Raw genomic sequence first — 144,179 nt, 5'->3', positions numbered from 1 at the left:
AAAATATGACTTCACATCTGCAGAAAACTCATACATAGATTATTTGGGAGATTAGTACAATGCAGTGTTATTGTTGCGTGCTATTTTATTATTTTCTGGTTCTATCCAATAATACTATTTTACTAGTCCAAGTATCAATTATAACTAAGGAAATACCAAGTTGGGTTTGTATATTTCCTTATTTTGACTATAGTTTATTAATTACTACTACTTCCTAGGCACTGGTTCTCAACCTTTCTAATGCCGTGACCCTTTAATACAGTTCCTCATGTTGTGGTGACCCCCAACCATAAAATTATTTTCGTTGCTACTTCATAACTGTAATTTTGCTACTGTTATGAATCATAATGTAAATATCTGTGTTTTCTGATGGTCTTAGGTGAACCATTTAGCAGTTCTCAACCTGTGGGTCACGACCCACAGGTTGAGAACCGCTGCTGTAGAGCCTAAGACCATCGGAAAACATAGATATTTACATTACGATTAATGTAAATATCTGTGTTTTCTGATGGTCTTAGGTGAACCATTTAGCAGTTCTCAACCTGTGGGTCACGACCCACAGGTTGAGAACCGCTGCTGTAGAGCCTAAGACCATCGGAAAACACAGATATTTACATTACGATTCATAACAGTAGCAAAATTACAGTTATGAAGTAGCAACAAAAATAATTTTATGGTTAGGGGTCACCACAACATGAGGAACCGTATTAAAGGGTCGTGGCATTAGAAAGTTTGAGAACCACTGTTCTAGAGGTAATCTTATTCCAGATGTCATTTATGTTTAAATGGATTATCCAAACAACCATAAAATTACATCAGGAATATTTAACATCATAATTTTTACTTTTTAATTCATATAATGATGATTTTGTACTCACACAATAATTGAACCCTTTCATTGGTGGGAATAAAAAAAGAAAACACAGATTCCTAAACTTCTTTTTATTCTAAGCTATAGCATAGAAAGTGTAATGAGACCTTGGGACATTTTTCCCAGCATATAATTTTATTTCTTTAACTAGAGGCCCGGTGCATGAAATTCATGCAGGTGGAGGGAGGTGTGTGTCCCTCAGCCCAGTCTGCACCCTTTCCGATCTGGGACATCCCTCTCACCATCCAGAATTGCTGGCTCCCAACCGCTTGCCTGCCTGCCAGCCTGATCACCCCATAACCACTCCCCTGCCAGCCTGATCGATACCTAACTGCTCCCTTGCTGGCCCGATTGCCCCTAACTGCCCTCCCCTGCAGGCCTGGTCCCCCCCATCTGCCCTCCCCTGCAAGCCTGGTTGCCCCTAACTGTCCTCCCCTGCAGGCCTGGTCCCCCGCCAACACCCCTCCCCTGCAGGCCTGGTGCCCCCAACTGCCCTCCCCTGTAGGCCTGGTCACCCCTAACTGCCTTCCCCTGCAGGCCTGATTGCCCACAAATGCCCTCCCCTGCCAGCCATCTGGTGGCAGCCATCTTGTGTCCACATGGGGGCGGCCATCTTTGACCACATGGGGGTGGCCATCTTGTATGTTGGAGTCACAGTCAATTTGCATATTACTCTCTTATTAGATAGGATGTCTAACTGCAAAAAAACAAAAAAAAAAAAAAACACACAAAGAAAATATGCTGATAGTACCCTTCAATTTTATTTTATTTTATATCATTTTATTTTTTGATTTCTGCTGTTTTTAATACAGAATGTTCTTATAATAAGAAAAGATTGTCATTACCCTTATGGATCAAGCAAAGCTTATACTAATTTGGCATTAAAAGTAAAGGAATGATAGCTACAGGAGCAGAAACATCCTGTACAGAGATCTGTATTCTCCCACAGACTTTTACATCAGGTATTGACCAGAAGTTGGCATTTGCAAAGGTCATCCAGTTGCTCAGTACTAGTCAATTACTAAATAACAGGTGCTACTGACAGTTAAACCCCACTGCAGAACAGGCTAAGGCATTGCAGAGACACCGAGCACTTCTGAAAGAAACATTCTGCATGTAGGTATCTCAGAAAATTTCCCTGCTACCTTTATACTAGCTTATCCTCGCCTGTACAAAAAAAACAATCTATTTCTGTCTCTTAAAAAATTTCAGAATTATGGGTTGTAGAAAATAGAGTTTTAATCATGATTTCCATTTGGAAAACCTGACTTGAAGTTCTTCCTTTATTTCTTACATTAATATTTTCAGAAAGTCTCCTTTAAAATGAGCTGAAACAAATAATAGCATTAGGGAAATATATTCATCCTTAAGTACTACATATGTACATATACATATACCTATACTAGTACATATACATATACTAGTACATACTGGTATACATATACTAGTACATACATGCATATATAATTTATCTTGTACACCAGAATGTAAACCCATCACTAAGCTATAAACTATATGAGATTGGTGATTTTTATCTACTTTATTGCAGTGCTGAATACAAGTGCCTAGATCAGTACTTGACTTTGACCAGGTACTCAATAAATATCAATTGAAACAAATAACAAAAAAAGGTGAAGTCAGAAGACAGAATTTGGCATGCTCCTCTGTGATGTCTAGCTGGAATATTATATATGTGTTCTGCATGGTTAAGATTTTTACCTCTGGAGTGAAACTGGACAGAATTTCAATTCTACCTTCTATTTGCTGAACCATCATGCAAAAAAGATTTCATTTCTAAGCTATAGGATTTTCAACTAAATGGCAAAAGTAATGTTAGTATGTACTTCATTGGGTTAATCTGAGAATTGAGTGAGAAAATAGGTTGAATGTATTTACTACCATTTGAAATGGGTTCAGCTGTGTCTCACAATAAGATGTGTTCAAGTTCTAACCCCTGGTATCTTTAAATGTGTCCTTATTTGAAATACGGGTTTTTGTAGAGTAATCAAATTGACATCATCCTAGATCAGTGTAGGCCTCAACCCAATGACTGGAGCCCTTGACAGATAAAGAGAGGACACAAAGAGACACAGGGAAGGCCGTGTGAAGAGGGAGACAGAAATTGGAATGTTAAGGGTTGCTGGGAGGCATCAGAAGCTGGGAGGATGCCAGGAAGGATAGAGCCTTCAGAGGGAGCATGGCCCTGCCCGCACTTAGGTTCCAGAGTTCTGGCCTCCACAGGAAATTAAATAGAGTTAAGCCCTCTTGTGGTAATTTGTTATGGCAACCCTCAGAAATTAATACAGCACTTTTAATGATTAATTAATATAACCTCTTTAGAAACGCTATCACCAAATGCCTTGAATTTATCATAAAAAGGGGACATAATAACACACAGATTGCTGTATTACTATCAGATATATTTTCTAAAGCACTCTTTAAAATATATGTGTGTATACATACATATCCTATATAATAAAGAGGTAATATGCAAATTGAACATCACTCCAACACACAAGATGGCTGCCCCCATGTGGTCAAAGATGGCCGCCCCCATGTGGACACAAGATGGCCACCACAAGATGGCCAGCAGGGGAGGGCTGTTGGGAGGGATCAGGCCAGCAGGGGAGGACAGTTGCGGGTGGACCAGGCCTGCAGGGGAGGGCAGTTGTGGGGAGGGACCAGGCCTTCAGGGGAGGGCAGTTGGGGGACCAGGCTGGCAGGGGAGGGCATTGGAGGCGACCAGGCCTGCAGGGCAGGACAGTTAGGGGTGACCAGGCCAGCAGGGGAGGGCAGTTAGGGGCAATTGGGCCGGCAGGGGAGTGGTTAGGGGGTGATCAGGCTGGCAGGCAGAAGTGGTTAGGGGCAATCAGGTAGGCAGGCAGGCAAGCAGTTGGCAGCCAGCAGTCCTGGATTGTGAGAGTGATGTTCAACTGCCCATTTAGGCCCGATCCCAGTGGAGGGGTCCCAGATTGGAGAGGGTGCAGGCTGGGCTGAGGGACACCGCCCCTCCCCCCTGCCCCCCATGCACAAATTTCGTGCACCGGGCCTCTAGTATATATATAATGTGTGTGATATATATTTTATATATAGTATATATATTCTAAGAAGATAGATTACCATGTGCCCCTTCAAATTATCCCTTACAGATATTGGCAGGAAAATATCTTTTTAGGATTAGATTTCCTGGAAGCATGTACCCACATACAATGAAATATGTAGCTAATTAGAGGCAAAACATTATATATTTAATGCGTACTTTAGAATGCATGGTGTATTGTTTTGTGCAAGATTCCCTTAATAAATCTTACCAGATATTTCTCATCAATATCATTGATACCATGGCACTTAAACAGAACATTCCCCTATAAATTAATTTTTGAGACTAATATTAGCATGAGATTTTGGAGGAAAAACAATTTAAAGCACATAAAAACATTAAAACTATGCAGACTACCCAAATTTTGAAGTGAAGCATCAAATTTATTTTCCTCTATTTTTGATATCTACAGAAAAAGAAAAATCCACTGAGTTACAGAAGGCAATCTAGATAGATGGTTGTCCTGTTGGCTCCAGACAGTCCTGACAAGACACTCATCTCTTCACTGGCTTCCAGAAATCATCTAATCATGCCAGTGTAATTTGTTTCCTGTAATTTAACTCAGCATATGTGGGGTTACAAGAAGGGTCACATTGCAAAGTACACTGAATATAGCATTTCACTTGAAAAGCTCCTGTTGTACTTGTTTCTTGTCTCAGTGTTTTTGGCTTCTCTTCTCTCATATAATACTCACGAATCTGGCTTTTTTTCCCTTTCTTCCTTTTCTGTAGAAAACTTCCCACTGGTTCTTTAAGTTCTATTGCATCTCTTTTTAATTAAATAGAACAATTTAATTTCTGTTTTTCGGTTACCTCCATAAGTAAATTTAAATTCAGCAAGCAACCCTCTTTTCATGTCCTCATTTAGAAGTCTCCCTCTGTGCTTGCTACCCTCTCTCTTTTGCTCTTCCGCTCCCTCTCCTTTTTTTCCTCCCTCAATTCCTCTAATTCATCTCTCTCCCCTTCCCCATTTACCTGGAGGGACAGATGATTTCAAGAATATAACTAGAGCACAGCCAGTGTTGCTCCGTGGTTGAGCATCTACTTATGAACCAGGAGGTCACAGATTCAGGACATATGCCCAGGGTTGCAGGCTTGATCCCCAGCAGGAGGCTCACAGGAGGCAGTCCTAGGATGGTGGGTGCAGCAGGCAACTGATTGATGATTCTCATCATTGATGTTTCTATCTCTTTCCCTCTCCCTTCCTCCCTCTGAAGTCAATAAAAACTATTTTAAGTAAGAAAAAGAATACATAATATATAATTACAGTCATCTTTAAACTTCACTTTTCTATATCCTTTAAATCTAGAAGAAAATTACTTTTATATATTCTGTGCTTTAAAATAAATTATATGAGAAAGAACATCAAGCTCATAGGGTACTTTCTCACTAATTATGTCACTGAAACCTTGGGATATAAATGATGTCTACTATCGGTCTCAATCTTTCTCCCCTGCAACATATTTCTACTTGTCCCAGAAACTGAACAATGTTTGTCAAGCATACTAAAGTTAAAAGAAAAGGTACTTTTGTGTCTAACCTCTGCCTTGATATATATGTAATTCCTAGCTACCTTACAATGATTAAAGTGAAGATTTAGCACATATCTGCAGAAAATCTCTCAAAGGCATTGCACCAAGAATTTGAGGATATGAGGTCAAGTGGAGCCCTTGGTAAGCTCACAAACTATGAGTACAGATATATATCTAACTCTCATAGGAATGATAAATGTGCTATTGAAAAACATAGTATTTTACATTCAGATAAGATTTTATACTTGAAAAGAGGAGTAGTGAAAACTGCAACCGAGAGGAATCAAATCAAATTATGTTGTTTAAAACACTCCACCACTACTTAATATAGGATATCGAGTAATTTTCTTAACATCTTTGTGCCTTAGTTTGCTTATCTATAAAACTAGAGTCCTAATAACAATCACCTCATAGAGAGGTTCTAATGATTAAATAATACCCATAAAACACTTAGATCCCTGTGTGGTATATTATAGGGACAAAATAAATACTTGCTCTTATTAATGTTGCTATTACAATGATGGTGGTAATGATGATAATGTTGATAGTGATTATAATGACTGAAATTTCACCCCTATTCATATCTCCTGAAACCTTCATATCCTTCCTTTATTTTGCTCTTAGCTGAAACTCATTGCTCTTATAATATCAAAATATCAAAAAAGAAGGTACTAATGTGTATTAGGGTTCTCCAGTGAAACAGAACCAGTAAAATATTTTTTACTCCTATATACTTACATTTATATACATATATTTATATACTGGTTCTGTTTCACTGGAAAATATATTTACATTGATATATATTGGGAGAGAGAAAGACATCTTACTTTATAATAGACAAATATGCAAATTGACCGCACCTTCGCTACACCCAAGCCACGCCCACCAACCAAGCCACGCCCATCAACCACGCCCACCAGGAAACCGTTGCAGGGACGTTGGGGTGTGGCGGAGCCCAAGGCCGGGAAAGCCGCCTGAGGCTTTCCCGGCCTTGGGCGCCAGCGGGGTGCCTGCGCCGATCGCAGGAGCCGACCTGGGGGTCAGCTCCTGCGATCGGGTAGCAGGGACGCTGGGTGCAGCCGAGCCCAAGGCCACCGCCCAGGGCCAAGCCCGGACCCTGAAAGAAGGCAGAAGGCGGTGGCCACAGCCAAGGCCTGGGTCCCCGGTGCCGGCAGAAAACTGGTGCAGGCAGCCAGGTGAATGAAGGTCTATTGCACGAATCTTCGTGCAAACGGGCTACTAGTTTATTATAAGGAATTAATATATTATGCAAAAGAATTAGCTCATGAAATTATGGAGGCTAAGAAGACACAGAATCTGCCACCTGCAAATTGGAGACCCAGAAAAGTTTGTGGTGTAATTCAGTCTGAGTCCAAATGCCTGAAAACCAGCTGATGGAGCAAATCCCACTCCAATGGCTAGAGAAGATGCAACCAGGTAACTTAAGCAGGCAGAAAGCAAGAAGGGCAAACTCCCCCTTCCTCCTCCTCTTGTACTATTCAGGCCTTCAGTGCATTGAATGATGATCACTCACATTTGGGGGAGGGGGTGTCAGATATACTTTACTGAGTTCATGGATTCAAATGCTGATCTCATCCAGAAACACCCTCAAACAGAAATCATGATTAATTGCGACACCTTCTGAGTGCATAATTTAACACATAAAACTTACCATCACACAGCACTTTTAATTTCTCAATGTTAAACTAATAATAATAAGAAGAAGAAATAAATAATCAAATAAGCACACATACCTGAATGGACTTGAACCATATTCTCCACTTTCATCTTCTTTTCTAATAAGAGCAATAAATATATGTTGATTTCAGACAGGAAGGGAGAGGGAGAGAGAGAAACATCAATGATGAGATAGAATCAATGACTGGCTGCTTCCTGCAACCCAGGCATGTGCCCTGACCAGGAATCCAACCCTATCCTCTTGGTTCATAGGTGAATGCTCAACCACCGAGCCATGCCAGCCAGGCAGTGCACATCTTTTATTAATCAGGACCTGATCCTAGTCTTTAACAATGTAAAATACTATCCACGGACAATAATTTCCCCAGCCGAAACACATCAGAAAAATTGAAGCACAATCTTTGATGTTTCTTTCTTTCATGAGCATATAGATAGCCTAGGAATCTTGTTAAAATGAATCAGATTCTAAGTTAGTAGGTCAAGGATGACTTTAAGTTTCTATATTTCTAACAATCTCCCAGGTGTTAACTAATGTTGCTTGTCTCTGGACCACACTTTCAGTAACAAGGATGTCACAGATTCTTGTGCCCCACAAGAATGCACTTTTCCCTGTATCCCCTATAATGCAGTGTATCAAATGATTCCTAAGAAATAGATCAATTCTATTTTTAAAGGCACCTGTTCTATTCTTTCCTTAATTGAAGAGAGTATTCCTCCACTTAATTTCCAAATGTTCAGTCACACAAATGCTCTCTTAATTTCTAAGCATCATAATCTGTTCTCTTCCTGCTGCTTTTATTTATATTATTATAATTAGAAAAATTCATTCTGGTTAACTCCCCATTCTGTCCTTAAATGTCTGACTCCTCATTTTTATGTCTCAACTTAAATGGAACCTTTTTCAAGATTCCTTATGAACATCTTAAGAAAAACAATCCAAAATGCCTAATATGTTCTGTGTCTGGCAAAGCTACAAATCTTTGCCTTCCTTGGTGAAGTATTGAACTCCATTATGCTGTTTTAAATCTCCCTTTGTATTAATCTCTTGGATTAGTATTTTAGCTAAATGAAACATTTTGGACAATTTATGTTAATTTCCTATGGTTGCTTTAAAAATCAATACACATTTAGTGGATTAAAATATCAATATTATTGTCTATCAATTTTTGAGATCTGAAATCCAAAATGGGTTAAAGAAACAGGATTCATTATACCCATTTCTACAGTTCACTGTTCTTCAGGAAAATAGTGAAGGAAAATCTGTTTATAAAAGACTTACATTTGGATAAATAGGCTAAGTGCTACTTATTAGCTGTATACATTATTATATATGCCTGGACCAGGACAATAATGTAGATATGTATACCTGTTTTCTCAGTGCATGTGTGTGTATGTGTTTATGTAAAGACAAAGTTCATGCACAGGTAGGGTCCCTAGGCCTAGCCAGCGATCAGGGTCGATCTGAGGGGAGACAGGTGGGATGATCTGTGGGCCTCTGCTGGATGGCCTGGGGCCTGTGGGCTGTGGGCTGCTCCTGCATTGAGCGACTGCCCCTTGGTGGTCAGTGCTCATCATAGCGATTGGTAGTTCCACTGTTCGGTTGATTTGCATGTTAGGCTTTTATTATATAGGATGGGCAAGATTGTGTGAATAAGACAGATATTTCCAGGCTCTAAAGAAACTTAAATGTGATCTTGCTATTAGTTTTTATCTGTTTATTTTGTTTTGAAAATTTTTATTTATTAAAAATATTATCTTAGTTGTTGAAAGTATTACAGATGTCCCCTTATTTTCCCCCTTTGACCTTCTCCACCCTGCCCTCTTATTTTTTAGATACACTGTATGTTTTCAAATTACATTTGAAAAATGTTTTTAACCTGTTCCATTAAAGAACATGTGATTTCAGTCAATCTGGAGTAAGTATAATAGCAGCAATATTAGCATTTACACAAGGAATTAATCACTGTACAGGAATGGGGTCCCTAGAGACAGGTTTGAGAACAATACACTTTGGCAAAGAGAAGCTACAGCTAGAACTACATAGTAGACAGTTTATGGGGATGATAGTTGTTAGACTTATCTGAGGACAAATAATAAGAGATAAGGAATTAAGATGGCATCTAAAAGCTAGAAAACTACTAAAAGGAAATGGATTGTCTGGTAGAAACTCTAAAAGGAACCAGGTCTCTGACACCATGCCTTTAGTTCCATGGAACAGATTTTAGGATTCTGAACTCCAAGACTGCAATGCTATGTTGTCTTAGCTCCCTAACATGTGGCAATTTGTTAGAGCAGCAATAGCAAAGGAATAAGGTACAACGTCCTAGGATTTGTACATTTTGGGGGACAGTTTCTATATATTTTTAAGTAATTCCTCCTTTTATCCATCAGATTAAAAATACTTATTAACTACCAATTATTACATCTCACTTTGTGCCAAGAATTGTGCTAAGTTTTTCTATACTTCATCTAAGTATTCTTCCTTTCAGTCATTGAATTTTATGTGTAAATGTACATTTCTTCACTTTTACTAAATAGGATAAATTACTAATAATATTAACAAAATGTCTTTTAATCACTTATTAATTAGAAACTAGTATGTACATGCACTGATATATACACATGATTTCAACCAGAATCCCTTCATGATAAACAATATTTACCTGTGAAAATTCTGACTACTTGAAAGAGGTAGATCATGGATAGGAGCATGATGATGTTTTCTTGGCTCAAATGTAATTTTCAATCTCTCTTTTTTTTTTTTGTCCCCCATCATGTTCTACTTTTTTTTTTTTTAATCTACTTATCAGAGACATGGGAGAGACATTGCTTAGTTATTGAGAGCATGTAGCACCTTGAATTAAGAGTTCTGAATTTAAATACTTGTTCTAGTACTAAAGCTTAGGGAGTTTATTCAATGCATCTAATCATTTTCTTATCTATCTATATCTAGATATAATAAATTTTTATGATATAATATATATATGAAATGAAATGAAAACTTTCACTCCAATGTATAGAATATATTTTTGGTTATTCACCGTGAAATGCATTTATAACTATACCTGTTTATTAAGCCATAAATTGATTGATATTTGAAGATGCAAAACAATGAAAAATTATAGTTTAGCACCTAATAAGTAATTAGAACTAAAAACAAAATGATGGCCAGTGGTGGTACTAGCAATATTTGTACTATGTTGCATGGAAATGAGTATATAAGGGCATACATTAATCCTAGCATTTCTTTTGCCATCATCTAATATACAGATGAAAGGTCACTGGAAATTTTCTCGTAAGTACTCTTCATTCATTAACAAAACTCTTTTACAGTGAAATTTGGAGCTCCTGTCCAGTAGATTACAAAGTTTAAGATGATTTGTGAGATTTTAAGGTTAACTGGAATTTCTCCAGAGTACAAAATACAGTCAAGTTACTTGGGGAGTCCATTCTCCAGCACTTTCCCAAAGGTATCAATTATACAAGACTGAAGTGTTTTTGGCATTGTCAACTTAATAATTCCAAACCATCTTGAAGATAAATTCTGTCTACTGAGTGAAAAGTCATTATAATCTAAAGGAATCATGTTTTGACAGCCATTGTATTACCATGTGCTAGAGACTTAAGTAATTTTATGTTTCTCAAATGCAAGACAGAGAAGGATTTTTCTTTTATTTTTAGGAAATGATGAAACAGCTGGCTACTCATACTTTAGTGTCATTTGGTTCTAGTGATTTGCCCTAAACACAGCAGGATTCTCTAAGTTTGAGACATGTCTTTGTAGTTAAACAAACAACCTCCTTCTTTGGAACAAGAAGTGATCAGCCAGGCAATACCAGCAGCAAAAAAAACAGTTTATATGGCAGTTGCAAAATTTCCGGTCTACAATTATGACACTGTGTTTCTAACATGCTACATTGCGAAACTCATTAAACTTTCCTTTAACCTATCGCCATGGTATTTCACTGCAGCCATTCCAGACCTAAAAATGAAGAGGCCAGGGTAACCGTTGAGTCCTATCATTGGGCAAAACATTCTATCATCACCACAGATAACCACTCAAAGTCAAAGCAATCCATGGACTTTAGCAAAATCTCTCCATGTGGGAACTAAGTCGTGGCAGTGTGAACATCCTGGAGAGTCAAAGTTCAGAAACCAGTTTCCTAGAATTAACAGCAGCATCAAATGCATTTCTGACTTCAGGATCATCATAAAAAAAATCAAAATTATAATAATGCCAGCTTTCACGCTGGCCTCCCTCTTGATTAGCTATAAGACCCTGTTCTCCATATTTGTCATACTTTTCCACAAAACTTCATCTTTGAGTACTCCATAGGCTCTGATTATTTTTTAAATTAAATATATTTTTATTGATTTCAGAGAGGAAGGGGAGAGAGAGAGAGACAGAAACATCAACGTTGAGAGAGAATCCTTGATCAGTTGCCTCCTGCACGATCAAGCCCGCAACCCGGGCATGTGCCCTGACCTGGAATCAAACCAAACCACAACCTCCTGGTTCAGAGGTCGACACTCAACCACTGGGCAACAACCAGCCAGGCTATTTATTTGTTTATTTTTAAATCACTATGTGCATTTGGGTTATTTAGGTTTTTATCAGGATACAACTTGAACGCCAGCTTTTTGAAAACTTGTCTTATTTCTCTATTGCTTGAAATTTTGGATACTCCAAGTAAACTGAAAAAATCCTAATTTTTGTCCATTAAAATGGCCAACTACACTATAGAAGACAGAGTGACCCTTTTCAAGTCTCTGCCATAGTCATTTTTATTTAACCAGACTCTCATTCTTTTTCTTATACAAGTTCTGATTTAAGTAAACATTAATATACACTGGTGCTTCCAGTTGATATAATACGCAATCTTGACAACTTTTGTCCACATTATTCCAAGGGTAACTCAGACATCCTGAATTTGTCTTCCAAATGTTAATCCTGGGATTTGGGGTCCCCTCCTGTAGCTACCCCTCCCATCCTCAATCCCTGGTGACTGACTCTACCCAGCCAAGCACAGGCTGTGCATGCTGGAGGGAAGCACACACTCTCCAACCAGTGGGCAGCTGCTCTCTGAATGGCTGGGGAGTGGGGGGTGGAGGAGCTGGGGAGTGGGAGAGAGCTGCGCAGGGACCATTTTAGTTTTGCTCCTCTCAGGGTCATTTTAATCACTTGAGTATGTTGGGATTTTTCAACATCAGCTTCTCTGTCATTTTCTGGCTACTCTTTCTGCTGCTGAGAGTAGCTTTCAGTTTCTAGTATTCCCAAAATGTTCTGTTGCATGAAGGGCAGAACTGGTCTTTCCACTTTTTTCATCTTTCAGTTTATCAGAATTTTCAGAAGCTCCCAGAGTCTTTCACTTTGGATTGAATCAACCAGAATCAGGCTTTTGGTCTGACCCCTAGCTGGAAGAGCTGTAAAGTTTTCAGTAATTGGCCTTTCTAACCTGCTGAGAGGGTGAGCTATAGTCACTGCTGCAAGGAAAACTCAGTAGAGAAGTGTTGGTGGTTAATAACAAAGAAGTCTGCCACATAGTACTTGACCTCTGAGGTCCCAAGACATAGTCAAGCCACCTTAGGGTCCCAGATGCACACTTATAAAGGCTCATTTGAGGATTTGGCTGCCCCTAGTAACTGAGGTATGATTTTATAGAAAAAATATAATTTATGTTTTATATACAGCACTTAAATCTATTGTAAATGCATTAAAGGATATAAAAAGATAATTCGGTAATTCATAATATAAAATGGTATTGGCAATTTAATGACAATTTGTCAATTACTTTCAAAAGGAAAAAAAACACCTATTAATATATTAGAAAATAATGAAAGTTTAGAAATTTGTGAATTACTCAGTTCTGGCTGTGCTACCTATTAGCACTTTGATGTTAAACAAATTATGTCACTGCTGAGTTTTAATCTCTTCACATGTGATGAAGTTAATGATGTTGATATTTGAGGAATAAAATGAGATAACATAAGTGGACATGTATAGCACAATCACTAATCCCTAGAGAGAGGAAGGGAGGGAGAGAGAGAGAAACATCAATGTGAGAGAAAAAACATCAATCGATTGCCTCCTGCATGTGCCCCGACTGGGGATCAAACCTGACACCAGAGGTGGCAGGGATGATGCTCCAACCAAATGAACCAAACCAGCCAGGACTCTTCTGAATATTTTGTCACTCCATTTTTCATCTCACACATCTAGTTTATTTCTTCTTCTTAGTTATTTTATATTCAGTGCTCAATCATTTGCAATTCATGATAACTTACCAGGGGTCCTCAAACTTTTTAAACAGGGGGCCAGTTCACTGTCCCTCAGACCATTGGAGGGCCGGACTATAGTTTAAAAAAAAACTATGAACACATTCCTATGCACACTGCACATATCTTATTTTGAAGTAAAAAAACAAAACGGCAAAAACACCCGCATGTGGCCCACGGGCCGTAGTTTGAGGACGCCTGACTTAGACAATGGCTTAAAGTTTAATTTTTAAGGAAAAACATGCTTGCTTAGCAAAATAGAATTGTAAAATTTTAGGTAATATATTTGAAATATAAAATTATGTTTCAGATAAAATCTTGAATTATTATTAATTTATAGAAACTCATGATCTTTCATCAAAGCACATCTGTTAATATATAGTAAACAATTAGATAATTTCTGATCTTTATTCTTTTGAAACAAATCAAACAGTAAAAAAAAAATAAAAGCATCCTTAAATTTGTATCTTTTTAGAAACAGAACCTTTCTACATCTTATACTAACATAAACATGAGACAATTGGCACACATTCTTCTTTTTAACTCGATTTTGTGTTGTCTTTGGTGTATGTGTTCATATTTAGAAGGTTCATTGTTTTAAGTCTTGGAAACTAATTTAAAATTTAAGTGATTAAGTAGCATAGGTTATTAATCAGCAAAATGACATGTGTGACAAATAAAAAAATGTAAGCAAATTATAAAAACACAAGAAAGAAAAATAACAGAAGAAAAGATGAAAGGGTGCTAAGTTTTGCCTATACGAGGTCATAAAAAATGAGCAGTACTAAAAGGTGGACATCATTCCTGCTGTGTACTTGACAAACGTCAGTGTCCTCACCTTTTATTCACATTGAATAATGATGAATATTTGCAGTCAATTTCCCAGAACCCTCAGGATGTGATATATGTGATGCATGAGATATATTGGCTAGGGTCAAATTTTATTTCATAAATCAAGAGAGTATGTCTTTCAATGACATGAAGTTTAAAGATTAAATTAGTTCTTGGTCTTCTATATTATCAGGTCATAACTGTGTATTTAGAAAAACATATCTAAAAACTGCTAAATTTCTGTATTCAAAATAAATATCTTTGTTTCTCTTTAACTATGTCATTTTAGTATGTACAATATATGTTTATACATATAGATATATATAGGTATATACAGATATATAGATATATGTGTGGCAAAGCAAAAGTAGGTTCACAGTTGTGAGTATATGAAACAGACTTTATTCTTGTATTATTATTTATTAATTATTGTGTTATTTTCCAAAAAACTTAAACCTACTTTTGTCCCACCCTGTATATGCATATACATCTAGATAGCAAGTTAATCCCATAGCAATAAAGATCTTGATTTATTCCATAATATTTAAACACTGAAATAGAATTAAAAACAAAATATAAAATAGCCACTTTCATAAATCACCTGGGATGCTTGCATTTAGTTTTCTAAATCATTACACATAATGTATTATGTTATCAATGAAAATGTTAAATCTTAAAATGATCCGAATTTGCTTAATGAGTCATTTAAGATAATTTTATCTTTCTGTAAAAACTATTGAAAGGCATTTCAAATAAGAATATTAAAATTTGCCGTATTTTTGTGTCATGTCCTTTGGTAATGATTATACTTCTAAAGAAAATGTAGGAAGTAACAGTATAGTTTCCCCAGAAATGAAGTGAAGCCTTAACAATGCTGTGACTCAAGGGAAGAAAAATGCACCTGCACAGAATCTCTATTTCCTTTTTCTGTCTTTTTAGAACAACCTCCTTTCCCCTTAGCTACCTCTCTTATGCCCAATTCCACCCTTCCCCCAAAGCACTCAATATATTTCCAATTGTGAGCTTCCCTGTTCTTACCTTCTCCATCAAAGCATAGCATATTCCATCACATTCTTTTGTGTAATTATTTAGTCATTTACACTGACTGGTGTGTGTTTTTAGTACTCTTCCTATCTCTAATGTAAATTGATCTTTACATTGAACACTGAGACATTACTTCTTAAGCTAGTTGATTATAATAATATCAAAATGACAGAGAACAAACAGGAATCTTGTAAGTTCAAAGTTTTTCTCCAAAAGTACAGAACTTCGTGAAAATTCCTGACTACTTTTCAAATTTAAGGCAAAGTAGATATTTTACTCATGCTGACTACATGAAACAAAATTCTAACTTAAATGTAATTCTGAAATAAAAATTTTCTGAAACCAAATTATTTTTTAATATCCCCCAAAACCTAATCTGAACTGATAGTATTTATAGTTTTCATTTAAATGAATATTCATTTTTATTGCATGCATATTACACATTTGGTTAGTGGGTACAATGATCAATAGACAGTATATGTATGTATCAAATTAGGTTTTTGAAATATAAAATTTCTTAATCTGAAACACGTTTGGCCTCATGGGTATCTAATTGTGTATTGTGGCCTGGAACAAACTAAATTTTCTAATACTCCATCTTTTATTTGCAAGTATAATTATGAATTTTGAATTTCTCCTGGTTAATTATCTCATGTGTAGAGGTAAGGATGTAGGTTCAGGTTAATAACATCCTATTTTGAAAAAAATAATCTACATCTTATAAATGTAATATGAGTGCAGGTATTAGCCTTTCTTTGCAGATATGGAGACTGAGAAATGAAATAGCTTGCCTAATGTTATATGACTAGGTCACCACTGAATCATAGCTCAGCACCTTCCCCAATGATCATATTATTGCTTTCATCTCTGTCATCTCTCATGGCTCCTGTAGTATTCTGTTTAGACACAGGATTCTTAGACTAAGAAATGAATTCAAGCTGAGCTGTTTGCAGGTGACAATGGCTTTTGAAAAAGTCAATACTTTGTCATCAGCTTTCATTGTCTATAATACGGCAACATGACAAGGCCTAAGGAAGAAATGTGTTTTTGCAAACATGACTCCATTGTTGATACTTAGGCAAGGCCAGCATGAGCCCCAGATATGATTGTTGTAACAAGCACAAATCAATGCTACAGGATTTCAGGATGCTACTATTTCTATTTTTAAAATAATTTTGTGATTAATTGATCAATTACTAATGAGCAGTCTTATCTTTTTATATGTATGTTTGTTTATTCAGTAAGATTTCTATATTGAAGTGTTTTTATCCAGTTGAAAGACTATTAAAGGCAATCTCACAACAGTTAAAATCAGTGGGACATACAACTTACAGGGAAAATGACATATAATAAAAGGGTAATGCGCAAATTGACCCTAACAGTGGAATGACCAGTTGCTATGACGCACTGACCACCAGGGGGCACACGCTCAATGTAGGAGCTGCCCCCTGGTGGTCAGTGTGCTTCCAAAGGGGAAACACTGCTCAGCCAGAAGCCGGCTCATGGCTGGCCAGCAGAGCGGTGGTGAGGGGAGCTTCTCCTGCCTCCACAGCAGTGCTAAGGATGTCTAACCAACAGCTTAGGCCCTCTCCCCACAGGAAGCAGACCTAAGCCATTAGGCGGACATCCCCCAAGGGCTCCCAGGCTGCCAGAGGGATGTCTGACTGCCAGCTTAGGCCTGATCCCCTGGGGAGCAGGCCTAAGCTGGCAGGTGGATATCCCCCAAGGGGTCCCAGACTGTGAGAGGGCACAGGCTGGGCTGAGGGACCACCCCCCCCCCTCCAAGTGCACAAATTTTCGTGTACCGGGCCTCTAGTGTTGTTCATAAAACAATTGAATCAAAGGCATTTTCTTCCTTACAATGTCACCTGTACATTTTCAAGTATATTTTATTTGAAAATAAGTATGAACAATCCTATATAATAAAGAGGTAATATGCAAATTGACCCTCACACCCTCACAAGATGGCTGCCTATGACCAGGCTGACAGGGGGGTTAGTGAGGGACGACCAAACGACTGAACAAGCAGGCTGCGTGAGGCGACCAGGCTGGCAGGGGGGGGCAGTTGGGGGCAATTAGGCTTGTGGGGGGGGGGATGGGGGCGACCAGACCGGCAGGGGGGCAGTAAGGGGTGACCAGGCAAACAGGCAGGTGAGTGATTAGGAGCCGTGGTCCAGGACTGTGAGAAGGATCAGGCCTAAACTGGCAGTAAGACATCCCCCAAGGGGTCCCAGATTGGAGAGGGTGCAGGCTGGGCTGAGGGGACACACTGCCCCCCCCCCTGTGCACAAATTTCATGCACCAGGCCTCTAGTGTGAGATATATTTAAACAACCTGTCAAATACTCATTCATCATGTACAAAGAAGTCCCATAATAAGTGGAAATTTTTTAACCTGCAAATAGATTACCTAGCTACTTCAATCCATATGGGTTATTTTGGTGTTCTGCATTAACAAATTTTTGAATTGTACTTTACTGTCCTATATGTTAGAAATATGATTGAATACTATATTATCTTTTACTAAATAATTAAGTATTAACCTTTAAAACCACATATAAATAAATTTCACACTATTATACTAAAAAAGAATATACTACTTAATACTTCATGTTTTCAAATTGACATTTATAAGAGAAAAGTGTTTGTTTAAAAAAGTGTTTTGTAATTTCTGATGCTGCTCCATATAAAATGCACTCCATTTTAAATAACTTAAGTATACATAGAAAATAAAACATCATTAAAGGATAGTATACTTGAGTAATTAACTATTTGTCAAGATTAAATATATATGTTTTTTTCTAAAATAAATTCAAAGCTCTTACATACTTTTTTTTTTTTTAAGTGTTTGCCTAGAGACTGGTTCTGAGAATTCACAGCTTTGCTGTGTAGAGGATGTTGTGAGCGACTCACCAAAGAAATGCTTTACTGATGTTCCAAAAGGAATGCTTTCCCAATAGAAAAAAAGTAAATAAATAAATAAATAAAAGAGTTTGTTCCTAGAAGAATAGGTGTTAATAAAATTTGGTTTGGTCCACAAAACTATCAAGTATTCCCTGTCCATCACGGTTCACTTCTGAATGCAGGAGCCACATTTCCTGGAATAGAGAATGCTTCCATCCAAACTGATGAATGTTCTCTGTTGCTTATTTCTTTCACTCTGCTTTGTGGTGACCACAAGTTAGTCATGTTTCTGTTCTCCCTGCAGGTCCCTGAATCCCAACTGTGCCCAAGTCTCAGCAAGAGCTAAAAAGTGGAACATGACCTTACCTGCTTATGCTAGGAATTGGCTAACTACAGTAAGACACTGTCCCTGTCAGACCCCACTGATCATTTTCCTTTACTTGCCCAACTTAAAAATTTCTGTTAATCTCACCACATTTTTATGGGGGGGGGAGGGGAACCTGTTTCCATTACATTTTAAGATACTTGTAGATTTCTGAGAACTAGGTGTTCTCCCTAGTAATTGCCTTTCTTCTAAGTAAAGTGGTTCCCTATCTAGGTCCCGATTGACACTACCCTGTGGCTTGAGTTGGATGCAAAAAGAGGGGCAGAATAGGGCCAACTGTTTGTTCTAACAAAACATCCAAGGCCATATCCACAGATATGCCTCCTACTATTATCAGTCCCTAAGCCTTTAAAAGGGACTTAACCAGTGGTAATGATAAGGGACTGCCATCCAGCCTAGAGAGCTGCTCAAGGTGGAAAATTGCTCAATTCCTCTCCATATTAGCACTTCGAATAAAGATCCATTTAACAGTGAAAATTTGTGGGAAAGTCTTAATCAAAACTGATGTTTTTTCATCATGGATAAAAAGATAAATATGACATCATATTATTCTCCATGAATTGAGGTGTTGAAGAGAAAAATAAAATAAACAAACAAAAAAACCACCACAGGGGGAAATATCCTATCTAATAAAAGAGTAATATGCAAATTGACCATCACTCCAATACACAAGATAGCCACCCCCATGTGGTGAAAGATGGCTGCCCCCATGTGGACACAAGACGGCCGCCACAAGATGGCTGGCAGGAGAGGGCAGTTGTGGGCAATCAGGCCAGTAGGGGAGGGCAATTGTGAGGGACCAGGCCTGCAAGGGAGGGCAGTTGAGGGTGACCAGGCTGGCAGAGGAAGGCAGTTGGGGGTGACCAGGCCTGCAGGGGAGGGCAGTTGGGGGGGACCCAGGCCTGCAGGGGAGGGCAGTTGGGGGGTACCAGGCCTTCAGGGGAGGGCAGTTAGGGGCAACCAGGCCTGCAGAGGAGGGCAGTTGGGAGGAACCAGGCCAGCAGGGGAGAGCAGTTAGGGGTGACCAGGCCTGCAGGGGAGGGCAGTTAGAGACAATTGGGCAGGCAGGGGAGCAGTTAGGGGGTGAGCAGGCTGGCAGGCAGAAGCAGTTAGGGGCAATCAGGCAGACAGACAGGCGAGCAGTTGGGAGACAGCTGTCCTGGATTGTGAGAGGGATCCCATATTGGAGAGGGTGCAGGCTGGGCTGAGGGACAACCCCCTCCCCCCACCCCCCCGACAAGCACATATTTCATCCACCGGGCCTCTAGTAGTTATATAAAGTCTGAACTTATTAATTTTCCTGGAAAGGAAGATTCTAGAAAGAGTTCACAATTCACTCTGGCTGTACAGTGTGGATGCTGGATATATGGCTAAGCAGAGTTATGTTAAAATAGTATAAGATTTTCAGGCATTTTTGATTGGTTACTAAAAGAAATCTCTCTTTTAAGTGTTCACTTTTAATTGACATATTTTGGGTGGGATTAAATCTAGGCTCAGTTTTAAGTTCCGGAAAGGTTTAAGGCTCAAACAGGCATATGAACTTGCAAAGATTTTAAGGGGATAATTTTTTACAGAGGTCAATAGTATATTTCTGAGACATTAATTTCTAACAGAGTAGGTAAAACATGTTATGCTATAACATTTGTTTCAAAAGATGGTAAATTGTGTGACTACTGGAAAGTGGTATGCTCACCAAGTCCAAGAATACCAGAATTCTGTATTGTCAATGTTTCCCACTTCCCTTAAATCTTAAAGGGAAATCTGTATTTAGTATAAATAGGCCAATTTATTAATAAAAGTCTAAAAATGAGAAATAAGATCTTAAAATGTTTCCCAGACATTAAACATAAACTTCACTCTTGCCATCTCTATTAGTTTGGTAAAGTACTACTAAATGGATAGCTTTAAACAATAGGAATTGATTCTCTGAAAGTTCTGGAGGCTAGATATCTGAAATCTTAGGAGGGCTGTAAGATGTCTAGGAAATATAATTCAAATTGAAATCCTCCCCTAAGCCAAAAAACTGCCCCACAAAGGTAATTTAAAAATAGCACAGTTTAATTGTTGAATAAGCATTAAAGCAGAATGTGATGCTTTAGCATGCTATCCCCTAAGAGGTTGCAAAGACAGAAAGAAATCTTACTTCTTTATATAAGCAAGCAGGTGCAACCAATATATATTCTCAAGATAAGTTGATAGCACCATTTTACCCACATAATCTTCCCTAGATTCTCATGGTAATAGGAGTGACCATCTCTGTTAGCTGATTGGCTTTATGAAGAGGAAAAACAAAATACTCATATATTTATGACAGAGGCAGTGTTGCAAAGTGGAGCAAGGTACCTATAGAAATTTGGCTCCTACCCTTCCACAGAAACTGAGAGATTGGGGTACAATTTCTTTTGATGTTCAGATTTCAAACCAATGGCTCCCAAGTTCTTAAAAAAGACATGCCTGGTCATAAACTGACAAAAATATTTTTTAGTGAAAAATGTTTGAAATGTGTGTGTGTGTGTGTGTGTGTGTGTGTGTGTGTATGTGTGTGTGTGTGTGTGTGTGATAAAGGTGAGGTGAGGCTGGGGTAGGTAGAGATGGGCAAAGGTAAAATTGGGAAGTCTGTAATAATGCCAACATTAAAAATGTTTAGTAAAAAATATAAATAACTAAACCACATGCAAAATTAAGAAAAGAAAATCTATCTACTCTTTATCGACCACAGCAAGAGTCCTGGATGTTTGTACAGATATACAGTAGAGAAAATTGCTATGAAATCCCAGTCTCTGATGGTTGAAAGTACCAGAATGGAATATTTTAAACTTATTGGAAGAACAGTTATGTCAACTAAATTCTGGGCTAAGCCACCATTCAAGTAACTTGAGTCTGAGGTATTTTTGTCCAAGATACCGGGAGTGAGAATGGAGCCAATTCTCCATTGCTTGTTTCTGACTGGGTGATTGCATCAGCAAGAATCCTGATGGATTGTCACATTAATCCCCCTCTTATGAAACCTGGGGATTCGGCTAGCCAGTGTCTTTAGTTCAAAACCTTGAGTGGCATGAACTTGAGGGAATGTCAAAATCAGGGATCAGTTAAACTATGAATACAGTGGTAAGTCAAAGTGAACTAGAGTGGAAGAAAAAACAAAAAGGTCAGAAAATTGATAAGGTAGGAGACAGAGCATGTCCAAACACTACCTTTAAGTGTTGAGATATATAAACAGGAAATAAGAGCAGAAATTAGCAGATAGAGAGCAAAATATAAAACAATCACAATAGTTTCTAAAGACATCATTTCCATCAAAGTTCAAATGGAAAGAGATGCATATGCTTGAGGAGTGTATTAATGTAATTTAAAAAATGTAATAATATTTGCTAGCTGCTATGTTGTATGTATATGGGTGGATGACTAAGTTAAAAAAATCTGGAGTAGAACATTAAAATACAATATTTTATTTTAGATTAAATTAAATACATTACAATGATCACTAATTTTATAATTGAAAAATACTTTTGAATCTAAACTAACTATGAGGTCTCAGCTCACATAAAGAACATAATTAACAATATTAACATCTTACAATATATAATTTGATTATGTTATTGCATGAAATATAAATATACTAAAGCAAATTATTTTCTTTTTTTCAGATTCTATATTCTAGTATATATCAGAGATATAAAATAGCACAACATAGGAGAAAACACAAATTCAGAAAAAAACGCAATAAGCGGTCAATAAGGCACAAGTATCATTGAAATGGTTAATGAGTTTTTTCCAGGAAAACTCAACAGTCTGATTACAGATCATATAAAATATGTTGAATATTATGTTACCCAATTACAACTGCTTTGAGAGTATGATTTAAAACATTTTTAGATAAATAACAATTCGCTATCTAAAAGAATAAATTTAATCTTACTTAATTTGCTTGAAAGGATATCCATGATTAATTATAAACTAGAAAAAGCATGTGAGAGAATAATATTATTAAATGATACATACTCTGACTTTGTAACATATGTGTTTGTAAGTATGTACCCATATAGATATATACATATATATTATAGAAACATGTAAACATGTAATATAATTATTTCTAGCTTGCAATGCGGAAATTAATTTCTAAAGAAATCTATTATGTAGAAGATGAAACATGTTCTAGTTTTAAATAGATGGGATGGTGATTTGGTTGGCCTTCACTTCCCTGCAGAGAATTTTTTTAATGGTCTCTAAGGAAAGATAATGATGCTGTATCCCTGAGTATATCATCTTGAGGGAGCACAAGATTATAGCTTTTAAATGATAATGAGTTTGAATTAAATTTTGGCACAGTAATGAGTTTTCAACATTTCATTCTTTGTCCTCGCTTCAATCTTCGTTTTGAAAAGCAAGTGTATACTGTTAACAGCTGATACTGTCAGAGCAAATAATGGTGATGTAGACACCTTTTCTGAGGAATTTTGACAGAATGTGTACCATGGAAACAATCTCTCAGCAACAAAATCGTCCAATTGGGAAAGAATCCCCGGGTCTACTACCCCTTTTCATGTATACTTTTTGTGATTTTCTTTAAGCTATTTTGATTTCCCCTTTAAAGAAACTTCAGGGATTAAAAAAAATTCTATGACTACATTAATACTGTATTTTGTTTGAATTAGAAAATCAAACCACAGAGTGCAGCTTTGAATGTTCCCTTAGAAATAATCACGAGTAGCACATTCATTGGAAACAGGAAGGAAGAAGATTCAGAATGCCAATGCTAGTTGCCCAAGGCCAAGTAGCTAGTGACTGGCACAGCCTCCAGGGAAATAGAGTTTTCCTTATTCCTTTTCAGGGACTGTTTTACGTAAGCTGTAACAAATACAGATGTAAATTATGGACTTATCCATATAGTTAGGAATAAAACATTCCTTTAAACAGTATGCATTTATTTTTTAAAAAAGACTTGTAGAAAATATTTCCCTTAGGAATTTTTTTCATTAATTTGATGTTTAAAAGATATTGATTAGAAGTGATCTTAATTTAAAAACTCTAGTGAATATCCTTTAATATCTATGACATTTGGTTTATTAAATATTACATCATGTCTTTTATTGTTTGTAAAACAAAATAGAGAATGGTTATGTATAAGAAATCCCTCAGCCTTAGACATTGTGGCTCAGTGGATAGAGTGTCGGCCTGCAGACTGAAGGCTCCCAGTTTGATTCTGGTAGGGTCAAGGGTATGTACCTCGATTGCCAGCCCCGTTGGGGTACATGTGGGAGACAACCAATCCATGTGTCTCTCACACATGGATGTTTCCCTTTCTCTGTCTTTACCCCTTCTTTCCACTCTCTCTAAACATCAATGGAAAAATATCCTGAGGTGAGGATTAACAACAACAACAACAACAAAAAAAAAAAAAGAAAGAAAGAAATCCCTCACCTTGCCAATTGTGAAAGGAAGTTGTTTTAAATTAGACCTTTCAAAAATAAAAATTGAGTAATTATGAACAATCAATGAGAAAACAAATATATCCTCTATAGGTAGATATATCGTCTACCAAAAAATATTTTGTTATTTGATGTTGATTCATTTTTTTATGTAGCATATATTATTTTTTATATGAGCAGCTGCCATCTGTTTAACCAAAACAAACAAAAAGTTTCCCGAATCCTCTTTTAGCTTGCACAATTTTGAACAATTGGTTCCAGAATTGCCTCTGGCCCTTTGCTTCTAAATAAATAAATAAATGAATAGCAGACAAACATTATTTAATTGGTTTTAAGCCAGAATGCTTCTAGTAAGTCTATACTGGCTCTGTCTTTGGAAAAAGTATTCTATGGAGGGCTATTGTTCTACATCATTGTCTCTGTATATTTTCATTCATTTATTCTCTCAAGTATTTAATGGCGACACCCCATGTGCTCAGTTTAAAGTTGACATTAGTGGAATAATTGTGAATAAAGCATGCACGTTTCTTAACACAACTTGTGGAGTCTCAATCTAATGGGATAGACAGTAAGCTAGCAAATAATCAGAGAAATAAACAAATACATGTAAAATAAGATCTGTTGAAAACAGTTATGTGTCACAACCTTGGAATGGTTTATGAGGCAGAGTAGATCATTGAAGTGACTTTAAATTAAAATAGTAAAGAAAGGTATAATTTTACAAGTGGAAGGATGTGGGATGCAGAATAAAAAGTACCCCAGGTAGTGGAGACAACAACCGAAAATGTCTTTAAACAGCAGCATGTCACATTTGCAAAAAGGCTAAAAGAACAGACTGGCTGGTAACCAAAGAGAATGGGAGTGTATTTGAGGAAAAGCTGCAGAGGCTTCTATATCCTGTTAGAGTTTATGACTAATAGAAATGCATTGATTTTTGCTTTCAATTTTGGTTTTGACGATATGTAGTAAAATATTTTAACTTTGTAAAAGTAATTCTTATTGCAGAATAAACAAACTGGTTTGAAAAGGGCTGAGGTATTTGGATGCAAATTAAAAGGCTATTGCTGAACTCCAAGAATAATATGGCAGTAGTTTTGCATGTGGAAAGAAGTAGACACGTTTCGTTTCAACAGTGTTGTAGAAAAAATTTGTCAGGAATATGATGATGGGTTTGGTAATTAAGACTGCAAGAGAGTATAATATTGTGGTTTCTAACTCAATAACTGACTCAGTTCATTTACTAAGATAGAGAATGCTGGAAGATGTTTATTTGGGGTAGAAAGATCATGACTTCAGTTTAATCTTGCTGAGTTTAAATCGTCTTTGAGTCAACCAGGGGTGATACAATTAGGCATATAGGTTGTGCATCTAGAGCAAAAAGTATTTTATGGTAAAGGATTTTATATGTGGAAGCAGTCATCACTAGAAGGTTAAAAAATTAACTAATTTTAGGTGACAATATAGAACTGTTATTAAAATTGTGTTCATTCTAAGCAAATCAATGTAATCATATATTTTTAAATATATGTTTTTCATTTATTTCTAGAGAGAGAGGAAGGAAGAGAGATAGAGAGATAGAAACATTGATAATAGAGAAATATTGATTGGCTGCCTTTGCACACCCCCTACTGGGGATCGAGCCTGCAACCCAGTCATATGCCTGACTTGTAATGGAACCTTGACCCCTTGGTTCATGGGCTGATTCTCAACCACTGAGCAACACCAGCCAGACAAATGTAATCATATTGTAAATTCCACTCTCAAATATAATTGTTATGAAAATTAACAATCCCTTTATTCTGAAATTACTGCTAATATTTAAATTACGATTTAGGAACATATTGAAATTTGAAGTAAAAAATTACAACCTAATTGAAACAAAACAAATAGTGGTATCTGAATGCGATACTGTCATATACTTATAGATTCAAATATATGGCAAGTTAAAAGTTTAATCAGGCAAGGACATTTGATCAGTTTGTTTTATTAGTGAAGATTTAGGCTTCAGAAGCATTAAGACATTTTAATTACTCAAAATATTGTTGAAAACATTGGTGCCTATACCATAAATTTAATGAACTGTAAATAGTGTAATTTGGAATATTCCTTAGTTACCAGGCTGTAGGAACTGTCTTATATGTAAAACTTACGATGATAATTTTAAGTTATATCGTTTATCTAAGATTTCATCATTGCATAACATATCATTTGTTCCTAAAATAAAACATAGAAAGAGATTATTTGAAAATCACTAAGCATACCCTGAACTATAAGACAAGAGTTCTTACCTATTACAGGCACTCACCGTCCATCAGAGTAAGATCACTATAAAACTAAAGTGCCAGACAGTATTACAGGAGAACAAAATTCAGGGTCAAGTAGTAACACACAGGAAAGTGGTCAATTGTACTTGGAGGTGAGGGCTAGAGTCTTATCAGGGTGGAAAGGAGTAAATTATCTTACTTCAGATGGAATTATGTTGAAGTATATTTGATGGCACAGAGGCACTTTCGCAGGTGCCTATACCACATCTTCTCCTTTCTCCTACATCATTTAAAACTTGTTTTTCCTGCCTTTTTCCAAGACAACTTTAGCTCTTTTGCACTGAGAAAAATGGAAGCAAGGAGAAGAGAATGTCTACATACATCTATCATCAAATTGATCAAAACCATCTCAATCTATGTTTTTATCTTTCTTTCTGTCACAAGGTATACATTGGATTTCTTTCTAACGCAAAAGACCCACTTGTGATTTTTATCTTTCCTTCTTCATTTCACTTCAAAACCTTCCGTTCTTTCTACTTGCTTGACCACCATCTTTTCTTTCTATTGAGTCATTTCATCAACATGTATCCTCACTTAATATATCTCAACTTTAAAAACTGCGCTTTGACTCTGAACTCCTTCCAATAAACTTTATTGGCTATTCAATTAAAGAATATTATTTGAATTTGAATTGTTCAGTCTTCTGGTTTACTTCTCATTTTCTCCTTTGAAAACACCTCAGTCATGATTCTATTCCAATGACTTCATTGGCATGGCTCTTCTCATTATCACTAATAGATCCTAGCTGCCAAATTTAAAGGGCGGTTTGAAAATTTCATCTTTCTCAACAATCAGCAGCAATTGAAAAAACCTTATAACCTTATCTGGGATATATATATATATATATATATATATATATATATACACACACACACACACACACACATACATACATACATACACATACACAATGAAAGAAGACTACACATCATTGATCAGGGAGAACAATCATTATGCAATTTCTATATAGAAAAAATAAGTGCTATGATTAGAGAGCATAGTTTTTTGTTAATTAATATATATATATTAGAGGCCTGGTGCACAAAATTCATGCACGGGGTGGGGGTGTCCCTCAGCCCAGCCTGTACCCTCTCCAATCTGAAACATTCCTCTCACAATCCAGGACTACTGGCTCCTAGCCTCTCACCTGCCTGCCTGCCTGCCTGATTGCCCCTAACCACTTCTGCCTGCCAGCCTGATTGCCCCCAACTGCCCTCCCCTACCAGCCTGGTTGCCCCCAGCTGCCCTCCCCTGCTGACCTGTTCACCCCCAACTGCCCTCCCCTGCTGGCCATCTTGTGGTGGCCATCTTGTGACGACGTCACACAACGCCACCTAGGCTTTTATTATATGTGGGATATATAGATATAGATATAGATATATTTCAGAGAGTAAGGGGGAGGGAGAGAGAGATAGAAACATCAATGATGAGAGAGAATCACTGATTAGCTGCCTCCTGCATGCCCCACACTGGGGATTCGGCCAGCAATCTGTGCATGTGCTCTGACCAGGAATCAAACCATAACTGCCTGGTTCATAGGTTGATGCTCAACCACTGAGCCATGCCAGGAGGCCTGGAGAGCATAGTTTTAAGATACACGTAGCAGAGGAATTTCAGAAGGTCTTTATTCCAGGCTTTTAGTTTTAACCATAAGATAAACCAGTTGCTTAAAGAACCAGCAGAATAAGGACATCAGTTAAAATTAATTTATCAAAAATATTGGTGGTAAAAAGGGCTCCAAAAAGCTTTAAAATGGCCTCTATTATCTTTTTTCATCAAGTGGCACAGATCATAAAAGTCTTCAACCACATTTTTCTAAGGATAACTCTACATCTTTAATTTTATCATCATATATTCTATATGAAAGCCTTTTATTTAATGCTTATGACTACATCTATCTAAAAACTGGGAAAAGATTTATTAAATAATGATGGGTAGAGACATCTGCCAATGCAGATCAAAGATAATGGTATACTATTTAAATCTACATGTGTTTGGCCATAAAAAGTCAGAAGTGAAAGTGATTTTACTCCATTTCCTACTTTCCCTCACTCTAACGGTTTCTTTGATCTTGCTCAGTAGCTATAATTGAGACACTGTCGACTGAGAGAACCAAGAGTTTTATTGACGGGGTAATTTTGTTTCCTGAGGGTATGATTATCATTTTGTTAATTTGCTAAGGATAATTTTCTAATTCAAATATGATTTGTGGATTCCTAAGAAAAATATATAATATTCCTACTGTGCACAAAGGGGTAAAATAACTGTCCTCCTAAAGTTATAAAGAGATCACACTACCCAGTGGATTATCTATTTTGCATTGATATTAGTATTATAAGTGAAATGGAGGTACAGAAAAAAAAATAGAAACATATTAAGTGGTAGAAGCAGAATCTCCAAAGAGCAAAATAAAAGCATGGAAAAAAAAGTGCAAAAGGCCCAGCTGGCATGGCTCAGTGGTTAAGTATCAATTTATGAACCAGGAGGTCACTGTTCAATTCCTGGTCAGGGAAAATGCCCAGGTTGTAGTCTTGATCCTCAGTATGGGGCATGCAGAAGGCAACTGATCAATGATTCTCTCTCATCATTGATGCTTATCTCTCTCCCTCCCTCTCCTCTCCTCTCTGAAATCAATAAAATATATGTGTTCTTGTTGTTGTTTCTAAGAGCAAAAGGATATAGAGAGTTTATAAATTTTCTCACTCAGCATAATGAAGGGTTGGTAGAATTAATACTTTTTACTAGTACATATTGTATTATTTCAGAAAAAGGTATTGCTTATAAAGCATTTACTAGAAACAGGTAAAAGTCAGTGGAGGAACAGAAGATAATTTAAATGAAGAGGATTTTGAAGATGGATCACAAAAAGAAGTTTCTAAAAATCCTTCCCTACATATAGTCTTACAAACTACTCATTGTGGCGCAAAATTAAGTGATTACACATTTAGCACTTTACTATGGTAAGCATTTTATTTATGCAAAATGTATGATATTTAATGTAATGACTTAATAAGTCTAAATACACAAGTATTCCTAAACTAAGTTGTTTGTATTACACCAAGCATGTCAAACTCTAAGGCTGACACAGGCCAAATAAACAAGGCTTAAGTTTATGTGGTCAGCAAAAAAACAAAAGCTTCAATTTTCATAGAAACTTAGGTTTATTTCTATAGAGACATGCTGAATACAAAGGGCTGAAATAAATGAGTAATCATTAACATAAAATAATAGAACATTTTAATAAAAGTTAATATTTTTTCTTGAACATTAACTTACCAGACACTGAATAACTGCACAAATTAATAAGCATAACACAAATAAACCTATTTTTCTTGTTCCCTGAAAGCAAAATATTTCCTGTTGTGCACACCAAACAAGTCAGTCCAAGACTAATGATATGGCAATCGACTGCTAAAATATTCACTGCTAGTATTAGTGGAGAGAAATGGTGCACCTGTGCATAAAGTGTGTAAGGGAAATTAATGCAATGTGATTTTAGTGAACGTTTTAGTTTGTTATTAATAACTAGAGGCCTGGTGCACAAAATTCATGCATGGGGAGGGGGTTCCCTTAGCCCGGCCTGTGCCCTCTCGCAATCTGGAAACCCTCGGGCAGGCAGGCAGGCAGAGTGGTTAGGGGCGATCAGGCAGGCAGGCAAGTGGTTAGGGGCGATCCCTGCGGGATCGGGCTTAAACCAGGAGTTGGACATCTCTCTCACAATCTGGGACTACTGGCTCCTAACTGCTCACCTTCCTGCCTGCCTGATCGCCCTAACCCCTGTGCCTGCCTGCCTAATCGCCCCTAACCACTTGCCTGCCTGTCTGATTGCCCCTAACTGCCTCTGCCTTGGCCCCTGCTGCCACGGCTTTATCAGGAAGGACGTCCAGAATGACATACAGAAGGTCGTTCAGCTGTCTGGTCTAATTAGCATATTATGCTTTTATTATTATAGATTATGTATAACAGGATATTGTAAAAATTAAGTTACAAAATTTTTGTTAAAACGTTTCTTACATACTGTTATATTGTCTGTGGGCTGCATGTGGCCCATGGGCCACGAGTTTGACATGCTTGTACTACACTGTATACTGACTAAATCATACAATATGTTTAGTTGGCTTAAATTGGAGACATATGTCAATGAAATTGAAGTAAGCTAAGCAAATAATTTTAAGTGTTATTACTTTCCTATTGTCCATAGTTTCCATGAAATAAACCCTTTATTGTGAATAACAACTTAATTTTAATTTAGTAGCATATTTAGTCCTGTAATTGTTGATTAGTTATATTGATATTCGTTGTTTCTATTTTTTTCTGGAATATGTAAGTTATTCTTTTTAAATAATTACCTTATGTGTACAAATTATCCAGATGTGTCATCTGGTAAGACAAATGTAGAATTTCATTGAACATTTTAAGTGTTTTATGGTAACCTTCATTCAAGTGTACCCAAGAAATTATACAGTTTTAGTTGATATATCATGTAAATTTAAGAATTTAGAAGGATAAAATAAGAATTTCAAATGATGATATCAAAAGAAAATTACAGATTCCCACAACCCCTTTTTTTTTAGGGGGGTTGATTGTCTTAAATTATATTATTCAAAATGTTTCTGAATCTAGGTGTACAGGCTGAATTTACATGAGATTAAAAATTATTCTTTTGGACTGATCTATGCAATAACTTCTTCATGCTTTGGAGAAAGATTTTCTTTCAGCTGGACTTGAAATATAGCTTTATCTTCTTAAGTGAATATATTAGGAACTTTTACTTCAATAAATAGCCATAAACTCCTATGAACCTCAAGGGATTCTACCTTTGGCTCCCGCTCTTTCACTCTGAAATGTAATGGGCCAATCATTTCACCATGGCATCTGATAAATTCACCACATGGGAAAAGAATGAATTTATTCCAATCAAATGGAGGAAAAATATGACTATGGCTTTTAGTGTTCAGAAGTAAGCATATATCTCCTAGGTATTTGGAAATAAGTTTGCCCTTACTATAACCTCTCTGTACTTTCCCTTTCTGCCAGTAGAGTCTCTCAGCAGAATTGAAAGTGAGTCTATTAACAATCATCCACATATCCATTTAGCCTTGATCCTTTCAAGGCTGGAGATAATTGTTGTGTTTGATCTTTATATGCCTAGAGAGAGAACAAATTGAATATCTTTATGTCAAGAAGTAAAATAGGATTTTACTTTATTTTTTATAGAGTACGGGACCCACAAAGGCAAACGTTCTTATGCTCATCAAAGCCATAATGCAGCTCTAGACTACATCTTACTGGAAGGCGTGGTGTAAGCATGCACTACCTCCTGGGTATGCAGCATTCATAAGCAGAGACAAGTCAATACTAATAATGCTCACCTTTCATATCCTTAAATCTCATTTTATGTAATGCTGAAAACTTACAAATTGTTCATGAAATACTTATGCTTAAAAATACCTTTGGTAGTGAACTCATTTACATCCAGAACAGACTATTGGAAGTAGCTACAATAATTGATCTCCATTCTTTTCTCAGCTTGGCAAATTTAGTGAGTGCCCTTAGTGTGGATCGAAATCAGAATGATATAAATGACATTTAATATTTATAAATGAAAAAGTGTTCTAAGAAGACCTCAGTAAAAGCACTAGTCCTTATTCTGATCTTCATATAAATGATACAGGCTGAGAAATAGCCTTGGCTGAATGTCCAGATAAAACTTGCTAAGTATGGGATATTTTTTCTAAATGGCACGAGGATTCCAGTTCTCCTAAAGATAACAGTTGGGAAATGTTCACAAATCTAAAATTGCTAGTCTTCTGTATTTGGAAGACATCTAATACCTAAGTTAAATTCAGTTTTTTCCTCTAACTACACCATTTCTTTGGTACTGTTAATTATGCTCTTTTCTAAAGAGTGTATTTGAATTAAGTTATTTAATAATCGTCTTTTTTGTCATGGTAAAGTTAGTCTGTAACAGAGAGATACAACAATAATTTGGTTACTAAAGAGACTTCTTTCTCTTTTGGTACTAAATTCGGGTCAGTATTACAGTCGGCTGACAGCTCTGTTTCATAGCGGTATGTCTCTTTCTTTCTGATCTCCCTGTTTACAAATTCCGGCTAATATTTAAAGCTGATTTATCTCAATGTTATAAACTATGGTATTTCACTTATTCAAAAAGTTTTTCCATCTTTAGACTCTATTATTTAATTCATCCTTAATGAAGCAGATTTTGGGGTTGACTAAAATAAGCAGTTTAGAAGCTCATAATGAAAGCTATCGGATAAAATATTCCTGGCTTATTATAGCATGGACAGAGTTTAGAGGCTGATTGCCTGGGGAATATTCCCAGCTTTATTATTTATTAACTGTGAGAACTTAAGCAAATTATTCAATCTCTTTGTGTTTATGTATTCATTTCAGAAATGCATGTAATAATAGTTCTACCTCAACATTAGATTAAATCAATTAATAGCTTTAAAGAGCTCAGAATAGTAGCAAAGCTAGAGTAAATGCTCAATAACTAATACTAAATATTGTACACTAAAACAATAAGTACCTTGAGGTAAAGTAAATAAAAAGAAAGGTTTTGTTGTCTTTTTTTGTTTACTGTTGTTTCTCTAATGCCCCAAAGTGCCTGGTAGCTAGTAAGCACTGCATTCTTTTATGAGTTAATAAAACTCAAGGCATTCCACCAAAATATTCTTACATAATTTGTAAATGCAACAACTTAGTACTCCAAGTATGGTTTAATGTCATTGATACAGCATAGAGTCTGTGAACTAACAGATTGGGATGAATTTGTTTAATTTGAATGCTGGATCTTCCACTCCCTATGGTTTATTTAACCCCTGAGACTTATTTATCTTACCAATAAAAAAGCATTAATAAAAGCACACCTCTCAAATGTTATTTTAGGATCAGGTAACTGGATATGCTTAACATGCTTAAGCTACTGCTTAGAAAAATGATAAATATTTACCACTATTATTATTACTACTATTATTACTTACCATTAGGATAATCATGGAAATTATAGGGGTTCTCTTTGTGCTATAATTGCATTAACATTCACTAGAAATACTTTATAGTTGTTGTTTTTTTTTCATTAACTTTTAAAATGCTTGTTTTCTCAGTCATATTTTATACCACTTTATATTCCATCTGCTCTCACTAGTATATAACTGCAATGAATGCCAACTGGTGATTCATCCTAGTGATTTAAGAAATAGTTTTCTTTAGATATAAAATGAAGAAAGCCATTTTCTTTGTGATCAATTACTCACGTCTTTCTTCCTTAAAAGAGAGTTTTAACAGGGCTGCCACTCAGGAACCTCTTAGAAACATGGTCTCCTCCAAAAACCTTCTTCATTGAAATGAATTATTTTTTCCCATCATGCCCCAGAATAGCAATATTTCTTTCAGACATTGGTTACTAATCCTATAAGCACAGTTTCTGAGAAAGGTCTTCACAGAATCTTTTACACTCACTGTCTTTCTGTTAATTATCTCACTGACAAAAGACAAGCAAGTAATCATTGACTTTATTATTATTCAAGAAATCTTTTTAGTTAAGACAACCCCTTTGGAAAGATTGCTATCTCTTATTTAATTTTCTCTTTACAGAATCATGTCGAATACCCTCTGACTTCTAAAAGGTAAGGTTCATCTAGTCTGCTCTACTCTTTGAAGACAAGGCATGTTCATCCCAAATATCCTCATTCAGGTAACCAACAAATATGTGTTAACTAATTCCTGAGTGTTGCATGTGCTTTGTGCTAAGGATAAGTAACCTAAATTTCCATTAGGTTACCATAAGTATGATTTGGTTTGTGCTCTTCTTTTTCCCACTTAAGTAGGGGAAGTGGCTGCAGACGAATGAAAGTGAAGCTTTAAGCTAATATTAGAGGGATCTAATTTATTAAGTTTTGAAAAACAAAGATAAATGTATACATTACCCAGGATATTAATACAGTTGACTTTTGAACTTCACAAATGTCCCTTATTTTGCTGTCAATGTATTTTAATACAGTCTATACTGTTTTAAAGAAATAGGAATCATTTATTTTAGACATACGGGATTCTTCTCTCTCATGTATTCAACTGAAGCAGTGCTTAGAAGAATGAAGTACAAAAACACACTAAATCATCAAAAAGATCACATTTCCTGAGAATTTATTAACCTCAACCTTTAAGAACCCAGTGCCTTTACATATTAACAGCTTTATTAACATCAAGAAGTTATTACATAATGTTAAAGTCTAGTAATCTTTTTGTTTTTGGTATAGTGTATATATATATATATTTTTTTTTTTTGAGTATGGAATAATTGTATAATAATTGTTTGACCTTCAGACTCTTTCATAATAATGGACTTCTACTCATGTAGGTTAATTTCATTCTTATGTATTTTTGATTACTCAGAATGTTGTTGCCACTAATCTAGAAAATTGTAATTCCATCACAGACATATAGACTTGAGAACAAATTATATTTTAAAATTTCTTATGAAAATTGAAATCTTAGCATTTATACAGATTGATTATTTTGGTAATAATATCTTTCAAAATAATTTGAAATAATGTTTTATTAAAATATTCTTTGATTTATAATTGATGTGATGATTTTAAAGTCTCTGAAGCAAATCACAGTTGATAGAAGACACTGTCTGCTTTGAGTTATAAGAATGATTACTGGGGTTGGGTCTTTTGGAAAGAGTTGACACAGTCATTTAGCTCGTTCAGAGTGCCCTTAGGAGATTCTTAGAAGACGCCTTTCAGTCAACCCAGTGATCTGCTGGCTGAAGAGCTACAAGGTATGTATTAAACAAGGTTGTTTTTGATGTTGTTGTTTGTACAAAGCACTGTGTTTGAGTTTGTTTCCAGGTTTTAGGAGAGAATTTGTATTCATGCTCCAGGGGTAGAATGAGCATGGCTGTCTCTTCCAATCTGACTGAGCATGTGCATAAACTTGGCTCCTAGTCGAGTGCTCAAATTTTGTGGAAAAAGATAGGGAAATAGTTTATGCACCTCTAGATATTCAGGTTCCTTTGAAAAATCTGCTTTAATTTCTGCCTATTAATTTCATTGATGTTCTTTAGCTCTGGGTTTTAAGGGCTGCCAGCATTACTTATTACTCCAGTAACGATACTTATAGAATCTTTTGGAAGTAAGGCAGAGAAGTGATCAAAAAATATATTCTGGATCCAGAATATGTTTTTGAATCCTCACTCTTCCTTTTAGCTGTGTGACCTTGGGAAAAAAATACCTCTACATATTCTGGTTTCTTCAACTTGGAATAGGGATAACAATGATACTGCTGGCATAGTGTTTTCAATAGGAATACATGCATCATAGTCATAAAACTTATCAGGAAACATTTGGTTTATATGTTCAGAGTGTTATGGACATTGAATGAGCTTATACTAAGTTCTTATAATAGACAAACCTGATGACTGTTTTTTTGTTACCTCACCAGATCAATTTTCCAGGCTTCTCTGTTCTGTTCAGTATTGCTCTGTTCTGTTCTACAGGATGCTAATATCTATACAGTGTATCACAGGTCTTTCTTTTTTTTAGTCTCTCATAGGGTTTAGCCCATGGAAAGCACCTGAAGTAAATAACGGGGCAAAAGAGGAGAGACAAGTAAAAATATTGATGCTTCCCTCTCCTTGCCATGGTGTGGTATTAAGCAGATTTCGCTACCCACAGATGCTGACTAGGGACCCTATTTCAAACTTTATTTCTGAAACACGTGTAGGAGACAAAGCCATTAAACATTGGGTCCGTGTGATTGTCTACGTTGTTATATGGCAGAGATTTTAGCGTAACAGCCTTAACAGTAATTTTTGTATTACTTATGTTTGTAAATACTTTAAAAAATTTCCTCTGAAACTACCTATTAGATGCTAACCAGAATATGATGAAATGATATATATTTGTTTGTATAGATTTGATTCTTTTATCACTGGAAATCTTATACTTGCTCCAAGGAAATAAGTGTCTAAGAAGTTTTACTAGGATTTTTATTCCAGAATTCATTTTGTGCCAGTGTACTTGATAGAATCACATTTTATACATATACATGTTCCTTTCTGTTACAAACAGTTTCCAATTTGAAGATTTCTCCTTTGGCTATGTACAAAGTGGGGTAAAAGTAGGTTGACAATTGTGAATATGTGAAATATTTTATTATTTATTGATTATTGTATTGCTTTCTATACAGATAACTGTGCATACTCTTTTGCCTGCCCCCCCCCCATATATTACTGAATAAACTAATGAAATTGGACACATGGCAATTCTAAAAGTGGAAATGGTAAAAAAAAATATTTATGTAAGATAAACACCATAATTCATGGAAGGGTACATGTCCTTTCCCCGCCCCCCCCCCCTTCTGTCAATATGCATTGCAAGGCTTTGTATTCATAAAGGACACTGTCTCAAAAGATGATGAATACTATAAGTGCACATTAGAACTTTTATATGAGCATATTAATCCTTAAATCATTATCATTTTGCTCTCAGTGGATTGGAACTCAACTTGTTTGTATGATTTTATTCTCTTTCGGATTTAATTTTAAATTAAATTTTAATGAGGTTATATCCTTTTCCTCATAAATTGAAGAAGACTAAAGACAAACTTTCTCCTTTTTTCCTCATAAAATAATTCTACTTTTAAAAAAATATTGAAATTGCAACTACCCTTTGCGATTTGTAACATAAATTTTAACTTGGGGTTCTTCTTTTTGATCACTTACATTCACTGCTTTTCCTCTTGGACTCTTCATAGAAATTTGTAAAAGGATTTTTTTCTCAAAGATTAACAGAATTTTCTCTTAATCTTAAGTTCACATCTGTGATCCTAATTCTCAAAGGTGTTTTTGCCACATATGCAGAAATTTATTAAAAATAGATGTCTAAAATTCAGTAGTGTTTGCTTATCTTTCTTTTGAAATACTGTATTATTTTATTTATAGACTTCTATTGACTGGGGCATGGATATATATTTGTAACAGGAAGATGAATACATATCTAGAGAATAAATGGAACATATTATTTTGATAAGTGGCTGAAAATAACAATAAATATGCTAATTAATTTGTCATGTATAAACTAAAAGCAAGCAGTTTAGTTCTATTAGTTTCAACTGCATTAGAGTATATTTTTAAATAAAATATTTTTTGAATTTAACTCAGATCACCATTTTATTTAACAAACTTATGTTTAAATATATTTTAACATTGCTTCTAAATTATTTGTTATTCAGTGAGCAAAATTGATGGTTATTGCATTAAAGTTTTAATGAGTAAAGGTTGGTTGAGAATATTTAATATAATTTCATAATAAGTATGAGAGTAGATTAATAATGAAAATGCATAATATGATCTTTCATTATAGCTGGAAGGTTAAGAAATTAATTTTACACACCATGAAATGGAAATAACTTCCCCACTATTTTATTAACCAATGCTTAGATCAACTCTTCTATTCAGAACAAGTATATCATCTTATTTAGTGGCACTAGATCGAAATTTCCATCATTTCACTAGGTTACTATAACTCAATAAATAATACCCAAGTAAGAATTCAATCATATTACATGATTATTTCTTGATAAGATGTTTTATATCATTTAGCAAATACATCAACATTTCTGAAACTAAAACACGTGTGAATGTGTTAGTTACATTTTTATAAGTTAGGCAATTTAATAGTATGATGCTATCAATGTAGAAATCTACCATTAAACAGGAAAACAAGGGGAATATTTAGAATACTATAAGCTTCACAAATAGTTTATTCCCATTGATTGGCTAAGTTGTAATTCAAAGTATGTTTTTTTTTTCTCTATAAAAATTAAAACCTAAGTACACAAATACATTAAGATAACATGTATGGACAATCCTCTACATTTTAAAACTATATATTATTAAATAGATGAAATCCATGACAGGGAATCAATATATGAACTTCTGTTTAACACAATGTTTTCCTAATTTTACCTTTGGCAATAGATAAAGTTTTCAGGTACTGAAAGTTATCTGAGCTCTTGAGAAAATGTTTGCCTTTTGACCAAACATTGGAGAAAGTGCTGGTAGGAGACAGAGGGGAAGGCCATCAAAATGCTTCCCTGGTCCTAGCTATACTTTGATTTAATTGAGTGCACATGACCAAGAAAGCCATACATTTTATTCATTGGCCTCAAATTTCAATATTAAAATTGACTGAGGTTAAGAATGCTTTCTTACCATATTTTATTTGAAGATGCCTTTGATTGATTTTTATTAGATATAATAATTCACATTCATTTCTAAAAAATTTTATTGATTGATTTAGACAGAAAGGAAGGGAGAGAGAGAAAGAGGGTGAGAGAGAAAAAAAAAAGAGAAAGAGAAACACCTATTTGTTGTTCTACTTACCTATGCCTTCATTGGTTGTTCTTGTATGTACCCTGACCTGGGATATCAGGATTACACTCCAATCAACTGAGCTACCTGGCCAGGGCTCATCTAGTTTTAAAAGATATAATTGTAAAACACGTGGGAAGCCAAAAATTTTTCTTACCTTTTTAACCTATTATAATTTCAAAGCCCTAATCAGATACCACTTTACCTTTTAGTTACTTGTTTTATCTTTTATCTATTGAACTAAATTCTAAACTCTTAAAAGACATGGGTTCAGCATTATACTATTTTTTTCAACTAGCCTCTCACATATTTTAGCATTTAATAAGGATTTAACAAAGTTAATAAATCAATTAATCATTAACTTACATAAAATCCTTTCAATAAAATATATTTGCTGATATAACATACTGAATAACTTATCATTTGAATTCTAACTTATAATTATAGTAAATTATAATTTGAATTATAGTATATAATGCAAAACAACACTTTTTATTAAAATCATACTTTTCTTAGTATATTATTCCTGTACTAAATAGACTAAAGCACCAATATTTTCTATAAAAAATAAATTTTGAAATATATCACACAACTGAGGCATTCATAAAAAGTTAGTATTAGAGAGCGGCTATAAATATTGCATCCTTTGGTAATTATAATTTTTAATTCCAATAAACATATAGGCATTGTATACTTGATTTGCTTTTAATTGCTGTCATATAAATAATGTTGTAGTTGATTATCAACTGAATGTGAGATATGCATTTTCAAATATACAAAAGGTAGTAAATAAATTTTGTAGGATACTATACACTGAAAAGTAGTATTGAATGGGTATAGTGAAACAGACAAAAGCTGATCTGAATATTTACATTCCTCAAGAATTTGATCACTTAAAAATATATTTTCTTATAACCCATATGTATGAAGTGATTAGTATCAGTAATAATTATATACTAAACATAGTAATTAAAAATAAAAGGAAAAATTATTAATAATAGCATTCATAAATTTTTAGAGTTCTGGTCAGTGTTGTATAATAGGACTTACAAACTCAAATGCCTAATGCCTATGAGGAGCAGGCAGGTCATAATAATAAATGAAACGATTAAGTGTCCAAAAGATAAATTTCTGGTCACTAAGAAGTTAAACACTTCAGAAATACTAATGAAACTCCAGGATAACAAATACATCTAGAGCAAAAATAAAACTAAACTGATTGCTTACTAAGGAATATTTTTTGTGTAAAACATAATGGAACTATTATATTAGACACAAATAAGCAACATCACTTGGGAGATATGTAGACCAAATTAGGTTAAATATAATGGGGAGGGGGAACAAGGGAAGCCAACTGAAAGTGCTTGACATGAGCTATGGGACTCGGGCCTCCAATGCTGAAGAAGAGATCCAGGGAATGGCCTGGGTGATTGAGGGAAGAGGTGCCAGGATGCACCTGGAATAGAGGGCAATTAGTCCATCCCACTGGAGCAGTTCAGGGACAGGAAAAGATTTCTTCAAGGAGATGAAATTGGCTCACTACTTTTTTTGTGCTTGAGAATTTTGAGAGAAAATTTGATGATTGACAATGTGTTGGGAGCGGAATTAATAATACGGGCGTGTAGAAAACCAAGCAAATAATAGCAGGGAAACCATAAACCGTAGCATAGTTAACTTTGATAATATTAAAATTAATTATAGTCAAAACAAAGCCACATATTTGTGAAAATCATTCATAATATATTATTGAAAATGACTGCTATACAAATTAGATAATTATAGGTTTAGAAACAACAATAACTATCTAAAAGAACACTGTCACACATGAACTGGCAATTTATGAAATTAACTGGTGACATAAATATAAGGGGAAAATGCTTTAGCTCACTAATAGATTTTTCAAAAAAAAATCCAGAGGGATTTATTTAGAGGTAAAATTCTGGCAATAACATGGTGCTTTTTTAGTCCCAGTTTTTAACACTATTTTGTCAAACAACAACAAAGATAGCAAGTCAGATAAGACCCATTGTCTGTGCCTTGATGTTTGACCAGAGAGACTTGAACAGTAGTTGTTTCTAGTTCATATAAGCTATCATCAACCTATATTTATTCTTAGAAATAGTTAAATATTTCCCACAATAGGAATTCCCTACATTACTGGAAAATTATAGGAAGTATTAATATTACATAGATCTGGTAATTTTATTGATCAAATTAGATATTCTGATTAATAGCAAAATAATTATTAAATATACCTACTAAATATGAAACATCTTTCCTCTGTCCCAATAAAGATTCAGTGTATCAGTCATTTCTAGATCAAGAAAAGGGAGAACTGTGAATCTAACTTCATTAGTGGATTGAAAAATGATAGTCAAATTGACATTTTTCATAATGGACCTTAAAAATTCTATTTAATATCTGGTAAAATATTATTTTATCAAATCAATTATAGACATAAATTTGTAGGCAGCTTGGTTTTCTGTGGTATTTTCAGTATTTAAAGCATGGCAAAACCAAACAGGCAAAGGACATAACTGGCAATTTCTCCATTTTTGAATTGACATCATTTCTTCTTTATCAAGCAGCTATTATATATGCAGTCATTATAGGACTCCTTAGAATCTGTTTACTTATTTTCACTTATCCTTCTAGTGGTTATAGAATTTAGGGGTTACAAGAGATATTAATAGATATATAATCCATTTTTTTCTGACTATCATGGCACTCTGTAAGTTCCTCCTCAAATATTTGATTCATGCTGAAAGAGCTTTAGCAATGGGGAAAGGAATTACTTTCTTAGGTAAAAACTAAGACTTTCTAACCTAAAACTAAAAATTTTCTGTTTTCTGAGACATTCTATGATTAGAAAAAAAATCAAATAACTCTTAAATGCCCAATATGTTTTCTTCTTTATCTTACATTAAATCTTCAATATGTGTTAGCTATTAGTCATAAAATTATTAAAATAGTCTTAATTTTCAAAAATTTTACTATACAGTAACATAACAGAACACAAAAGTGCCTCTTTATGATTTAGTAGGAATATGCTATTTAAAAGTCTTGGTAACAGACTGTTCGATGTTAAATTTCTGTATAAATTTCACCTAGGAATCACTCTGTACATGACATTTTTCTCCTTAAAGAATAAGTAATAAAAGAAAAACAAAAGGGTAACTATTTCTTCAGAAAACAAATAACAAGTGATCCCCCTGTAAAATTTCTATCATTTTGATTAGGTTTTATTCTCCAGGCCATACCAGGGCAAGTTTTCATGGCATTCTTTCAATAATTACAAATAATTATTATGCACAATTCTCCATCTCTTCCTTCTTTCCTGTGTGTGAGGATGTCCATGTTCTGTTTTCTGGACAATCCAATAATTAGTAAAATTTCATATTCCTTAAGATTTCTTGAGTTCACTCTACAATGTCACTAGTTCTTCCAAGATTTACTCACTCAAATACAATGACTTTGCAACTTCTCAATAAAAGGATCAATTCAAAAACTTCTTTAGTTTGTTGTCACACACTTTAAATGTTACCCAAGTTATATTCCATGAATTGTCTGATCATGAAGAAAAAAATCAGAACTATTATCTCTCATTCTGAAAACTACTATTGATGGAGGAAGAGTGCTTCAGATATTTTTTTCTTTATCTACATAACAATACTGACAGAATTACTCTGCAAATTCCCTGGTTGATTCCATAGTAAAGAACTGTAGAAATAAACAAAGTTAATCATTCACAATTATATTTATATTTTATATTCCAAATGTGTCTCATATTCTATTGATGGGTAGGTACCAGTGTCTCAATAAACACTTGTCCATTTTTAAGTGGTCAAAACAGATTTTCACAATTTATATTAATGCTCATTTATAGTTCCAAATCACATATAATAACATAGCTAACTGCTTTTTCCCTGAGTAAATAATGTTTTAGCTTTAGATGTAAACATTTTCTGTTATAAGTGAGATCAGAACTGCTTCTAAGAATTAAATAAAATGAAATTTACTTTTATAAATACTAGTTTATTTCATAAAAATACAAAAATATAAATATACACTTATAAAAATATGAATAAATTAACACCAAGACATTCTTCAACTAAATAAATATGTCAGTAATAGTCATTCCTATTTCTTTAGGGATATATATTTTCCATTTTAATTTACAAAGCAGTTTCACAATGATTCATTTAATAGTAAAGGTGACTTTAAGTCAGTTAAGAAAACATTTATAAAGTTATTATATCTAAGAAAAGGCACAAAAAGCCTTTATGTATTTTTGTTGATTATTGATGTGATATACTTTCCTTCAGAGATTGTTAGGCAAAGAGGGTGAACTGGTTATTATATTATTACTTAAAAAAAATCTATGTCATTCGTATTCATTCACAGAAACTTACTGATTAAGCAAACCCTTACTAAGACAACACCTACGTATTGTTTGTAATTTTGATTTTTTAAAAATTTTCCTTCAAGGAAGAGAATACAGGCCACTCAATCTAGTAACAAAGAGTACTTCCACTAACATGGGTCAAGTCATACAATACTCTATTCTTGGTCACTCTCATCACCCCCATACATATCAGCCAGTTTTTTAAACCGAGGTCCCCAGTCGCTGAGGTAATCATAATCTTGGTTACAATCTGCTGTGAGCGATTCTAAAGAACTGAGTGAATCTGCTATGGAGTCATTCCCTTCATAGGCATAAGTAGCCAGGGAATCGTAAGGAGGTGCACTGGGGTCTGAGTCATTTTCTTTTAATCTTCGATGGATAAAATCTTGTACATCAATATTTTCCCACAGAGGCACAGTCCTCCTTATCTGAAAAATAGTTTCTGGCATTACATCCCTTCTAAGTTTACTATCTTCTCTTGCTTCTGGGTTCCTTAATGTGCCAATATCAAAAGCTTGTGTATCTTCTTCCCCGCCGCCTTCGTCATTGTAGGTCACGATGTTGTCCCGGACATCATCTTTTGAAATTATCAGAGGTTCCTTTTTTCTTTGCCTCTTCAATGCAGCAAACAGCACAACTAAAACTATTTAATGAGAGAGAGAGAGAGAGAGAGGGAGAGAGAGAGAGAGAGAGAGAGAGAGAGAGAGAGAGAGAGAGAGAGAATGAGAATATATATAGTGAGATCCATAATTCAGGTTTAAGTTAAATATAGCACACTTCTGTGAATGAAGTTTGTGTGGTGTGAGAAGTGCTAAGATTGGATAAAAAAAATAACTAAAGGCCGAAACCGGTTTGGCTCAGTGGATAGAGCGTCGGCCTGTGGACTCAAGGGTCCCAGGTTCGATTCCGTTCAGGGGCATGTACCTTGGTTGCGGGCACATCCCCAGTGGGGGGTGTGCGGGAGGCAGCTGATCGATGTTTCTGGCTCTCTATCCCTCTCTCTTCCTCTCTGCAAAAAATCAATAAAATATATTAAAAAGAACTAAAGTAACTATCATATGCAAATATAGGGTGCTTTGGGCCAATGACTAGATACACTGAAATGATAAAGAAGTAAATATTATAGTTTTATTATTCTGCTTTCAATATTCACTCTTCTATGGAGCTCTGACATTGAAAAAGCTTTATTCAATTACAGCTAATATATTTAGCCAACTGTAAAAATTTAATATTTCATTCGTCCAAAATGATAGTGTTTAAATATACTAAAATTTTAAAGCTACAGTAATTATGCCAAGAGAAACTGAACATCAATTTAATATTTTCTTAATAACTCAAGGGAATATATGTAAAACATTATTCATATATGCTCATGTATGCATATATTGCATTCTATACATCTGTTATATGTCTATATAATACATAGGTATATGTATGCATAAACATATACAACATATAACAGATATACAACACATCTATACTAATAAAAGCCTAGGTGGTCCTCGCACCTTCACATGACGCCCTCACGTCATCACAAGATGGCTGCCACGAGATGGCCAGCAAGGAAGGGAAGTCAGAGGCAACCAGGCCTGCAGGGGAGGGCAGTTGGGTGTGACCAGGCTGGCCAGACCCCACCTATGCACGAATTCGTGCACTGGGCCTCTAGTATATACATAAATATGGATATGCTACTGATCTCATTCCTTCCCATAGTTCATATATGTTTTTTTAAAACTCCTTTATTGATCTGGTTTTGAAAGCCTGCTTAAGATCTGAAATATAACACATTATTATATTTTATATTAAAATACAAAGTCAAACACATTTTAAGCTTATACTCATCTTACAAGAGTCTCAGATAATATCTTGTTACTGAGGACTTCCTTGACTTTCCCAGTTGCATTAAAGCTTTTTGGTGAAAATGTTAATTGTACTACCTGTAATCTCTGCATTGTTTTTGTTTATTACCTATATTATTATCTATATATACATATAGTATCAATTTAACTGTAAATGTCCCCACATATGGTGTACTTTCTTATTTTTTATTATATTTCTTGATTTAATATATCCATGTATTTGATAATGAACATATGCAAAATAAATACATTATGTAATTAAAATACATTTAAAAATAAGAAAAAACATATTATTTGGAAATATAAATTTTCTATTGAAATGGACCACATTGCTGATTTTATACATATGAAAAATTATAATGAAAATTTCCCAAAAGCACATTTACAAATTGCCTGAAAAAATAACAAATGGGTCATTTACTTTAGGGCAGCTAAATGTTTTGTCAACACTATTCATGTGTCACTGAAAAACAAGAAAATTTTGGTTCAAAAAAGTCTATTATTTTTTTCTCGATCTTTTTTTCAAGATTGTACAAAGTGCACTCATTTACATTGAGATAATTCTTCACGTTGGCCCTTGAGGCCTTTATAACTCCTTAAAAACCTGAGCAATGCTATCATCGTATTAGCCAGCACACGTTCCGCAGCTCCTACTAATTGGTAGAAAGAATTTGTTTTAAATCATTAGAAGCATCTTTAGTTAACCTCCGCAGAATGAGCTTTAAGTGCTCAGCTACATCTGGAATCATCTTGGAGACTGTTCAGCAAAAATGAGACATAACTGTACTCTAGTGAACTGCCCAGTAGGGAAAAAAAAGGTTCTTTTTAAACTTAATATTCAATGCATAAATTTATAATTTTTACTTTTTATAAATAAAAGCACAATGATATAGTCAAATTATTTTAAAGGTTTATTAGCTAACTAGAGGCCCGATGCATGAGATCCGTGCACGGGGGGAGGGGTGTCCCTCAGTCCAGCCTTCACCCTCTCACATTCCAAGACTGCTGGCTCCCAACCGCTCACCCACATGCCTGCCTGATTGCCCCTAACTGCTTCTGCCTGCCAGCCTGATCACCCCCTAGCCACTCACCTGCCAGCCTGATCATCGCCTAACTGCTCCCCGGCCAGGCAGATTGCCCCTAACTGCCCTCCCCTGCCAGCCTGGTCACCCCCAACTGCCCTCCCCTGCAGGCCTGGTCCCCCCCAACTGCCCTCCCCTGCAGGCCTGGTCCCCCCCAACTGCCCTCCCCTGCAGGCCTGGTCCCCCCCAACTGCCCTCCCCTGCAGGCCTGGTCACCCCCAACTGCCCTCCTCTGATGGCCTGGTCACCCCTAACTGCCCTCCTCTGCTGGCCTGGTCACCCCTAACTGCCCACAACTGCCCTCCCCTGCAGGCCATCTTGTGGCGGCCATCTGGTGTCCACATGGCGACAGCCATCTTTGACCACATGGGGGCGGCCATCTTGTGTCTTGAAGTGATGGTCAATTTGCATATTACTCTTTTATTAGATAGAATTTAATGTTTACTGATTCTCACCAATGGTCCTTGGGACCTATTCTGAGTGTTTTGTCCTCTGCCAGGTCACAAGTAGCTACTTCTTTCCCTAGACCAGTGGTTCTCAACCTTTCTAATGCCGCGACCCTTTAATACAGTGCCTCATGTTGTGGTGACCCTCAACCATAAAATTATTTTCGTTGCTACTTCAGAACTGTAATTTTGCTAATGTAAATATCTGTTTTCCGATGGTCTTAGGCAACCCTGCTAGCAGTTCTCAACCTGTGGGTCACAACCCACAGGTTGAAAACCGCTGCTGTAGAGCCTAAGACCATCGGAAAACACAGGTATTTACATTACGATTCATAACAGTAGCAAAACTACAGTTATGAAGTAGCAATAAAAATAATTCTTTGGTTGGTGGTCACCACAACATGAGGAACTGTATTAAAGGGTCGCGGCATTAGAAAGGTTGAGAACCACTGCCCTAGACTGAGGCTACTAAGCTGGGGTATGTGGATGGAATGCAGGGAAGCTAAGATAAGGAACAGAAAAAAGTGTATCATTCTTTTCACTAAACTATAACTGGAATTTAGCATTTCTTTCTATTATAAATTTTACCATACACTATAGTGATAGTAACAGTATCCATGACAATTAAATCAATAGAAATCACTTATTTTATATTGCATTATATTTACAACGTATCTCAAATGATTAGACTTGTACCACAACAAAGCAATATAATAATAATCAAGTACATTTTGTTGTTGTTTTTGCTCAATTGACAAATATATTTGTTTTGTCTTATATTTTCCACTTCTATAAATTTAAATTATTATTCTAAATAGGTCTATAAGCTTTACCTGACTGCCAAAGGCGTTCTTGGAACCAAAAATATTTTTAAAAAATCCTGCTCTAGGTGTTTACCCCCTACTTAGCCTTGCAACATGGATATAAACTAAGAAATGCCTTTCTTCCAACTGTAACAGGGTATGTCTAAAATATCCTTGCCCATGCTATATCACTGTTGCAAAGAGCAGACTCTATAGCAGTGATGGCGAACCTATGACACGCGTGTCAGCACTGACACGCATAGCCATTTCTGATGACACGCGGCCACTGAGGCGGCCACATGCCGAGGATGAAACATTTGCTGCTCCTGAGGATGAAACATTTGCGAAATAATGTTTTTTCCTCAAAGTGACACACTACCTGAGTTATGCTCAGTTTTTTGGCGAAGTTTGACACACCAAGCTCAAAAGGTTGCCCATCACTGCTCTATAGTGTAGTAGCTCTGTCCAGCTGTCTGTATACAACCCCAAAACAACAGCAACACTGCATTGGAACTTGGGTAATGAAACCTTCAGAGGTTTTAGTATCTGGTTCCAACCATTTTTTACTAAAATAATCAAAAATCACTCCACATTTAGGCAATACATAGGGAAGGTGAACATAACAGTGTGCCTTCTATATTGCTCAGGAGAGAAAGGTGGCCGGCTTTTCAGAATGAAAGAAGCGTCAGAGATTTCTGTAGAGGAAACTATGATGCAGTTTAGTTTGATAATGCTGTAATGTCTAAACTTACTTGGGGGGTGCTTTTATTCCCCCATGTATGCATGCTTGTCTTTATGTATGTCTGTGTATTATATTAATACCAGAGGCCCGGTGCATGAAAATTCATGCACTGGAGGGGGGGAGGTCCCTCAGCCCGGTCTGCCCCCTCTCACAGTCTGGGAGCCCTCAGGGGCAGGAGGCAACCCGGCAATCAGGGAAAGGCGATGCCCCCATCACACCTCTGCTGCTGCCACTGCCGGCAGCGCAAGCCTCAGCCGGCCCTGGTTACCTGAGCCTCGGGCAGCCTTCTGTGGCTGGGCAGCCAACATCCAATGCTTGCCTGTGCCTCAGGGGTTGCCTGGGCAGCTGCCATCCAAGGCTTTCCTGCACCTCGAGCTGGCCCTGGGTGGCTGGGGGGCTGAGGGTGGTTCCAGCCACACCACATGCCTGCCACACCCCCCCCCCCCGGCGGGGCTGAAAGGACTGGGAGACTCCGGTGGGTCTGAGGGGACTGGGTGCCGCCATCTTGTGGCTATGGATGCTGCCATATTTGTAACGGTGTGTTGGTCAATTTGCATATTCCCTCTTTATTAGATAAGAATAAAAAAATCAAATTTGAAATATACATGGTTCTATGTTCTTAACTAGGGAAGTAGAACTATCTGAACAAAAACAACAACAACATGAAAAGCATAAATGTAGCACTTTCCTCAAAGGGGAAGCCAACATTTCATCTCCATGGGGGATACAAAAATATTTTCCAGAAGAGCTGAACTATCTAGCAGCAGGTGGAGATGCAAGGGCTGATGGTGAGGGTAGTAGTGTGTATGTTCTAACACCCTGAGAAAATGTTTTTTCTAAATAAGTAGATCATTTTAACTGAAAAATAATGGTTTCCCTTCACTTTCATCAATCCCCCACTGAAGTCCTGCAAGGATATCTGGCCAAAGGGATTTCATCCAGATAGTTTGAAAGGATTTGCAATGAAAAGGAGCCAGCACATATGGGCACTGGAACATAAATTTGGCTAGCTATCCTGCCCTAAGGACAAGCATTCTGGATGAATATTTGTTGGAAACAATTTTGGGGTAATGTTTTACAGTGGAACAACTGTTTAATTGAATTAAATCGTCATCCTGTTAGGGCATGCTCAGATAAAACATTTGATATTGGAAGTATGACTTTATTTAGAAAACTTTGCAGGACTAGATATTCCATAGTGGTATTTTAAAAAATGAACATAAGCTTTTAAGTTGGTGTATTTCACCACCATGTCACACATTTTATGGGGGAAAAATTAACTTATTGTGACAACTTAAATACCTTTGCTGTCTGATATGCATAACTGTGTATTTATTAGTAATGCTATTCGTAAAGGCACTCTTTGGTTCTAACCATTTGTAATGGTTTAGAAAGGAGAATTCTGAATTCAAATAATCTGGCTTTTTAATGGTGGGTAAAACACTTTCTAAATGAGTGACTTTGTGTAAGTGATTTAACCTTTCTGTCGAAGAATACAAGTATTTACCTTACAGAGTTGATGCGACAATTAAAGCAATTCTTAAATTAAAACTCATTAGGACACTGACTCTGTTTAGCACTAAGCAGTGCAAATATAAGATACAAGAATCCATAAATATACAATATCATTAGCTATTTTATCGTTGTTTTTGAACTCTGGAAAGCTAGACCTAGCCCCACAGACACTCCTTTTCTTTTCTACTTGAAAGGACAATTAAAAAAAAAAAAAAGTTAAAATATTCAATCTTTAGCTAGAGAGAAGAGTGCTTCTCAGGGCAGGCTCACTGGGCATGAGGGAGAGAACTGGGGGAGGTGGACAGCCTCGGGGGCGCCGCTTTACCGAGCAGTATGATGACACAGAGCAGGATGGCAACCAGGGCCCCGGTGCTCAGCCCCGCCGAGAGGACCAAGGCCTGCGCGCTGCACGACTGCATGTTCCCTTGCTGGTCGCAGGCGCACACGCGGATCGTGAGGGTGCCGGTGCTGCTTTGGATCGGGTAGTCGTTGTCAAAGATTAAAATGGGGAGTAGGTAGGTGCTCATTTTGTGGCGGCTGTACCCATCTTTTCGAGTCATGATTCCTGCTGTGTTATCTGCGGGGGGAGAAAGAGGTGGAGAGAAAGTAAGTCGGATCGGTGTGGGGTTGTTGCGTCTTCGGGTCTCGTAACGTTCTGTCCACAGAAGTGCTCTGTACCTTTGTTATCGACAATGGTGAAGTTTGGGTTGAGGGGAAACTCTGGCACTGGTTCAAAGAAGAATTTGTGGCCTCGGGGAGGGTCATCTTTGTCCATGACACTGACAGTCTGAATCAACTGCAACAAAATGCATTAAGTAAAGGCCAACGAAAAGCAACTCTTGTTATTACCAGGCATTTTTAGTAAATATATCACTGAAATGAAAGAAACAAAAAAAAACCCCACAATCTTCAGAAAATTATGCCGAGGTTTTTCTACGGTTCTAGCTCATGCAGCTGATCCAATTAAGAATCAAACGTCTCCATCAAGTATTCATTAACAGGGTATCTCTATGCATTGTTGTCTGATTCCTGGCCAGTGCAGTGCCCACCCTTAAAGAAAAATGTGATCAGTCCAACAGCAATCCGCTTTGAACATTTTTAGAAAGCACCCGTCTTTTTTGTTATTAATTGGTTACCAATCTGTTGTCTACCCTACATAATGGTGGTTTCAAAGGCAGAGAACAGATGCATTTAAAAAACAAACGTAAGCGCTTAGCATAACCACCTTCTATAGACTAAAAACGCTATTAATATAGTCTTGAAAAATGAGCAGTAAGTCATATACTGTCAGCAGTCAAAACATTTGAAAGCTATGGGGCACCATCACTACAATCCTATTGCCTATTTTATTCAAATCATGTGCCTTTCTTTTAATGGTATGTGCCAAGTTTAAAAAGATATACAAATAAGTGATTCCAAAGTTACGTAAAATCAGCGTCAAAGTGGAGACAGTACAGAACTTGTTAGCCATGCTCCCCGTGAGTCAGAGCTGTGCTGGCGTGCGCGATTGGAGCAGCAAAGGACAGACTGGGCACAAAAGTTCCACTGAGCACTTTATGGTGGAAAAGTCACTAAGCTACACATTGGGGTGCCTGCTTTTCTAGTCCTGGGCATACCATCTGTGCGATTTGAAATCACAGTCATTTAATGATTCTTGCTTTCAAATGTCTCCTCTACAAAAACAAACAGTTGCACCACTTCCAGGTAACATCCTAACCTGTGTACTCACTAGTCCAATAGTTTTCCTCTATACTTTCTTTCGTTTTGACAGAGTGACATGTAGCCTTATGTATTTTTATGTAATGGTTCTGAAAATGCATGATTACTAATACAAACTGAACCCCCTGTTTCTCTTTAGTAGACAGAGCATTACACAGAAAAAAAAATGTACATAGTTTTAATATTCTTGCTCAATATCCGGTGTAGAACAGCAGAAAATATTTAAAATTTAGTATTATTTTTAATCATAAACAACATTGGTCCTTTGATTGTATGACTCTGAGATTTTGAAATTTAGATGGGCCATTGTTTAAGCATATTTTAAGAGAGAATACATATCAGGAGCTTAAATATATTGCATTTTTTATTTTAGCATGGGTTCCATAATAAAAACAATATTAATACTCATCTTTTTCAGATCACTGTGACATTTTTGGTAAGAGGAGATAAAAATGAGACAAGAAGGTCTGACAATAGATTGCATGAAAAAAAAAAAAAACAACTTGTGCAAGTAAAGTAATGCAAAGTCATCTGCTTTTGTGAAGAGGAAACATTATTTTTAAAGTTTATAATAACTTTGTTTACCTGCCCAGGTTTTGCATTTTCACAAACAAATGTTTCATAGTACATGGCAAATTCCGGAGCATGGTCATTTATATCTAGAATTCTGATGAAGACAGGAATGTGGCTACTTTGTTTTGAGTTATCTGCAACAAGAACATATATAAGATTTCAGTCTCATTCACAGAGAAGCAGTGATACCACTCTCACTATTTGTAACTTAGCAACAGATCTTTTCTGTGGTGTTCACAACTTGATTGGACCGCTGATGGATATCTCAGCTTTCTTACATGGTCCAGATGGAAAATATGATAAAAACAGGAGAAGATGATTGATAATAAGCCATTATTTGTAAGAGATCATTTTCTTAGACTGTTTAGTTTATGAGGTTAGATTATATTTCTATTTTATAGTAAGGTATGCAGAAAATCAAGTTTAAAATCTCTCTATATAAAAGCCTAAGTGACTGGTAAGACCAAATGACTGGAACAACCAGAACGACTGGACGACCAGTTGCTATGACGTGCACTGACCACCAGGGGACAGGACACTCAATGCAGGAGCTTCCCCCTGGTGGTCAGTGCACTCCCACAGCCAACCTTCTGCAGCCCCTCCCTCAGGCCAGCCTCCCATGGCCCCTCCCCCCCAGATGGCCGGCCCCCTCCTGCGGCCATTTCCCCCAACCAGCCCAGCCCCTATGGGCCCTGATCTCTGGTCAGACTGAGGAACCCACCTGTGCACAAATTCGTGCACCGGGCCTCTAGTAGATGAATATTTGATAATCATTAAAGTAATTATAAAATCCAGGCACTCTAAATCATTTCTCTAAGAAATTTCTAATGACTAAATCATTCCCCTCAAGAAAACGAGTTTATTTAATGCCATTATTTTACTACTTTGGTGAAAATAATGTATTTAATTGGATGCATGCTCAACTCACTTATTTCTGTGGCTATAATGGTGATGTTGTGCCATGGAGATGATTCCCGGTCAAGGGGTTTTAAAGTGAAAATAGAGCCATTTTCTGGGTGGATACTGAAAATCCGGTCCATATCAGTGTGCCGATCAACAGAGTATCTAGAAGAAAAGAGACTCATGAATCCAAGCATTATAAAAGATTATTAGTTCATCTAATATTTTCTTAAAGTTATAGGCGATTATCAAAATGTTCTGATCAATACATGGCCAGTATAATGCTGAGAGCTCTTTTGAATTTTTATTTTAAAAAGTAACTGTCATTTAGACAATCTCTATGTATATAAGGCTAATATGCTAAGTGCCCCACCCACCATCCGACCAGTTGCTGTGATGCACACTGACCACCAGGGGGCAGAAGCTCAACGCAGGAACTGCCGAGCTGCAGTGATGCACTCTGACACTAAAGAGGAGGGAGCCCAATTCCTTGTGGGGCTGTGCGATTCCACCTTTGACCGTGGGTTATATTGTTGTTGGGGCACTATTGCCCTGAATCTGGTTTACTGAACACTTGCATTTGCATTCCACTTCCTATATGACAGCAACTTTGCAGAGTGCCCTCTCGCACTCCGGGACCCCTCGGGGGATGTTGGAAAGCCAGTTTCAACCCGATCCCTGCAGGCCAGGCTGAAGGAGCCCATCTGCCGTAGACACCCCCACTCCTTCCGCAGACGCCGGGGAGAGACCATGAGAGGTTGGCTCCAGGGCATGTCCGGGCCTTCTCGCCTAGTTCCACCCCACTGGCCACCTTCTAATTAATTTTCTTTCAATGTGCACGAATAGTGCACTGAGTCACTAGTATGATATATTTGGCTGTTGCCATTATTACAATTCTATGATTATGTGTACTTTGCTCATTATTTATACTCAGGAGCCCTTGTGGCAGCTTTTATAAGTTTTTAATTGCACTCGATTTACTTGTTATATTATAGACCCATGCAATACTTGAGAAATACTAAGCAGTTAGATTAAACTTGAGAGAGTCAATTGCATTGGATAAATAAGAATTATGTTTAAGAGAACACATAAGAAAATGTGTCCATAGAGTCCTTATGAACATCAATGAATGTGGAGAGGCTATTGTAAAAACATTACTTTTGAATGACTATTCAAAGAACAGAGCTGATTGAATATCTTCCTCCAATCTATTCCAAATAAAAAGGAAATGTCATTATCACAGAGTTCCATGATTTTTTCTCATTAGTCTAGATATGAAAGATGTCACTATGAAATTTGTATCATTCTGTGGTTGGCAAAATAATGTCACTCCCTAAAGGATGTCTATCTACTTATCACTGGAACCTGTAATTATCTTACTTTACATGGTAAAATTTACTTTGTAGATGTGATTAAGGTTTAAAAAATTGCCCTAGCTGGTTTGGCTCAGTGGATAGAGTGTCAGACTGTGGACTGAAGGGTCCTAGGTTTGATTCTGGTCAAAGGCACATGCCTGGGTTACAAGCTTGATCCCCAGTAGAGGTTGTGCAGGAGACCTGTGGGGATCAAGGTGATTGATCCCCAGTAGAGGTTGTGCAGGAGACCTGTGGGGATCAAGACCTGTGGGGATCAATGATGAGTCTCTCTCATTATTGATGTTTCTATATCTCTCTCCTTCTCCCTTCCTCTTTGAAATCAATAAAAATATATTTTTAAAAAATTGGGATGGATATTAACCTTGATTATCTAGATGGATCTAAACTAATCATATTAACCCTTAAAATAGAAGAAAGCAGAATAGTAAAATGTTAACTAATATACTTATATATAAATCACATGGGGATCTTGCCAAAAATAAATCCGATTCAGCAGGTCAAGTGTGGGAGCTGGGATTCTGCATTTCTAACAAACGTAGATGAATCTCATGTGGCAAATCCATGGACAAGGTTTGTATAGCAAGGTGACATACCATGGTATAAACTGGATAGAATAAAGAGCGAACACTTATAGACAACTAACAGATTGATCAGCATCGGGTATTCTCTTCATTTTTCTTGGTATCTATTAAAAGCACTTAACACATGAACTCCTTTTTAATCTGGTGAATTATGGAATTATAGTTCCCATTATAAATCTGTAATCTATTTACTATCAGGTATTGACTTTAACAAACATAAGTAATATATATTTAGGTTTCTAAACATTGCCAATTTTTAAACATTGGATGAAAATAATGATATGATTTTTTTAGTTTGGGTTGCTCTAATAAAGAACATGTGACTTAGTGTATTAGTAGATGAATTATGCTGAATTTAAGGTATATGTTACTAAACTCAGATTTCAAAAATGATTTAAGCAATTGAACATAGTACATATTGGTGCTTGCCTAATTTTTTCCACTAAAGTTTATAAATAATTTGTTCATACTCCCAAATATTGCTTCAAAGTGAGTTCTTAATGTACCTCAGTCCCAAAATGTGTAACCTAGGTCAATCACCTTCTTGTCATTCTTTGAATGATACAACAGCATGAAAATTAAAGTATTCCCACAAATTTTCAACAATCATGATTGTAATTTTCCTACTTAATTTTTATAAAAATATTTGGGGATGTTTGAAAAACTCATATGACATATGGTAACGGCACAAGAGTGGCTATAATTTCAGGGTGGAAAATCCTCGGTAGAGGATAATTAGAAATCTAGATATAATAATCTTATATAATAAAAGCCTAATGTGCTAAGTGTCTAGTCGTCCGGTGACTGGTCAACTGTTTAACCAATCAAAATAGAATACGCTAATGATATGCTAAGGCCACTCAACCGCTCACTATGACATGTACTGACCACCAGGGGGCAGACAGTTGACTGATTGACCAGTTGCTATGATGTGCACTGACCACCAGGGGGCAGATGCTCTGACCAATAGGTTACTTTGCTGCTGGGGTCTGGATAATCAGGACTGAGCGAGAAGGGTCGGACACTCCCTGGAGCCCTCCCATGGTCCCTCTCCAGCTAGCCAACCTCCTGCTTCCCTCCCTGGCCAACTGGCCCCTATTGGGACTGGGTAAGACAGGGCCGGACATGCCTAGGAGCCCTCCTGCGGTCCTTCCCCAGCCTGATCATGCATGAGTGGGGTCCCTCGGCCTGGCCTATGCCCTCTCGTGATCTGGGACCCTCGGGGATGTTGAAGAGTCGGTTTCAGCCAGATCCTGCAGGTCACTCCCCTCAGGAGGGTCCCAGCAGCAGGGGGCTCATGGTTGGGGAGTGGTGCTGCGGCAGCATGAGCCTCTCCTTATTGGGTGCGAGCCTGCAGCAGGTGCAGTGGGGCCGGGATGAGCGGGAGCAGCAGGTAGGAGCTGCAGGCAGCGTTTGTGGGTTTTGGCCCAATCCCCACAGGCCACCCAGAGGGACCCCACCCATGCACAAATTTGTGCACTGGGCCTCTAGTGAATATATAAAATGCATAATGATATATATGTATATATATCTAATTCCTAAAAGCAAAAGCTCTATTGGTTTTAACCAAGAATTCTTTGTCAGATAAAAATCTGAGATAGGTCTTATTTTTATGATCTCTAGTAATGTACTAAAATTGAGGATGACAGTCATTTAATTTTTAATCTGTTGCTTAATAGTGCTAAAATTAAATCAAATATAGTGTTTATTTCTAGTTGTCAATCCATCTACAATTTAGTTTCTAATGTGGGCTAAGAAAATCAATGAAACATTAAAAAATGGCTTATTTTCCTTAATTCTGCTTATGAATAAAACAATCTGAAATTAAAACAAAAACAGCAAAGTAAAACAACAAGTCACATATATGCATTGAATAGAACTCAATGCGTAATATTCACCTACATATATTTCTCTCCATTATTGGAGGGGTCAACAGTTAACCATTACCTGCTTATAGCTGAATCAATCTTAGATTTCTTCCTACTGTTCAAATTGAATATCAAAGAGGAAAATAAAAATCCCTTTGTCCTACTTGTCCTAGAGATTAGTATGACAGTTTCTATGATTGAGGAATTGCTAATAGTTCTAACATACAAATCTAGCTTTGACACACTTGGAGCTTATGTGGAATCAAAATAGGTTGGAATTTTGGCTGATCTACTTTTAGGTTCAAACTTGAAAGGCACTGTTTTCAAGTTAATTCATGAAGGACTTAGAAATAGCTCAGTTTAACATTAACGCTGCAAACTTTCAGGTCTATATTCTGAAATTTTCCCCAGTGCAAATAATGTCCTGCAGTTTTTCAAAGCCTAGGGATACATTTTCTTTTATTTAGCAGCCAATATTCTTTTTTTCAACATTGAATAGGCCATTCTGGTGTACCTATTAATAATAAGTGCACCAGATTACAACAAATGGCCAGAAAGAACCGATAAACATCCTTTACCTAGGAACAAAGCAATCTCTATGTTCCAGTGGATTGCCTATTAAAACAACATTTTATTGATCTCTTTACATTGAATTTGAACAATAATTTTTAAAAAGATCACTGGCATAATATTTTAATGAATATCTTCTGCAGAGACAGGATCCAATCATATAGGCTGAGAATAGCAAGTTAAAATATTGCAGGAGAACTGCGTATGCAGAAGCTGATATCTGGTTTAGTTGGTTGCTCTTTGTTTTGTTGTATCACTTTATGTTTGTTTTGTATGTTCTACCATTGACAAGCACACTTCAGATCCCTATATTTGCATCTAATATCAAAACAAGTATATTAAATTACAGACACCAGAACAAATTGATAATATGAAGAAATATGTCAAAGATAGCATTTCGTGCACTGGGGGTCCCTCAGCCTGGCCTGCCCTGCCCCCTCTCACAGTCTGGGAACCCTCAGGGGATGTCCTACTGACGGCTTAGGCCCTGCCTAAGCTGCAATCTGGCCTCCCTCTGTGGGAGGCGACTGGGCCGATCAGAGGAAAGTGCAGCCCCATCACCCCACCATTGCTGCTGCCTCTGGCCTCCCTCTGCAAGAGGTGACTGGGTTGATCAGGGGAAGGCACCGCCCCTATCACCCTGCTGCTGCTGCCATTGCCAGCCTCTGTGGCTGCCTGCCCATGGCCCTTGCAGCCACTGCGGCTTTGTCTGGAAGGATGTCTGGAAGGACAGCCAGAAGACGTCTGGTCTATCTGGTCTAATTAGCATATTACCCTTTTATTAGTATAGATTCCAGGCACATTGATGACCAGCTGTCAATATAATTAGGCTGTGGCTATGCTCTTTCCTTCCCAGCTACTGTTTTTCAGAAATGTGTTTACTGGTTATGAACTAGAACAAATAGTTTAAATCTTTGAACAAATATTTTATATGTTTGAACAAATAGTTTAAATCTTTTTTTGCAAATATTAGTGACATATTCTAATTATTAATAGTTTAATCTGCATAATAAAATCAGCAAGTACTAGGGAGACACATACACTGAGTGGCCAGATTATTATGATCTCTGAACGCATAATAATCTGGCCACTCAGTGTGTATGTGTATGTGTGTGTGTGTGTGTGTGTGTGTGTGTGTGTGTGTGTATAGAGGCCTGGTGCATGAATTCATGCATGGGTGAGGTCCGGCCAGCCTGGCCAGGAGGAGGGGACATGGGCGGTTGCCCGGCCTGCCTGCTGGTTGAACTCCTGGTTGAGGGGACAATTTGCATATTAGCCTTTTATTATATAGGATATACACCGAGTGGCCAGATTATTATGCATTCAGAGATCATAATAATCTGGCCACTCAGTGTATATATGAGTGCACTTCTTCACTTATTCTAGCTTATGGTGGAGTCATGTAATTTTTTTATTGAGCCATAACTAATTAATCATTACAAGTTTGCATTGGACTTACTCTCAATTTGACTTCAGTAAAAACAAAAAGTTCTTCAAAAATTCATTGAACTTTAAATATGTTCAGCATTAAATAGGTGTGAAATGAGACGTGTTTTTTCAGAACCTGTAAAGCTATAATCAACCCTATAACTTGGGAATCCATGATTACTAATGAGGTGAAGCAGAGCTAACAACAGCTGTTAATTGTACCCATAATCACATGTTGCAAGTGGCAGATGCATTTCAGAAAATATGTTTGATGAGCAGATTTACTGGTGGGTGAGAATTAGTTCCCAAGCTTACCCTGTGAAATGTGTCTCCATGATGCTTATCATAGCCTATTTCTGCTCTGGGGATCAGTCATCCTCCTAAATGCTTGGGATGACAGTGTTGCCTCCTTTTATTGCTGCATGTTCACACTATGATTGTTTATCTAAAGCATTTATTTCATATATTTCTATGCTAACAGAAAGCAACCTACATGCTATATTTCCAGGATGGCTTTATACATTGGCAGACGTAGCAGCAAAATTTTAGGAACATAATTTCAGATTAATTTGTTCTCAATATTTTTCTTCTGTCATGATTCTTCCGATTTTACAGGTAAAATTGCTATTCTTTTTTGTTTTTTTTCAAGAGTCGAAACCACATAATAAGCAAATGTTTCTGGGATAGCTATGAACTTAAAAATGTATCAGCCACGTTTATATACTGTGGAGCAAGGTTGCAAATTTCACTATCAGTTTTTGACCCAGAAAATTTCCTCCTAAAAATGTGTCCTCATGATGTCAGATATACGGCAGAATATGTGTATGTGTGCATGTGCGTGTGTGTGTGTGTGTGTGTATGTATGTCTCCAAACAAGCTGAATTGTTATTAATGATGTATCACCTACATGACAGTATGTCAGTTACGCTAAGTGAAAGAAGTTAGACAACAGAGAATAAGCACTGCATGATTTCATTTGTATAAATTCAAGAAAATCTAATTTAATCAGACCAATATTGACAGAAAGCAGATTGGTGTTTGGCTGGAAGTGCGGTTAGGTTCCAAGAAGTTTGAGAGGAAGATATTGCAAAGGAACATGAGGAGAGGATAAGATATTTGTACATTATTCTGATTTGGGTGATGTGTTAATGGGTGTATTAAAATTTCAGAGTTTACTGACTCATATAATTTATAATTGTGCAGTTCTTTTTTTGGTCAATACTATCTCAATACTTGTGTTCAAAGAGAAGAATAGAAATGGAGCTATCATTTTCTAAGCAAACATGTTTATAGTGTGAGCTTATGCAATTCCATATTGTGGGCAATGGAAAAAGCAAAGAGAAATGAGACCAAATTCTGTGGGATAAACGCCAATGTTCTGAAAGTAGTGGGTGGGACATCAGAGGAAGGGTGGCCTGAGAGATCCCTGCGGTCTCTCCCCTTGAAGTCTCAATAATCTGAACTGCTGTGACTCAACACATGGTTTCCTGATCAATGCACAAACATATCTGAGAAATCTGTGAGTTGAAATATCTACAAGTGAGCAAAGGGAAGCAAACTGGGGCGGTAAGAAGGGAGAAAATCTGAGCTAAGCCATGGATGTAGCCCTTTAGCCTGAAGCTCACACTGGGGCTCAGCCAGGAGGGGGTGGGGATCAGGGTGCAGGGGCACTGCCCTCAGTGCGGAGGAGCAAGGAGATTCAGTGGGCATTCCTGCAGGAGTGGGCAGTACAAACTGGTTGAGTATTTTCAAAAGAAATCTTTTCAACATTTTCAAGATATCTTTTAAGAACATTCCTAGAATATTTTTTTCTAATTTATTTGTTCAGATCACTTATTATTTGAACTATCACTTACCAAAGAGACACAATGAGATATAATCACAACAGCCAAGGGATTAAAAATCACAGACTCTGAAGACTGACAGCCTGATTTTCAAACCGAGCTTGGCCACTGACTCATGTGGCAAGTTATTTACATGTTCAGTGCCTTCATCTTACCATCTGCAGAACGGTGTAATAATCGGACCTACCCTGAAAAGTGATGAGTCAAACTAAATAATATTTGCAGAGCACTTAGAAGACAGCCCAGGTAAGAGTCTGTGCTATGAAAATGTTTGTACTTGGTCATACATTGTACAATGCAATTTTTTTTCACACGGCTTGTAAATGGTAAGATTATTTTTCTGCAAACTTTACCTTTTGGCAAAATACTTACTGTATGAAATTGTTCGTGGCATCTGGGTCATATGCTGTAACTTGTCCAATGATGCTGCCCTCCTTTACATCTTCATCGACCTCTATCAGGTAAGAGATTTTACTGAACACAGGAGGCTCATCTATATCTTCCACAGATATTTTGACCACAGCTGTGTCTTTGAAAGGTCCCAGGTGTAGGAATCGTGGATCCGGGTGTGTGTTACTTGCATCCACTCTTAAAGTGTATAGCATTTTGTTTTCAAAATCTAAATTCTGAAGTTAAATAAAATTAGAAAAATTAGTATAGCATAGCAGGCATAACAATGGAAGAAAAATTCAATATTTAATAACTAGCTCTCTTAATGGAACCAGAAATTCTGGTTAAATAACTTCCCCAATTATTGCTTCACAGGTATATCAAATAAGTCAGTAAATATTGTTATACTTTACACGTATTTATAGCATGTAACTAAATATTATGGTATACACATTAGTACTGATTTCCTCTTAGTAGTACATTTCACATTTTGGTGGTCACAGGTTTGTTCCCTCATGGATATATAGGTTATTTATTATTTTTATTACTATTATTATTACTAAATTTATACAAAGTTAAAGCTAGAGGGGAAAATAGAGATTTTTCAACTATTCATATAAGTCACTTCCTTAGGTCCTACATTTCTAAAACTGGTATTATTAAAAGAAAAAATATCATTCATCTGAACACTGTGGAAAGCAAGAGGTGAATAAAAACAAGTGATCGGGGTAATAGAAAATAATCAATATTTAGCTGGATTATTCCATGTAAGGTTCATAGTGTTCTCCCACACTGCAATAAAAATCAAGAAATCCAACAAAAAACACATAGCATCTCCAGGTCTCATCACCTTGAATAGAACATCACATTTCACAATTTAAATATGCTAAAAAGTGCATGAAATAAACTGAGGGCTGCATGCCTGCTTTTTATGCCTTGGAGAAACATGAAATAGTGCTTCAGAGGTTAGCTGACCCTGGTTTGATGGTTGCCTTTATAAGCACAAGCAGCCAAGTTTTTATATCACTTTTTAAGTGTCAATGATGAAGGCGCTTAACTTACTTGAAGTGTAATCACAAGCATCCCCGCTTACATGAAGGATAGACAGCATGTAAAGGATGGAAAAGTAAATCCTAGGCTTTTTTCTTCCCTTAACTGAAAAGCAAAAATCAACCATACAGTGCTCAATGATAAAATGAAGACAGGGAGAAGAAACCTGTTTGACAGTTATAATCCCTTCCTGTGTATCCTTGTCAGTGATGACATCGAACATGTCAGCTCCGTCTCCTTCAGCAATGCTGTATTCCATCTCAGCATTTTCCCCCACATCGGGGTCATTGGCTTTTATCCTTCCAAGATGTGTTCCAAGAGGGACAGACTCGGGAGAATTAAATTGATACGTACCTGAAAATTAAATCAGAGCTCTTGACATTTCATCTCTCGATAACAAAAATCCTTTATTTCCTTTGCCTTTTTCACTTAAATAAATTAATTTTAAATTGGGAGAGTTTTTCATCATATTGAGTTGTAAGCTGTCAAAAATTATAGATTTATTAAGTTGGAAACATAATTTATAAAGGCAGAATACTCTCATTTTGTAATTGAGAAATATAAGTTCCAGAAAGATTAAGTGAATGTCCCAAGGTCATTTAGATAATTGATGGTAGGCCTAATATCAGAATCCAGAACTCTGACTTAGGGCAAGAATCAGATAAATCTTTTAAATAATTTAATAAACATAAAAATGTGTAATGAAGATGTTGAAAGCTCTAGATAAGCAGTGCATATTTGATTTCTTGCCCTCTTAAGCATTTATTTTTATATTCTAAATCAGGGATAGAAAAATTAACTTATACATTTTAACATGTTGATGCCTTCAAGTGGGATCTGAATATTTTTGTTTTGTGCAGTTCTAGCCAACCATTATATTTTATGTCCTATCTTTGAAAGCATTTTAGTTTCTAACTATTCAAAATACAAATAGGAAAAAACTTACAAAAATCTGTCAATGAAAGTTAGAAATGTTTTTTAAACATTTAATATGTTTCTATCTCTCTCCCTATCTGAAATGAAGACAAATATATATATATACACTAGAGGCCTGGTACACAAAATTCGTGCAGGGGAGGTGGTGTTCCTTAGCCCAGCCTGCACCCTCTCCATTCGGGGACCCCTCGAGAAATGTCTCACTGCCCATTTAGGCCTGATCACAATCCAGGATTACTGGCTGCCAACCACTTGCCTGCCTACATGCCTGATTGCCCCCTAACCACTCCCCTGCCAGCCTGATCGACACCTAACTGCTCCCCTGCCAGCCCGATTGCCACTAACGGCCCTCCCCTGCTGGCCTGGTCACCCCTAACTTCCCTCCCCTGCTGGCCTGGTTACCCCTAACTGCCCTCCCCTGCAGGCCTGGTCGCCCCCAGCTGCCCTCCCCTGCTGGCCTGGTTACCCCTAACTGTCCTCCCCTGCAGGCCTGGTCGCCCCCAACTGCCCTCCCCTGCTGGCCCAGTCACCCCTAACTGTCCTCCCCTGCAGGCCTGGTCCCCCCCAACTGCCCTCCCCTGCTGGCCCAGTCACCCCTAACTGTCCTCCCTTGCCAGCCTGGTCCCCCCCAACTGCCCTCCCCTGCCAGCCATCTTGTGGTGGCCATCTTGTGTCCACATGGGGGCGGCCATCTTTGACCACATGGGGTGGCCATCTTGTGTGTTGAAATGATGGTCAATTTGCATATTACCTCTTTATTATATATTACCTTTATATATATATAATTATTATTATTTTTTTTAAAGAAGAGGAACTTCTGAATATAACTGCCTGCACTTAAATTGCCAACTTGCCATCATTGGCCAAGTTAGTTAAATTCTCTAACCCTTGATTTCAATATCTATAAAATGATAATGATAGCAATAGACTCATACGTTTGTTATGAGGATAGCATGAAATCATGTCTTTAATATGCTTAGCTCAGGGGCTAGTTCTTGAACATTTTAACTATTACTATTGTAGGTCTAAAACTTTTGCTAAGTTTACAGTAGATTATAGAATTATAGAATGGCAAGCCATTTGATAATTCATTAAACCATACTCTTGATTTATATTGAAGAAAACTCAAAGTTTAGATTTATGTTTATTCAGCTTAATAATTATGTTTTTTTAGCAAACTTTATTTTTTTAAACATTCATTTTATGTTTACATCCACCATCCAAAGCTGAATCATCAAATATTTTAAGTTTGTTTAGCCTGGAAAAATGCTTTACTATATTGGAATCAATATCATAAAATTAAATTTGAGGTCCTTAATTGAACATTTTAAGATAGGGGCCTTTATATGTTTATTTCCTGCAGAATGAAAACATTTTTAGCAAAGCCTGGGAATCTGCTTTTGTAGGACCTCATGGCATACAAGATGGTGATGACTGAAAGAGCACTGACTGATTTAACCTTCACTAGTGGTAGCAGATTCCAGCAAACTTTAACATTCTCACAATGCAATCACAACCAAGGTATACTATAACTGTAGGGGCCACTAAAAAAAGGGAAAAAATGCTGTAATTGAACCAACATACAGTGATTTTAATATAGTGCTTGATTTCAAGGATTGTTAAAGCACCCAGTCTGTGTTTTAGAATCAATTAAACACGGGATTATAATTCTTATGTACAGACAAGAGAATGGAGGAAAGACACATATGGGATTTGAAGCCAGGCAGTCAGATTTGAGAGTTCACACTCCTAACCAGGAAAGAAATAAGAAACAAAACAAGTTGATCTTAGTGAAGGTTGAGAATGATAGTCTGGAAAACTTTACAGCTCTTCTAAAGATAGAAGAGGATCATTCAAGTTGCCAAAAGGACATCATTTCTCTATGTGTCTATGTGTGTGTGTGTTTTTTTTTCTTACTACCTACTCACTGATGAAAATGATCATAATGACTTTCAATTTGTGGGGGATTGTGATATATTTCAGGGAGAAGTGTTATGTCTTTATGTATAAACTAGCCGTGAAACCACTATTACAAATATTAGCCTCTCTTGGTAGTGTGTTGGAGAAACCTTCCAATATGAGCTCCCTGAGACCTTCCTTACTCTGGGGAAATCGAGGCGGGTTGTTGTTGACATCCGTCAGAGTGATGTGCACTGTGGTGGTTCCAGAAAGGCCTCCCATCTGGCCGCCCATGTCTTTGGCTTGTATAACCACTTGGTACTTCTCTCTGTTTTCTCTGCTCATGTCTGGTAATGCGGTTTTTATTATACCTTTTGGAAAAGGAAATAAATATTTTATCATTTATTCACTGATTTTAAAAATGGAGCTATTCAAGGTCCGTTTTACAGAAGTTAATCATAACAAACAGAGAAAATGTCAGTGTACCTAAATACATATTTTAATCTATAACCACTTTAACATTATTGACAGAAGAAAAAGAATTCTTCCATTGGCTACTGCTTAGGAAATGAGTTTTTCTAAATCAATTTATCCTTTTGATGAATAAAAAAAATTTAACTCCAAAAATCATCAGACGAATAAGTTCAATTTTGATTCATTAGGTTTGAGTAGAACACATAAAGTGCTGACATTTTGTATTTAGAGTCATAAATTTAAACTCAATAAATAGTCTAGAGTTGATTCAAATAATTTACTTAAATTACAGGATACTGCCCAAACCGGTTTGGCTCAGTGGATAGAGCATCAGCCTGCGGGACTCAAGGGTCCCGGGTTCGATTCTGGTCAAGGGCATGTACCTTGGTTGTGGGCACATCCCCAGTAGGGGGTGTGCAGGAGGCAGCTGATTAATGTTTCTTTCTCATCGATGTTTCTAACTCTCTCTCCCTCTCTTTTCCTCTCTGTAAAAAAGCAATAAAATATATTTAAAATATAAATAAATAAATTACAGGATACTAAATAGATAGCTTTTAAAATACCAAAAATATACACAAATTAACTGTGCATCCAGATGCATTATATAATGAGAAAGGGACCAAGTATTAAATGTTGTTACCTGATTCTGGGTCCACTGAGAAATATGGCTGTCCTTGCAATATGCTGTAGACCACTTTGGCACTATTTCCATAGTTGGCATCATCCGCATCAGTTGCAGTCACTTGTATTACAGACGTACCTACACAAATGCCCACCCATGCACAGACAATTAAATACTTCTCAATTAGAAGCTATCCTTCTGAAAAATGACTACTGGTAATGAGGTGCGTTAGACCATGCTTAGTTGGAAGAAATTTGCTTAAATGATACTACCTCCAAAAAAAATTTACTTTTCTTTTTACTACTTTTTATTTCTGTAACTTTAAAAATATCTTTATTGTTGAAGATGCTAATGTGTATCAGATTCCAAGAGTTATTTGGAAATATTGGATTTTCACTAAAAAGGGGGATATGCACATGTCTCTGAGAATTAAAATGAACTATGGCATGATTTTGAGAGAAATGTGGGCAGAGGGAAAAAGCAAGGAGAAGAGTTGGTGAGAGAGAAAAAGAAGAGACAAGTATATTAAGACAAAAATAAACAGCAAGAGAACAGTATATAGAGTATCAGAGGAAAATAATGAAAAGAAGGTAAATTCTAAAAAAGAAATTTAGTTTTTATTAGATGTTATTTACCCCCAAAGTTAATAATAGTAGTCTTTTAACTCTTTAATTTAAATAAAAATTACTAATATAATAAAATTAATATTAGAATTAAATCATTGTGTACTACTTCAATTATAGAGGCATCTTTATTTTTTGATTATATGTGGGATATAACTGCCAGTATATGAGTTACACATAGTCTGACAGACTTTGTAAGTCTCACCCTTTAGTTTCCCTCTGTAAATGGTTATTTGTACAGGAAAAAGCAGAGAAAAATCACATCTTCAAAATTATCATGAATTTATATTTATTTTTTTAATCAGCAAAGAATTCTAGAAAATTTTATTTTAAAATACAGTCTCCTCCTCCCATTACTCTTATTTGTTTCTAAATTTATCGATGGGGGAGATTTGAATTAAATAATAAGATAAGTGATGCTTTTGAGGAGTTACCAAGAATATCATAAAATTAGAAGTTTTTCAAACGAGGCTTTGTCTAAGCATAACCCTTTACAGTAGAGAAAAATAGTAAAGCATTATATCTCTCCAGCTATCACTGTATTTATCAACCTTAAAAAAACCCAGTACAGTAAAAAACTATCTCTGTGTGTTTTGGAACAAGTCAGTTTAACTCTTTGGGGCTCATCCTTATGAATTAAAATATTTGATTATACCGAGTATTGTATCTTCTACATCTAAATATTGTATATATTTAAAGTTAGATACACATGCGAAGTCTATGGGTGGGCCAAGGAGGAAGTAATTAATGCAGTGATGTCAATATTAACAATAAAAGATAATTACTACCTCTATAAATGGAACCAAGATTTACCTATAGTTCTTATCTTTATTTATTAGTACCAAAAGCTGCAACAAGAGCCATACTGTTGCCTGCTCTGTTTTTCAGGTTGTTTTTTGTTTTGTTGTGTTGTGTGTTTTTTTGTAATTTTAGAGGTGGAGGAAATGCAACTGGCAATGGTCCAAATTCTGATTTTTTCTGATTAATTTTTTAAAAATCTTTATTGTTGAAAATATTATATATGTCCTTCCCCCCATGGACCTCTACCAGCCCCCCCCCCTGCAACACTGCCCTAGGCCCTCACCACCCTATTGGTCTGTGTCCATAGGTTATGCATATTCTCCTATATAATAAAGAGGTAATATGCAAATTGACCATCACTCTAACACACAAGATGGCCGCCCCCATATGGTCAAAGATGGCCACCCCCATGTGGACACAAGATGGCCACCACAAGATGGCCTGCAAGGGAGGGCAGTTGGGGGCAATCAGGCCTGCAGGGGAGGGCAGTTAGGGGTGACTGGGCCTACAGAGGAGGGCACTTAGGGGTGACCAAGCCTGCAGGGGAGGGAAGTTAGGGGTGACCAGGCCTGCAGAGTAGGGCAGTTGGGGGGAACCCAGACCTGCAGGAGAGGGCAGTTGGGGGGGACCAGGCCTTCAGGGGAGGGCAGTTGGGGGCAACCAGGCCAGCAGGGGAGGGCAGTTAGGGGCGGGCAGGCTGGCAAGTGAGGGAAGTTAGGGGTGACCAGGCCAGCAGGGGAGGGCAGTTGGGGGTGACCAGGCCTAAAGGGGAGGGCAGTATTGGGTGACCAGGCCAGCAGGGAAGGGCAGTTAGGGGCAATCGGGCCGGCAGGGGAGCAGTTAGGCGTCAATCAGGCTGGCAGGGGAGTGGTTAGGGGATGATCAGGCTGGCAGGCAGAAGCAGTTAGGGACAATCAGGCAGGCAGGCAGGCGAGTGGTTGGGAGCCAGCAGTCCTGGATTGTGAGAGGGATGTCCGACTGCCCGACATCCCTCGAGAGGCAGTCAGACATCCCTCAAGGGGTCCCAGATTGGAGAGTGTGCAGGCTGGGCTGAGGGACACCTCCCACAAGCACAAATTTCATGCACCAGGCCTCTATTATGCATATAAGTTCTTTGGTTGATTGCTTCCCATCCACCCTCCCACCTTCCCCACCTTTCTCTGATTTTTAATATCTGCAATAATAAAAAAGTGTACTGCCTATAATCTGTCTTATGTAAATGAAATATAGATTGCCTTATAGGAAGGGATTTTTAGACAAGATAAGCTGTAAGCCTTCTTCCATTCATAAACTTATATATTCTATATTTTATTATGGCTATTGAACAAGAGATGGGCTTTTTAAAAAAGAGGAAAACCTGTATAGACATGCTTACTGCAGTCCTGTAATAAATTCTTATAGGATCTATACTGTATTTGTATTTCATATGAGAAAGAAAATATTTGAATTAGGTTTGCTGGGGTTGGCAAAAGTAGGTTTACAGTTGTGAGTACTTGAAACAGAATATATTCTTGTATTTTTACCTATTAATTATTCTAGGTATTATTTATTTGTATTATAACTATAAACCTACTTTTGACTACTCATATGCAGATGATAATCTTCCATTGAATATGCAAAATAATATAAGAGAAAGCACATGCTATTCAGTTCAAATATCAGATTAGCCAAAGGACATATATATCTTGCCCATAGACACAGACAACAGTGTGGTGAAGGCCAGGGGAGAGGGGGTGATGGTTGGGTGAAGGTATTGTAGTGTCAACAATTTAAAATATAGTCTCTAATAAATATTGTGTTTTTTTAAAAATGAAATAATGTTTTGAAAATCTGAAGTTATACAAATTTAAATAAATTATTATCAAAATGTATCATATTCAAATATTTCTGTCATCTCAATTGTACTTATTACTCCTATGGCTATATCATGTTTTTGGAGAAGGAAAATGGAAGTATGTGTACTATTAAGTGTCAAAATATCTGGAAAATAACATATATACATGAAAAAACAATTATGTTTTTTTTAAAAAATAAAAAGGTGTGGCGTGGCCAGCATGGCACAGTGGTTGAGTATTGACCTATGAGCCAGGAAGTCACAGTTTAGTCTGGGCATATGCCTGGATTGCAGGCTCGATCCCCCATAGGGTTTGCAGGAATCAGCCAATCAATGATTCTCTCTCATCATTGATGTTTCTATCTCTCCCTCCCTCGCTCTCCCTCTCTGAAATCAATAAAAAATATATATTTTTTTAAAAAATTAAAGGGTGGAAAATCAAACTGCTTTAGAATGCTCTTGAATAGGAAGTTGAGATGGAGAGTATAAATTTTAGATGTATCTTTTTTCCATTAAAAAAAAATCTTTATTGTTAGAAGTATTACATGTCCCCTTTTTTACCCCACTGACCTCTTCTAGTCTGCCCCCACCCCTCCACCCCAGGCCTTCACTGCCCTAATGGAGGTGGGGGTGGGGTGGGAGAAGATCAAACAAAGAACTTGTATGCATACAGTTTTTAGATATATCTTCATCTCAAAAGTAAGCCCACAAAGAGATCATGATGTAGGTTTACACTGGCCCACTGGTTGACCCCTATGGACCAGTCCAGTACTTTTCATGGAACAGTGCCGGAATAATAGATATGGAAAAGTATTACAGAGAACACAACTGCTTACATTTCATCCTAGGCTTTATGATTGCACAGGGGTCCTGTCTAATTTGAGAAGTCTCTTTCATTTTACTGAAATGAATGCCTGAAAAGGCAGTAGAACTGAAGTTTTGTCACACAGATGAGATTTCCTTTGATGTTAGAGGAAATTATAACTTTTATACAAACTCTTAGTTCTTCTGACTACATGGCACAAAACATTTAACATCAATCACTCAGTAAAGGTGAATATACATTTATTTTTCCTCATAAAGAATTTATTTCAGACTGAAACATGTATTAATTATAATAATGTCAAACTTATAGACTTAAAGCTGATTTTAAAATAGTATTCAACTAAATAGCATCAATTTGTGAAAATCAATTGCATAGTTGGATATTATGGAAGCTTACTTCACTGAATTTTGTGGGTTTTTTTTGTTTTTGTTTTTTAGAAATATATGATTTAAGAGTCAGCTCTTATCTCATTAACAAATCTAAACCTCTCACATAAGTAGAGCTAAATGTAGTCAGACATGCAAATAAAAATTATTGCATAATTGATGGTATTTAAAACTATGGGTAGCCTTAAAAATGAAGCAGATATTTCCAGTTTACACAATAGTAACTAAATAACACAAAAAGACCTGAAATGTTGTTGTTATGCTACCAGGTTATTGATCTTAATTCAGTTGCTTAATCTTTCTGAATCCTGGGTTCCTAATTAACAGAGTGGGGATTTGAAGTTCTATTTCCCATGCCTACAACATTAAGTTGTTTCAGTGATCAAATGAGATGATCAAAAGAAATTTGTCAAATGCAAGAGCATCAGTTGTTATGCAAAATAATTTGAACAAAACTGCCCAAACTGCTAATACTATTTGTATTCCTTTCATTTCAAACAAAAATACTCACTTGACTGCCATTTGAATGGCAGTTAAGTAGAAGTGAAAATGTTAGTTGAAATGCAATAAAATAATTATTCTCAATAGCGATCATTTTAGATGTCAGTTACAACATAGCAGGAAACATTAAGATATAAACTGTTGAAAATATTTAGAAGTGAGATAGCTAACATTAAATAGTAATTTTCAGTTATAGTTCTTATCTTTTTAAAAATATATTTTTATTGATTTCAGAGACGAAGGGAGAGAGAGAGAGAGAGTTAGAAACATCAATGATGAGAGTGAATCATCTATCAGCTGCTTCCTGCACACTTCCTACTGGGGATCGAGCCCAAAGTTGGGTCATGTGTCCTTGTCCAGAATTGAACCCTGGAGAACCCAGGACCCTTAAATCCACAGGCCAATGCTCTATCCACTGAGCCAAACCAGGTAGGGCTATAGTTCTTATCTTGAAAGAGGTCACATATCATGACTGAAGGTTCATAATAATTATCTTAGCAAACAAACAAACAAGTTAGTTTACATGGATTAGCATATACCTACCTACTCCAGACATTTCAGGAACACTGGCAGTGTATAAGTCTTTTGTGAATTTTGGTTCATTGTCATTGATATCATGGATTTTAATGATAAATTCAGATTCAGGTTCCACCTGCCGTCCAGTCTTTCTGTCTATAGCCTTGGCACGAAGAATGTACAGGGATTTTTCTTCTCTGTCTAATTTCTTTGCGGCATGAATATCTCCTGTATTTTCATCTATAACGAATATACTGCCAGCCCCATCTCCTGTTAATATGTACTTTAAATTTCCATCTCCTTTATCTTGGTCAGTGTGAAGCTTCAGAGAAGTAGAAAAAAAAAGAGTTCTATAAATATATGCATTGTTATTACAGAAAAATAATGTTGGTGCAAATCAATTTATCTCCACATGACAGCACTGGAACAATGATTGCAATGGTTATCTTAATTTTCACTGTGGGAAAACTAAGTATATTATTTTTATCATTCTCAAAAATTTTAAACAATTGTATTTCTACACCATAATGGACCAAATTTAAAATATAACAAAAATGAATATATCTTTCTCAAAATAGTGTTTCTAAAATATTTTAATAGACCGCTAGCTATTTAAGCCTCTAGTACATTAACAAAAATAAGGTTATTAACTTAGATCTTGAGTGTAAAATATTAATATTTTGACAATTTACATTTAAAATTGATTACATTTAAAATTACTAAACTCAAAAGAAGGGATATAAGGAATTTCTCAACTTATGGAGATAAGTTTAGGAAAAATATTGGATTTTGAAGTTATTTTACCTCCTTTCAGTGTAACATTGTAGATGCACAGGTTCTGTCATCGGAGAGACCAATCAGAGAGAGAATTTTAATCTCATATATTATTTTCTATGGGACTTTGGGAGGGTACTCTTTCAAACACAGTGATCTCAATTACTTTTTTAAATTGACATTTTATGTATATATAAAATATCAAGTGAAATAAAACATGCATGACTTTTCCACTGGCCATTAATAATTTAATGAAAATATGAAGATTTTTTTTCATAAATTATCTTCCTTCTTCTGATCCATACCCATCTTAGAAATAAACTTCTTGTGTATAAGGATGTTCATTGGGTGTTTGAAACAGATAAAACGTGTTTGCATTGGAAAATAATCTTAATGTGTTTGCAAACCTAACACTATTCTGAAACTTGTGTCTTAACTAGCCGATGTCTGCTATATATTGTCTTTGAACCTGATGAGGTGCTTGGTAAAGGCAAAGATTTGGTAGTGGAAGAAAGTAGTTACAAATTCCAGCTATGATCTCATGACTAGTTACAAGAAATGAGGACTGTAAATTGTCATAAATATGTCCTCTTTATTTGTTAGGAATATATTTGTATGTCTGCATAAGTGAAGCAATTATCATTTTTTCTCTCCTATTCTTTTATCATGCAACGTAAGATGAATTGACTTTATATTATAGTATCTAAGAATTGTTCATATTACATAATTGCATTGAAGTTAGAGGATATCAAGGGGAAGAGTACACATGACTTGACTTCACCTCTTTTGGGGGATGGATCAATGTGATTTTAGTATGCAGGATAGTTGTATCATGTTAGGCGAAATTACACACTTTGTTATTGTCTTTATTTGGAGATTATGGTTTAGGGAAGCGTGAATGGGTATGAAATTGACAAGCAGTAGACTTGTGATGGTTAATTTTGTGTCAATTTGCATTGTGTGATCCTCATATACTCAGTTAAACATTATTCTGGATGGGTCTGTGAGGGTGAGATTAATATTTGTGTTGGTGAACCACATCAAGCAGATCGTTCTCCCCAGTGTGGGCATGAATCATTCAATCCATTGAAGGCTTGAATACAATCAAATGCTGCGTTAAGAGAGACGTTCACTCTGTCTGGGTGTGCTTGTTCTGGGACATCCATATTCTCCTGTCCTTAGACTCAACCTCAGACTGGAACTTGAACCTTCAGCTCTCCTGCTTCTCAAGCCTTCAGACTCAGCATGAAACTATACAGTATTTTGGCTGTTCTATGTCTCCAGTCCACCAACTGCAGATCTTGGGACTTTCCATATTCCATAATCACATAACCCAATTTCTTACAAGAAATATATATATATAAAAGATATACCTGATTCTATGATTCTTGGGAGAATCCAGACTAATACAACATTTGAAAGTAAAATTTGTAAAACCAAAGCAAATTCATTCTTAATCAATTTTTCTTTAAAAGTTAGGTGTGGCTTTATTTGTTTATTTTTTTTATTTGCTTGTTTTAAAATTTGTTTCAAGCATTTTTAATTGCAAAAGTATTCCATAATGTCCAACCGTTACTATCAGCAATACTCATATATCTTTAAAAATATTTATTATATATATAAAAGCCTAAGCGACCATTACGACCAGACAACCGGATGACTGGCCTGTAGCTATGATGTGCACTGACCACCAGGGTGCAGACATTCAATGCAAGAGCTGCCCCCATAGCCAACCTCCTGCAGCCCCTCCCCATGGCCAGCCAGGTGGTCAGTGCATTCCCTCAGCCAACCTCCAGCAGCTGGCCAACCTCCCGTGGTCCCTCCCCCAGGCTGGCTGGCCCAGATTAGCCTGATTGGGAATGGGTGAGATGGCCCCGATAAGCCCCAATCACTGGCCAGGGCGAGGGACCCCACCCGTGCACAAATTCGTGCACCAGGCCTTAAGTATTTGAAATATTCTAACATCTTATTCAGTATTTAATGAGAAAATACATAAGATCTATTGCTGATAGTTGCTAAAATAACTATTAATACTTACTATAATATTTATTTTTGATGTTTTAATAAAGTTCAAATATACCAATATATTTTTAAGAATAGCATGTGGAGTATCAGTCTTAAAGGAAGATTTTTCTTTTTGAGTAAATTACATATTTTTTCATTGTTATTATTATACAGAAAGAACCAAGGAAACATCTTTTATGAGTGTATCACAGAACTTACATACAGAGAAGTATTCTATTCAACAGGCAATGGAAACACTTGGTATTAAAAATGGGTGACTAAAAACCTCTATGGGTTGGCTTAATCATTTAAATGAACATGTTCTAAGTTTGAAATTCAGAGGAGGAAAAGTGAGACATCACTGAATTTAGAATATAGACCTAGGTATAGAGGAGTGGAGGGGTGCAATTATGAAACACCCCATTTTTCTATGTATGAAACATTTTTCCCATTATTTCTTATCCAGTAATACCAGACCCATTACATTTTTTTATATATGTAGTGAATGCTTAAGGCCTAATTTTGATGTAATTAAATTTACCAGCACATTATTTCTAAAGGTATTTTGAGTTGAGTCATAACATCAACCCTCATGGCCTACTACAGCTACCTATAAATGCAATTCCATTGCCAAGCAACAGGCTTGTCTTAGATCCTTTACTTGTCAAATCCCTAATCTTCCCAGAGATGGGGGTGGAGAATGGCTGAGAAGTGTGAGTAAGGCTTCTTTTATTACCATCTCCGTAGGTAGGTAACATGCCTCCTAAGCTAATAGTCAACCTTGGGTGGGAAAAAAAAGTAATAAATAGAAATGAGAGATATGACAAAAGGAAAAGGTTAGTATACCAGGGAGGGATGCAACTGTGCAATTTCCAAGTGAGTGTCTCGGCAACAGAACTATACTCTTAGTTATCCCTCTGAGATCTAATGATGACCAATAGCAAGTGGAGGGAGAAGCTCAGGTCTTGTTACCCCCACAGAAGAAGCACTGAACTTCTGCTCATTTTACCACTGCAACAATAGATGCACTGACTTGATAAACACTGGCCCCACTGTTTCAAATATTCTATGGGTATGTTAAGAGCTCTGAATAGGAGTAAAATAACATTCCTAGAATGTTGTTGGCATGATGAAAAAATCTTAATAACGTATACAGGGACATGAGAAAAAGCTCTTCTCCAATGCCTGGACATTTATCTAGAGAGAAAACAAAGCCCTACTTAAATCAATTAACTCAGAGGGAAGGCAGGGGAGAGTGGGGGGAAGGGGGAGAGATCAACCAAAGGACTTGTATGCATGCATATAAGCCTAACCAGTGGTCATGGACAACAGGGGGGTGGGGGCATACGTGGGGAGGGTTTTGGGATGGGAATAGGGGGATGAGAACAATTAGGTGATACCATAACCAATAAAGAAATAAAAAAAATAAAAAAATTAATAAATAAATTCAGTAAAAACTTTAACAGAGCTGTCAACAGTGGTAGAAAGGGGCTTATTCAGTAAAAGGAAAGACTATCAGATGTCATATTTTCTGGTGGCTTCATAGGCCAGTCAGTAACTGTGTGGCTTAGGGAGCCAAACAAAGGCAATTCAATTGTATGAATACTATATTAAACTTCAGTAATAGTAGTACATTACAAAAATTGTGACTTTTATCATTGTTTTTAAAGTCCAGAATATTACAAAAACATTTAAAAAAGTCTTCACTATGGTTTAAATTTTGGGTTTGATTAGAAAGAGAGGCAAAACTTTGTCATTACACCTGGAAGCCAGTGCCCTAAACCCTTCCCTATATTAACTGGGATATTATTATATCTACAAACCAAATATAATCCAAAATTCACCAAATAATGTTGTTTGGTCACCATCTCAGTCCAGTTAGAATGTATGGCACAACAGGAAATTACTACATTAATCTCTCTGACAAAGCTATAGGATGAACAAATAGTTTGCAAATTAATTTATAGAATTAAATTAAAACCAGACTATTGTAAATAACTCTCCAGAGTGAGAAAATATTTTATGATCTGAATTGAAGTCACCACTTGATAAAAAACTTCAGAAAACTGTCCAGAAAAGGAAGTAAATTTGGCCTTATAAAAATTACACATTCAATAAATGCTTATATCAATATATTTGAAAATGTTCAACTGACTGAAGCCACTGGAGGAATAAGAATAATTGCACTGACAGAATAATATTAAAATAACTCTGTAGGCATATCATCATGTTAAAAAGCGTTACAAAGAAAAATCCTATTAAAATGGTATGAGTCAAATCCAATTTATTGTCAGGGTGTTACTAAAATTAATCTTTGTAAAAAATATAACACAAACTATAAGACAAAAATTGGAAATACATCTTAGACATATATAGTATGGAAATATTGACTGAGGACAGATGATTGACTAGGAAGTGCAATAGTTCATTTGCAACATATTTCCTTCACATTACTGGAGAGAGGTTGAAATTAGGGATATGAACATGACCTATATTGTTGTAAGCATGCTGGGAAAAAAACAACAACCCTATGACAGACTAATGTTATTTGATAGAAGGACAGTACTTACCTTTAAAATTCTTTAGTGGACTATCCGTGTTTTGGGTTGCCTTTGGTTATTAAATCTAGAACCTGTGATTAATGAGGCATGCTCTCTGGAAAATGTCTCTTAAGCTATGTGAGTACATAATGGGGATGCTTCATACCCTAAATAAAACCTTTTTTAAACAGGTGACTGTCCGTCTTACTTAGGATCCATTCTTTAGATGTGGGCTAGAGATGCATACTGTGGGGAACTGGGAAGCTGTACTGAATACCCTGAAGCTCTTTCTCCTTTATATTTTTCCATAGATTATTGTGTCCTTGAAATTATCAGTAAAGCTTGATATTGGGCAATATCTCTGACCTATGCAGATCTGATATGACAATTCCCTATCATTTGTCTTCACTGACAAGGAAAGGACAATCATTTATCATTCCTTAATAGTGACAACCCAATGCTGGTCTCACAGATATCTTGGTTCACAAACTTTCATCCTCAACACACAGGTCTTGAAAAAAAAAAAAAAAGCAATTCCTCCCAGGAATTAATTTAAAATTATGCTGTTTTAAGATTAATTTTCATTGCATTAACCACAAATGTCTCCATTCCTTAAAGAACACAATTCAAGAAGAGAAAAGTAAAAGTTGAATAGGGAGGCTGTTTAAAAAACAGTAAGGAAACTAAAATACATATGCAATTAGAAAACGTTGTATAATTGATAATCTATGGTATTAGCATAAAACACACCGACAACAGTGGTTCTTCACATTAAATTCAGTGTAACCTCAGTGTTTATAGAAATGTTTATATTTCTGCAGCTATTTCCTCCTTTTTACTGCAAAACATTACAGTTTATACTTAGTAATACATCAGACATTTTCTTAAGAAAACCTAATAAGGCAGTAAATTGAAATATATAGCCATTATATCATTTTGCTTTAATTATACAGTGTGAATTTGAAACTATAACTATCATTCTATTATTTTTTCTCTATTATACTTCAAATTATTTTTTAAATAAACTTATGCACCAGTACACTACAAGTGAACTCACAAAGCATATTTTCCTAGACATTGCCATGGATACTGCCTTAATGAATTTACCCTTCTACAATAATGAGTCCTTATTTCTTTCTCCTGTCTGTACTTTCTAAGTAGTTACCTAGTCAAATGGGTTTACAGGCAAATTATAAGTAAACACTCTCACAATGACATTTCCATTCCTAATTTTTCACTGTATTTTCAAATCTAATATTCAAATGCTTGCCTTTCCTAACCATCATTGTGCCAAAGAAGCCATTTAAAATGTTTTATGGTCCAAATAAAATTCTCTATTTCTCTCTGAGCCATCCACTGTTTATCCATCCTCTCACCTTGCCTTTTCCAGCATACTCCACAGTGGTCAATAGAGTTACCTTTTGTATGCTTGATTGCATCAAAATTATTTCCTTTATTTCACTCTCACCCCCTTTATCCAAGCGATGTGTAGATTCTATAATCTCCAGCTTTTCTTTTAACATATTAGTTCAAACCACCACTGTTGACCACTTGAATTACTTTAGTAGCTTCCTACTCAGTGTCCCTGAATCTCTCTCATCTTTAGAATCCGTGTTCCATATAACAACCGGAGTGATTTTTCCCCCAAAATAGAATTAGTTTATATGAATCACTTCCTTAAATCAGATCCATGGTTTTCATTTTTTTTTCATTCCAGTAAATCTCTCTCTCTCTCTCTCTCTCTCTCTCTCTCTCTCTCTCTCTCTCACACTCACACACACACACACACACACACACACACAAATCAAATAAAACCAAAAGATTATTATGGCTTCCAAGAACCTATGTGACCTTCCCTCTTTGTCCCTCTTAAAATTATCTACTCACTAGAGGCCCAGTGCACGAAATTCGTGCACTCGGGCGTCCCTCAGCCCAGCTTGTGCCCTCCTGCAGTCCGGGAGCCCTCTGGGGGATGTCCGACTGATGGCCTAGGCCCGCTCCCCCCAGGGTGCATGCCTAGGCCATCAGTTGAACATCCTTAGTGCTGCCGCAGAGGCAGGAGAGGCTCCCGCTGTGCTCACCAGCCAGGAGCCTGGTTTCTGGTTGAGTGGTGCTCCCTCTGTGGGAGCACACTTACCACCAGGAGGCAGCTCCTGCATTGAGCGTCTGCCCCTGGTGTTCAGTGCACATCATAGCGACTGGTCATTCTGCTGTTTGATCAATTTGCATATTAGCCTTTTATTATATAGGACTGTTTCCCTCCTCATGCACTAAACTATATCCATATTGGCTTTCTTTCTTCACCATGGATCTCAATGTAGCTGAGCACAAACTCTTTAATTTAGAGTGACAGATTAATTACCTTGCTCAAGGTCATGTTAGAATTTTATTGCAGAAAGGCATTTAAAACAAAGTTTCCTGACTCCTCATTATTCTTTTCTCATTTCTTTCTATAACACATAAATTCCAATTAGCAATAACACTTTCCACAGTTTCCTTCATTAGTGGTTAATTATCAATTTTGAGTATTAATTATCTCTCTAACTACAGTTATGGAAAATTAGGAGCTTTTTTTTCTTTTTGGTAACTGCCCATTTCTTCCCATTCTGGAAAAAAATAAATCACTCCTCTTTGAAGATAAAACATTATTCCCATCCTCTTATGGAGGAAGAGGCTATAGAAGAGGTAGAAGCTGGGCACTAGTTCATATACTTGTGAGTCAGTAAAGATTGAAATAATGTCCCATATTGAGTTGGCTATTTTGAAATAAACTAAAAATTATCATTGAGGTAAAACAATTGTATAAGCTGGATGATCACAGGATATATTCACCATATTTTTCAGGAAAGATAGTTTTTACTGTGGGGTAAATAAGTAAAAGTTATACTGGATGGCAATTGCATTTGGTGTCTAAAGAAAAGCATCTGAAAAGAAATCTATGCAATATACAATTTGTCCAGATTAGTTTTTATTTTGGGAAAGAAGTTCTGAAATATCCCCAAAGCAGTTTACTCATCAATTGAAAGTCCTCCAAAAAAACAGAACGATTGGGAAACCAGTCTGTGGAGTGGAAAAGAAAAGCTCCCTCAGGTTTTTGGAGGAAATAACTTTTAAAATACTTAAATGGCTAGTTTACTTGGTACAGTTAAGAATTAAACTTGTTGATTTTAATATTGTTGTTACATCTAAAACAAACATGTGATGTTATGATAAAATTATAAAAATAAATTATAATTTTATCCTATATAATAAAGAGCTTATATGCAAATTAGACCGGACAGCGGAATAACCTTCCAGAACAACCAGTGAGCAGGGCCAAGGGGCCATGAGGCAGCTGGGGCCATGAGGCACTGGGGCTGTGAGGCTGAGACAGCCGGAGCTGTGAGGGCCTAATCTTGCATGACTTTCGTGCATCGGGCCTCTAGTGTTATAATAATTCCCACAAAACTTTAAAAATTCAAATTCTGTGTTATGTGTCATTATAAAATTTAATTTAAATGATAATTTAAAATGGACTGTTAGAATACTTTCCTAAGCTGTTAGCACTTAATTTCAACTAAAACCAAACATCACTAGTCTATGATTTCTCAACTATTTCTTTTTTAATTGTTTGCTTTCTTTTCAAACATTAACTCCCACTGTCTAGAAAGTCTTCTCTCTACTTCTTTGAAGTATTCCTAATTGTTCTTCAGGGCTCAGGTTCAATGTTACAATATGTAGAAGCCCTTTCTTATATCCTGTGTTAGTTTCCTATTCCTGCTATAACAATTTACCACAATCCTAAAGGCCTAAAGTAATACATATTAATTAAGGTGCAGTGCTCTAGGTCAGATGTCCAACAGGTCTAAGTAGGCTAAAATCAAGATATCAGTAGGGCTGTATTCCTTCTGGAAGATCTATGGGAAAATCCATTTCCTTGTCTTTTTAAGTTTCTAGGGCCTACCTAATTGATTCCTTGGCTTTTTTTTTTTAATTTTCACCTGAGGATGATTTTTAGAGAGAGAGATGGATATCGATGTGAAAGGAACACATACATTGGTTGCCTCCTGCATGGGCCTGGACGAGAGCATGGGTCTGGGCTGGGGAGGAACCTGTAACCTAAGTAGGGTACCCTGGACCAGAATCAAACCTAGGACCCTTAGGTCTGCAGGCCAATGTTTTATGCACTGAGCCAAACCAGCTAGGGTCTGATTCCTTGGCTCTTAAGTTCCTTCCTCCATCTGCAAACCCTGCAATAGCAGGTCAAATGATTTTCACATGGTATCTCTCTGACCATTATTTTCTGGTTGCATTTCTTTACCAATTTATCTCTGTCTCCTCTGTCTCTATCCCTATCCCTGTCTCTATCTATCTATCTATCTATCTATCATCTATCTATCATCTATCATCTATCTATCTATATCTATCTATCATCTATCATCTATCTATCTCTCTATCATCTCTATCTCTGTATTTCAAGGAGAGCTGAATAGCAAGCTCAGTTCTCTTTTGCCATACAATGTACCAAAGTCATAGATTCTAGGTATCCTATCTAATAACAGAATAATATGCAAATTAACCATCACTCCACTATACCCAATAGCCATGCCCACAAGCCAATCAGGAGTGAATATGCAAATAAACCCAACCAAGATGGCTACGGCCACAGAGAGCAGGAGGGAGGCTTGGATTTCCCCAGCAATGGAGGAAGCCAAGCTTCCCGCCTGCCCTTGCCGGCCTAGGCCTCCACTCAAGGCTACAAAGTTTCAATGATAGAAGATACATAAATGCAAACAGAATTGGTGGCAGCCATGGAGCTGGAAAGAGCAAGAGGCTAGGGTTGCACCCAGTGATGGAGGAAGCCAAGCTTTCCACACACCCTGGCCAGCCCAGGCCTCCATTCCAGGCTACAAAGTTTCAATTGTAGAAGATAAATAAATCCCAGATACCAGGGGTCGCCGGGGCGGGGTGGGGGGGGGCATGGCCAGCCTGCAAACCAACACAGGCCTCTCGCCCAGGCTGCCCCATGCTCCAAGGGACCCCCCACCCTGATCTGGGACACCCTTCAGGGCAAACCAGCCTGCCCCCACCCATGCACCAGGCCTCTATTCTATCTAATCCTATCTAATAAAAGAGTAATATCCAGATTGACCATCATTCCAACACACAAGATAGCTACACCCATGTGGTCAAAGATCCTGCCCCCATGTGGACACAAGATGGCCACCACAAGATGGCCAGCAGGGGAGGACAGTTGGGAGGGACCAGGCCTGCAAGGGAGGGCAGTTGGGGGCGATCAAGCCTGCAGAGGAGGGCAGTTAAGGGTGACCAAGCCAGCAGAGGAGGGAAGTTGGGAGTGACTGGGGCTGCAGGGAAGGGCAGTTTGGGGGGGACCCAGGCCTGCAGGGGGAGGGCAGTTAGGGGTGACCAGGCCTAAAAGGGAGGGCAGTTAGGGGTGACCAGGCCTAAAGGGGAGGGCATTTAGGGACAAACAGGCTGGCAGGGGAGCAGTTAGGCATCAATCAGGCTGGCAGGGGAGTGCTTAGGGGGTGGTCAGGCTGGCAGACAGAAATGGTTAGGGGCAATCAGGAAGGCAGGCAGGTGAGCAGTTGGGAGCCAGCAGTTCTGGATTGTGAGAGGGATGTCCGACTGCCTGTTTAGGCCTGATCCCACCGGGATCCCCACTGGTATCGGGCCTAAATGGGCAGTCGGACATCCCTCGAGGGGTCCCAGATTGGAGAAGGTGCAGGCTGGGCTGAGAGATCACCCCCCCCCCCCCCGTGCACGAATTTCATGCACCGAGCCTCTAGTTAGGACATAAGCATATAGTTCTTCCTATCACATATATTCAGGTAGATTTTCTTACACTAATCAATCTTTCTATAGTTAGCAGATAAGTGATTGATATATCATAGACTAAGCTACACTAACCATTAGTATCGTATATAATAAAAGCCTATTATGCTAAGTGTTTAGTCGGCCATTCAACCAATCAAAGTGTAATATGCTAATAATAATCTAAGGCTGCTCACCCGCTTGCTATGACATGCACTGACCACCAAGGGGCAGACAGTCGACCAGTCGACCAATTGCTATGACGTGCAGTGACCAACAGGGGGCAGATGCTCTGACCGATAGGTTAGCTTGCTGCCGGGGTCTGGCTGATTGGGACTGAGTGAGGGGGGCTGGACATGCCCTGGAGCCCTCCCGGGCTCCCTCCCTGGCTGGCCAACTCCTGCATCTCTCCCTGGCCCCGATCATGCACCAGTGGGATCCGTTGGCCTGGCCTGCTCCCTCGTGCAATCTGGGACCTCTTGTGGGATGTTGGAGAGTCGGTTTCAGCCTGATCTTGCAGGCCAGGCTGAGGGACCCCACTGGTGCACAAACTCATGCACCGGGCCTCTAGTAGTGTAATGGTTAAAAGGATGGATTCTCAGAGACAGACTGACAAGTATAAAACCCTAAGTCTGCAATTAATACTATATGACTGAAGCAAATGATTTAGCCTTTCTGCATCTCCATAAAATCATCATAATAATAGTGATCACCCTTAGAATTCAGGTTAAGTTTTTAAAAATATATGAAACAATAAAATATTGTTTATGGGCTATGGTTAATACTCAATAAAGATTATACATAATCATTAGCAAATTAAAAAAGTTGGCCTTTCTTCTGCTTTTTTCCATTTAGCTATGAGCACATCTAATTATTTGTTATACTTAGCACTTAGCTTTTAAGATTTCCTTAATTTGATAACTTCTGTACATCCAATTTTTATAAATTTATTTTACTTTCTTTTTTGACAATATCCATTTAGTTGAATTTTAATATCACATTTTTAATTTCCATCTAAAATACTAAACTAAGTAAACTTATTTTAAAAAATATGTTGTTATTGTTTTTAGAGAAGAATGGAGAGGGAGAGAGAAATAGAAACATCAATGATGAGAGAAAAATCATTGATTAGCTGCCTTCTGCATGCCCCACACTGGGGGTTGAGCCCACAACCCAGGCATGTGCCATGACTGGGAGTTGACCATGACCTCCTGGTTCATAGGTCAATGCCCAACCACTGAGCCATGCTGCTCAAACAATAAAGTTATTTTTGAAATTTGTGATCACATTTGCTATAGAATAGTATTGAATACATTTTATCCTATATAATAAAACCCTAATATGCAAATTGACCAAACAGTGGAACAACTGATTGCTATGACACTCACTGACCACCAGGGGGCAGACACTCAACCAGGAGCTGCCCACCAGTGGTCAGTGCGCTCCCACAGGGGGAGCACCACTCAGCCAGAAGCTGGGCTCACAGCTGGCGAGTGCAGTGGCAGTGGCAGAAGCCTCTCCCACCTCCGCAGCAGCACTAAGGGGCAGTGAGCCCTGCTTCTGGATGAGCAGCGCTCCCACTGAGTGGCCTCTCCCGCCTCCGCTGCAGGCAGGTGGTAAAGAGCAAGAGGTCCCGGACTGTGAGAGCCCCAGACTGAGAGAGGGAGGTCTGACTGCCAGCTTAGGCCTGATTCCTGGGGGGTGGATCGAGCCTAAGCCAACAGGTGGACATTCCCTGAGGGGTCCCAGACTGTGAGAGGGTGTAGGCCAGGCTGAGGGACCCTCCCCTCCAGTGCATTAATTTTGTGTGGTGGGCCTCTAGTATGATAATAATAAGGTACATTTATGTATAATGTCAATGAGAAATGACCTTAAAAACATAAGTTAGGAATAATAAAATCTTGTTATTAAAGATTATTTTGTTGCCAAATTGCTATTTCCATGAATATTTGGAATTACTTACTTAAATTACAAATTTTATGCACAACTATCGCCATTATGCAGATTCCATGCTATACAACAGTATGTTTTCTTTGCATCAGATTAATTATATGTTCTGGAACTGCCTATATTTTAAATAAATCACCATTATTTTACATAAGATTCTATTTAAAGATTACCTGAAAGTCATTGTGAGACTTCTGATTTAAAATAACAGATTAAGCTAACAAATTTAGCTTCCCATTCTCTCTCACAAACAAACTTAAATATGATGAAAAACTATTAAATGAATAAATTTACAATAATGTGGAGAACAGGACTGATGCACTCGTTAATTTTAGAGAATTCCTGGAGGAGAACACATGGGTAGGATATACTAACACCTTATTATGAAAAATGAGATATAAATCTCAGTGAACAACTAATAAAACTCTAGTGAGGAGCAGAGGAGTCTGGTTTTGGGTTTGTTTGTTTGTTTGTTTGTTTGTTTGTGTTTTAGTACATATGAAACCCCGTAGTTAACAGAAATGAAAAGTTAAAATAAGAAGAATGGACATTGAGAGATATAAGAATGGTTTATAAAATGTCATCATTGGTTGCCTGGTTTTTGTTACCTTTCTTTCAATTTTAGAAGATAAATAAATCCAAAAAAATTGGCTGTGGCCTCAGAGCAAGCAGGAGGCTTGGTTCTGCTCAAGGCTACATAGTTTCAATTAAAGAAGATAAATAAATCCCAGATACCAGGGCCTCTGCTTGGGGTAGGTGGGGGGCATGGCTAGCCTGCAAACCACCACAGGACCCTCGCCCAGGCCACCCCATGCCCCAACAGAATCCCCACCCTAATCTGGTACACCCTTCAGGGCAAACCAGCTGGTCCCCACCCTTGCACCAGGCCTCTATCCTATCCAATAAAAAGAGTAATATTCAAATTGACCATCACTCCAACACACAAGATGGCTGCCCCCATGTGGACACAAGATGGCCACCACAAGATGGCCAGCAGGGGAGGGCAGTTGGGAGGGACCAGGCCTGCAAGAGAGGGCAGTAGTGGGCAATCAGACCAGCAGGGGAGGGCAGTTGGGAGGGGCCAGGCCTGCAAGGCAGGACAGTTGGGGGAGATCAAGCCTGCAGGGGAGGGAAGTTAGGGGTGACCAGGCCAGCAGAGGAGGAAAGTTGGGTGTGACCAGGCCTGCAGGGAAGGGCAGTTGTGGGGGACCCAGGCCTGCAGGGGAGAGCAGTTGCGGGGGACCAGGCCTGCAGGGGAGGGCAGTTAGGGGTGACCAGGCCTGCAGGGGAGGGCAGTTAGGGGCAAACAGGCTGGCAGGGGAGCAGTTAGGCATCAATCAGGCTGGCAGGGGAGTGGTTAGGAGGTGATCAGGCTGGCAGGCAGAAATGGTTAGGGGCAATCAGGAAGGCAGGCAGGTGAGCAGTTGGGAGCCAGCAGTCCTAGATTGTGAGAGGGATGCCAGTAGGATTGGGCCTAAATGGGCAGTCGGACATCCCTCAAGGGGTCCCAGATTGGAGAGGGTGCAGGCTGGGCTGAGGAACACACCCCTCCATGCATGAATTTTGTGCACCCAGCTTCTAGTCCATATAATAAAAATATGGGGGCTAGGTGACTAGGAAGTGAATGCTTAGAAGGTATGAGACTTCTTTGCGAGTTGATGAAGACATTTTGGAAATAGAAAGAATGGTGGCACATTAACAATGTACCAAATTCCATTGAATCATATATTTCAAAAAAGTAAAAGGAAAAAGATAAAGCAATGAGACATAGAAATTTGGATTTCTTTCATTTGATCTTTGTTTCTCTTCTGTTATCTTGAAATTTTACTACATAAAGAAAAATCACCCTCATTGCTTCTGGTGAGGGGATATAAGCAGATCAGTTCATGGTGAAAGAATTATTCATTTGTATTTAAGCAATCTTGCATAGATATTTAGGTTCATTCCTTTGTTATTGTCATTGGTTGTTATGTTAAGTGTTATAATGAACTAGAGGCCTGTTGCAGGAAGATTCCTGCAAGAATAGGGCTTCCTGCAGCCTTCTCTGCCACCCTGCCTGCTTCCCTCCCTTCTCTGATGTCCCTCCTGCTTCCCTCCCTTCTCTGCTGCCCCACTTGCTTCTCCACAGCTTTGCTTCCTTCTGCAGTGCTTGGCTTCCTTCTACGCTGTCTTTAGTTTTCGCTCTGCACATGGATATGCAAATTAACCGCCATCTTGGTTTGGTTAATTTGTATACTCACTCCTGATTGGCTGGTGGGCGTGGCTTTTGGGCTTAGCGGAGGTACAGTCAATTTGCATGTTTCTCTTTTATTAGATAGGATACTGTTGTACATATATCTTAATATATTTCTAAGAGTACATCTACTGGGTAAATTGCTAGTGAGTGAATTGCTACATCAACTATTATTTTATTTATTTTTTGTTATTTTTGATTACTTATCACTAAAATGCACTTCAAAATCCCTTGACAAAGTATCAAACTTTTTCCTTTATACAAGTTTCATTGAAAAAGAACTAATTGCTTTAATATAATTTTTGTTGTTTTGAGTGAAATTAGAGAATCTGTTCTTATGTTAGCAGCCAGAAAAAGATTTTTGGAATGGTGATCATGTAAAATTTTTAAAATATCAATGTGATAAATTAGTGCATGAAAATAAGGCAAACACAGGAATTCTATTTAAGTGGGTTCTGAAAAGTTAGCTCTTACCTTTGTATGTATGTTCCTGCTCATTGTGATTCTTGTAAAGAATCATTCATTATAAACCTGAGATATCCTGGCATAGTAACTGGAACTAACAGATATCAATACAGAGTTATAGTTTAATTGGACTGCATTGATACTTTTAAAACCCAAAATGGCCCTACCTGGTTTGGCTCAGTGGAGAGAGGTTTCCAGGTTTGATTCCGGTCAAGGGCACCTACTGTGGTTGCAGGCTCCTTCCCGGCCTGGGCCCTGGTTGGGGCGAGTGCAGGAGGCAACCAATTGATGTGTTTCTCTCACATCAGTGTTTCTCTCTGTGTTTCCCTCTGCCTTCAACTCTCCCTAAAAATCAATGGAAAAATATCCTCGGGTGAGGATTAAAAAACAATAATAATGAAAAATAAAATAAAAAAATAAAAGAAATAAAACACAAAATGTCCTTTGCCTGATACCTGTACTCATTATTTCTTTTCATTCATTTTCCTTGTTTTATTTCTAACATCAGGATCCTAGATTTTGTTTTTTGTTTTCCTTTATCTTCTGCTGATTTTACTTGTGCGTTGAAAAATAAAATTTATATATGTATATGTGGATATATTACGTGTGTTATATATCTTATATCCATGTATAACTTTTCCAGGTAAGTCATGTGAGTCTCAATTTCTTAATACCAAAACCAATTTTAAATTCTTGAAAATTTCAAATGACACTTTTAAATTAAAACAAAACTAAAGCGCTGGCCAGTTTGGCTCAGTGGATAGAGCATGAACCTATGGACTGAAGGGTCCCAGGTTCGATTCTGGCCAAGGGCACATTCCCGGGTTGTGAGCTTGATTCCCAGTAGGGGGTGTGCAGGAGGCAGCTGATCAATGATTTTTCTCATCATTGATGTTTCTATCTCTCTCTCCCTCTTCCTTCCTCTCTAAAATTAATAAAAATTTATTTTTAAAAAATAAAGATAAAATAAAGATAAAAAGGTAGTAGTAAAACTTGAGTTTTAATAATTTAAAGGTATATTAGGCTTTTGTTTTTATGGAAATGTTACAAATCTAAATAGTAATTGTCTTTTTGTTTATACATACAAGTCAACTTATAGTTACTAATCTAAATTACAGTTCTTTATAACCTATTAAAGTTTTGCAAAAAGCTTAGTGAAGAAATAACCATGAGGCACATTATTTAGCAGTAAAGAATACTCCCCATAGATTTATTCATAGTTTTTCTAACAGATTAGCTAACCTTAGAAATGTTTGAGGAAAAACAACCTCACTGCAACAATATATGTACATACACATGATGTATGTGGTTCCGTATGTCCTATAAGTGGTTTTACCAATATTGTGTTGCTTGGACAATCATGATCAAGCTTCATTAAGTTATATCATACTTATCAGGCTTGTTAGCTTAAAATAAACATAGAAAATAACTAAACCATTGCAACAACTGCAAAGAAGGATTATAGGATAATTGAGCACACCCTGAAGTTTTTGCATTAGTAATCAGAACCTTCATTTTTTTTTGCCTTCACTGAATTCTCTTTCCATACATTTACATAGACTAGACCTTATTAAGATGCCAAGAAAACTCATTTTGCAAATTTGACCTTGTCCTGTATACTGTATACACATTAAAATGTTATTTTTCTTAATGTTGCAAGTCCTACAGTGACTAAAATGCCAACTGTAAATACAACAGGGATGAATGGTCCTGGGTCTTCACATATAATTCAAATTAAATACCAACATAAACTTTCATTTTCTCTAAATTTTCCGATGTATAATGTTAGCAGTAAAAAGCTCAGAGATCCTACTGACAAGAGAGGCCATTCATATCACAACGTACACTTTTGTTTCCTTTTATTCTAAGCAGTTCCTTTTGACATAAATGCGAACTCTGCTTCCTTTTAGCTTTATGCAAAGCTAATACGGGAGCCTCTGTTTCTAGCCATGACCAGAAAGTCAGGAAAGAGATGTGCACTGCCTTATGCCAGCACTGTTCACCATGAAAATGGTCAAGATGAAGCACATGTTACACCAGCAGCAGATGACATGAGAGAAAACGAGGGTTCACTCCTCGGTCATAGTATACCTCATAGAACACAAACTAAGATATCGCCTTGAATACATCATTTTCAAGAGGCAGTTTTTATATTCTAGGGAGTACTATCAACAGCAATTTCATCCTAACTTTCGGGAAATACCTCCTCAGTAGGAACGACTTTAAACAGGCTTTTTCATTGTGTTTTCCGTGCACAAAATTCATTAAATATAAAACCTGCATGTCAATAAGAAGGGAATTTAGAATGAATCATTATTATGCAATGTATGTGTATATGTTTCTAAAAGCAACTACATGGCTGAAATACTTTGACAACAGAGTTGTCCTTGCAATATTTGCTTGTGATGCTTAATCTTTTAAAAAGCTATTCTCATTGCTCTAACGTGTGTGTGTGTGTGTGTATGTGTGTGTATGTGTGTGTGTTTGTGTGTACATTTGCCTGCACTCCTCTTCAGATTGTTTACTACAGCAAGGTAGTAGTAAGCTTATCTTTTAATCTAACTTTGAAGTGATAACCATTCATGAGACGTGGCTTCAAATAGGATATTGAGTGTGCTATTTTAGGTCTATACTATGTTTTACATTAATAGCATAATAAATTGAAAATTTTAAGCTACCAAGATCTAAAATGTCTGTGGACAATTCTGCTGGCTATCTCATTGCCTAAATAGTACGTTATTTGCTTTTATACATTAGTTTTCAATCACCTGTGTGGCATCAATTATATTTTGTATTCTTTTACTAAAGAAGTTACCTGACAATTGGCAGTGTGAACCATATTCACTGCTGATTCACAGTTGAAACTAAATTTATATTTGTCACATTTAATTATAGAATACTAGTTGCCTGGTGCATGAAATTCAGGGTGGGGGGTGTCCCTCAGCCCGACCTGCACCCTCTCCAATCTGGGACCCCTTGAGGAATGTCCTACTGCCAGTTTACAGGTAGATTGGGTCTAAACCGGCAGTCAGACATCCCTCTCGCCATCCAGAACTGCTGGCTCCTAACCGCTCACCTGCCTGCCTGCCTGCCTGATTGCCCCTAACCACTCTGCCTGCCGGCTTGCTCACCCCCAACTGCCCCCCCGGCTGGCCTGCTCGCCCCCACCTTACCTCCCCACTGGCCTCCTCACCCCCAACTGCCCCCTACTGGCCTGCTCACTCCAAACTGCCCCCCACTATTCTGATCACCTCCAACTGACCACCACTGACATCCTGCTCACCCCCAACTGGCCCCCCTGCTGGTCTGCTTACCCCCAACGGTCCTGCCCCCCACCAGCCTGATCACTCACAACTGCCATCCTATCCTGGCCTGCTCTCCACAACTACACCCTCTGCTGGCCTGCTCACCCCCTCCTCCCCTCCCCACTGGCCTGCTCACCCCCAACTGCCCCCCTGCTGGCCTGCTCACTCCAAAATGCGCCCCCCCCCCGCTGTCCTGATCATCTCCAACTGATCCCCACTGATGTCCTGCTTGCCCCCAACTGGCCCCCCTGCTGATCTGCTTACCCCCAATGGCCCTGCCCCCCACCAGCCTGATCACTCACATCTGCCATCTCATCCTGGCCTGATCACCCACAACTGCCCTCCCCTCTTGGCCTCTAACTGCCTTTACCTCAGCCCCACCACCATGGCTTTGTCCAGAAGAACGTCCGGAAGGTCTCCTGGAAGGTTTCCCAGTCTAATTAGCATATTACCCTTTTATTAGTATAGATAGAGGCCTGGTGCACAGGTGGGGGCCAGCTGGTTTGCCCTGAAGGGTGTCCGGGATCAGGGTGGGGGTTCCTTTGGGGTATGGGGTGGCCTGGGTGAGGGGCTGAGGGCTGTTTTCAGGCTGGTCAAGTCCCCCAGTGGGGACCCTCACCCCACGGGGGTATGGCCAGCCTGGGTGAGGAGCTGAGGGCTATTTTTAGGCTGGCCACACCCCCTTCAGGGTGGGGGTCCCCGCTAGGGTGCCTGGCCAGCCTGGGTGAGGGGCTGAGGGCTGTTTTCAGGCTGGCCAAGTCCCCCAGTGGGGACCCTCACCCCATGGGGGTGTGGCCAGCCTGGGTGAGGAGCTGAGGGCTATTTTCAGGCTGGCCACACCCCCTAGTGATCCAGGCTCCCAGCCCCTCCTTTTTTTCTTTTCTTTTTTTTCAGCACCTCCTTGAGCAGAGGCCAGGGCCAGCTGGAAGCAGGTGTCTGTTTATATTTATCTTCTATAATTAAAACTTTGTAGCCTTGAGCAGAGACCAGGGCTGGCCAGGGCGGGCGGGAAGCTTGGCTTCTTCCATTGCCAGGGGCAACCCAAGCCTCCTGCTCACTCCAGCTCCGTGGCCGCCACCATCTTTGTTGGGTTAATTTGCATATTTGCTCCTGATTGGCTGGTAGGGATGGCTGATGGGTATAGCAGAGGTGTGGTCAATTTGCATGTTTCTCTTTCATTAGTATAGATTATCCATCAATTTCAAAGACTTCTAGAACCATAGCTTTTTAAGTGATTCTAATCAATTTCACTGATTTGAGTGTATCTCTGTCCTAATATATACCATATGGAACATGTTTTAATAAATATTTTCTTTAATGGTTTTTCTTTCATTTTGTTTTATGATAGTATTATCTATTTTAATAGGAATAAATTTTAGGTTCAAAACAGTGTTTATAATACATTTTTGCAATTTAAAATACATTGAAAAATCAACAAAATAACATGTAATGTTTATATTATTTAAAACAGCCTGATTTTATCTAAGCAGACCATCTAACATATTTTAAACTTAATTTTTTTTTCCTTTCTGTGAAATTTTTAAGATCATGTTCTCATGTTAAGGAAAGGCCACCTTAAGTGAGCAAAATGATTGATGTTTTTGTACTTATAAAGATAAATAAGCAAATAGACTAACACGTGATTTGTTTCCCCTTCATAAAACTCTACTAAAGCAGTTCAATGGGTTTGGAAGATACCTGTCTGTTCCTTTTTATCTCTCTCTTGCAGTAATTATAATAATGACGCTAGCATCACAGAGTCCTCTGCTCAAAAATCTCGTCTAAATTCAACATTGAATTGAGTGTTGATACGAGCAGATGGAGAGGGGGAAAGGAATCTGTATTTTAAAGAATAATCAGTTTGAATAGATATGACAGACATATTTTTTATAAAATTCAGTAAAAGCAAAATAGTGATATGTTATTTATTTTGCATAACTATTATATATACAGAATAATAAAAGTTTGGAAAGTTCAAAAGATAACTGGTGGGCCTGCCCTCTGCCCTTTTATTCTCACTGATGCACTGGTGGAATAATGTGAGGTGTTCAAAATTGCACTGGAAAGAAGACAGTGATTATCGATCTGATGGGTGCTTGTGGAGTTGTGACTGGCAGGGCAGAAGTGTGACTGTAGAGATGTGTCAGTCCAGACAAGAAGTGAATAGAACATGTTTACAAATGGCTCCTGCAGATTTCCACTTGAAAGTTTGAGTTCTTTGCCAGGAAGGAAACAGAGTGCCTTCAGATTTTTTGACATGCTAGAGGACATCCAAATGCCAACAATTCTATCCTTAAAAGTGACTGATTTATGCTGCCCCCTATGATATAAAGCATTTGCAAGTTTTACTTAATATAATAAAACATGAAACAAAAATTGTAAGTGTAGCTTTGTGGGGGGGAGGGAAGAGAGCTTATTGTGACTTAGCACTTCAGAAAACTTTTCTTAAATCTTACAATATTGGAGTACTTAGTGGTGCATGCAACCTGAATAGTCACATTTTACTATGTTTTTTGAAAGCAATCTTGGTATTGGGATTTCTGTCCTTATGAAGTAGTTGCATTAAAAATATACTTACAGAGAATAATTACAAACATATGGCCGAAACAAACACACATAGAGAACGATAAACATGACACTGGACAGTTTGGTGATAGTTTGATAACACTAGTCACAAACCAATAGAGGAGGAGTGATCTTAAGTTAAGCTTTAGTCATTCTTTATCTTATCCTTGCATTGATGGGATTTTTAAAAATAAGTACTACATTTATTCCTATGCAAGTTGAGTTCTTCATTCAAACAAAATTTTGTTGAACTCTGTTGTATACAAGGCATTACTAAAAGTCAAAACATCTACACTAATAAAAGAGAAAGATGCAAATTGACCGTACCTCCATGATGCCCACCAGCCAATCAGGAGTGAGTATACAAAGTAACCCAACCAAGATGGTGGGTTAATTTGCATACACAGGCGCCAAACAGTGGGGCAGGGTGGCACCAAGCAGCCTGGGTCCCAGACAGGTGCCAGGCCTTGCCCTGGGCCGGGCAACACCAGGCCCTGCCCCGAGGTCTATCTTGCTGTCACCCTTGGTGACCCGGGAGTGGCCAAGGGGCCCCCTCACAGTCAGCGCACAGCAAGGCCTGCTTGGCCCTGGCCAGAGGCGACCTGGGAGAGCCGAGTGGAGTGGGGGCTACAGGGAGCCACGGAGGGGTGGGGCAACTGGAGCCGAGCTCCGGGGGTCTGATCAGAGCACCTAAAGGAAAAAAGGAAGCTTCAGCAAAGTGCAGGAGGCAGGTGGCCCAAAGAGTGCAGAGCGGCGCCAAGGCAGGATGCACCCGAGGGGGCTAGGGCCAGGGCAGGGAGCTGGCAGGCGGGGATCTGCCTCATCTGAGGAGAGCGAGGTTCTGTGGTGGCCCCAAGATGAAGAAAACAGGCGATGACTGCCCGTGTGGAAGGACGCGGACCCACATCCCCGAGGCGGGGGTTAAGGGGCAGCACCACCTCAGTAGAGGGGACGTCCCACTGCCGGGTACCCCACTACGATGGTTTGGTGATGCTCCCAGCACTAACTGGACCTTGCCATGGCCTGTGCACTTGAGAGGCCATGACTCCTGCTCCCTCTTTGGCCCAAAAGCAAGCCCGTGCCTGCCCTGCCCTACTGTGGTGCAAGCCTGCATGGTGAGTGTGAAGCCTACCACCTGCTCCCCAGAAGGGGCGGCAGTAAAGAATGGGGAGGGGGACAAGGGAGAGGAAAGAATGTGAAGCATCCATGATGAAGAGGTGCTTGAGAACGAGGCTTAAGGCTCGGAAGCCTCACGAGGAAGTTTGTTCTCTTTGCCCTGTGGCTGTCCCTGAAGAAAGGTGGAGAGTGCAGTTGTGAGGGCTCCCTGCACAGCTGAGTCCAGTTCCACAGCCAACTGGAATTGGCCTCAGTTTCCTGGTCTGTAAAATGGATGAAGCGTGTCCCAGTGCCTTCACTGAGCTTTGAGGGCCAATTGAAATACTATATAAGGAAAATGAGTGAAGAGGTGAGAAAGAAAAGGAGGGGTGAACAACACAAAAGAAAGACTGGAAGGAACCTTTAAAGCTATTGTCACTTAAATAGGGAATATAGTCAACAGTGTTGTAATGATGGTATGATGCCAGGTGGGTACTGGAAATATCAGGGAACACTTTGTAAAGTATATGATTGTCTAACCAACCATTATTCTGTAACTAATATAAAACCTGAAACTAATACAAAATAATACTGAATGTAAAGAAATGAAAATTGGAGTGAAATTTTTATAAATTTCAAAGTTTAAATAAAGGCTGTAAAGGAAGGAAGGGGGAGAATAAAAGTAGTGTTTTTCATTTTACCACTTTATTGTCTTTTCAGTACATGAAAAAGACAGTTGTCTTTAAATGGTGCTTTATACTTTTCTAAGTCATTATCTCATTTGATGTTCAGGGCAACTTAAAGACTAGATAATTATTCCCTCCACTATTCAAAGAAAGGAAATCTTGGTGTCTGGCCCCAATGATTAAATCATCAAGTTCTTATTGTAAAGCAGGATTAGTGAAATTTTCTCTGAAGGGTCATATCTATACTAATAAAAGCCTTGGGGGTGATCAGGCCAGCAGGGGAAGGCAGTTGGGGGTGATCAAGCTGGCAGGCAGGTGAGTGGTTAGGAGCCAGTGGTCCCAGATTTTGAGAGGGATGTCCAACTGCCTGTTTAGGCCTGATCCCGCAGGCCTAACAGTCGGACATCCCCTGAAGGGTCCGAGATTGGAGAGTGTGCATGCTGGGCTGAAGGATTCCCCCCAACCCCCCGTGCACGAATTTTTTGCCCCGGGCCTCTTGTCTATACTAATAAAGGGTAATATGCAATTAGTCAGGACACCCTCACATATAACTACCAATTAGCCGGCTGCTTGCTCAGCAAGCACAGGTGGACGGGGACTTGCAGAGTTGGGGACTTGCATCATGCCGTCACAATCCATCACCAGGAGGCCTGGGGCCTGGTGGAGGCCCAGGCCCAGGGGCGGGGCCCGGTGGAGGCCTCCGTGCAGTGAGGCCTGGGGTCCCTCAGCTCCACACGGTAAGTCCTGAGGGTCCCACGGCTCTGCACGGTGTGGAGGCGGGACCCCCAGCTCTGGCCTATCTCTTTGGGGCAATCCATCGAGGAGCCCCAGGTGGGTGGGCAGGGCCTACCTCTTTGGGGTGATGGATCGTGGGGCTCCTGCACTGTGACAGGGCACAGGCCAGGCTGGGGGACCCCCTCCCCGAGAGTGCACAAATTTCATACACTGGGCCACTAGTATAATAATAAATTCCTGATGTTTTTGATAATCTAATGGTGAACACACTTTTTAAAATTGTGATCAAACATACATAATGCTCATTTTATGATTTTTACTGTTTGTAAGTGTAAAATTCAGTGTCATTAAGTATATTCACTTAGTTGTGCAACCATCATTACCATCCATCTGTAGAACTTTTTCATCTTCTCAAACTGAAATTCTGTATCAATAAACAGTCAGTGCCTATTCTCCCTACAGAGGCTACTTTCTGGTTAGGGGGATGGGGAAAATATGTAATCAGAGCTCAAACAGAGAGAAGCAGTATTATTGGGCTGAAGAGATAGTGGTTAGCATTTGAGTCTGCCTGAGTGACTAAAAACTGGAGAACACAATTTTAGGGAGGTGGGAATCACAGAGATTTGATCCCCCAAAAGTCTTTTAACATCCCCAAATGTTTAGTTGATGTGCACTAAATACAGCTCCAAGCAAGATAGATATCGTCAGCAAGAAAGCTAAGAAACTAAACAGAGATTTCATCAGCAGGGAACAGAAATGAGAGTTGAATCCTTGCCAAGTTAGTGTGGGTATGCAAGTACTCCAAATCTATAGTTCCCAAGAAGGGACAAATCCTAGAAGCAGTGACAAAATGGAAATAGTTCTACCATAATATAAAATCTTTACAAACTGAAAGTGACTAAACAAATTCATGAAATAGTGATCATTGGTAAAATTGCTGAATGAGGTACAGAACTGTGCACAGTTTGAGTGATCCTCAAAAGTTTTAATTTTTTTCAAAATAAACTTAAAAGAAATACTACAGGGATATTGATTGGGAGGGCATTTAATCTAGATTTTTTTAGTCTTCTAATCTTCAAGCACGTTGTATTTCTCTAAGTCTCCTATAATGTCTCTAGTATTTGTAGTTTAACATAGATCTGTGAGAATTCCCTGGGATTTGGGTATTTGGGGTCTTTTATTCAAAGTAATTCTGGTTTTGAGTGGTTTAGATCTACATTTCCTAATGAGTTGAGCACTTTATTATATATACAGTAAATCTTCCAGCCGGAGATTTGGATATCATCTTTTGTGAAATACTTAGCTAATCTTATTGCCAATTTTCTATTTACCTGTCCATATTTTTCTTATTGTGTTATAGACTTCTGTAGGCCTCTGAATGTTTGTCCTATATATTATTACATGTATTATATGTACTAAAATTACCTTCTCCCATTTGTAGACATCATATTCATATATACCTCTACATGACTATTTCAGCACCTATAATCTAAGAATTAGAAAATTGTATAATATAATTATAGTAAAATCACAAAATTTTAAAAAATAACAATACAATTATATATAACATTAAAATAAACAGTCCATTTTCAAATACGTCAATTATTCTAATAATGTATTTATGGTAACTTCCCACTTACACTCAGAACTTAATCCAGGATCACACCTTTTCTTATAGAGGCATCACTTTAAACTCTTTAATCTGAAATAGTTTCTGAGACTAGTGAAAATTGAAAAGCTAATTTTAAAAAGTTTATGAAAATGCAAAAGACCTCAAAAGCCACAGTGATCTTGAAGAAGAGGAAAACAGTTGGGGAACTTAAATGACTAGATTAAAAACAATTAAATATTGCTTCAATAATGAAGGCAGCTTCATATTACCACATAGATAAACAAAAATGTCAATATAATGACTAGAAATGCATGAACAACATAAACAGACACATGGATTTTTAAAAAGGCCACTGGAATTAGATACCTAAATGATTTTTTAAAAGTAATGATGAGTATGTACGGGTCATTAAGTTGATGTTCTATAAGTTTGGAAATAAAGGAAGAAAATGTTGGAGTATTTGAAATAGTACAAAAGCACTGAAATAGGCCATCAGGAAAAATCAGACATAATTTGGTAATCATACTAATGAGCATTTTCTACCACACTCTTACATTTTTGAATGGTTTAACAGTTATTGATATTCCAGAGGGGCTGGGGGAAGTTCTCTAAAATTTTAAATGTAAATGTTTCTGGGAGTAGTTCCAAATCCATATTCAGTCAGACTTTGTTTAATCCTATATTTTAATCATGGATACCTCTTTTAAATTATCTGTATCAAGGACATAGAAATTATTTTGGAGTGAAAGTGAAACTAAAATACAGTATGTGCTATTTGAGAGCCTTGTTGCAATCAGGACACTGAGTGTAATGGAAATACAGGAAAAGTACTGAATTTGGTGCAACATGTGTCAGGAGGAGGGAATATACTTATTTTAAAGTTTATCTGCTCTTTCTGTGTTTTATAATATCAGTTTCTCAGGACTCAGGTTATAAATGCTCAATAAAGGTCTCTTAAGAGAGCAGCTGAATGATAATTTTGAGTAAATATATCATGTCACACATTTTGGAGAACTGAAACCCAACACAGATTCAAAGGTCACAGATTCTAGATAGTAGACCAGAATAATTAAAATTGGACATAAGTAAGATTTTGATAAGTGACATAACTTTGATGGGGAATTCTAGGTGGGGTGAAGGAAGATAAGATTGGCTTTATGTAAGAGGATTCATTTGAGATGAGACTTAAAACAAGGAGAAGAGATTAAATTATGGAAAGGGGGCTTAGATATTTCCTATAAAAAAGGCCTGTGAACATAATGAAAGTAAAGGTCAAGTATATGCAAGAGGAAAGTTTCATTCTGCCTTAGAGCTAAGGCTGCATAGTTAATGGGGACACAGGCTGGAATGTACAATGGTAATGAATACAGTATTGGGAATTCTGTTTAAGTAAATTTGAGGGTTGTTGTTTTTTTTTTCTATAGCCATTTTGGCCAAGATATTGGTATCATTTAAGAAACAGTGTGTAATATGCTTTGAGAATTAAAGTCACGTAAAAAGACTAGTGTAGCATGCAGTGATGTGGTAATACAGAACTGGCACTAAGAATAAAATAATAGCTGTTTAATATAAAAGCTGACTTTTAAATAACTTGGTGTGAAGTAACTATTTGTGAATTGTCCTGAGGACTTAGGTTGATGCTTAATATTTTTCTCATGTGTTTCTAGTTTAAAAAAAAAAACACCTATAAAGAGAATTTTGGGATACAATGTGCTTTTAAATCAGAAGCAGCTGCTACATGTACTGCACCATAAGTAATGATATTATAAAACCTTTATAAATGTAATTTATTTTGGTTCTGAAAAACACTGTAATACTATAAAAATTTATCAAACATCCTCAGGAAATGTGAGACTTTATTTCTGTGTTTATATACTTCAAACTGCCATATCCTAAAGCCTAAGAGAAAACTGCCTAGCCAAATACATTATTTTATGTATGTTTTGGGAAAATATCAATGTTTAGGGCATAAGTCAACATACATAAGTGCAAAAGCTTGATTACTCAACAGATTGATTTCTCAGTATAATATAAACCAGACTCCTATCTGTTTTGCTGTTGGTATCTGTATTTTCATTGTTTTAGTTAACATCTAAACTAATTGTATCTAATTATAACCAACAGCCCAATAATTGTTAAAATCCCTTCCCATTGTAGGGTTCTATGATTACACTCATGATGATTTAAGCTATGAAATATTTTTATTAAAACTATTAAAAATTTAGAGCTAAGTCTGCAAAATGATATCTTATATTTAGATAGTGACTACTTATAGGCAGTTCTAGGACACTATGTCGATTGCCCTAAGCAAAATGAGTGCTAAATACATATCTTTGAATTAAAATATAATGGTCAATTAAGTTGAAATTTCAAAATTATTTTATGACTACTAATGTTTTCCTTAAAGAAAACAAAACACTACTCCTGTAAGTTTGGCAACTCTTCGTACAATAAAGATGTTTTAATAATTAGAAAATGAAATAAAGTATTTAAATTCTGCTTAATTCTCAATACTAATAGGCATATGAGTGATTAATTATTAATCCATGACCATTAGGGATTCCACAAGATCTAGATTTAATATAAAAAAAATAAAATGCATATGAAGATTCTCTAACAGAATAGTAGAAGCCTTTGCTATGCTTCTTGTATTGTGGAATTGTGCACCTGAAACCTGTATAATTTTGTTAACCAGCATTACCAAAAATTCAATAAAAAGGGAACAAATGTATTTTAATTCTTCACGAGCAGTACTACTAGTTTTCCTGTCAGTGGTCGGCAAACTCATTAGTCAACAGAGCCAAATATCAACAGTACAATGATTGAAATTTCTTTTGAGAGCCAAATTTTTTAAACTTAAACTATATAGGTAGGTACATTGCTATTAACTTAATTAGGGTACGTGATATTTTGTGGAAGAGCCACACTCAAGGGGCCAAAGAGCCCCATGTGGCTTGCGAGCTGCGGTTTGCCGACCACTGTCCTAAGTAATTCATCACATGTGTCTATTCAAATTATAGGGAAACTACATAGTAGTTGCTATGACTTTATAATTCTCTTTGTAAGAACCAAAGGTTTCTCTTGGTATAGAAAACAGAATTGGTAAATATCTGATAGTTTTAGTCAAGAGTGAGCAACCAAATTTCAGATGGCATTATTGTGAAAAACAAAAATTGCTCTTAATTTCAACATTTCTGATTTTTCTTCCCTGTCTTGCAAACATCTAAAATGATAGAAGGAAACACTCTATAGTATTTCCTTATGGAAATACCATTGAGATTCATTTTCTTGTTCCTCCAGTCCATCCCATCCAGACAATGAAAGCAAATTTGTCACTCAGATTGTGCTCTGTGAGTTCGTACAAGAGCTCTCAGCAGGAACTCACATACCATTCCGTATGTAAAAACAACTCAGCATGGAATTCTGGACCTTTCACATTAATGGTCTTACCTTTATCCCATTGGACTAGTCTCTCTGTGTGTACATGTGTGTGTGTCTTTTATCATGTCATATGCAATTCCACCTGTTTGTATTATCCACATGCAACTTTTTATTACATTTTTACTAGATTCTCCTGCCCACAGACACAGGTTTCTCCACAATCTTAGAAAATATCAGAACTTTGCAGTTAAAGAAATCTTTTTTTAAAAAAATATATTTTATTGATTTTTCACAGAGAGGAAGGGAGAGGGACAGAGAGTTAGAAATATCGATGGAGAGAAACATCGATCAGCTGCCTCCTGCACACCCCACACTGGGGATGTGCCCGCAACCATGGTACATGCCCTTGACCGGAATCGAACCTGGGACCCTTCAGTCTGCAGACCGACACTCTATCCACTGAGCCAAACCGGTTTTGGCCAGTTAAAGAAATCTTAATGATAATTTTATTTAACCTAACAAGAATCTAAGGTATGTGAAGTTTAATTGACTTCTAAGTTATGCATAATTATTAAATGGTGCAATCAGGACTGAACCTTGTAAGTTGCATGATTGTGTCTGTGCACATGTATGTTTTATTAAATCTGGCTAGTACTGCCCAGTCAATGTCGCTCAGTGGTTGAGTGTCAAACTATGAACCAGGAGGTCACAGTTCCATTCCTGGTCAGGGCACGTGCCCAGGTTGTGGGCTGCATTCCCAGTAGGGGGTGTGCAGGAGGCAACCGATCAATGATTCTCTCTCATCATTGATGTTTCTATCTCTCTCTACCTCTCCCTTCCTCTCTGAACTCAATAAAAATATATTTAAAAAAATCTTGCTAGCACTACTTTATTTGTTCAAAACTGCTTCCTCTAATTTCAGAATTAAGTCCTAGATTTTACATTCAAGAATTATACCTTTCTGACTTTATAAAATTCTGTATCACTTATAAATTAATATAGGTATTATTTTCTGGAATTCCTAGTTTCTGTAAAACTAAGAAAAATTTGTGAAAATCTCTTCACATTAGAAGCTACCTATTTTTACCCAGTCCGGGTAGTACCTGGTAAATATGGTAGGCCTTTACTTCGCATGGGATATTGCCAGTGCAATAGAACTGGGAAGACTAGGTTTGTGTTCACCCAGAGCAGCCAGAACAATGTGATCAAAAAGACAATCTGTGTTATTGTACAAGCAGTTACATCCTCATTACAACTCATGTGTTCAACCAAGTTCAGAGGCAAGAGTATAGCTAGTCTCTGTATACTAATCTTATATAATCCTATATCATAAAGAGGTAATATGCAAATTGACCATCACTCCAACACACATGATGGCCACCCCCATGTGGTCAAAGATGGCCATCTCCATGTGGACACAAGATGGCGGCCACAAGATGGTCAGGAAGGGAGGGCAGTTGGGAGGGATCAGGCCTGCAAGGAAGGGCAGTTGTGGGTGATCCGGCCTGCAGGGGAGGGTAGTTGGGAGGGACCAGGCGTGCACGGGAGGACAGTTTGGGGGGACCAGGCCTGCAGGGGAGGGCAGTGGGGGGACAACCAGTCCTGCAGGAAAGGGCAATTGGGGGGATCAGGCCTGCAGGGGAGGGCAGTTGGGGGCGACCAGGCCTGCGGGGGAGGGCAGTTGGGGGTGGCCAGGCTACAGGGGAGGGCAGTTGGGGGATACCAGGCCAGCAGGGGAGGACAGTTAGGGGTGACCAGGCTGGCAGGGGAGGGCAGTTAGGGGCGACCAGGCTGACAAGGGAGGGAAGTTAAGGATGACTGGGCCAGCAGGAGAGGGCTGTTGGGGGCGACCATGCCTGCAGGGGAGGATAGCTAGGGGTGACCAGGCTGGAAAGGGAGGAAAGTTAGGGGCAATCAGGCTGGCAGGGGAGCAGTTAGGCATTGATCAGAGTGGAAGGGGAGTGGTTAGGGGGTGATCAGGTGGGCAGGTAGAAGCAGTTAGGGGCAATCAGGCAGGCAGGCATGCGAGAAGTTGGGAGCCAGCAGTCCTGGATTGGAGAGGGTGCAGGCTGGGCTGAGGGACAACCCCCCCCCCCCGTGCACAAACTTCATGCACCGGGCCTCTAGTTAATAATAATGTCAAAAGCCAGGAGAGCAAGTTAGGAGAGCGTTTATAAACCCTTATGAACTTAAGAAATGCTAAAAATAATTGGAAGCCCACTTTTATAATGAAGTAGATATGTGGGGATGGCATATATAAGGTAAGACCCTATTGCAAAACAGAGAAAGTGTGTTTTACTGAAAGTAGTACTGGTGTTTATACTAAAATCTCTCGTTCATATACATATTGTTTTCCATCCTATCTAATAAAAGAGTAATATGCAAATTAACCATCACTCCGCTATACCCACAAGCCACGCCCACCAGCCAATCAGGAGCAAGTATGCAAATCAACCCAACCAAGATGGCTATGGCCACGGAGTGAGCAGGAGGCTTGGGTTTCCCAGTAATGGAGGAAGCCAAGCTTTCTGCACATCCTGGCTGGCCCAGGCCTCCACTCAAGGCTACAAAGTTTCAATTATAGAAGATAAATAAATCCCAACAAATATGGCTGCAGCCATGGAGCAAGCAGGAGGCTTGGCTCTGCTCAAGGATATAATGTTTCAATTATAGAGATATATAAATCCCAGATACCAGGGCCTCCGCTTGGGTTGCTGAGGGGCATGGCTGGCCTGTAAACCACCACAGGACCCTTGCCCAGGCCGCCCCATGCCCCCCAAAAAACCCCACCCTGATCCGGGACACCCTTCAGGGCAAACCAGCTGGCCCCCACCCATGCACCAGGCCTCTATCCTATCCAATAAAAGAGTAATATGCAAATTGACCATCTCTCCAACACACAAGATGGCTGCCCCCATGTGGACACAATATTGCCACCACAAGATGGCCAGCAGGGGAGGGCAGTTGGGAGGGACCAGGCCTGCAAGGAAGGGCAGTTGTGGGTGATCTGGCCAGCAGGGGAGGGCAGTTGGGAGGGACCAGGCCTGCACTGGAGGACAGTTTGGGGTGATCAAGCCTGCAGGGGAGGGCAGTTAGGGGTGACCAGGCTGGCAGAGGAGGGAAGTTGGGGGCAACCGGGCCTGCAGGGAAGGGCAATTGGGGGGGACCCAGGCCTGCAGGGGAGGGCAGTTAGGGGCAAACAAGCTGGCAGGGGAGTAGTTAGGCATCAATCAGGCTCTCAGGGGAGTGATTAGGGTGTGATCAGGCTGGCAGGCAGAAGCGGTTAGGGGCAATCAGGAAGGTAGGTAGGAGAGCAGTTGGGAGCCAGCAGTCCTGGATTGTGAGAGGGATCCGAGATTGGAGAGGGTGCAGGCTGGGCTGAGGGACACACCCCCTCGTGCATGAATTTCATGCACAGGACCTCTAGTAAATACTATAAAATAATTGACACACAGATTTGTGTGATTTTCTTCATTTGAGAAAAATTTGGGTTTTTTCATTTTGACACATGTCAAAAATAAATAGGCACAGGAAATTGAACACCTTACCTTGTCCATACCTAAAAAATAGTGGTTGTTTTTTTTCTCAAGAGAAGTGATAACAATTTATGAAAAGTATTTAAAACTACACACACTGTTAGTAGCTATCATTGACAGATTACAGAACTAATTCAAAATGGTACAGAAAGATCTAAAGCATATGTATGTTTTAAAATTTCAGAATAATATTGTCCAGGTCCATCCATCCATTTTGTTGTAAATATCAGCATTTCATCTTTTCTTATGGCTGAGTAAGACTCTATGGTGGACAAAGAATAGAATATACAGACCCTGTGGCATAGAAATGTGTGTTTGAAACCTATATGGTCCTTTTAATCAATGTAACCTCAATAATTTTAATAAAGAATAAAATAGTAAAATGTATGTGCAGTAATAGTGGTCAATTAACAATACACACTCAACTTTTATAAGAAAGAATTTTTGTTTACAGCCAAAAATAAATGCTTGTAGTGGAGCCTTGCTTGTCTTAAGATTACAGGTATCTCTTTTTATCTGTGGTTATTCTGTATCTGTGAATCTCCCAGGATGAAACCCTTTATATAAGGCCCCATGCACTGAATGTGCCCTTTGTACACAGCTTGAGAAAAAGAATCATAAAGCAATTTCAAGTTCTTAGATACAAACATTTGTCAGTTGAACTTGAAATATCACGATGTTAGTTATTATCTATGGAGGGAAAAGTGATGTTAAGTGAGGGATGCTGGAGGATGCCATATGACTAACCTGAGGAGAAATAAGAGAGAAAAAAGAGTCATCAGGTGAACCGTATGGGGCAAAATGACTATGACCTATGGAACCAGAGGACAGATATTTCAAAGAAAGTGAAAGTAATAGACTTTTGATAAAATAAGCTGCATTTGGAAAAACATAATGTCACACACACAAAAGAAGAACCTGGTCAAGATTTTGGAAATTTCACAGATAAACGTATTTGTGATTTCAAAGCAACAGGCATAACTTTTGTGATAGCGGATACTTTTTTTTGTTTATATTTTTGGCCTGTTCTTATTTGACTGATGTTGCAGTGAACTAAGCAATACTCATTTCATTACAATCCCCTCTAGTATCATATGCCAAGAACCAAGAAAAATATATAAGGGTCTATGGGCGATGATAGTATTCATAATTGTTTATTTTTTATTCTCATGATTTGAAATGAGTGGGCCTAAATAGGGGGTAAAGCACAGAGAACACAGGAATTGCTGGTATATAAAACAGTATAAATGAGATTGGTAAGGGGAAGCTAGATAAATAGAAAACTTTGGACATCAGGAAGATCATGTCACATAGTCTGTGACACAGAGGAGAGAGGTTGAATTAAAGTTTGCTGAAAATTGAATGCAAGAAGGGTTAAGTGTTTTCCATTGCCATTTGCTCCTGACTGCTAATGAGCAGCATCAACCGTGTACTTCAGAAGAATGAGCAACATCATCCTGCTACTAGAATGCTATCAAAGCTTTCTAAAGGTAGTTTCTTTCTTCTACTTCTTTTTTTTCTTTTTTCCTTCTTCTTCAAACCCATGGGTCTGAATTGTAGGCAGGAAGTTGTTCAGTTTGCCTGAGATTAAGAAATAGAAGCGCCCAGTTGGCGTGGTCAGTGGTTGAGTGTCCACCTATGAACCAGGATGTGATGGTTCAATTCCTGGTGAGGACACATGCCGGGTTACGGGCTCGATCCCCAGCGTGGGGCATGCAGGAGTCCGCCAATTAATAATTACCTCTCATCATTGATGTTTCTATCTCTCTCTGCCTTTCCCTTCCTCTCTGAAATCAATAAAAATATATTTTAAAAAAGAAATAGAAGCATCTAGAAGTATTTATTTATTATACATATCATACTACTCTTAATTAGAAAATATTATTCATTAGTAGAGACATATATAATTTAGTAATTTTGGGCATATTATAATTGTACTTTGTATTACCTCCTATAGCACGCTAGTTATTATTTACCCATGACCTTAAAGTAAATTTCCAAGAAACTTTTAATCTTTTAGATTCACACATATACAATTAAAATCATACATAGCTGATTAATAATGAATCAAATCTAAATATAACTAATTTTATTTTGAGATATACTATGAATACCGACTTGCTTTGAGCTACCTGAACAAATTACATTCCTTACCGTACTCTACTGAAATATCATGCCTTTTGCACACCACAATTAGTCAAATATTGTTTGAATAATCAGTGATGTCAAAAGTCACTGTAAAATATAAACCACTTTCAGCCTCTGTATTATCATATGAAAATTCTTACCTTGCCCACATATTGTGTATCTGTACCTGTGTACTCTTCCAACAAAAAGAACTGATTCCACATCCAGCCACGCTTGGTGCGATGTAGCATTTTACCATCATCTTTTGTCAAACTCATCATCCTTTTGCTTGGCAAACCACTGTTAGCTTTTTCTTGTAATGGGATAGCATCAACTGCATAAAACATATAGGTCCAGATGAATAGTGGTAGGCAATGGTAAGTCCTCATTATTTGCGGCTTCAGCAGGATATCAAATTCAATGTACCGTCTATTTCCCCTGAGGAGTAGGGGGAGAAAATGGTTTATTAGGTTGTGTCTCACTTTCAAATGACCTGTAAACTATAAAACTTTTCTAAATGTTATTTAAATTATATATATATATATTTATTATTTTTTATGTTACATCAGTGAACTATCCTTAAAAACTTATATAGATAAGTAGGAAGATATATATATCACAATTAAACTATATAGGAAATTAATGACTGACTTTAATATAATTATATTGCAGCATATAAATGTGAATATATTTGTAACTTAAAATACTAGATATTTTGAAAAAAATAATCTCTACAATACATCAAAGATCATAGAGGCGTTAAGTGGATTATTTATTAACATATGCATATATATGAACCTATGTACTTTACAGAAAACTGTTTTCTGCCCACAATCTACTACATTTTACTAGCTGTTTTCTCCTCTTTCTCCTCCTCTTGTTTTTCTTCCACCTCCTCTTGTTCTTCTGTAATAAGTTGAGATGGTGTCTCAAGGAAAATTCAATGATATCAAATATACTTTGGATTGTGTCTTGCAATACATGGTGCCATACGATGCTGATCTTTACAATTGATAGCTATTATTTCCCCCAACAATCAGTTGAGTGAGTCACTCAAATTTATTTGAGGCTAAGTTGAACATGTTCTGAATGGAAACATTTTACCTGATAATTTAAAAACAACAACACATTTATTTCCTAACAAGAAAGAAAAGCACACAAATTGGTATTGTGAAACTAGGTGTGGGATACTTTGATCCAGTTTTTGAAACAAAGAATGTCTCTCTGTTGCAATAGTAAGTGGAATCTTCTTGAAGTAAAAACAATAACTCATTTGGTATCTCAATTAATTTTATTTATTAACACATTGGTTTAAATTTATACGGCATTTGATTTGGTAGATGTGAGATGATAATACTGCTGCTGATGATGATGCTAATGACTTGGTAAGCAATAGACACCCATCTCAAACTAGTGTAGGCAAAAGAAGAATTAATTGAATTATAAAATTAAATTAAGTGTGGAAAGAATGAAAGGGGCAAAGAGGCTACTGGGCATTTCCTGCTCATGAAAACTAGAATTGGGGGGTTGAGTACTTGAGTACTATGCTCTGTCTCTGATTCTGTCTCTCTTTTCTTTCTCGCTTTGAACTAAGCTTTCTCAATCTGATGAAATATTGGAATTTATAGAGTTCAGATTTAATATGTTCTGATCCAGAAAGCAACCAATAGTTATTTCTAACTTGTGTTTGAAAAGTCCTGGTAATGGATTCAGATATACCTGGCATAGCCCAAATGCTCAATGACGTAACATCCTATATAGTAAAAAGACAATATGCAAATCGACTGAACAGCAGAACAACTGGTCTCTATGACACGCACTGACCACCAGGGGGCAGATGCTCAACGCAGGAGCTTCTCCCTGGCAGTCAGTGTGCTCCCACAGGGGGAGTGCAGCTCAGCCTGAAGCTGGGCTCACGGGCTGAGGGACCCCCCCTGAGTGCATAAATTTTGTGTACCAGGCCTCTACTACACCTACAATTAAATGGCATTTATCAAGGCATAAAGGCCAAATATAAACTTCTAGCTTGGCTTTATCTCTAATTATCTGTGAGACTTTGGGATATTTACCCACATTACTAGGTCTTAACTACTCTTTCTGTCAAAGGAATATAATTAGTACCTGATTCCCAAGTTATCATTAATATTTTGTTGAACTTTTAATAGTCATTTGTAGTTCAAGGACTTATTTTTACAACAGCATATACCTATGAAAATACTGACACATTAAGAATATAAGTAATTTGATAAAAATCTTATAAGAAATAAGTGTCAGAACTAGGTTGAGACCCAAGCAATATAAAATTCTTCAATTAATATCAGAAAACTGCAATGTCAAAGAGTGCTTAGAAAAAGTGTAATGGAAAGTACCGTCTAGTGGTCACTAGCTCAGAACATGACATTCATGCTGTTGCTTAGTGAGGGTGCAGTGGGGAATGAGCATCAGGGAATGTCAAGGACAGCAGATATCTCACTCTCATAAAATTCAACCAATTCCTTAGTTGACCATACTGATTACCCTGATTTCTTCTCACTGAGAGATTCCTTTGGCCATTGTCTTTTCCGATAACCCTTGCCAGAGAAATTGGAGAACATTCTTCATTTCCTGAGGTCTGTTCTAACTATGATGCCCACTTTGGATGGAATGTAAGCCTTTGTGCAAAAAAGTCCAATTGTATTAGATGGAGCCAGTGACTTCGGCAGGGGTTAGGATCCCATAGGCTTTAAAGCTAGAATACAATATTGCATTCATTTTCAGCGCCTTGAAAAGCATTTGGCATATTTTAACATGGCATGCTTATAAAAGGTTAATCCTGCTACAGAGTTGAAATAAGTTAGAGGGTAGGAAAAGGTTTGCTTAAAGGGGGATCAGTTAGAATCTATCACTCTAGTCCAGTGGGAGATGACAATGGCATATAGAGAAATGGCTTGAAGTGGAGAGTGATACTCTGTTCAGGTTCCCTTAGCTATTTTAATATGCCCACACAAAGGCATGTGCACACATATACACACACACACCATACACTACAGTTTTTGTATGGTTTGCTTCTTCTTATGGCTTGCACCTGCAGTTCTCTTTGGAGAACTTCCTTTGGCTACTGGAGCCACTTTGCCCACATGCAGAGGGAGCTTAAAGTGCCTACAACTTGACAATTATCTCCCACAGAATCCCTGAGCCATTGTCTAACAGGTGCAGAAACATGAAAACCTACATGTTCTATACAACACAGAGCTCCCCTGCAGAATCATGCTGGGCCTGGAACTTTGACTAACATTAGACCTTATTTTGATTATATCCTGTCTTGTTTTTTCCCCACTCTTTCCCTAGCTTCCTGGTCTGGAAACAAAGTATTAGCTAATCACTTTCACACAAATCCTCAGCTCTGTGTTTGTTCCTGGCTAACAAGACTTAAGACATAGACAAAATTCATATATTCACAAGATTAAAAACTACCTTCTCATGTATTGGTCATTATAGAGAGTTGAAAAAATAAGAAATACAATTTTTAGATTTTTAATTTGTGAACGGGGTGGATGATTGAGTCATCCATCGAATGGGAAAGCAGTTCTGTTAGAAAAATAAAGAATTAAGTTTTTTTGTTATTTTTATTCAAAATAATTTTTATACTGCTGTTACTAACAACATTTTGGCATAATTAATAATAGGAAGGAAAGAATTCACTATTCTACTCATTTTACATCATTTAACTTATATATTTACTAGAGGCCTGGTGCACGAAATTCATGCACTTGGTGGGGAGGGGCGGTCCCTCAGCCCAGCCTGTGCCCTCTTGCAGTCTGGGAGCCCTCAGGGGATGTCCGACTGATGGCTTAGGCCTGCCAGCCATGAGCCTGGCTCAGCGCTTCTGGCTGAGTGGCGCTCTCCCTGTGGAAGTGTACTGAACACCGGGCACAGCTCCTGCGTAGAACATATTCCTCTCGTGGTTAGTGCGCATCATAGCAACCAGTCATTCCCCCGTTTTGTTGATTTGCATATTAGCCTTTTATTATATAGGATGATAGCCTTTTAAAGAAGAGTCATATATTTCCTCATATTCTTTTTAAAATATATTTTTATTGATTTCAGAGAGGAAGAGAAATGGGGGGGGGGGGGGAGAGATAGAAACATCAATGATGAGAGATAATCATTGATTGGCTGCCTCCTGCACGCCCCCTACTGGGAATCAGGCCTGTAACCCTGGCATGTGCCCTTGGCCAGAATCTAACCCAGGACCCTTCGGTCTGCATGCTGACACTCTATCCACTGAACCAAACCAGCTAGGGCAACTCCTCCTCATATTCTTATGAGGAAACTGAGGTACAAAGAGGTTCAATGATTGCCCAGATAGTAGAATTGAGAATTAAATCTTGGTATGCCATTGCACCTGGGCTTACCCTACTAACTTCTATGATGCTGGATGCTGGCAACCAACATTTATTCTAACTTGCCTTCTGTATTCTAGGCAATTTTCTCTTTCCTCAAACATTTTTTTTTTATTTAACTTTCATCTCAGTAATATTACAAAGAGGGAATGGCTGTGTTAGAGGATTAAATTGAGGCTTCTCTTGTTGAAGTAACATTCTAATATCACAGGGTGGTAGGCACCTGTGGAAAGAAGGAACTGAGGATTTGGATTCTGTATTACTGATGACAATGCTTGTAGTGATTATACTGATGCTAAGTAATACTGCTCCATAGGCACCCACCTGGAGGCCTCTTTCATGGGCTTCAAATGCCTGCCCAGTTCAAGGTCTTTGTCTTGTCTCACCTGCAACTATCTCTCTGGGTCATCCATAGCCATCTCTTTCTCATTATATTCAGTCTCTATATAATGTTCTGCTTTTTGGAGAAGTCTTCTAAACAACTTTTTCAAAAATAGCTTACCCCATTTCAGTCTCTATTGTTTTCTTTCATACGACACATTTATTTTCTTTATATCATTTACCATGATTTTAATTCTCTCTTTCATTTAGTAGATTATAAATTTATTGACTCGTTCCACTTGTTATAATGTAACTTCTATGGTGGTGAGATATTTTCTAAATGATCGTGTCCTGTAAAAAACAGTTATTGACATGCAATAGGTACTTAATATGTATTTGTAAAATTAATTATTTATGCAATAATTAATATGCATAAAATGGATAATCCACAACTTGAGCCTAGGATCACATACATTTATTTAATATTCTATTCCATAAACAAGTTGATAGAGATATGGAAAGAGTTGAACTGGGAGGAAATGTGCCTTTTAAAAGAATGCTCCTATTAACAAATATCACCCTAATAAATTTAATAAAAATAAATTTTAAAAATAAAATAATTCTTATTTTTCCTAACTAGTGGAATATTATTAGCAGTGAAGTAAGAGTAATATTAATTTAAAAATTGTATAACGTGAAATTAGTATAAATTTCACATCATGATTGCTATAAATGATAGAATGTTTATTTGAACTCTGAAGCCCTTTCATGAAATATCTACATATTTTTCCTCATAATTCTTGGCATAATTCTTTACATTTAGGATATAAAACCTATTCCCATAGACTTTATTTAAAATTATCCATATCCTTTATTCATTCAACAGCAACAAGATGATTACTAAATTTTTCTATGTTTAATTATCTCTATCAGCCTTAAATGCTCTACATCTTAATCACATTTTTGTTGACAAATAAGTACCATCAGATGAATTATAAATAACTAGTAGCCCATTTGCAGGAAGAATCCTGCAAGCGGCCACTGCCGCCGCGTGCACTGCTGCTGCCGCCGCCGTCATTGCAGGCGCCACACCTGCACCTGCGTGCCACTGCCACCCGCCCCACCCCGCCCCGCTCCACCCCGCCAGGGCTTTCCCTCTGGCAGCCACCTTGCTTTCTGCTTTTCCTCCCTCTTCCTTCTAAGTTGTCTTCAGTCTTCACTCCTCCCTCCCTCAGCGTTTGCAAATTAACTGCCATCTTTATTGGGTATTTGCATACTCGCCCTGATTGGCTGGTGGGCGTGGCTTTGGCTGATGGGCGTGGCTTGGGCATAGCGAAGGTGCGGTCAATTTGCATATCACTATTTTATTAGGTAGGATAATATTTTAAATTTGTTTCAACTTTGATTTTGTAACCAGAGAATTCACTTGAATCTTTTAAACTTTAAAAAACTGAAAATAGTTTTATTATTATTCCCTGTTCTCTTAGTTATATTTCAATTGCTTTTGAGAAAAACAGCTTTTGGCTATTTGTGAATCAAGAAAAAAATGTGCCTTGCTATAATTAAGTAAATGTTTAACTTATAAAATCTACATCCAAAATTAAATTATGTTTTTATTTATTATCCCCATAATTTAAACACAGATAAAGTATTTTAATATTTTCAATCTTGTTTTTCAAGCAAAGCTTTTTAGATGAAATATAGGTATAAGACAGGTGGATGGGATTAATTTTAGTACTTCATTATACAATTTGTCATCAACAAACTACTTCCACACAAATAAACCTATGTATATTTAAAACAGCAACAACTGTAAGATATGATCATGAATTTAAACCCTTCCCAGATGAGATATATGAAGTGTGGAGAAATAAAGAAAACCATTTCTGATTATCCAGTTGCTTTGTGGGTTTGTCAGAATTCTGACATATGTCTGATTCCTAGGCCAGCCAGTTATTTTTCCAACACATTAGTATGTTTTTATATCAGTTGGAAACACAAGTCTGACAGCTCAGTTATGTAAGTGACACGTATATGGATTAAATCCTATGACTAAGCAGCAAAATTATGAGTATTATATAATCAAGGAACTATTTTGGGATAATGTCTTAATATATTAATTTTTCATAGTAATTGATAATCCTTACATTTATTATACAAATATAGGTAGATATATATTAATATACATGTAATAGATCATTACTTTGTTATATTTATTTCATATATATATATGTGTTCATATATTTATTTCATATATGTGTGTGTATATATGTATACTGGTAAATATATATATATATATTTTAGAGAATATATATATATATTCTCTAAATCATTTATTGATTTTTTTCAAGAATACATGCCCAAATATTGTCACATTGTATTTTAAGATTCTACCCTTCTCTAAATAAATGTTGTAAAATAATTAAGAAACAACAACACATAAATTGATGGAATATGAGCTGCCAGCTTTATATAAGCAGCCCTTAATAGTTAACACTACTAAACACCCAGCTTTGAAATTTAGCATTAGGTCTTTCCTTGAAAATTGGCAGTATAAACCCATTATCAGATGAGAGACTCTTGAATCAGATTTTGCCAATGTTCTATCAAACAAACAATAATAACATCACATATAATAAAATTTAAAAAACACATAAAATGTATGTTATTATAGAATATAAAGACATGTAACAACCTATTTCCAGTATTTGAGAAAAGCATGATCAATAACTTCTTGTTATATGGAAAACACATGGACTTTCAATTAAAAGCAGATAAGCAAGTTTTTTTCACCCCCAGTGTGGGTCTCCTGAGTGGGAATCAAGAGTATCAACATTGATACATGACCTTCTATTATAATGATGTCCCTTTTGAAGTTGGCCAAGATATTATTATATCTACTCAATTAATACATGCCCTAAAATATAACAGAACAAGGAAAAAATAAGACAATTTAAGTGGTAGTACTTTGGAAATAATTTAATTTGGAGGTATGCCTTTTGGGTAAATCATTTTAGCCTGTCAGAGATTTAAAAAGAAAAGAGGTATCTATACTCTTGACTTTTTAAGAATGTTTACTATCAAGGTATTACTGGTGTGGGGTAAAGGAAACATTTAATATTATCACATACAAATGGTGACATATTTAGTCACTGTATTATTAAATACTGAAAACTGGACAAAATGATTTTCAAGCTGAGGAGGCATGAATACTTAATATGCAGCATACATTGGGCTATAATAAAGCCAAAGAAAATGCACACCATCCTATCAGCATAAGGACACTAAATAACACCTTCACCTGAGATTGTGGACTATAAATACCATGTCTTCTAAAGGAAGCAATATTCCTGAGATAAATAGCTAATACAAGGTCTTAGGGAGAATTTGTGGAAGATGACATTTGAAACATCTTGTATCCAAATGCAAGGAAGTGAGCAAAGACAACTGGGGTCTTGTCAAAAGGAATAAAGAGTTCATTTGAAGGGCTCCTGACTAACCAATGATGAGTATAAAAAAGGATAATTACTAAATAGATTGAAACGTATGTAATGTTTACAAATCCATGAGTATATAAGAACTAAATGCCCGGTGCACAAAATTCGTGCACGGGGGTTGTGTCCCTCAGCCCAGCCTGCACCCTCTCCAATCTGGGACCCCTCAAGGGATGTCCGATGCCCGTTTAGGCCCGATCCTGCCTAAACGGGCAGTTGGACATCCCTCTCACAATCCAGGACTGCTGGCTCCCAACTGCTTGCCTGCCTGCCTTCTTGATTGCCCCTAATTGCTTCTGCCTGCCAGCCTGATCACCCCCTAAACACTCCCCTGCCAGCCTGGTCACCCCTAACTGCCCTCCCCTGCAGGCCTGGCCCCTCCCAACTGCTCTCCCCTGCAGGCCTGGGTCCCCCCCAACTGCCCTTCACTTCAGGCTCGATCACCCCCAACTGCCCTCCCTTGCAGGCCTGGTCCCTCCAAAATGCCCTCCCCTGCTGGCCATCTTGTGGTGGCCATCTTATGTCCACATGGGGGCAGCCATCTTTGACCACATGGGGGCAGCCATCTTGTATGTGGGAGTGATGGTCAATTTGCATATTACTCTTTTATTAGATAGGCTAGAGGCCTGGTGCATGGGTGGGGGCCAGCTGGTTTGCCCTGAAGGGTGTCCTGGATCAGGGTGGGGGTTCACTTGGGGCATGGGGCCGCCTGGGTAAGGGGCCAGTGGTGGTTTGCAGGCCAGCCATGCCCCCTGGTGACCCAAGTGGAGGCCCTGGTATCTGGGATTTATTTATCTTCTGTAATTGAAACTTTGTAGCCTTGAGCGGAGCCAAGCCTCCTGTTTGCTCCGTGGCTGCAGCCATTTTTGTTGGGATTTATTTATCTTCTATAATTGAAACTTTGTAGCCTTGAGTGGAGGCCTAGGCCAGCCAGGGTGTGCAGAAAGCTTGGCTTCCTCCATCGCTGGGGACAACTCAAGCCTCCTGCTCTCTCCAGCTTCATGCCTGCTTCCATTTTTGTTGGGATTTATTTATCTTCTATGATTGAAACTTTGTAGCTTTGAGTGGAGGCCTAGGCCAGCCAGGGTGGGCAGAAAGCTTGGCTTCCTCCATTACTGGGGAAACCCAAGCCTCCTGCTCACTCTGTGGCCACAGCCATCTTGGTTGGGTTAATTTGCATACTCACTCCTGATTGGCTGGTGGGCATGGCTTGTGGGTGTAGTGGAGTGATGGTTAATTTGCATATTACTCTTTTATTAGATAGGATAAGAGTTTAAAAATGTTTATTGGTCATTATTATTCTGAAACAGATGAATAAAGGAAAAGAATAAAAAAATAAAGCTAGTTAAAGAGATATATTTTGTGTGTTGGGAGAGGTACTGTTATTTTTAATAATATTATCAAAAAGACCCTTTCAATTATGGTGACATTTGTGCAGAAAGGCAAAGAGTCAGGAGTGAGTTAGGAGGATTTCAATGGGAACAGTATTCCAGAAAAAGAAAATGTAGTTTGTAGCAAGGTATGCTGTGCATTTTAGAAGCCTTCAAGTCACAGAAAGGACCGAAGCTAAGTTAATCAGGGTAAAGTTATAGACTCCAAAGTCATAGAGGGGGCCAGCTTCCAGAGTCCTACAAGCCAAGATAAAAGAGTTGTAACCTTCATGACACTGACATCAGGTGAGGGTTTTTTGCTGTAGAAGGTGATTACAACTTAATATTAAATGGGTACTTCTAGCTGGCATATGAAACACAGACTTAACAAGGCAAGAAAGCACACAAAGATAATGCTGAGAAGGTGATTGAAATAATACTGATAAAAGAATGTTTTTACTGGCTTGCAATTAATAGAAGTGGAAGAGTTAGGAATAAGTCCCAGGTTTTGGCTTGAAAAACAGATTTAGAGCTGCCATTTACTGGTGAGAGACAATGGATGAGTTCAGGTTGTGTGTGGGACTAGAAATATAGTAGATCTATAATATATAATACTAGAGGCCCGGTGCACGGATTCGTGTACCAGTGGGGTCCCTCAGCCTGGCCTGCACCTTCTTGCAATCCGGGACCCCTCAGGGGATGTCGGACTGCTGGTTCTGGCCCAATTCCTGCAGGCTGTTCTGTGGGGATCGGGCTGAAACCAGCAGTCTGACATCCCCTGAGGGATGTAGTAGTGCATGAAGCAGCAGGTGGCTGGGGAGGAGCCCGATCCCAGGTGGGTGCCACACCGTTCCCGCTCATCCTGGCCCACTGCGCCTGCCGCTGCCTCCACTTAGTAGCACTGCCGCAGAGGCGGGAGAGGCTTGCGCTGCTGAAGCTGCGCTCGCGCCAGCCATGAGACAGGTGTCTGGATCCCGGCAGTCAGCTGAGCGGCGCTCCCGCTGTGGGAGCACACTGACCACCAGGGGGCAGCTCCTGTGTTGAGCCTCTGCCCCCTGGTGGTCAGTGCACATCATAGCAACGGGGCCTTTGGTCACTTAGGCTTTTATATATATAGATATGTATATTCCTTTCCTTTAAACCAAAATTCTTGATTAAGTCATTATATAATTATATTATATTAAGGTGCAATAAAGGAATATACATCTGCCTAGAAACTATAAATGAGATTTGAGAAGGTCATTGTAAGCTATTACATTTACTGTTTTAAAGGTATAAGCACATTCAAAGTTTATGGTAAGTGTTAATGTGGAGCCTGCAGTAGATACTGGTGATCCATGCACATGCCATTGACAAAGCCAACTACCTTAAGGTTTGGCTGCCAACTGCTTAGATCTACCTCTTCTTCTGGGAATTTTCCTAGACTGATGAGAATCACCAAGGTAGGGATGTTATTTCACTCACCACCAATGACACTGAAGTGCGAATACCCCGACCCTTTGCTCAAGACTCTTCATTCTCAGAGCCTCTCTCTGTGATCAGGCTGATGCTAGACTCAATCTGAGGCAATGTTGGTATTGTGTTTCTTCCCCCTCTCTCTCCTGTTTCATTCTTCCCCTACCGTATTCTCTTGGTCATTGTACTTTGTTACAATAGCCCTAGGAATCCAATATAGTGCTGCTTAAATATTAATACTTATTAACCATTTGTAGTATTTCCTTAATTTTGTCAGGTAAAGGTAAAATATTATTTTTTCCTCTGTGCTTTTGTGTCATTGAGACCATAATATTAAGGACAGTGAGGTAACATGAAGACTTTTTAAGACCACAAACTCAGAATTATTTCAAAAGACTGTACTACCTACTAGTTATATAACTTTTCAAGAAACACTTCTACGTCTCAGTTTCTTAATTTGTGAGATCATAATAATCCTATATAATAAAACGGTAATATGCACATTGACCCTCACAGCAGGAACAACCGGAATGACCACCAGGGGGCAGATGCTCAATGAAAGAGCTGCCTCCTGGTGGTCAGTGTGCTCCCTCAGGGGGAGCTCAGCTCAGCCACAAGCCAGGCTGAGGGCTGCGAGCACAGCAGTGGTGTTGGGAGCCTTACCCGCCTCCTCAGCAGTGCTAGGGTGTCTGACTATCGGCTTAGGCCCGATCCCCCCAGCAGACATCCCCCGAGGGCTCACAGGCTGTGAGAGGGCACAAGCCGGACTGAGGGACGCCCCTCACCCCCCCACATGCACTGGGCCACTAGTCCTATATAATAAAAGCCTAATATGCTAAGTGTCCGGTCGTCCAGTCGGTCATTCAACCAATCAAAGCGTAATATGCTAATAATATGCTAAGGTCACTCAACCACTTCCTATGACATGCACTGACCAGCAGGGGCAGTTAGTCTACTGGTTGACCAGTCTCTATGGCATGCACTGACCACCAGGAGGCAGACGTTCCAACTGGTAGGTTAGCTTGCTGCTGGGGCCTGGCCCATCAGGACTGAATGAGATGGGCTGGATATGGTCTGGAGCTCTCCCGTGGCCCCTCCCTGGCTGGACAACTCCCCACCTCCAATAGTGCACCAGTGGGAACCTCAGCCTGGCCTGTGCTCTCTCGCAATCCAGGACCCCTCAGGGGATGTTGGAGAGCCAGTTTCAGCCCGATCCTGCAGGCCAGGCCAAGGGACCCCACTGGTGCACGAATTCATGCACTGGGCCTCTAGTAATGTTAATAATACTCATAGAGCTGCTGCTAATATGCTACCTTTAAATTACTGTGAGTCTCTTTTCAGACTACAACTCAAAATAGTCTTGCATAGCACAAAAGATTCAAAATATTTGTTGGGGGACTACATAATATATTTAAAATCCTTAATGTTCAGTATGTTGAGTTACATATCATATGTCTTAAAACATTTTGATAATTCAAACAGGAAATGTAATATAGAAGGATATAATAAAATGGTAAAATCATATATAAATTATGAATATTTCCATTTAAGTATTATTCCCAAATATATATTAAACATATGTGTATATATATATATATATATATATATATATATATATATATATTTGTTTTCCTCAGCCTATATGAATGAAGACACCAGCAAAATTACACTTATATTCTTGAAATGTACTGTGTAATACTGTGAGAGCCTCTTGAGAAGATTTCTTGGCACTGATGCCAATTTAAATGTCATTATCGCAATCACCATGGTAATGTTTTCAATTAGCACTACACAGTCACAGCATTACGTGAGCCTAGTGTACCATTTGGCAACATTTTAATGGACCTCCATATTATTTAACTTTATCAAGTGTAATCTAGCCAATCAAAAAGAATGAAATAAGCAACCACCATGATCTAGCTGTAGGTTTTATATTTCAAATACTCTCTAACTAAACTTTTAAGATATTTTAGTATAAGTATGTATTAGCATGTTTACCTTTGCAAGTCATCTATTTGAGCACAATACAATTATACACACACACACACACACACACACACACATATATATATATATATATATATATATATATATATATATATATAATATCTCATTTTCAGACATTGATATTAAAAATCCTGTGTTTATTTCATTTGAAAAGTCCATCTGAAAATAAAATCACATGTGAATGTAATAATTAAATCCTATGGAGGGAAGGAAAATTAAGATCATAGTAACGTAATAGTCCTTTATTATTGTTATAGCTGGCATTCATTAAGCACATTTGAGGGTCCAGTCATTCTTCTAAGTGTCTCACAGTTTGTGGCGGCCATTTATTCTGTTCCCATACAACCCATGCCTCCATCATCCTAGCCCATTGGGGTTGTGCTTCTATGCCATCCTGAAGTTCTGTGAAGCTATTTAGCCAGGAAAGGTTGAGTAGGTTCTTTCTGGAAAGAGGTTTTATGAACTGTTCCGTGAGCCCGTCCATGTCTTTTTTCCTTTGCCATGCCAAATAGCAAAACTTGTTAGCCTATAATCCAAAATGATGAGAGGGGGCTACCCCACACCCCTACCAGCCAACCTGTGATAAATATATAATGGGAGAGGAAAAGAAACTTTTTGAAAAAACTTCACCGCACACCCTAGTCCTTTTGACGGATACATGTATCTTAAATCACATATCAGCCCTCAAACCAATTTGATGATGGTGCTATTATTTACATTTAATACACAAAAATATGAAAGTACCGAGTGTTTAAATATATTGCCCAAGATAATACCTGTTAGGTGGTGAGAAACAAAAATGAGCTCTGATACTCGTACCTGCATGGAAATTAAGAGCTGTGATACAGCTCACCTGCTGATCAAAAATAATTTAACAGAATATCAGCATCAGATAAGCTCATTCAATAGCTGTGAGTGAACTAGAAAAAGCAGGGGTGCTAAGTACCCCCCCAAAATGACCAAATATCTTCCTCTCCTGGTTTCTACTTCCTTATCAAAGTCAACTTCAAACTCTTTTTCGAGCTTTCTTGACAGAAGCTAATGCACATCTACAAAATTGCCCCAATTTCCTGATGTTCCCCAATCAAGTGCTCATCCCTGCTTTATAAGCACTTACAAAATGCTCTGCTATATTTCCAAACTCCATAAGCCTATCCTAACTCCTTCCGACCAAAATACCTGAAAATTTCCCATAATGTGCAGTATGACTTGTTATAGGAAATTGCTTGGCTACAGCAGTGTTTCTGGGGATCTTTTGGGCAATGGGCTTTTCCAGTGGCAGCTGAAATTTACACTTAGAGAGTCTGACTCTAGTACCCATGACATAACCACTATGCTGTAATCCAAATAAAACAGTATTTATTTTGAGAATTAAAAAGGTAATTAACATAGGTGATTTCCTTTTTTAAAGTAGTTATATGACAGATAGTTTTCCTAAACAAATTAAGGGGTTTGTTTAAAACAACATATCAAAAAAAAAGTAGTAAAATTGGCACAAATATAAAATATCAGTGTTTATATAATACTAGAGGCCTGGTGCATGAAAATCCATGCACTGGATGGGGGTCCCTCAGCCCAACCTGCCCCTCTTATAGTCCAGAGCCCTCAGGGACGGGAGGTGACCCAGCGATCAGGGGAAGGCGACAGCCCCATCACACCTCTGCTGCTGCCACTGCCGGCAGTGCAAGCCTCAGTTGGCCCTGGTTACCTGAGCCTTGGGCGACCCTGGGCAGCTGGGCAGCCACCATCCGAGGCTTGCCTGTGCCTCGGGCCTGGCCCTGGGTGGCTGGGGGGCTGAGGGGACTGGGGGACTCTGAAGGCAGGTGCGCAGAGCAGCTGGACCTGCCTTGGGGCGGGCCCGGCCGTGCCGTGTGCCTGCCACCCTGTCAGGGCTAAGGGGACTGGGTGCTGCTATCTTGTGGCTGTGGGTGCCACCATATTTGAGGGCATGGCAGTCAATTAGCATAGTCCCTCCTTATTGGCTGTGGGTGCTGCCATCTTTGTGAGGGCATGACAGTCAATTAGCATATTCCCTCTTTATTAGGTAGGCTGGATTCATAAGGAGAAATTATTAAGGAACAGATTGAGTTCCCACCCCACTGGTCCAGCATCACATGCAGACTATTGAATCAATCAGACCCTCTGCTTATGGACCATAATTATTGTTTCATACAAGAGCCTTCACTTAGTTTCATTGATTTATTTTTATCTCTATCAGGCACTCTCAGCTCCCTTGATTTTCTAAAGATTTTTCAATAAAAACCTGTGGATCAGAAGTGTTTTACAATAAAAATTAATTATCCTTATGATGTATACAGAGGTTAGTGTGGAATTATGCTTTGACTTGGAGGAAAAATAACAGACCAAGAGTTCAAGTGATCCAGTGTACTCTGTGCCTTATAAGATGAGTTGCAACAAAACACCTGACTATAGTGGACTATTTCAATAATTTGAACATGTTATTTTTCATTTTACACATGGTGCCCGTAATTGCATCTCACTTTTAAAGCACTGTAAAGTTGAATATGTTTACAATTTAGTTAGAAATACTTCACAACCACACCCTGAAGTATGATGAAAATAATTACACAACTCAATATCTCTATTAACACTCTGAATTTAAAGGAGAATATTATTTTCACTCTAAATAATCATGTTCTCACTGTTGATCTTTTAGGACACATTTTCTTTGCTGGAAGATGAAGTCTAAAAAGTAAAAATGTATCTGAGTCAATTCCTAAAATCAGGCCTATTGAAGCTCCTTACACTTCTTAGTAGGAATCCTTCTCTTTATGAAACTCATTTAATTTTACCACATGTTAGGACCATTTTATTTTTTCTCTATATTTGCCAAAGGAACATATGTTTGCTGCTTAGATAGCATCATTAAACATTAGATATATGATATACCAAATTAAATATATATTCATCAAAGCAAAATAAAATCTTCAAATTTTTGCCTCTTAGGAAGGTGCCTGTTACTAAATGTAAATCCTAAAATATATGCTCTGGTTTCTTGTACATTAATAGTAATTCCCAGAATTCTTTAATTTATGTTCTATTGCATAATGTTGTAACTCTGTATCTGCCAAACTCTTGCCACCGCTGTCTTTTCTAATAGGATTCTGCTTATTAAGCATATGAGGGTTGCCTGTGTCAACAGTGAGACCCAGATCTTTCAGTAGGTCATTACCTCCTGATAATAACTTAGTGAAAAATCATTTTTAGTTCGGGATTTTGTCATCCTACTCTAAAGAGACATCATTGTCTCCGAACTAACGTAGGTACATAGACATGGGACTGTATAAATAACAACAGATACAACATGCACTGACGCTTTTTATGACTTTTATTACTGCGATAACCTATCCTTTAACATTTCTACATTTTACTGGTTTTGAGCAATGTATTTTTCCTGAATTGTAACCATCCTTAGAAATAGATATTGTAGCATCTCAATAAATCTCTAACACACAGTACCGGTATGTGAGTATCTACTATTAATGAACTTTATATTTAATTTTATAGAACATAGATAATCAAGTATGGGTTTTGGCCATGCATGCGTAAGTGCTTTCTAAGACACTGTTAGAATCAATAGGCTATACGAGGTTGAGGAGAGGGATGAAAGTGAGATTGTTGTTTGACTAAAAAAAGCACATTACTCATTACAAAATGCCACAATGTGAACAGAAACAGTTATATGACTTATTTATAAAAAGCTTAATCACTGTTTATGCTAGCAACTATGTTTGCCATCAATTAAGAAAAGAAGTCCATTTGGCCAATATACTTGACAACGTATGTGCTATTCATCTTTTAAGAATGCTTATTTAATTTCAAATGTTTATGAACTTGGAGCTTTTCAGTGATTGCATTAAAAATCTGAAACTGGTTCTATGTGGGAGAAAGTTTAGCATGATTGGTCACATAATTTTCTCCCAAATAGTCGTTTAAAATCCAGCATAACTTAAATCCATTGTGGGAAATATCCATGAAATACATTTTTGCTTTTTTCAACCAACTCTTAAATATTGTTTTAAAAGTCAGAAACTTAAGATGTGATAAATTTTACTATATTTAAAAAAAATTGGTGAGATTGAGAGAAAATTGGGGATGCAGATAGAAAGTTTCAAAGAACACATTGTTTTTTAATCCACCAAGAAGAAGGCATTTGTTAATTCGCTTAAACCTGATAGCTCTCAAAAGGTTCCACTTAGATCAATTGGAGTTGCAGGTGCCAGAGTGTCATCAAGTTCCTTCATTTTTTTCTGACCTTGTTTACTCTTCTGCAATATGACAAGCTTCAAGTTTAATAAGTACAAGAGCACATGTGTATACATAAATACACACATGTACATATAGTACCCAACACACACATGTATATATCCAGGAGATGACACAAATATTAGTTTATACTTCTTTATGTATTATCTTCTAAGTCATTACTGAAATAACTAAGGAAGATAGTTAAAAACCTCTAAAGTAACAATTCATCAATTTACAATGTCTGGTACTCAATACTTTCTGAAGTATTTATTACTAATTTAAAAAAATGATTATTGCATAGTTTATAAAATAACTGACCTCAAATATTTTATTTGAAGACTTGACTTAAAATCCTCACAAAATGAGGTGAATATTAATTCATTCTAGATAGTATATAACACTTTGCTAAAATACATTGTTAACTTTAAAGCAAAGTGTTCAATAAGCATTCAACTAATAAAATATTACTAGATGTAGCTTTAACTTATTTTCATTTGAAGACTGATTAAAACTATTAATTTTACAGAGTTTAACAACTGAATAAACATTGTCTCAAGTATTATATAATGACAGTAGAAATAAAGGGAAATTAGGGTATTTTCTCATATTTTCATATTATAATCAGGGCCATCCAAAAGAGGGAGCTAAAGTATTGTGCTAAGTAACTTGGTTTTATCAATTTGAGGTTTTGGATCAGTTTCTCATACGAATTGCACAATGTGTTTAGATGTAAATTTAGCTTGGTCTCATTTTGACTTATAAACATATTAATAGGCAATACTTAATTTTTGGCCGTAATGTTGTATATACTCTCAGAAGAAAATTATTTTTTAACCATCATAAAGTTATAAAAAATTGCATCAAGATCTCAGACATCTTTCTTAGCAATATGTTTGGTGATCTCCTAGGGCAGTGGTCGGCAAACTCATTAGTCAACAGAGCCAAATATCAACAGTACAACGATTGAAACTTCTTTTGAGAGCCAAATTTTTTAAACTTAAACTTCTTCTAACGCCACTTCTTCAAAATAGACTCACCCAGGCCATGGTATTTTGTGGAGAGCCACACTCAAGGGGCCAAAGAGCCGCATGTGGCTCGGGAGCCGCGGTTTGCAGACCACTGTCCTAGGGCAAGGGAGACTAAAGAGAAAGTAACAAATGGGACTACATCAAATAAAAAGCTTAACAAAAGGAAGACAATCTAATTGAAAAATGGGCAAAGTACCTAAATAGACACTTCTCCAAGGTGGACATACAGAAAACAGACATATGAAAAAATGTTCAAAGTGGCTAATCATCTGAGAGATGCAAATTAAAATGACAGTGAAGTATCACCTCACACCTGTTAGAATGGCTACCATCAACAAATCAACAAATGAAAGTGCTAGAAAGGATGTGGAGAAAAAGAAAACCCTAGTACACTGCTGGTGGGAATGCAGACTGGTGCAGTCATTATGGAAAACAGTATGGAGTTTCCTCAAAACATTAAATATGGAACTGCCATTTCTAGGAATATATCCTAAGAAAGCTGAAACACCAGTCAGAGAGAATATATGCATCCCTATGTTCATGGCAGTGTTATTTATAATAGTTAAGATCTTAAAATAGCCCAAGTGCCCATCAGTAGATGAGTGGACAAAAAAGCTGTGGTACATTTACACCATGGAATACTATGCAGCAGTAAAAATGAAGGATCTCTTACCCTTTGAGACAGCATGGAGGGACCTGGAGAATATTATACTAAGCAAAATAAGCCATTTAAAGAAGAAGGCCAGTATCACATGATCTCACGTGTATGTGGAATCTAATGAACAAAATAAACAGATGAACAAAATAGATCTAGAGACATAGAAGCATGGAACAGACCAATGAATCTCAGAGGGAAGGTGGGAGTGAGTGGGTGAGTGGAAAGAGATTAACCAAAGAACTTATATGCATATATGCATAACCCATGGACACAAGCAATAATGTGGTGAAGGCCTTGGGGGAGGAGGATGGGATGGAGGTGTTCTTCGGGAAACCAGAAAGGGGACATCTGTAATACTTTCAACAATAAAGATAAATAAAAAAAAAAATTACAAAAATTAATTACAAAAGAACATTAAGCAACATCTTAGTATTGAGTCTTAGAAAGGAAGGAGTCGAATCACATAAGCCTCAAGTAACCTGAATCACATGATTTTTCTCCTCACTTATATAAATGGATGTATAGTAGTCCTGCCTTATCTGCAGTTTCCATGGTTTCGGTTATCCAAGGTCTATCGTAGTCCAAAAATATTCAATGGAAAATTCCAGAAATAAACAATTTATAGGTTTTAAGTTGTGCACCATTCTGAGTAGCACACAAAAAAAGTTCATGTTGTCCTTTTCTGCTCCCTGGCCATGAATATCCCTTTGTCCAGCATCTCCTTTCTCTATATCCTCAGGCTCCCTACCTGTTAGTTCCGTGTCCCGTAGCTGCCCTCTGAGATATTAGATCAGCTGTTGCAGTATCTCAGTGCTTGTTCTCAAATAACAATTGTTTTACTTAATAATGACCCTCACCCAGAAGAGTAGTGATGGTGGTAATTCAGATATGCCAAAGAGAAGACTTAAAGTGCTTCCTTTAAGTGAGACATATGTATGTATAGAAAAAAAAATACATAGTGTAAACATATAGAGTTTGGTGCTATCAGTGTTTCCAGGTATTTACTGAGGGTCTTGGAATGTATCGCCTGCAGATAAGGGAAACTAATGTAATAATATTGAGGTTGTTTCCATGTATATGAACATTTCTAAAAATTTTGGGGGCTTTATTGAGTGAATCTCCCTAGAATTCTTAGTGCTAGATAACTTCCATGACTCAGTTGTTCAGAAGGAACAAGATGAAGGGATAAGGATTTCCTAGAACAGGGAAGCTGAGCCACATTTTTAATTACTTTATTATTTATTTATTCTTTAAAATATATTTTATTGATTTTTTACAGAGAGGAAGGGAGAGGGATAGAGAGCTAGAAACAATGATGAGAGAGAAACATCGATCAGCTGCCTCCTGCACACCTCCTACTGGGGATGTGCCCGCAACCAAGGTACATGCCCTTGACCAGAATCGAACCCGGGACCCTTCAGTCCGCAGGCTGACGCTCTATCCACTGAGCCAAACCGGTCAGGGCAATTAATTTATTTTTAAATATATTTTGTATTTATTTCAGAGAGGAAGGGAGAGGGATAAAGGTAGACACATCAATGACAAGAGAGAATTATTGATCAGCTGCCTTCTGCACACCCACTCTGGGGATCTAGCCCACAACCCAGGCATGTGCCCTGACCGGGAATCAAACTGTGAACTCTTGGTTCATAGGTAGATGCTCAGCCACTGAGCCACATGGTTGGGTGCTGAGTGACAGTTTATAGTAAAGTTACTTGAAGCTAAAATATATTAAAAACATGCCCCTGAGAAGCAACCAAGAAAACTGACCATATTTCAAACAGTCAATATTTTTTAAAACTTAAAAATAAATGAATAAATAAGTGAATGAATGATCAATTGCTCAATAAAGTTATCAATAGATAGATAACAGATTTTAACATAAGGTTAATAGGGAAAGCTATGTATCCATAGAAAAATCTAGCCACATTACTCATTTCATCTAGTCAGTTATAGCTATTTTAGTTATAGTTTGTTTTATATCCTTTGGCCAATAGTAAATGTAATTACTTAGAAAATCAACAATAAAAGATGCACAAAAAAACTTGATTCTAAGCTAAGATTTCTGGATTAATCATGTAGGATTTCATAAGAGGATTAAAAATAGGCTTCTTTATCTATTTGGCTTAAATTTCTATCTGTGGTTCAGTGTAAGCAAATAAAGAATCAATATTGACAGTACATACTGAATTTGGATTAAATCAATGTCTTTCAAGAACACTTTTAAAAGTAACATAAAATATGATTCATCTATAAAACACACGAAGGAATATATAATATTTTACGTTACTTCAGCAATATCACTGGCAAAGGGATTCTGTATGGTAATTATGTGTGTGGTTTATCCAACACAGCTGCTACTCATTTTCCCCATAGACTAGGGTAAGATACCATTATTAATAAGGGTTCATTGGCAAAGAAAAATAGAAAATACAGTTCCTTATTACAAAATGGGATTAATTTAATTAATGAATAGGTTAATTTCATTCTTCAGAACATCAGAAAGAAATGTTACTACAGTAGGAAATTGCAAGAAGAGGAGATAATTTATCTATAAATAATTAATTTTCTTGTAAATAGATTGTGAAAGCAAAATATTTAATTGACTATCAGATACTCATATTATGTTTTCTCAAGAGATTACATTCAAACGGTGTTGTTCTGTTGTGATTTGTTAGAACTTATCTTACATGCTCATGCTTTTCTTATTAATCTCATAACACTATAGATAAAAAATCATTATGATAGTAATTTCTTCTATGTTTAAGCGGGATCTAGTACATGAAGTCCCTAAGAAAAATTATGTATTAAAAAAAGAAATAATATCCAAGGATAGAGCATGAAATTATGCCAATATATAACCTCAAATAAATTACTGGCCTTATATTAATCTGGTATTTTATAAATTGAGTTTTTTAGAGATTCATTTCACATAATTATTTATTCTTCAAATGAATTCAGTCATTATTTTAAAATTGTCAAACTGAGATATTTTCTTTTTTTCCAAAGATTGGGCAATTTTGTTAAGAAATTGCTCCATATCATGCAATGCTGTCTATAATACAGAAATAATTTGTGTATATAATAGTATAAAATAGTATAATTTTATACCTGCAGAAATATGTATACTTTTAAACAAAGGAATAGATTATGCTATTTTAATTAGTTACAACACAAAAATGTATTAAAATAAATGTCTGAATTTTAGGTGGTTGATATCTGAATTTGTAATACTACTTGTGAATATGCTGATAAAATGTTTGAAACAGAGTAGTTCTGTACACACACTGAAATAAATACATTTCTGAATATGTGTGACAATAATAGGACTCCAAGTCATTATTTTTACACATGAAATTCTGATATAAGTGTGGGGAATTTAGGCAATATGGACAAGGCCGTTTGAACACATGCGATAGATCTGGTACTTGAGTGGACACCAATGTAGAGAAATCCTTAGAGAGGACCAGGAATGATAGCATAATATCCAGGCTTTTGGATATTTTTAAGCAAAGAATTTCTGTTGTTTCATTTTTCCTTGCAAGATGGAAGCTTGTTAGAGAAACAATTGAATGTTAAATATATATATAACTAACTTCCAGAAAAGATTCAATTGACTTTGGAAGTAAAAGAGCCCTTAGATGTCTCTACTCTCTCTCCACCATTATTAAAGTGAAGAAATTAAATCCAGAGTGATGAAGGAAAACAAACCCCTTATCTCTGGTCTTTTTACTCCCAATCATTGTTCTCTTTACTATACCAGATTGGATTGTAATTCCACCTTGTAAAATTTGGACCTAAAAGAACATAACTAGAGATATCTAATTCAGATATGGTTAGGGAAATATTGAATAACCACCAAAACCATATCTAGGGTCCTGGTACAAAGAAAGAAGATTTAGACTTAACAATTATTTCAGAAAATTTAACTAGAGATTCATCCAAAAGAAGAAATCAGCAAAAAATGAAAGAGAACTATAAAAGTGCCAAAAGATAAAGGTTGGCATGCCATACAACACAAAGTGATGAGAGCAGACCCTCAGAAGTAGAGATCTGCAGTCACAGAAAGAATTAGATTCCTTCTTTTGGAAACTATAGTAGAAGTATGAAAGTCATGTTCAACATAAAATCACACAAGTAGAAAGGAACTAATATTTGGAAAAATTTGAGATAATTCTAGAGCAGATCCTATTCTAGTGCCTTCAAGGATAGAACCTCCCCTCAACCAAAGGGCTTGTATGCATACATATAAGCCTAACCAATGAACACAGACACCAGGGGGGTGAGGGCATGAGTAGGGGTGTGGGGGGGCAATGGGGTGATAAGGACACATATGTAATACCTTAATAAAGAAAAAAATAAAAATATTCAGGATAAAGGTGGATCAATCTTATTATAAACTAGTGGCCCGGTGCACAAAATTTGTGCACTGGGGGTGGTTCCCTCAGCCCAGCCTGCACCCTCTCCAATCAGGGACCCCTTGGGGAATGTCTGACTGACGGTTTAGGCCCAATCCCACATAGGGATCTGGGACTGCTGGCTCCTAACCTCTCACCTGCCTGCCTGTATGATCGCCCCTAACTGCCTCTGCCTGCCTACCTGATCACCCCTGACTGCCCTCCCCTGCCAGCCTAATCTCGCCCCCAACAGCCCTCCCCTGCTGGCCTGATCTCACCCCCAAACAGCCCTCCCCTGCTGGCCTGATCTGGCCCCCAACTTCCCCCTCTGCCTTGGCCCCTACCACCATGGCTTTGTCTGGAAGGAAGTCGGACATCCGGAAGATGGCCGGTCGACTTGGTCTAATTAGCATATTATCCTTTTATTAGTATAGTTAGATTATATAGGATAGGATTGCTTAAATGGGATGGGGGAGCCTTTTTCAGCAGGAGGAGATGTTCTTGGCAGACAAAAATACATAATCCCTATATCTGGACTGATCGCCAGCCATATGCACTGTATTGCCAAGCCGATCATTAAAAAATTTAACCGCTTTTTACACCTTACACCAAACAGCTGTTGCCCTTAAAACCCCTTCTCAGCCCCCACCTTAGGTTCTGCCTTCGCAGTTCACCCAGATTTGGTTTTGATTGGTTGGTTTCTATGTCAGTCAGCATCAAATGCTCCACCTCCTAGGCAGCCATTGGCTCCTCACAGGTCACCAAGATTTGGTTCTGATTGGTCAGTTTCTATGCCAGTCAGCATCTCTGGGCCTATCTTTGAGGCTGATTAGAGAGGTGGGGCTGATCAGCAGCCCCTGCAGAGGCCTGGAGAGAAACAGGCATGGATGCTGGCAAAGGTCAGGCAGAAAGAGAGAGGCAATGGCTGATCAACAGCTGCCATGGAGGCTGTGGATCAGACCCTGCTTCTCTCTCCCCAGGCCTCTCTCCAAGCCTGATCCGCAGCCCCCTCGGCAGTCAGTGCTGATTCACCACGGCAACCCAGCACTGACTGCAGGACTGACTTCCAGTCGGTCGAGCCTTTGGTCATTTTGGGCGTTGCGGACCCTGGGTTTTTATATATTAGTATGCCTTTTTTTGTCCTTATCATTCTAGATAGTGATGTAGAAATATGCAGTGATATATACAGTTTTATATGTCCTCCTTATAGTAAGGTACTCGTCCCTGCTTTAATTTAAGTGAGTTTTTTACTTATAACCAGGAGAAACTAGAGAACTATGTATTTTGGACACATACTTAATATTTAAATATTCCACAGTTAGCTGTCTGAAATTCCCACCACTACATAAATAATAACATTTAATGAGTCCAACTTTATAGGCATAAAAATATAAAGATATATTGGAACCATTTATTTAAACAAACAAAAAAAATTCAAAAACGCAAGTTGTTAACAATACTATGAAAAGTAGAAAATGTTTAGTTCACTAGTTCACATTCTTATTTCTAAGTTTATCTCTAAATAATCATGATATGTAGTATTTATAAATTAAAATAATTGTGATTAGGATTATATTATACAATGAGCAAAGTTTTTAACATACCAGGACCTTTGAGACTGCTATCTCTTTTATTTATGATGATATTTCTCATAATATTTTCTTATCTTCATTCAGAATCAATTCAAATATCACCTTCTCAACAAAACCTCTTACCACCTTGATAAAGTTTCACCCATCCCTTTAAGTAACTGTCCATCACACTGCCTACTTTCTCAGCATTCATCAATACCTTAGTTATCTTATTTATTGTTTGTGTCACTACTCTAGAGAGGACCTTCCTGACATTAGAAACTCTTTGCCTCATGCTCGCTGCTATTACCTCAGCACCAGAGAAATGATGCATGCATTGTAAAAGGTGAAAAAAAATTGGCACTAATTTATGAGTTCAGAATAACAAATTTACTAAATAATATAATAATTTCTATATTTTATGAATAATATACTACTTTATAAAGATTAGGGATAAGCTAGCAAATCATTAACATTCACCACAAATATAACTTCCAGGTTAATTATAGTGGATGTTACTCACAGCATGCAATCATTGTTACCATTTTGGTTTGAACTATACTTTTCAAACCATAGTAACATTCTCATACAAATAAACCACCTTTATAAGCTATATTCATTTTAAGGTAAAGAAGGTCATTTATTTTATAGTCATTAATATAATTCAAAGCATAAAAGGGTACAACCATAAAAATGATAGAAAAGAAAAGTTAAATACATGGCATTGAATTATGTGATGATATGAAATACTATGAAATTTCATTAACGTTGATTTAAAAGACTTTCATAACTCATTCATATCTCTAAGATCCATGTGTAATGTACTCATTCTGACTTAAAGCCATAAACTTTATAGCATTGTATCTTCAATAGTAAATATTCTATATTCAATATGGTATAAATTTATGACAAAATTGTTCAAAATATATTTCCATTGTATGCTATGTCAACTTAAAAAACATATCATGTATATTAATATTTATACTCATATTCAGAATGTTGTAACTGACCCAGATTTACCTTATCTAAATGAAAGAACAATGAAATTAGTCATTAAGTTAAGCTAGGTCTCTCTCATGCTTTTCTATATTGAGCGTCCCCACGCTCTTTACCTAGATATGATAAACCTGAGCAACAACATTCTTAATAACAACAGTGGTCATAGGAACAATCTGTTATGTCTCCTCATAATACATTGTCATGTCAATACTGTTAATATCTTAATTTTACACAGGAAGCTACTGGCCCTCGAGGGCTTTAAAATACTTTCTCATTTTCATACACACACTAAATCATAAGCACAACATTTTAATAAGATTTAAGAGTAGTTTTGACTCTTTATAAACCTATTCTTTAGGCTCCTTAAGGCTGTGGCCATATTTTTAACACTCATATTTTAGCAGAAAAAAAAATGATAAAACCAATTGCTGACATCTCAGATTCAAGGCTGGAGAGTACTGACTTATTTCTGGATTTGATGGGGTGTGGGTTGAGGGTGAGAGAAGAGGTGGTTATTTGAACATTTAAAAAATATATATTTTATTGATTTCAGAGAAGAAGGGAGAGGGAGAGACAGAAACATCAATGATGGGAGGAAATCATTGATTGGCTACCTCCTGCATGCCCCCTACTGGGGATGGAGCATGCAACCCTGGCATGTGCCCTGATCTGGAATGGAACTGTGACCTCCTGGTTCAGAGGTTGATGCTCAAACACTGAGCCACGCTGGCTGGGCCTGAACATATTTTTAATTTGTAAAATTATATTTTGTGAAGTGCATCAGTAGTTAATTGTTGGCGAGGAGAGAAATTACAATGTTATTATATTAGTACAACAAAGAGATATTAAGGTTCTTAGAAGAAGAGTGGCCAAAGGGCTAGAGTAAAAGATTAATGTAAGATGTGACAAGGGTTATAGTTCTCAGAATTCGGTAACAGTTTATCTTATATGGATGCTAAGTGAAATAAGCCAGTCAAAGAAAGAAGTACCAAATGATTTCACTCATATGTGGGATTTAATGAACATACTGAACTAACAAGAAAATAAAGATAGACTCATAGATAGAAAGCAAAGAACTTTGGTGGGGCAGTGGTGTTGGAGGGGTGGAGGGATTGAGCAGAAAAGAAAAAAAATAGATAATTATAAATCAAAAAAGACATTTTTTGCATGTCTTTGGAAGTAGTGAGGATGACTGAAAAATGATCTTGATTTAATTTGAAAAGTAGATTTTAAAAGGGAGTTATAGTCCTATCTATCTGTGCTCCCACAAATTGGGATGATCGCTTTCATTTTTAGGGACATTATCAAAGAGTTAATTTTACACAGGGTAACCAGAGTGGCAAGGTAGTCTGTAAAATGTTACTTACTTTTAAGGTGAAGTAATGAGGAATGTATCTACTGAAGAGAAAGTATAGGCCAGACAATTATTTTTTTGCATGAGTTTAATGCTCTTTGGTAGGGTAGAGTACAGATTAGTTGCAAGATGCATGGGAAAAACTAAGACTAAATAAAAAGAGGTTACAAGCAGGTACATTTTGTCACTTATGGCAAGAAGGGAGTCTCTAAGAATTGAAGTGGTTTGGAAGTCGTGGTTTCCATGTGAAGGTCTCCCAGCTCGCCTAAGACATAGCAGGGGTTTAATAATGAGTAAATTCAAAGGTAAAAAAATAAAGTGTTTAGCCAGTGAATTCATTAATTCATTATTACACATAATCTGAAGATCTTTTTTTCCTGATTGTGAATTTAAAAAATAACAACGGTGTGAAGGGTGCATATAGGATTGTGACCATACCTCTCACCCAGCCTGCACACATTTAGGACACTACATTGTGGTCCTGATGTTATGAGAAGCATTGTTTCTACTTACACCTGCACACTGTTCATTGGACTGTCATTTCCACTCCCTGGAAATGGAACACAAAATCAGCTTCTTAATATGAACAGTCTGTATATGACAATCTGGGGACTCCTGAGGTCAAGCAGTCAATATCAATACCCTTTACCAATTTGTCTCTTCCCGCACACACCTAATGGATATTAATTATACAAGGATAGCCTTAGGTATTCAAGCCCCAGTTTGTTTGTCTTTTAATGATCCTCTGAAATTCTCGTGCAGCTGTGAATACACAGCACTGCATTCCTGAACTTACAGTCAGACTTTGGTGAGTAGCAGGATGTCTCCTTGTTCGACCTATCTCTTCTTAATGAATTGTGACGTTGGTAATCTTCAACACCTTAGAAGGCTCATTTCCAGTCAATTAGACAGTAAAAGTAGAGAGGGGGGTCAGAGTCTCTAAAATCATCTATGCCTATAGTGGCCAATTTTTATTAGCTCCATATCTAAGGAGTTTCTCATGTTGGAAAAGCTACTTTTCTGTTACAGTTCACTGAATCATGTCCACAAAATGCAAGCCCAGCTAAGAATACTCACTTAGAGTTAAATTTATTCTGTCTTTGAAGTGGAGGCGGTGGGGGAAGATGATAAGGGGAAAGAAGCCAAGCAATATGGAAACAGATGTAGAAGCAAGACTCAAGCTGCAATGAAAGTAGGGAAGCACAGGAAGTGAAAAGTAGCAAGATAAATAAATCATCACAAACCTTGACACAAGTTAAAATACTGGGAATAAAAAGAATACAATCATCAAATAATTAGATTTAGAAAAATTATCTAAAGCGTTAACTTTAATAATGAATATATATCACGGATAGTTTATAAAACATCTCTCATTTATAGAAAGCCACTCTAGCCCTAGCTGGTTTGGCTCAGTGGGTAGAGCATCAGCCTGCGGACTGAAGGGTCCTGGGTTTGATTCCGGTCAAGGACACGTACCTCAGTTGCAGGCTCTTCCCCAGCCCGGGCCCTGGTCAGGGTGTGTGCAGGAGGCAACCAAATGATGTGTTTCCCTTACATTTATATTTCTCTCTGTCTTTGCCTCTCTCTTCCACTCTCTCTAAAAATCAATGGAAAAATATCCTTGGGTGAAGTTTTGTTTTGTTTTTTGTTTGTTTGTTTGTTTAAAGCTATTATATTGAATGAATATGTATAGAATTTTATAATGATCAAATAGTTATTTTCTAAAATCTGCTTTCAAATCCAGGTTTTATAGAATATGATATGATTTATAAATAGTTAGGGATATTTTTGTCCAAACCTATAATTTGAATAAAATTTTCATTCTGGGACTGAATTTCTTCACACTCTTTCCATATGGGTTGTTTTTTTTTTTTTTTTTTTTTTTTTTTTTTAAATAATTTTTAAATATATTTTATTGATTTTTTACAGAGAGGAAGGGAGAGGGATAGAGAGCTAGAAACATCGATGAGAGAGAATCATTGACCAGCTGCCTCCTGCACACCCCCTACCAGGGATGTGCCCGCAGCCAATGTACATGCCCTTGACCGGAATCGAACCTGGGACCTTTCAGTCCGCAGACCGACGCTCTATCCATTGAGCCAAACCGGTTTTGGCCATATGGGTTGTTTATTTACATTTTCTTATAATTTTAGAAGAGTACAATTTATAAATTTGGTCATTGAAATATAGTGCAAGACATATACATGTGGCATTTCTATTCCAGAATAACATTTTGTTTCTCCCTGAACATGTTTAACCTTTTGCACTCGGATGTTGAGATTAAAATTACTCTTTGAATGTATCAATAATTTGAAATATAAAAAAATCCAAATAAATAAGTTTGTATGAAAAGAAACTCCAGTTTTTTATTCTACTGCCACTCTTTGTAAAATCTGGGGTATTTAAACAATTAAATCCCGAGTAGAATAAAGGAATCGAGAAAAAAGCAAGCGAGTGCAAAGGGTTAAAGCTCAATTTCAGTGTCAGACTTCTATAAACACAGTTTAGCCGCGGGTGTAATGAAGAAGGCTCTCCATGCCCATGTTAAATAAAGGGTGTGTGATCCCAAAGGCAGTACTTCATTTGACAAGCAGCAAGCCACAAGCATCTTAGGTCTGGAGAGGTCGGACGTCAGATATCCTTGATGACATCATTATTAAACTCAAGTTGTTGTTTTTAATAATGAGCAGTTTAATAATAACTGTTACTGAGTCTGTGATGGAATCCCACCACTTTCTTGTCTCCATTCTATCATTTTGTCTCCATCAGTTTCAATATTCATCATTGGGTATACATAATTACAAATTCAAGTACTCTCCTGATATATATGTATGACTAAAATTTCTATCAGACCAATTATCCTATTAGTTTTCTAAAATAAAAAAGTCCAAAATTGGAACTATTTTCTTATATAAATAAAATAATCACCCATATTTAGCTACAGAAAACAAAATTTAACACAATGTGTCAAGCCCAAAGTAGTGGCTTGATATAAATCATACATATTTAAATATCTATTGGTTTATATATAAGGAGGTAAATATATAAAGATAGCACTGATAAAAATGCTAATTTTAATGTACTAAAAATAACCCTACAATATTTAAAATATAAGTTTATTATTGACATTCACAACTTATATTTTAATAGAACTCCATATTTTTAACTGAGCAAAGTTAATTATAAAGAAAAATATATTTATTGCAGGCATAATAATAACATTCTTCATTGTTAATGATTGTATCAGGGGTCTCAATTTCAAGTTAAACATAAAAAACAGACAAATATGCTTTTCATGCATAATCATGTGTTATGATAATAGTACATCAATTATTTAGTCCTTGAAGAGTTAAGTATTGTCAAAAAATACAAATCTGAGTATTATTTAATGTTTGTGTATTAAAAACATAACTGAATTGAAAGTATACATACAATGTCACATCATATAGATAAACAGGCAAGATTTGGGGAAGACGGAAAATTATTATCTCTCTTCTAATAGTTAAATTTATTCTAATCCCTGTTCAGTACATGCATAGATGATTTATAATGTCCTAGTAAGTTATAACATTAATGTGGAAGAAGTGACAGTATTACAAATATATTATCCTTGACAATTTTATTAATTATTGTGCATATGTTATTAGATATGAGGCAATACTATTTAATTTTAATATCACATTTTTTATTTTAAAGCAAATTTCCAATTTAGCAAATAGTTAACTTACCCAGTAATACAACAAATATAAAATGTCTATTGACCTGACCCTCAGTGAGGGAAAATGACCAAATAAATAATTTAAATTTCACCACATAATGTTCTTCCTTTGCATTATACATAACAAGGAAAAATAATGATTTTATGTTCTTATATTAATGATCTAATTTCTACCTAATATTGTTTGAGATAGCGTTGTTATTTCTACTTAAAATAGCACTTTTCCATCCACTCTAAGAGTGGATAAAGAGATTATATTTTTATTAGGTCTTCAAGAGTTGTGAACATTGAATGAAGAACGATTACTTCCAGTTACAGTTTAAAAATATGAAAGTCTAATTCTCACTAACCATAAGGCATCCAAAGCAGCCATAACACATGAACTGTAGCTGAGTTTAACTTTTACTAAGTTAAAATAAGTTATAATTGTTATTTTATTATTTGTTCATGATATTACATCTATGATTGCTTGACAAAAGAGCCTGGTAGTGTCGAATGTTTCACCACTATAACAATTTAAAGTCTATAATTAATTTAACCATCAAAATAATTTATTGCATTATCTCTTTTCCTTTTCCATATCTATTTAGGGTGAAGACATGCACATAATTACTTAGTGACACAGATACACAGAAATTTAAATGGAAACACAGCTATGGTTGTAGATATATAAAGATATTAAATTACTTATAAGCCCTGTAGCTTAGTTGGTAAGAACATTGTCCTGATACACCAAGGTTCAGGTTCAATCCCTGGTCAGGGCACATATAAGAATCAACTAATGAATGAAATAAGTGGAACAACAAAAATCAATGTTTCTTCCTCTCTCTCCCCATTCCTCTCTCTCTTTCTAAAATCAATAAATAAAAGTGTAAAAAAAATTAAATTATAGATAAGTAAATAGATGTGAATTTGCAATTTGACCTGCAAGTTTTCTTGGATGTTGCAACTTAATTACCATGACAATATAAAATATATTTTAATTTCTTAAATTTCTGATATAGTCTTTGCATTGTGAAGTATTTATAGCACATACATGTGAATGTTGGAAAATAATACTTCTGTCTATTACAGTAAATTATAGTAACCTGCTTTGTAGGAAAAAAATAGATGAAAGAAGTTACTTGATTGTCTGAGGGAAAACTCCCTTTGAAACTTTTAGAATTGATGTCTCAGTTTTTTAGAGCATATTTTATATGAATAGAGAATATTTTACAGAAGTAGAGCATATTTTACATGAATATCCTTCTTCATTGCACCCAAGACTAAACTGTGTTTATAGATGTCCCTGTAGGTGAATTATTGACGTTTATATGCTTACACTACACATTGTTATATGTGTTGTTGTCTTCCCTGTTATACTGACTTCCTGTAAATAGTGTTTCTTGTTTTTATTGACTTTCCTAAGATCCTTCTTTAGTAAATATAAGAAAAAGTCCATTATGCATTGGATACTCGATTAATGTTACATCAAGTATAGCGAGTTTAGCATATTCCAATATAAATTTTGTGAGGTTTATCTATTTCCTACATTTGGAAACACATTCGTCTTTAAAATAAAAACCAAATAATTACTAGCCACTGGTTTTTCCATATTAAGTTGAATAAATTTGGTTTGAAAAACTATAATGAAGCCATCCATGCTCCTGACAACTGTAGAGCCAATTTGAAAAAGTAATATGAGCCGCAGGCTTTTTAATTCATACTTATAAAACAATCATATGCTCTGGTGTTTCATTGATTAATTAGGAAGTCCACGAATTATCTTGCTCATGAGGAGAAATACAGAATATGAAAGCACTCATTCTTCCTGCAATTGATTTATAATTTGGCAAAGTAATTGAATAGAAAAATGAGAAAGAAAAATCTTGAAGACTACCTTAAGAAAATATTCAGGTCTTCTTTTTCCTACCTTCTCTCATAAAAGTAAATAAGTATCACACACACACACACACACACACACACGCACACACGCACACGCGCGTGCGCGCACATATGCACACATACACACTACACCACCTCCACAACAACAATAATACCTCAGGAGGTTTCCATTTTCTCTTCATTGGCAGATCCATTATAATGACTTTGGCGTTTGGGAGGTGTTTCTTGCTGGTGCTAATGTAAAATGTCTTGCTTAGGTTCCAGAGATCATGCTTTTATTCAGGCACTTTGCATCCTTAATGTGGCTATAAGAACTCTTACCAGTGCTAAATTTAGGGACAAGTGCATTAACGTATTAGGACTGCTATGGAAATGTATAAAAGTGCTATAAAGACGCTCTCCACACTGTGCATCCCTTACTGTATGTCAATGATGAGGATGATGGCTGTTCCAGGCAGAGGAATTTCAAAAACAAAACAAACAAACAAAAAAACACACAGAAAAACTTTTTCAAGATGTTTAAAACAATCCAGGAAGCATTGCTTTCAGCTAATCACTGTGTGTGTGTGTGTGTGTGTGTGTGTGTGTGTGTGTGTGTGTGTGTAATTGTGTTTTTAATTTTTCATATACAATTTGACAGCTTTGGATATGTTACCTGATTTTTTTTAATCCTTAGTTTTCTTGGGTCACATCAGAGTTGGAGGTTAAAATCCCTTTTTTAAAGTTCTAGAATTTGATGTAAAAATCTAAATAGCATAATGTCATGATTATTTAGGAGAGTATATATTTTAACACACAACACTTTAAAAAATAATTAGCAAAATACAAAGAAAAATGTTCTATCTCAGGAAACATGCCTTATGTTCTACATACAATAGGTCATATTTATAAATGAGTGACAGGTACAAAGAAACAAAGCTAATTAAAACCAATGTCCTTTTGGTGTTAGCATACTTTCTTCTTCCTTAAGAAAACTTAATATTATTTAAGTAGATAATTTAAGAAGTAAATTATTCAATAAAGTAGTCAGAAGTATAAATAACATATCACATTGGACATTTTTTTAAAGTATCACACTCTTTTTTTCCAATGTTAGATTTACTTTGGTTTGAAAAACTATAATGAAGTATATTTAGTTTTAAATATACTTTGTATATTTAAATTTTCATTTGATGGAACAAAATTAGTCTAATGTATAGCAAACTAATGACCCATTTCACGGAAGCATCTATATTAATGCTAAATAATAATCCATCTAGACTGTTCCCTTTCATAGAGAACACGTCACAGCCAATGTTTATTTATTACACACATTTTTCATTAAATTAGCTTTTACCTTAATTTATGCTTTCTTCTGTACGATATATTGCCATAATGCTCACATATTTTGTTATGTAATTTTTCAAAGCACTCTGATTAACTGCACCTACTCACAGTGCAAATGTTGTAGGGAATGTGTATCTGCCTCAAATCACTACTGATGTCTAAAGAGAGCTGAGCCAGAAGGAAAAACTCTCCAATTAATTTTCCGATCCTTTAGGTGAATGTGCCAGAGAAGAGAAAGTGCATTGGCTCAACTTTGCATTTACCGGGGTCACAGGAATACACCAAACACAATCTCCATGCAAGGTGACACTCAGAAGAGCTTCTGCTCCAACAAACAATTTGTCAGGTTGAGCAACACAACCTTTAAAACTCTAATTTCAAAGCCAACTTTGATATTGTGATATTGTTACATAGGCAGTGGTAAAAGGCAATTTTATTTCAATTATGCAATGAATACAATGGTGGTGGTATAATTATGTCAACCATTTCCAAAATTGCCTTAAAATATCAAATAGCATAATAAAAGGAAAATTATGCTTTTCCATTCTAGAAATTATTAGATTATATAACTTGCTTTATTCGCCCTACCAAATCTGACTTAAAGTCAGTGAATTACTTTTAAATTGATACTACCTATCTGCTCCCTCTATAGCATTTTTCTATTCATTATTCCCAGAATTAGATTTGCTCACACCAGGCACTTTATCTTACATTTTCTCATTTTTCAAAACAAACATAGAGATGACAGTATTTTTAACATCTTGGCATACATCTAAATGCATGCAATTGTATTTTACAAATTTGAGAAATTTTGAGTTAAAAACCATAATGTATTCTATGACAAGATCACAAGTGCAAGCTGTTCATGTTATGCCCAAGTTCTTTGCTTCTATGTGCTAGAAAGCATATTCTTTCATTTTCTTTATCTTTAAAAAAATCTACTATCCAAACCTGAGTTAGCCAGTTTTGTAGTTACACAAATGTATTCTGCAATTGACATAGCATTGCCTAGCAATGAAGCAGTGTCTGAATCTTAAAATAGGATTTATTCTCTATTGAATGTAGGAGGTGTTTAAATCACTCTTTTTTTCCAAGTTAAGAACATTGAATGATCAAATTAATTCTTAGTCAACTATGCTTGAAGATTGATAGCTCTTCTAATTTATAATGTAAAAAGTAACTTTCATGCAAAAGTTGCCACTTTTTGTTGTCACAGCATCACTCCTTTTTTGCACAGTACATAGATTTCAAAAGCCTTGTAGAAATCTTTATTAGTAATCTTACAGATATATATATATATATAGAACAAAATATTAAATGACAACAAACATCCAAAAAGACTTCCAAGTTCTCCTCAAATCTATAGTCCATTACATTCTCATCAAAAATTGATCATAAAAATAAATGTGAACTTATCTACTACAGGTGATCACTTTTTGTCTAATGCACCTGTGTTATTTAAAGTAGATTCTAAGAGCATACACTATTAGCAATATCTAAATGGAAACATTATAAAATGTTGATAACCTTACAATTAAAATTTGTCATACCATTTGAGATTAATGTGCTTGAAAATTTAATAGATGTGAATGGCTGTATTGATTATACAAAAACAAACACCAATGCTCCATCAAATCAATGCATTTTCCATGTCACTTCAAATAAAACACGCCAATTTTGCTTTTGAAACTCTTTCCCTCCTGTGGTTTTCATCCAGTCTTTATTACATTAAGATACATTTGCCTACTTAATGGAGAGCAATTATATAGCCAACCAGCATGCACATTTAGAATGCTGACCAGAGTGAGAACCACAGATATTTAAAGAAACCTTTATCAGGTAAAGTGATCACATTAACCCTGACATCCTATTTCCATCTATATATGTTTCTTATATATCACCTCATTTTAATATTAAAAAATGAAGAAATCATGTCTTCTTAAATTATGAAAAAGATGCATTTATTTTTTATAGTTTTGACTCAAATTAAGTAAGCAACAGTCACAAGAAAACCAAGGGTCCATTTCAAATTAATTTAATAATAGTAATATACATAAACACCCTGATGTGTGAGTACTAAAGCTACTAAAATCAACTAGCATAATATAAAGTTTGGCTTTATTTTTATAATAATGCTTCATATGGAAAATTTGAGCACTATAGAAAGAGCTTGGTTAGGTATCAGTTTTGTAAAAGTAAAATAAGAACCAAATGTTTGCAAGTTTTTTCACTGAGTATTTTAATAATACCTTATTCAAATACTATAAAATTATGTATTCTTACCTGCTTCCAAATGAGTGGAAAGAGAGAGATTGAGAGAGAGAGAGAGAGAGAGAGAGAGAGAGAGAGAGAGAGAGAGAGAGAGATCTACTAGGAGAAAAGCAATATTTGCACTACTTCATTATTAGCAAAAAATAAATAAAAAAAATGAATAGCTCATATTCGCAAGCAAAGTAAATACCACTTACTGTTGTAAGCAATGGAACTAACTGAGTTCAGCCTTGCTCAGCACTGACGATTCCGGCAGCGTTGTGGCTTCTGTCTCATTCCTCCTCTTTTTATAGTATCTTCACAGCTGAATCTTCATGCATCTCAGTGTGCCTCCCTCTTGGAGCATTACTTCTAACTCAGACAGGCAGGAAGCTGAAGCCAAAGGAACTCTCTATCTGATTGGTTTCCATTCAGCGTTTCTGATTAATAACAGACAGTCCCTCACATAGGAAGATATTGCCGCTGATGGCGCTGCAGGGCTCCAGGTTTGGGACTGGGGCAGTCAAGACCTCTGTAGGCACAGCGATTTGCAAGCGAATGGAGTGGGAGGGCTCCTAGCAGAGGGCTTTGTCAAAGATCCCCATAAGAGAACATCACCCCGTGTTTTAAGTCTTGGTTAATCAGCTTCTTTAATCTGTTTGCAGTTGGGAGGGAAAGGTCACATCGTGTCTAACCTGTAAATCGTCTGTAGAAAATACGCATCCCATGCAGAGAGCGCTGGCTCAAAAGGGGCTTTTGTGTGTATTCCCTGCAGAATTCACCACCCCTTCTTTCAGTTCAATACTACAATTCCAACTTTAAGAAAAGGGAGAGAAAAAAAATCCATATTATGTTTGTCATTGCTAATGACTTTTTATCTGTCTCTCTGAGTTTATAAACTCGCATAAATTCCCAGCATAGTAATTTAGAAGCATCTAGTATCAGTGCTTTAACATGTTATTTTTCAGTGACAAGAATGATATCAAGCATAATTTCAAGTGTCTACAACATTTTGCTTTTTACTTGATAATGCAATTAAGGGATTTCCACCTTCTCTGGAAATGTCCAGAATGAATGGTGACCATAGCCACATCACAAGAAGTAGATGGCCCACCTGTTAGATTCACTGTTGTACGTTGCACAGCTACTAGGAAGGGTAAACCATAACTGAGTCAAACCCTGTGTCAGAAGAGAAGTCCCTTTAGCACTTCTGGAAATGGCACAATAGAAGGGTATTGATTAGCAGATAAATCTTTCTGAAAAGAAGTTCTAGTAATAGTTGTATGAAATGTACAGTGGGAATATGGCTCACTTTATTTACAACTTGGTAAGCCACAGTAAGTAAATAGCTTAAATGCCAAACAATATCAATATCCTATTTGATGCTTCAAAGGAAAACTGACAAAAAGGAAATAAAAATAAAATCACCACATGTTTTCTCTCTCTCCAGTGGTGTAGCTTAGCCATGAAGTGTAGATCATAGAGCTGCATATCTAAGACATGTGCGTCA

General features: G+C 37.3%; 1 protein-coding gene across 1 annotated transcript; it reads right to left on the bottom strand.

Moving 5' to 3' along the window:
* Positions 1–43,358: 43,358 nt before the first annotated feature.
* Positions 43,359–106,575, bottom strand: CDH9 (cadherin 9). The gene is made up of 11 exons (XM_008161790.3): positions 106,348–106,575; positions 71,395–71,689; positions 65,899–66,018; positions 64,988–65,155; positions 62,116–62,303; positions 60,882–61,135; positions 52,871–53,007; positions 51,955–52,076; positions 50,329–50,446; positions 49,976–50,227; positions 43,359–43,846 (listed from the first exon to the last, which is right to left on the bottom strand). Exons 1-11 carry the CDS (start codon positions 106,573–106,575, stop codon positions 43,359–43,361), a joined length of 2,370 nt encoding a protein of 789 aa, XP_008160012.2.
* Positions 106,576–144,179: the final 37,604 nt, after the last annotated feature.

The sequence above is a fragment of the Eptesicus fuscus genome, chromosome 4 (assembly GCF_027574615.1).
Source record: "Eptesicus fuscus isolate TK198812 chromosome 4, DD_ASM_mEF_20220401, whole genome shotgun sequence".
Classification (NCBI taxonomy): domain Eukaryota; kingdom Metazoa; phylum Chordata; class Mammalia; order Chiroptera; family Vespertilionidae; genus Eptesicus; species Eptesicus fuscus.
This window is presented reverse-complemented; position numbering and strand designations above follow the sequence as displayed.

What these genes read in the sequence shown, in the direction of transcription:
- CDH9 (XM_008161790.3), bottom strand. Translation starts at nt 106,575, where the DNA reads ATGAGGACTTACCATTGCCTACCACTATTCATCTGGACCTATATGTTT. An exon ending in CATTATAGCCACAGAAATAA is followed by an intron (nt 52,077 to 52,870) that starts GTGAGTTGAGCA and finishes TTCTTGTTGCAG; the next exon opens with ATAACTCAAAACAAAGTAGC. An exon ending in AAAATGCAAAACCTGGGCAG is followed by an intron (nt 50,447 to 51,954) that starts GTAAACAAAGTT and finishes ATTTTGTTGCAG; the next exon opens with TTGATTCAGACTGTCAGTGT.